The 144,179-nt window shown below is 41.3% G+C and overlaps 1 protein-coding gene and 1 long non-coding RNA gene across 28 annotated transcripts; both read left to right on the forward strand.

Annotated features, from left to right (window-relative positions):
• Positions 1–3,874: 3,874 nt before the first annotated feature.
• On the forward strand, positions 3,875–109,766 carry adgrl2a (adhesion G protein-coupled receptor L2a). 26 transcript variants are annotated; one of them, XM_049587277.1, is made up of 24 exons: positions 3,875–4,771; positions 29,766–29,951; positions 50,223–50,436; positions 63,788–63,897; positions 71,962–72,762; positions 83,460–83,756; positions 84,542–84,645; positions 85,246–85,431; positions 86,876–86,914; positions 88,917–89,100; positions 89,830–89,952; positions 90,404–90,609; positions 91,261–91,434; positions 92,953–93,162; positions 93,906–94,126; positions 94,774–94,840; positions 98,755–98,846; positions 101,343–101,511; positions 101,725–101,853; positions 102,621–102,717; positions 104,383–104,511; positions 105,223–105,240; positions 106,481–106,519; positions 107,150–107,289. In XM_049587277.1, exons 2-23 carry the CDS (start codon positions 29,876–29,878, stop codon positions 106,516–106,518), a joined length of 3,684 nt encoding a protein of 1,227 aa, XP_049443234.1. In that variant the 5' UTR covers positions 3,875–4,771; positions 29,766–29,875; the 3' UTR covers position 106,519; positions 107,150–107,289. The 26 variants fall into 26 exon arrangements, 25 of the variants coding, with proteins under 25 accessions (XP_049443234.1, XP_049443233.1, XP_049443232.1 ...); XM_049587276.1 differs by having other exon boundaries at positions 106,481–106,533; positions 107,150–107,279; XM_049587275.1 differs by having other exon boundaries at positions 105,223–105,274; positions 107,150–107,225.
• Positions 109,767–124,122: 14,356 nt separating this feature from the next.
• Positions 124,123–139,479, forward strand: LOC125895469 (uncharacterized). Of its 2 annotated transcripts, none has more exons than XR_007450180.1 (4): positions 124,123–124,158; positions 125,992–126,091; positions 128,177–128,286; positions 139,182–139,479. It is a non-coding gene; the product is annotated as an uncharacterized LOC125895469 (long non-coding RNA). The 2 variants fall into 2 exon arrangements; XR_007450179.1 differs by lacking the exon at positions 139,182–139,479 and adding an exon at positions 133,565–133,788.
• Positions 139,480–144,179: the final 4,700 nt, after the last annotated feature.

Below are 144,179 nucleotides of genomic sequence, written 5' to 3' on the forward strand. Positions count from 1 at the left end.
CCTTTCAGGGGGGACCGGCTATTGCGGCATTTTTGACCAGACGGAGTGATTAAATATCTGAAATTTGAGCGGAATGATGAGATCACTCACTGGGACTTCATTTGATAATATTTTACTTGGTGTGCCAGCTCACAGCATACACATGTTGATTTACGTTTGGACAGAAGTTGATTGCCTGGGCGGCCTTTTTCTAGGTCTGTCTAATGAGAAAAAAAGGGAGACAGACAAAGGCCATCTTACTCTTTTATCCATTATTGATTTTGGGTCAGGTGCACCGTGGTGTAAATACCCCATTGGTATTGTATTTAACTCAAAATATGAGCCTTGAGAACAACGCTCAAAAGATTAACCAGTAGTCAGCAAGCAAATTAAAAACACATAAAAACAGGTTTTCATTAACATATGGTAATCCATTCATTTTTAATTAACCCCAGCAGCAAAGTGAAAGCAAAACAATGTCTGTGTCAACCTGCACTCTGTCGAGTTTCACGTACTTGTGAAAATAATGAGGGTTGATGATAATGGATTGTTTCAAAACAGAAAATAAAACTAGCTGTTTTAAGATATGGGTTTAGCAGGACATTTGTTAAAAACAGCTCACACCTTCATGTCAAAATACAGGTAAGAGTCTCCACAAATAAAGCATGTTAAATCAAGGTAGTAGTCAGCTGTTAAAACTCATATTTACAAGCAAGATTAAGAGCTAAATTTTCATCACCACCTCAGCCCCAGGTTGAAATTAAACGTGCTTATACACAACTTACAGAAAAGCTTTGTATGTAGTCAACAGTGTAGTTCAGTGTGAAAGAAACATTATAAAAGGTCGTTTAAATATTATTAAAAACTGTTAAGAGTCATGAGAAAATAGAATAAGCAAGATGAAAGTAGAATAAGACAGAATAAAAGTTGAGGTGCAGTGTCAGGGATGAGTATTTATTTGATGTCATAAAAGGCAGCAGCAAACAGAAAAGTCTTGATTAAATAGAAGTGAGACTTGTGGACCTGTAGTTTGTTGCAGATATATGAAGCATAAAAGCTGAATGCTGCTTCTCCATCATTAGTTTTGACTCTGGGGACAGAAGGCAGATCTGTTCAAGATGTCCTGAGACTTCTGGATGGTTCATAATGCAGAAGATTATAAATGTATTTAGCCTTGAACCATTCAGTACTTTGTAAACTAACGGTATTAGTTCACTGACAGACAGGAAGCCAGCGTTAGGACCTCACAACTGGAGTGATGCAATCCACTTTCTTGGTCTTAGTAAGGATAAATTAACATCCATACACAGTGACCTCTCAGTTTTTTAATAAGCACTGTTGCTTTCCTAACCGTGCCCAGTACAACCAGTGCAGAAACAGGGGCCGCTCCTGGAGATGCTGCAGAAGTGGGGTCAAAACTCCAAGCTGCACGGTTGCCCATGGCTATATAAATATTAACCAAGTCTTCACTGTGTGGAGAGGCCTTCTTTGATTATGAGTCTGCTCTAAGAGTTTGATATCCAAAGAGACCACTACAGCCAGCTTGACTAAATTGACGAGAGAATACCAGAAGAGTCAGTTTAGTCGTGATGTGGCAGAGTCTCACTTGGAACAGATCAAGCTGCTGGGTTTCATGCAAACGAAGCAGGGAGAGAAACATCACTAGTTCGAAGCTTCACTTTGAACTTTTGCTGTGGTGGCTGGGAGAGATGTGACAGGAGGAAAATAGGAAGTGCAACCCCTTCTTTTTCAGTGTCCTAAAGTTGATTCGCTGCACTTTGCACCGTACGATTTGGTAAACTGTGAGCTTGAATGATGTCTCAATTACAGGAGCAGCTCAATACATTTTGATTATTTTGGTCAATAACTGTGTAGTTGTAAGTCAAGCTAAGTAAAATCTAACAGAACTTCAAAATAAAGGTCAGAAACACTTAATGAAGAAATGATTGAGTGACTGAGTTTAGACGTGGCTTTGTTAATTGTGCTCTGAAGCATATAACCTGACCAAATCTTTGTCCGTCATCAAGAAAAAAAGCGGACTCTGATTTGTTGGTGGGTCAGCAGCAGTCCTGCGACTGGTCATGTGTGCCTGAAATGTCAATCATGTGCAAATATTTTGGGAAGGAACCAATAAGCATTGTTAGGCGAACAATTGAAGGTTAAGAGGCGGGCTCGGAGCCACATGGGAAATGGGGAGACATGTTTGCTCTCACCATGGATGACTGAGGCCTGTCCAAGGCATCTGCCGGGATTTTCAACTGAAATGAAAATAGAAACGCAGAGTGGTCACATCTTTACTTTCCTGCGAGCATGATTTACATTCCCAGTTTTGTGTGATTTCATGTTTACTTAAAATATAGCCATCATGTCTGTCCTTGTTTCTCGCCTTCTGAATGTTTTTCGGGCTGCGCAACAGAGTCAGCGTTTACCATGCACCATTTGGTGAGTGATTACGTGCAATATTGTGCCGCCGTTGTGAGATATGATTATATCACAGTTTATCATAAACAGTTGCACATAAACAGTTTATGTGGAACCGCTGTGACTCGTCAAAGAGACGACTGCACAGGCCGGGGTCACACACACACAAGGTGGCCTGTAATTAGCTAAATAATTTTAATTACCGTGTGATTCAAACTGATATCTCTGTCTTCACCTGTTAGGATTCAATCTGGCTGTGAATTTTACAGTTCAGTGATTTATGCTCACTCAGAAGAATAGCAACACAAGTCTAATGCCCTCTGTTGACAATCTGAGGAAGCAGATTCAAATGAATTCATGCAAAATGGCAGTTTGAGCTGTTCAACACTGCAGCCATAGAGACACCACATGTGTTTTTAGTCTGCGCTTATAAATAAACATTTCTCCAGATATGGATGCCTGCCACTGGGTGACCTTTTTTTTTTTACATCTGTTTTCTCTTTTTTGTCCCATGCAAAAAAAAAAAAAAAAGCGTCCTGTATTATTATGTAAAATTATGCTTATGAAAACATAAGTCTGCCCCTCTGCTGCATTCACCTTCACCTGGCAAGCATGACTCAACTTCACATTTCCACATAGTGTGTGAAAGACAGTTTTTATTGAAGCCAGGTGTGTACCCACGTCCTGCCTGATAATGTTTCTGGACAGAATTCCTCAACCAGATCAAAACATGCTCCGGGTCTTCACCAGACGCAGACAGAAAGCTGGATGTTTTGTTTATTTATTTTTTTGCATATTCTGATATAAAGATAGTCATGAAAATATGAAAAATAGCAGCTGTGTTGAAAAGACCTCATTCAGACCTCATTGGGGGGTTTGATAATAACTAAAACCGTACATTACAGCTGGGAATGTCCCTTAGAAATCTAGCACAGATCGAACTGTAATCCCGAGCACTGCACAGCAAATATGAATGGTGGACCACCAACATAATATGCAGCTTACAGTAATGAGTCAAAGGGTCAAAGCTGCAGCAGCCCGACAAAAATCCCTTGACTGCCAAATGGTGTCATGAATCATGTAAAAGAAAAGTGCAGGGGGGGAGAAACACACACACACCCACAATTGAGGAGAGATTCTGGGTTTGAAAAACTGCTTGGCTCCACTTGCACACACACACTAACACACTTGGCTCCACACACTAGCAGCACCAGCAGCAGCTTGACCACTGCTGCCCGGGCCAGTGTGTTATCCTTTGGGGCCAGTTGGAGTGAGGAGGAAGAGGAGGAGGAGGAGGAGGGGGGAAGAGGAGAAAAAAAAAGTCTGTCTGTACTTCCATGTTCCTTTTGATGCTTGGTAGTATTACAGTAGAATAAGTCCTCTGTCATTGGTTGAATAGGCTGGACTGCCTACTGTGACAGAGTGAGGGCCTCTCATGCCCAAAAGGAAGGCAGCGGTGCATCTCTAAGCAGAACAAGAGGGACAAAAATGAGGGGAAATATATTGATAACCTCCTTCCTTTCTGTGTGACGTATCTGAATCTTAGAAAAAGAAGAAGAAGAAGCTGATTCCTGCCGGGCATCATAATAAGTTGATGTGATCAGTCTCCTTGCACAGATCTAGACTCCGAGTCAGCCTGGATCGGGAGTCCATGTCAGGTTTTGGAGGAGTCCTGGGCTCAGACAGCTCCTGCAGACGGCAGCCTGCACTCCACTGCACTGGCGCTGTTTACTGGAAGCCCGCTCCGCGCTGCTTCCACCAAGTGTCTCAACACTGTGAGCGGGATCTTCTCCAGAGGCGAGCCGCTGAAACTTGCCCACAGTCTCACTCAGAGGAGCCCAATAGGAGCAGCGTCGGCGCTTAAAGTAGAGAGGAGAGACCCGTCTGCTTCTCCTCCTCTTCATCAGACACTGAAAGCCCCCCTTTTTACACTCTGTCCCTTCTCAGTCACTCTGTCTTTTCTGTTGGGTCCCCGAGCTCCGCGTCTCCTCTTGCTTGTTTGTTGCCGCTGCCTCGGAGGAGCGCAGGAGGAGCGCACCAGGAGAGCCGAGAATAGATGAGCCGCTCAGAGGTGCACGAGGTGTTGATGAGTCAGGACTGAGCAGCCAGAGCAACACCTTGCTTGCCATGGAAGTGTGTGTCCGGTGCAGGAGAATGTACGGGCTGAGAGGGGGACCTGCCGCCTGAGAGCCAGCCTCTGTCCCAGATAAGGGGAGCATGCCTCAGACCTGCAGACTCACTCTCTTCGCTGCAGAGGAGTTCCCATCAGACTGTCTTTCCACAATCTGACATTTTTTTTCCTTTTTATTTTTATGCAACCAACATACTGACTTCATTTCAGCCTGTTTGGCTTCACTGCTTTTCAAGAAAGGTAAGAGTAGTTTTCTTTTTTGCACCATCACTACTATATAAATCAGAGCCTAAGCAGCATTTTGACAAGTTGCTGTGGAGTGGAACAACTTTTTTGTACAGCCTTGCGTTAAATAGTACACAGATACCAAGCCTCACAGTGTTTGGGCTACTTTTTAAAAGTAAAAAAGGTCCGAATTTACAAGGCGGAACTTCATTTAGTTTGGAGAAGACTTCTCTTTTTATAGTAATATAAATGTTCCGAAAGGGATAATTGAGAAATGGTTAATGCAAACACAACCAGATGTGGATTGATTTGCTCGGCTGCCGAGTTTGGCTGAATGGAAACTATTAAAAAGTGTGGGAGCAGCGCATTTATGTGAACCAGAACATGTAAAGCACCATTTAATCGGAATTTATGCCTGCAGAGTTGAAGTGTAGTTTGTTGGTGGTGCGTTTTTTGTTGTTGGTATGAATAGGGATTTATGCTGGGAGCTGTGACCTGAGAAGCGGTGTCGGTGTGATTCTTGAGAGCATTCACTGGCTAATCCAACATAATTGGGCCTTGGCTATTTGTCCAAAAGGAAAGGAAAGAAAGGAAGAAATCAGCCTGCCATTGTAATAATTACTTTTGGATATAAAGGAGCTTGGGAGCAAACGGTGCTCCACGCGTTGGAAATGTCATGGAAAGGGAGAAATACAAATGATAACATCCCCCCAAAAACCAGGGGGCTGATATTTGGCTGCTTATAGTTAACTCAAAGCCAGTCGGCGCAGAGTGGCAGTAAAATTAGATCCTTTTACTGCACATTTATTATTTAGGCGCACCGATTCTGAACGCGTCTTGTCAACCATGTGTTAAAGAGTAGGGGCAGCAGCAGGAGCGCACACGCGGTGTGTGAGCCTCTCCTGGCCCGAGAAACACACCGCGGCCAGCCGGTGATGCATGGCAGCCCGGAGCACAGCAGCAATCTCTAGTGATCGATCAGCGGATTGGGGATAAATTTAGCCCCAATCGTCTCATGCTCTCAGCTTCTTCTTCTTCCTTTTTTGTTTTTGGTTGTGTGTGTGATTTTAAAAGAGAGAGGGAGCTATGGATTCCTGCATGGATTAGAGTCCTTGAATGTGTGTCATTGGTGTTTAATATATCTGTAGCACACGTTCATCATCATAGCTGCTCACTGCTGCTGAGAAATTTGGTTTTAATCAATGTGCATTTAAACACAGCCCTGACTGAAGCTTCTCCAAGACTATTTTCAGGAGACGATATGACAACAGATGAGTGTGTGGAGGATGAAGTGGCTTTATCTCCCTCGCCATACATAACAAAGTGACATTCAGCTAAATACAAAGGCAGCCTATTTGTGCCCAAGTGTTGAGTTTCCAGGAATGTGCAAGAAATAAGCTAATACAGGCTTTAATCAGGCTCCACTTCCCATTCAAGCCTTCTTTACCGGGGAACTCCATTTTCATGTGTTTGTGCTTCAAAAAAAATGTTTGAATTAATGCAAGTGCAAATTCCAGCTGTTTGGAAGGAGCACATTAGCATGTCAAAGTGGCCAGAGCCCCCTCACACAATGGAAGGAGTCGTATTTTCTGCCACAGGTTTTGGCTGAGCCTGAAAGGCTCGAGAACGAGTGTGTGAGCTGGTGAAACTGAAAGACTCGTGTGTATCTATCTCCCCCCCTTCCCTTGTAAGAAGGTCCGTATGACATCTTGTGTATAACATAATCTCACTTGTATTTGTTTGTGTGTTGGTGAGAGGGAATATGTCTAAGCTTTCACACTACAGGGTAATTGTACAGTGACTCACGAGGAGCAAATAGTGTAACGTTGGAGGAGAAAAACATTTGGTTCTTGGAGGAAAAAATAACATGAAATTATAATTATGTAAACACGTATTGGAGGGATTACGTCTCTAATACAGTTTAAATTTGTAGTTTGTCAGCGCCTGTAAAAAAAACAGGTGCTCTGTGGAAATAATAGCACTTGTGAATGCGGGTTAAAGAAGGAAACTATCTTCTCGGATGTCTAGTGTTTGATATCTTGAGCTCGAGCATGCCATTATGAGCATTATAGCGTCGAGTCCAGTGTGAGAGAGAGTACCTTTTTCAGTCTACAGCCTTGTTTCAGTGGAAGTGCGTCCAGTTTCAAAGAACTGCAGCTGCTCTTGATCTGCTCAGAGCACCAGATTGCCCCTCTTTGCTTGTGCGTTCATCTCTACTCGCAGATCAATACAGCCCAGCACACTTCTATATGGGTTTGGGGGAGATAAAGTGCTACATATCACTCCATTCTCAACTCTTTATGTGACACTCCCGCAGCACACGAGACTCTTAGGGTTCAGTGAGTGTGATTGGATGAGTGGGTTTTGAGCGAATCAGAATTTGTGACATTACGGACTGTTGCTTCATTCTCTTTGCTGCCATATTTCCACCCCAGCTGAGGTTTTGTGCTATCTACGGATATCTGACTGGTGCATTAAATGCATCATAACACAGCTTTCATGGCCTCTCCAGATTTTTAAATTATACCAACAAGCCAGCGCACTTTCACCCTGGCTTTATTAAAGTAATTTGTTATTGATTTAATTCATTACGAGCGCACACACACTGACCAGTGGCAACATTTGCTCACTCTGTTTTTGTGTCACACTCACTCACGAGCGTGGATATCTGCCTGTTGTCTTTGTCTGAGCAACGATTGGCAAGTCCATATGACTGATGTAAAGGTTGCACTGCGGCTGAATGGGTTGTTTGTGCTAACGTGACACTCGAGGCATGTCGTGCCTTTATTCACGCTGAACACCACCTTAGCTACTCCATGGCAATATCAAGCCAATGATGGAGGCTGTGAGTGAATCAGAAGTGGAGGATTGCAGGGAGTTAAATCATTTGGATTTACATCCCATTGCTTATTTGGCGTGTAAATTGTGGGTTTGTGTTTTCAGATGCAATCTTTGCTCTTGCTAAACCACCTACATGGAGTCATACTGTGCGGATAACTGCTCGCCATTAAAGGGAAGAAACAAGGCTGTAAAAGAAAGCTATGGCAAATTTGATATAACGTGCAGGCCTTTGGTGGGCCGAAAAACCTCCCCTTTCATGACTGATTTTATTTTACGATTGGCAATCAGTAAAACGCTGTGCGCCAGCGTGTTCCCCTCCCTGCCATTTTGTGAAACATTTGTTTCCACTTGCCAAAGGCCTCTGGTGCGGCGGGGGATTCGGTGCCCCTGAAATGGCAGGTGAAACTTTCTGCTTGCCTAAATAATTTCCTAGCAGAACATTACACAGCAAGGACATAGGCGGCGGAACGTAAGGGTCAATTCAGACTCTGGTGACAAGAAACAACATGGATATTAGCCGGTGGCTCTCACACGGCTCTCTGTGCACTGGTTAAGTGGCAGCCTCCCTGAGCTTATCTGGCATCTCTTTTTTTTGTGCTTCACTCATTCCGTGCTTCTCTGAAAGGTATTATTTAGAAGAAAAGGAAGTGCAAAGTGCAAAACTGGGTCATAAAAAGCGTCCTCTGGTTATAAAACGATTGGCTCGTGTGTTTAACATCATGTTGAAAACACTACCTGGGTCCCAGATAAGATATGCTGTGTGCTATTAGCAGTGTGTGTTTAGGTCACTCCCAGTCCATCTGTCCATATAGCATTGTGCAAAACAAAACTCCATGAATTTATCACCATATTTTTTTTTTTCACACATTATTATTTCCAGATTAAAAGTAGAGCAGTAACATCAGTTCTAATTAGTTTTTATCACTTAGGAAAACAAGGTTAATAATACTTTTTAAGATAACAAGGAAACACATTTGCAGCCATTGAAAAATGTTATAATTATTTTCTCATTTAATTATTTTCTCATTTAATTTGTGACATGTATTCTTCTTATAATTTAAAGAAGACAATATAGAAGACACACACACACTCTCACACACACACACACACACACACACACACACGCTCACACACGTACACAGACAATGACCCTGTCTCACTCTTTGTACTATGTGAACAGGACTCGTCCTTATCTGTGCACAGCTGCAACACTATTTGGGAAAATATTCAATTTCTGTGTGACAGAGGAGAACCTGGGAGGCAAGGCTCTGAGCAAACAGCAGTTATTGCGGCTCTGCCATAGCAGCCGAGAGCAAGGCCTGGCTGGGAGAGGGGGGATCTGCGGACGTCTGCCAGGGGAAGGAGTAATGTCTCGGCTGGATTATAGGAGAGCGAAGCACTTCCACACTTAAAAGCCCCTTTTCCAACAAGACAGGGCTGTTATTTAGGGATGGTGTGGGTAAACACACCAGAGCAATATATTTCCTCTGTATAGACTGCTGTTGTCCTTGACAATTGTGACTCATTGTAAGTAAGATAAGTTTTACTCCTTGTGCTTTTTTTTTTTTTTTTTTTTTTCAAAAATAATTTCATGTTAGGCTGTGGGCGTTCTTCAGTGTATTCAGACTGACATTCTTCCAGCGAAGTGCAAAACTGGTAAGCAGGGTTCAACATTAAAATATCCTTTTACTTTTGTTCAAATGGCAGTGTTATTCTATTTGGAGGTTTTTTTGTTTCTTGGTTTTTACTGGAGCTGTGTTCGAGATGTAGCTGTCAAATGATTCACATACGTGCATTGTCGAGTTACATAGCAATGGACTGGACTACGAAACTCTCGCGGAATACTAAACGCGAAAGGAGGAAGTAGCAACAACTAACTAAATCTGTTAAAAAAATACGTCTTCCAATTGGTGACATTGGAAGTAGGAGCGCGTTTTGATTCGCTGGTCCTTCTTACGTGTTTGCATATTGATATTCTGAGAGCGCTTTAATTCAGAACGATCCAATAGGCGCTCACCTATATTGAAGTCTGTATGTTGGATTGCGGTTTTCAAAGGAACATTAATTTTTAAATGATCAAATGCACCAAACAGTAAAGTCAAACTGTAAAGAAAGAATATAAGACAAACAAGTAAATGCACTCCAAACAATCTGCACTAGCTTTGCAGCTGAAACCCTGCCAGATGGATATTACATTTAATGTTTGTGCCCGCTTTTTTTATGTGTATGCATCGCCGCATATTTTATTTCTATATGCTTATTTGGTTATCTGGTTGGTTTGGGAGTCTGAGGCTTTGATAAACGATATTTTATTGTACAGTATTTAGTTGGGGAGTGTGGAAGCTTTGTTCTTGCAGTGTAGTTGCCAAGTCAGATGGAGTTGAGCGTCTGGTCTGGGAGTTTCAGAGGAATATCACAGGCATGGTAACTTGCTAAAAAACTAAGCTAATCAACAAAATAATTGTCTGTTCAATTGCTACCATGCCAGAGACATCAAACACAGCCGAGGTTGAAAAAACAATCAAATTATCTCTTAATGATTGCTCACGCTGACAGATGAGCGCTTGTGAGTTGGGTTTTGTTTGTAGGCGACATATGTGAGGGAGAATGAACTTTGTGGTCGCCCGCTCGTAAATTCTGTGTACATTTTGGTAATCTGCATAGATATCCATCATCACCTGTAATGAAAACAATTTTATCTTATTATGTGGTTTTTGGCATTGAAACAGAGAGAAGTGTATTAGTCTATTAATTTCCTGCAGTGAATCATGAATCCTGCTGCTTTTATCCTCGCTGTATCCTCCATGTGTGGTCCACAAAAAATGTTTCTGTTTCCTCTACAGACTAAAGTTTGGCCCCTGTGTCTGCTCTCCTCGCTCTCTTTCTCTTTCCCTTTCTCCCTCCCTCCCTCCCTTTCTTTCTCCCCCCTCTTTCTCTCTCTCTTTCTCTGTCTTTCTCTCTCTGCGTAGATAATGTCTCTGCAAATGATTTAACCGCCCTCGTTGAGGCTCCTTCCAGTAATTGAACAAGCAGAGACTGGGTGCTTTACAGGAAAACAATAGTCATATTATCTCAGATCTCTACTACTCTGACATTCAACAAAACACTACCTTGGATTGGACTTGGCGGACTACTTCGAGGGTCTGAATTGAAGAAAGGAATCAGGTTTGCTTTCTCTCCACGAAAAAAAAAGCACGGGAAAAATGGATGCCATTAATTTTAAGTAGGCGCAATATGTTATGAAAGTGTCGCATGATTGGAATGCATGTCTTGCGAGTTGCACCTGGGGGTAAAGTGCAGCCTTGGGTGGTACTCAGGTTGAGTCAGAAGCACGCGCGTGAGAGTGGCTTGGTAATAATTAATCAGAAATGTGTTTTGACAAACAGTGACAATGCTTGTAGCAATAATTAGTATAAAGATCTGTGCTGGCTATATAATTATGTAATATCAGAATTATTTTAATTTAGCAGAATTTGCACACAACAATTAATATTATTGTTATTCTGATTATCATTGTTATTACTGGTAATATTATGCTTCAGACAGACAAATCCCTTTACATAAAAATATGTCTCCAAAGCCCATATTTCAGCATGATTGCTCCAGGTTGGAATTTGTTTTGTTTTTTGGCAGAGCAAGGGGAGCTTTGATTGTGTTGCTGTGGAGCAGAATTGACCTTGTGTGTCAGAATGAGGTTTTTCTACGCCTTGTTTCATACAGAGCACTCTTAGACTGAAATGGCCTTAGGAGGAGTTGTTCTTGACAGAGATGCATTGTTTCAGGCAGCCAATAAACCACTGCACTGAGTGGCTACATCTGTGAACCTCATCTTGACTACAGTGTGGGGCTAGCAACAACACGGCAACTGTCACAGCTGCACCTGCTGCTGTCTCAGTACAGAGCCTCCCTCTCTGTTGCCCATAGAACCGCATCAGTCTCCTCTCCGTGACAAGCCAGAGGCAATGGTCTCTGCTTGGGTCAACTGGAGAGGAGCTTCTTGGGAAAACATTTGAAAAACAGGGGACAAAATGTCACTCCCGAAAAGAGATGTTAAAATAAAATTCCTGCCCCGAGGGCCAGGATTTGGTTCAGTTGGAGCTTGGGTATAAAATTCCTGCCTGTGAATCATGGTGGGGTTTAAGAGCGCTGGCTTAGTAAAACCTGACCACCACTTGAGTGTTCATTCTTCAGCGCATTTGTCCAGCTACAGTAACAGCCTGGGGTTTGATATGACAGCAAGTTGTCTCTCCCTAATACTGTAAATGATGAATAGAGATAAATGGAGCTGACTCTTCTGTACACACACCGCCCTGCTTGTGTATTGAGGCCTTTCAGAAGATGATCTGATCAGCTAAGAAGAGATTCAAGAGCATTAAAGGCTTTTAAATCTCATATGTACTCATATTTGCTACGCTTCTGTTAAAAGTCACAGAGCTAGGATTTAGCATTGGCATTACTAAACCGCCATTTTTGTACACACTTTATTTCAGTGAATACCTGAAAGAGAAAACAAGAGGCAAGAAATATAGTGCAGAGAAAAATGACTAGTGGATCATCATGCTGTCTCAGAAAAAGATTACTGGAGGCGAACAATGCCGATAGGATTTTCAGCCAGCAGAAGTGATGCAACATGTCCACTTTCCTGCCAAATTGAACTTAGGAGTGTGAAAAGCAATGCTGGGACACGAGGAGTGGGGCTGACGTGAATGCAGATAGTGTGGGATTAACACAGAGGAAGATTGAGCGACAGTGGCCGGTGACGTCTCTTTACAGCTTTGCTTGTACAGCTGTGCCAGGCCTGGCATTCACTGCTGCCTGTTGGATCCAACTCCTCCTCCACTGCCGGGGGGTTAGGTAATGAACATCTTAAATACTGCAGATAAGTTGAGCTCCTGGATGTGTGTGTGTGCGTGTGTGTGTAGATGGAGATATCAAATTATTCATGTATTTATAATGAAAATTGGAATGCTTAATATTGACACCTCGGTGTGTCTGTACGATTTGATCTTTTTGGCATTTGCACAGGAAAAATACCATATACAGGCTGCCCTAATAATTCATCATGCCTCCTTCTAAATGAGGTGTGAGGCGGCTCTGCTGGTGTGAATTCTGCCATAAATCACACATACCCTGACTGCTTTATCCATTAGAGCCGACCTGTTTGTCTAATTCCGCGACTCAGTCCCCAGCAAACTGGTTTTAGCAATTAAGACGAGTGTGAGAACTGCAGCTTCTACTTCACACCTGGCATGTTATCACTTGATGCGAGAGACATGGATGTGGTGGAGCTAGAAAAAAACAAGAATTAGGCACAAAATGACAATCCAGTTGAGAAGAAGGGATTGATTATCCAACAAATCAGGGTTTATACTATGAAAGTTGTTATTTTTAGCTTTGAATCGCTGGTTATTTTCTTTTAATGAAAGTAATTGTAAGCATTTAAAAGATATTCAGTGTCATTATTGCGCCGCTGTCCAATGAAGACAACATATCTCCACAACTTAACCTTTAAGAAATCGGCCTCATTGTCAACTTTGCATTTGCAGCGTCCTCCAGCTCAATCAGTCAGTTTTTAAATAGTTTATTTAGCTGATGAAGGAGGAGATTTTTTCCCCCCCGTCCATAGACAGAACTTTTAGTATATCTGAAAAAGTACAAAAGAAATTGGGATAGCATACATGAATTTCTTAAGACAGTAAAAATTTATCTCATCGCTGTTCATCAAATTTTATGATAATTTTAGGTGCGTAATCGGCCCCGGGACGCCTTCAGCCATTTAAATAACAGTGGGCGAAGTTCTTGGATTTACTCCGACTGCGAAAGTGTAACTGTAATCTGCTTTCTAAAAAGTCAGGTTTCAGGTTTTACAGACTGTTTTATGTGGCTCGCTGCAACATAAAACCAGTCTATAAAAATCCGAAATTACTTTTTCAAGAACCTTCCCTATTTGGATATGGATGACACCAATTGGCCGACGTCGCCTAATTAATCAAACACCAAAAATCGGCATTCAAATAAAACATTTTAAATCTTCACCTACACTATACCTGCTTGTGCTCTCTTAACAAACAACAAATGCAAGCATTAAACCAAACATATGGGTTTTTTCTTTCCCTTATGATTCACCCAGTGATAAAATCAAAACAAGGTTAAATAATGACCAGAGAAAAAGCTCTGAGCAAGCTGCACGAATTCTCAAGTACTGCATCTGTGCCCGGCAACACATGTTTCATTTTTAGCTTCAGCATCAGCGGCTGAACCAATGTGATGAGTGCTATTCTGTAGTAGTTGATGGAAATAGGAAAAAAGCAGTGTAAAGAGGACAGTCAAATGGGGGGCATTTGTGTCGCTGCAAAAAGTGGAGCCAGTGGCATTTCCATCATTCATCAGCCCGAGCTGATTACTAGTGAGTCTGGAGTGAGCTGACAGGATGCGGCTCCTACAGCCATTACCATCAGAAATAGGTCCAGCAGGCCCGGGGGTAGGCGTGGAGCTGCAGCTCGAAGAGGCCGAGACCCGCCTAAAGGATGGAAAAGTTTGCCATGTTTTACTCGATAACATCTATCTAGTGTAGAGTTGAGGTGGTACATTTTGTTAAGGTATTTAGCACGGCTTTAAAAGATCTGCCGATGATGAACCCCAGGAACTTTAGCTCTGTAAATGGTGGTGTTGAAATGTAGTAGGCTGAGTCTAACAATCAGCGAGAGATGGTGAATGTTGCAGACACCGCAACGCCTACTCACTTTACAGCGAGGGCCAAAAAAGGGATCTTTTATTCTCTCACCTGAAAAGGCTCGTTGGCTCCTGTGCATAATGGAAGCAGTGTAGCAGAGGGAGGGGTGCGCAGACATCACTCGAGGACAATATTCTGAAGTCGCTGCCACAAGACTCTCTCTCAGCTGCATACGTGGTATTTAAACTTTAACAGAAGTTAAACATTTTGTGCCAAGATAGAAAATGTGTAATGAAGCTTTCATAACACGATTCATACAACTGGAGCATGCAGTGATAGCCCCCAAACAAAAGTGCTAATTGATGCTGAGGATATTTTGGTGTATAAAACATAGAAGGATGACAGAGATGGAAAATATTCACAGGACAGGGCTGAATATTTATTAGCTAGACGAGAATATCTCCTTTGAAGTTACAGTGAATCACTGCTTTTAACCTGTGGTTGTTATTCGCGCGCTTTCTTTTTTGTTGGGTCACATTTTCATAAACTTCGTGGAATGCAAATGGAGACATCGCTTTTAGTGCGGATGTTTGTTAAGTTGTTTTTCTTCAATCAGTGAATCTTTAATACATCCATTTGTGTTTCAGGGTAGCATAAACACATAGGATGCTCTCCATAGTTGGAAGTGTCGATGGGCTTTAATGAATTGTAGGCCGAACCTGAGCTGGCTGATAATAAAGTATAAAAATATATTTTTAATATATTTTTTAAGCATAAATCTGGTTGGATCACGCTGAACTAGCTGCTGCTTTTGCGCTTTTTGCAGTTATTGATTTTCAAAAGCGTTGCCGCAGAGGGCGGCGATAGCGAACTGTTTAACTCTAACTGTGTGTGTGATCTTAAGACGTGTCTTAAAGTTAGGCATCAGATTGCACTGTAATTTAACAAGACTATATTAGCTGTGTAAAATGCAAAACTCTTTGAACATTAAAAAGTGCATCTTGTTTATGCACTATTATGTGACATTAATCGTGTTAACAGAGACTGGTCAACAGACGATAAAACATATCCTATGATATCATCTACCAGCCATCTTTATTAAACAAAACACTATCTTTCATCTACATGGCTCTGAATCCTGCACAGCATTAAGAAGACGCTTGTTGTTGTTCAGAGGAGAATTTTCCCTCCACAGCGAGAGCCCTTGTCGAAGTATTACCTCCTCTCGCAACGTGGGACTTTGTTATCACACTCACTTCATATTCATAGTGAGTCTTATTCTCCTGTCATTATTTTGTGTAACTTAGAGCTGGAGCAATTACACTTCAGTGGATTACCTATACAGAGATACAGAGATTAGAATCTCGGCTTCATACTACTTCCAGCGTGGCGGTTCAAAGGTGCGACCCCGCGCCGCCATCCGCTATCGTTTGGCAGAGCACAAAATTGGTCAACCTTTCAGAGTTTGTTTGGGAATTTGAATCCCTTTGGTATTCAAAACAGGAGGGCCTTATGACAGGGAGATAATTTCCTAGTGAATGTTTTATCGCAGTCCGCTTGACAGTCTCCTGCATCTGTCTGCTCTCTCTCCTTCCTTGTGTCTTTAGACTCCCTGACTTTGGTCCAGCTATTCAGAGAGAGAGAAGAAAGGAACAAAAAAAAGGAAACCCTGTTTGTTTCCCCCCCTTTTGTTATCACAAAAAGAGCAAACACATATTAAACATACACAAGGTGCAGAAGCAATGATTGCTGTATCTGCTGTCCTACTGTGGGTGGCAGGGAACGATAACATAAGCCACAGACCCATTTACATATTTCCTTTTTTTTTTTTTAAATCATGTCAAGCCTGAATCATGGTCAGTCGGAAGCGGGGGCATATTCTTGAAAAAAGATATTTTTCCCAGTAATGAAACCATATTTTTTAACCTACTGTTTTAATCATCTTTCTCCTGTGGTATGCCATATGTTAAGATTTGGGCAAAGGCAAAGTACAGCAGCTTTCACTCTCATCCATTGAGTGTAAGCCAAGTGTTTGCTTGATGACATCTCTCACATCCAAACTGAAGTCGAAACTTATTTGAAAATCTACTTTTCTCTCTCACTCTGTCAGTCCCAAAGAGGCTGATCCATTGTACAGTGAGCGGGCAGGAGTGAGATCCTATAGCACCTTAGTTATTAAAAGAGGGGGTTGGAATGAGCCAATCTGAGCTTGTTTGCATCACAATCCCCCACACAGTGCTGATGTTATGCTAATGAACACTGTGGAGAAGGCTCAGCCCCAAACTGTCCTCTCTCTTTCACAGCTGAAAGTGGGGAGAGGGCAAGGAGTGGTGACACTGAAACTGCACGAGGAAATCTAATGATGCAGCCTGAAAAAAACTCAAAGCAACTTAAATAACTTGCTGCATAAATGTGCTATTAGATGCTTGCCTTTTATTTCCTGGAGAAAAAAAAAAAGTGGAGAATGCATTTGATGTTATTGTGAAGCTGAGCGTGTGAAGGGTTTATTATTTGGAGCAGCAGGTAAATGTCTTTTACATTAAAAAAAATGCCAATGTATCGTCATCAGGTTGAACAAGCACCATTACCTGTCAGGGCAGTGCTGAGTGAAGATTTAGGGCTGACAAGTGATTGCATTCAGGAAAAAGACTACACCCACTTCTTTTGTCTGAGCTTCCTGATGAGACACACCGCTATACCTTGTTTTAGGTTGACATACGCCGCTTCCCCTGTCTGACAAAAGGCATTCATGCCATCTTTTTTAGATTGAAAATAGATACGGCAGCGCTGGGATACAAACGTGCTAGGATGAAGTAGGCTACAGTAGATCCACTCCACTGCTGAAATCATTTGTGTGTGTGTGTGTGTGTGTGTGTGTGTGTGTGTGTGTGTGTGTGTGTGTGTTGCTTCTGCTGTAAGGGTAAGGTCCTTGTGCTGTTTTCTATTTTAGCGAGGACTGACATTATGTGGCGTCCCTTATTTTGGCTGTTTGTCCTTCCTCTGAGCCACAGAAAGGTTAAAAGCCTCAATTAGACTCAGAGCCAAGGTCGGCCACATTTATGCACAATGCCTCTAATCTGAAAGAATTAGCACCCTTCAAAAATCAAAATATCCACCACTTTAGAAACACAATCACAGCTTTCCAAGCTTTGTGCATTTTTAGAATTTTTCGAGTGATTTTTAGAAATATTCAAAGACAGCTCATTGTTTCCGGATGCTTTCTTGAACAAATGTGTACTGAGAGAAAAATGCATTACCAGTGCTCCAGTGCAATGATGAGGTGAATCCAGGTAAAAGATAGTATTAAGCCATTGTTAAATATACCAGTCACAAAGACGGAGATGTGGCTCAACAAGCAGAGCAAACACAGAGGAGAAGGATTTTGGAGCTTTTAGACAATTGAGATGTGGCCTGGGCAGAACAGGCTGTGACTCGATCTCAGGATTGTACATTCAGTGTAAGCCAAGGATTTACTTAATGACACATCTTTTCATTCAAGGTGGAGTTAAAACATCCCCCCAGTTTTTTTTTTGTCTGTCCCAGAGATAATTGCTCAGCCTCTTTTTTGTTTCTCATTGCTAAAACAAGTAAAGATGAGGATAAATGGCTTATTTCCCATCTCGCGCCGCTCCCCTTTTAGACATGCCTCTCGCAAGTCATCATCTCCGTTACCTTCTTCATGTTTTGTGTTGCTGCCCGCTACCTTAAAAATTAATCATCCTGTTTAATAACGCCTCACGATCACAGTGCATTATTGATGGTGAGGTCCTTAATAGAAGGATGGAGCACGGTTTTTAACCATTCAGCTGCTCATTTTAAAGGGGGGAGGGAGGAGGGTCACAAAGCTGCTTACTAGTGCATATCCGAGTAAATACAGCACATTATTATCATGGACTAAAACCAGGGCCCAGTGCATCCAAAAAGGGCTCGGTCTCTTTTCCCCAAACAAACATGTTGTTTTAGATGAGTGGCAACACTAAAAATAAATAAGTGACACAAGCTGCCGAACTCAATAACAGCTTTTCAGTGGATGTGACCTCAGCGAGCAAATCTCTGACCTCAACTGTTTATTTGTTCACCACGGTTCAGCTTCAAGCATGCAAGCAACATCAATGACTCGGACGCTCTTTTTTTTTTTTTACCTGACACTTGTTAAATGTGTGTTTTTGTCTGTGGATGTGCAGGTTTTTTTTGTCCCCGCTGCTTTACTTTGCTTGGCCACATTGTATTATTTTTGCATGAACGCAACAATGATCGTCCTCATGCTGAAATTGAGAGGATGAGTTTGGGAGAGTGTCTGGGCCAACTGCCGAGCTCAGTTTGTATAATCCCTGATTTGTTTTGACTAATTTAGCCATGGCAAACTGGATCACACAACAAATGTTTCCTTTCTGGTGTCCTAATGTGCTCTCCGACCAACAACCCAGCAAAGTATTTGTGTGCACATACTAATTGGATTGGGTTCCTGGACAGAGGAGTATATGCTACATATTGCATGCGCTCTGTGTATTCCAAGGTGATTCATGCCGTGTCAAGGACTTATTGGACTTGATTGGCAGGTACTATCACCATGAGATGCCCATATAATGGCAGGGCTCCCATTCCTGACCTTCCTATTTATCTAGCTGTATTAATGTCAGCCTATTAATTCCTAAGCGGAGGAACATTTGGCAAAGACACCGTTTAACGGGCCTGGCTGAATCATTCTTATCTCAACAGACCTGAAAGGAATAGTTTTGCGCTATCAGCAAGTGGAAATGACATTTTGAAATTTCATTTGAGATAATCCACTTCACTTCCCAGTAAAACATCAAAATTACAACTAAAAATGTATGGAACCTGTATTAAAACTTTGTTACCGTGGCAAATCATCTGGCTATAATCCGTGTGGACAGACAGGTGTAGGTATCTTTCAGCACTAATGGGATTTTGTTGCATTGCTAAAGTGATTATGAGGCGATGGATTTAATATATATTCAGGCAGAGGGCAATGTAGCACTCAGCGCCTGGGGATACAGTTGAAAAATAACATGTGAGACTGATAAAAAAACACATTACATATTGACATTTTAATAGGACTGGCCAATATAATGATACTATACTGATATGAGACGAGATCTTGTCTTAGATTTTGGACTTTGTAAGTCCCGAGTGTTGTCTTTTCCTGGCCTTAAATGTTTGCATTACACTAAGGTGATCATTTTGTGACCGTACCTTAACCCACTTAGTCCTTATATCCATATTACTGATGATTATTTTTCAAAAATGTCATTGTTTAAATATTTGTGAAAGCACCAATAGCCAGCCCTACAATATCAATATTCAGGTATTTGGTCAAAAATATTGTGACAAAGATTTTTCCCTTTCGCTCAGCCCTACATTTTAAATTTAGAAATGTTAACTAATAAACATGGATTTCTCACATTTAAAAACCTGTTTTAAAATCTGTTTTTGACAGTGCTTCCCTTTTTTTGTCCTCATAAATGTATTGATGAGCGGGAGTGTTCCAGCTTTTGGCCCATGATAGCTTTTTTTTAGTAGCCATATGTCCCGACCAGTGGGGAGTACTCTAATCGATTAATTGAGTGGCTCATAAAAATGATCAATGGTGCAAACACTAAGAGCAATGAGCATGACAAGCGCCACGCTTATGTCACACGCTCCAGCTCTCCTGCATGCTACTGTATTTTCTATGGACGTGTGGCTTGCGTAAGAGCTGTAATGATTAATTTAATCCAAACATTATGATCCACAGATTCAAAAACAATTGCTTTGATGTACTCTTAGATGATGAAACGGGTTAGGTAATAGCTGAAAATGATCAGCAACCGTGAGCCTGGAATACAGTGTCTGTCTTAATCAGACATCTCTGGGCATAATATGGTGGAACTATCTGAGATATTATCATCTGCTCATGATGTTCTGAGAAATGTTATACAACAGATTTAAAGGAGCAGTGTGTAGGATTTAGAGAGATTCAGTGGTGTCTAGCAATGAGGATTGCAGATGGCAGCCAGCTGAAACTTCTCCTGGTTAGGATTCCTTTAGTGTTCATCCCTCAGGAGGTTTTTACCGGGAGCCGAATTAATAATGTTTCTTCCTCGGGCCGCTCACCCAGTGCCTTCTATGTGTGCTCACTCTTTTTCTGATCCAGATGTTAATAGGTTTTTACTGTGAGCCGAATTGTCCTAGCACCTGTTAATGTGTGCTCACCTTTTTCCTCCAATAACCAAAGATCCAGGGACCGGTTGCACACACACAGTTTCCTCCTTCACTTAAGGCTTAATTTCTCCTTAGCTGAGGGACTTACACAGTTGCACAGAATCCCTTAAAAGGTTTTCTTGGTTAACGAAAAATGTTAACTTTTTTTTTTTTTAACAGGGGTACAAGTTTCCAGTTTGATTGCTTGGACTCACACTTGTGATGCCTGTAATCTTCTCACATACAGAGGTTGGCTCATAATTAGATAGTGAAAAAAACGGCAGAAGAAAAGAAGACAAGAAATCCATAGCCTTTTGGTCAGAGGAGGAAAAGGTTATACTTCAGGAGGAATACAATCATAGAAAGCACAAACTACAAATTAAATTGGATTCCCAAAATTAAAGGTGTATCCATTGGGTTCTTCTGGTCGCAGAACACTTCTCGGTTTGTGTTTTTTTTTTTCATTCATCACCGTAAACTCGCCATAAACTCGGTCATGTTGCAGTTAAGATAGAGTCAAAGTTCCCTTAGGTTTGTTTATTTACCTTGCTTTGATTGCTAAGGTCTTTTGGTGCAACAGTCTAGGGATTGCTTACGTAAAAGACCAAGAGAACGAGAAAACCTCAAATATCTAAGTCAACATTTTAAGGAAACCCTAAGGAGAAGACTTAAGGGTGTTTTGTGCAACCAGTTTTATTATGAGGAAACCTTAACTTGTAGGACTTGTAGGAAAATCTTAACTTAAGGTGTTTCATGCAACCGACCCCAGACGTTCAAAGGTTGTTGTTTTTAACCTGAGGCTAAATTATCCACAGAAGTCTCTTTTTCTCCTTAACAAACGGACTCTGTGATTTAAACTACCAGGGAGGGGCTGCTAACTATGGAGGCTGGCGCAAAAACGTGAATGGCCCTATCTAGAGCAAGTGTTTGATTTGTCCGTTCTGGGCTACTATAGAATTGTGGCAGTGCAAAATGGTAAAAAAAAAAAAAAAGATATGCTCCGTATGTAGATTTAAATGGCTCATTCCAACACAAACACAATGATTCTTTTTAGGTGCTTATGTGCCAAAGAAAACATTCTTATTATATTATATTCCACTTCTACCAGTATGTCCCCTTAAATCCTACACGCTGGACCTTTAACAGAGAATGCCCTGCACGTTAAGACCCTCATGCCTTGCTTTGTTTTTCCCCTCTCCCTCCTGTACCTCCTACATCACCCCACCCTCAGCCCCCTCCCCGAACTAGTCAAGCTGTCCTGTTGCGCAGCATGCGTGTTTGACCTGGTATTTCTCGGGCTGAGCTCCCATCAGGGTCAGGGCCTGCATGCGTTCGGGGCACCAGCAGTCACACAGTGTTTGGTTGGGTGTCATTCAGCTCCTCTGGCCCTGTGCTGCTCTCAATCATTCCCACAGCAGAGAGGTCAGCCTCTGATTCCTCACTGCCCCATATCTGACTCAGTGGGGCTCCAGACTCATCCGATCACCAGCCCAATCTCTCCCCTCTGGAGTGCGAATTTTCTGATTTACGCTTGCAAATTGTACATCTTCAGCAGTGTCAAAGCAGGAACACAATCTCTTTTGGGAATATATTTCCTCCACAGCTGAGGCTGAGTGTTCTGTGACTGAGCCCTGTGTCCCCAGGTATTTCAGTTTTTCCCTCAAAGTGGGTAAGAGAAACAGAGATAAGAGGAGTCTCATAGTATGTATGAATTCATGTATGAGGATGCTGTTGGGAACACCCAATAGAAACCAAATGTGTTCCCTCCATTCAACATGTGGTGGTCTGTTGGTTCTGATTTACATTTCAGTGAATCTCCGGCCCCATATTTCCCTTCCTTTGCATCCCTGTGATGTTCCGTGACAATTAACATCCCGACTCTTTCTTGAGGTTTGTTGAAAGCTCAGGGGCTAATTCAAGGGTCAAGCAAGACTTGCAAGCTGTCAATCTTTCATTGTAACTCGACCCCCCTCCCCCACTCAGGTTCTTTTATTCTTGGTCCCCCCCCTCCATTCTCCCAGACCTCGTTTCATAGAATGGGGCAACTCTTCTTCTATTCTCCTGTGGCCCTCTAACAGCTAGAGAGGGACAACCAGGAGCTTTGTCTAAGGAGCGCGGCATTCTTTGACATCTGCCTCTTGTTTTCAGACCCCCGCTGCATTCAAAATTCAAACTGTCCTTTTCAATCAGCCCTCCTCCCCTCCCTTCTAATAACCCCCTTCCTCCCAGTTACTAAGCCTTTTATTTTTTATCACAAGAAAGCCAACTGGGATCCTGCAATTCACAATTTTGTCACTCGGTTGTCGATTAGAAAGCATTCTGTTGTATTGCGAATATATTAGGCACACATATGTTTAAAGCCTCTGGGCCCACGCCCCTGTGGCTTCTCCATTTCTCAGAGTACTTAAACACATGTCTGCAATGACTTCATATTTAGCCAAAACAGTGTGATGCCTGTTGACATTTTAGCAATCTGTGCTTAACAGTCACAGAAAATTGCCTTCATCGTGTGTCTGGTGTGTTACAAGCAGCCATGTTGATCACAGTTCTCTTCATCATCTCCGTCCCCACCCCATGTACAAGGCAGGCACAACAGCACATTGTTGCAGATGCTAAAACCTGCTCGGAGATCACACCCAAGTCGAGGGCTATTTATGAAAACAGTCAAGGTACGATCGCCGTCGGTTTCTGTTTCAAGGCGGGGAGAGAAAAGAAACCCCCAGCTGAGAGGGGAGACCTCAGCACGTTTAATGAGAACGGCAGTCTCCCTCTAGTCTGCGCCTTTGGTGTCTCAGCATGTTAAACACTCTCAGCATGATACAAAATATATTAAAGTATAGGACTGTTATCATCGATTTACAGAACACCCATCCCCATGTACTAGGGATCTACATTCTGCATTTTTTTTTTTCGTGGCAGGGGGTCTCGACTGCCTTGGAGGCAAAACTGTGTAAAGGCATTTCGTCTTTGTCTCCACAGTCTGACACAGGAGGTCTGCTGAACATGCTGCCTCTTTTTTTACACTAAGCAATGATGACGGGGAAGCAAGAATAATCATATTGATTCAACACTGTTATCTCAGGCTGAGACTTATAATAGTTTGTTTACATGTGTAAACACAAGCACCCGCAGCCACCAAAGAAACACAAATATACTCAAATTCTTTTAACCTGTTCCAGATGTAATTAATGTGGGACACAGGTATATGGTGTTTATGCAAAACCTAGCTGGTTTAAGCAAATTTTGGGCACAGAGCTTAATCCACTGCATTATACTGTATCGGGACAATCAGCGTGCAGTCATTCAAATACAACCAGAGTAAGACAACAGACTAATTACCACAACTGCCGTGTAAAACCTTAACCAGGTTATCTTACTTGTGTCAAGGTTGGAAGCCGAGCAGGCATAGCATCAATCTCCGGAATTGCACTTGACAGGTATATCCCATAGTGTCTGTGTTTTGATTCTGTGCACGCACCACAGAGGTCACAGAGCAAACCAGATGCAAAGTGGGACTGTATTTGATAAAAGAGTGACAAGGCTAGGAATGGTGGGAAAATAAAACTAATATTTTTGAGTGACAGTGAAATGAATTTATTGCTACAACTCACACCTGAAGTGATAGCACCTGTGTGAATCTGCTTTGTAAAAATTTGATGTTAGAAGCAATTATCACCAGAGATGTCTCTCAAGTTCCCTATTATAGGCCACTACTTTTACCAGTTAAGGCTGTTTTATAGCTGTATTTAGGCTCTACACAAGCAGCCTGCATCATTGTGAACAGTAATACTTGCGTGTGATGTGCCAGCACCTCCAAAAGGCTAGCTGGCGGTGGGGTTTCTGTGCTGCTGTGTTGAGTTTCTGTGAAGTACAGTATAGTCTGATTAATTCAACCGAAGCCACCAAACACTCCAAACACTTTCGGTATGGTACCTTTGAGACCAAAAGTAACCCTTGAGACATGGTACCTAGACCCTAGGTCTGTTTAGCGTTTCCACTGCAAATAGTACTCTTAAATGTGGCCGTGGTTGTTGTCTCTGACTGTATGTCCTTATTACCGGTGACACAGAGTGAACTCTGCACCTTGTTTATGGCCCACAGAACAAGGCTGTATGCCGACATTTTCAGAACAACTAGAACAGTCTGCAGTGAGACCCTCTCCATGGGATATTTAAAAATAGTGGGTTTGTGCATTTAGTCCTTCTCAGGCAAGCTCAGGGGTTTAGTGTTGACGTAGCCCACAGGAACTACCCTCCAGACACTTTTTGTTTCTCCAAGTGAAGATAAAAATTTAATCCATCTGCATAATCCAGTCAAAATGAATATATATAAATGCTTGAAGATCCACTCATTACTAAGAGTGTGTCATATAAAAGCTAATAGTATGGTCAACGTTGTCGGTGAAATTTAACGTGTGCTGAGGGATTCACATTGCAAGTAAACGTTCCATCTTAAAGGTTGCCCACAGTCAGCCCAGTGCAATAAGTTTTTTTTTTTTCTCTGAGTCCAGCTGCTGCGAGAGGCAGCAAAACATCCTTTCCTCTACTCAAATGAGTCCTATATAAATCACACAGGACTTAAAATCCTATTTAGTGGGGGCTTTATTTTCTTCATCATTTATCGTTTCTTATCTTATTCAATTAAAGTAAATATTAGGGATGCACCGAAATGAAAATTTGTGGCCGAAGCCGAATAAAATTAAACCCTTGGCCGAATACCAAGTACTGAATACCAAATACCATTGTTTAGTTTTTCATTCGACGACGAACACCCTCCAGATTACTGTTGTCACGGTACCAAAATTGGGACCCATGGTACGATACCAGTGAAAGTATCACGGTTCTGAGTGGTATCATGATACCACAGTGAAAATGAGGCAGATGTGCCTTTTGTCATTTATAAAAAGATAAATCACTTTTCTATAATACATCAATGATATTTCAATGGAATAAATTACTTATTGACTTATTCATACTTCAAAAACAGCATCAATCAGTGATTAACATAGGGGGGACCAAAGTAAAATAAATGAATAAAATAAAAATCAACCAGCCACCCTCCTCCCCTGACAAGTAAAGAACAGTCCCTTCATAAGTAAAGAACAGTGCGCTGAGGTTTGTGGACCGTTACCTGCCACAAAGGGAGAAATGTGAATGGCTCGTTTCTCCTCTGACACGTCACATACCTGTGTGCCGCCACGGCTCGGCTGTTCAGGTACTACTGGGCAGTCATGACACCAAGAAGAGGACATTATTGGAGCCGGACTTCTCTGTCGCCAGTAAGCCATTATCTTGCGTTGCGGAGCACTATGGCCGCCATATCTGACAGTAATGCATTCCTGTCCGTGTCTATGACCCCCGTTCAACCCACAATCGGCGGGATTCGCCTTTCGTTTCTGCTGCTGGTTGAAATCTGTATTCGCACAGCCTACTGAATGATTTATTTTGCTCGCACAAAACTATTTTTAGTCGCAAATGCGAGTGCGGTGACGGACGGAGTAAAATATCGCCACACTGCTGACATTTTACTCCGTCCGTCGCCACACGCTGTTTGATTGCATTATCAAAACACGCCGCTATTATTCAGCCTTGCTTTTCACTTATTCCACCGAATACCGAATGTGTGTTTTTTTTGCAATATTCGGCTGAATATATTCTGTTACCAAATATCCAGTGCATCCCTAGTAAATATAAGCATAATTTCCACTGTGGGAAATGGTTTACAGTTTATAAAAATAACCAAGAGGTCTGCGTCACTGTGAGGTGTAGTTAGGTGTGCATCAGGGTCGGCGTAGGGTACAAGTCTATTTAGAGTCTGTGGAAAATGTCAATTGAAAAAAACGCTGCCAATCCATTGCAGAAGTATAAATTCCGCTTAAGCCTGTATATAAATTTAGACACTAAATAACTCATGTAAACAGATTACTGGGTACATTGGGTTATTGTGAACCATGCAAACACCTTAGTCAAACTGTTACTTTGATCTGAGCCTTCACAGTAAATTATTTTGTGCATGACAATATAATGATTGAATGGGATTATCATCACTCAAATGCAAATGTGTGTGAGATCTAAGTATTGTCTGTCTCACTAAGTGGACAATAGTAAGAGCTAAGACTTTGTGTGCACAGATGAAGCTCCTTTAGCCTATATGCTCACTATACAGCTTTATTGTGGAGACAATCTGCTTAAGGCCTCGTTATACTGTGTGGACCTCGAGTGTAGGCTGATTATTTGTAGCCCCCTTGCCTCATAAACTTAATCGGTGCCACATGCACAGATCAGCTGAAAGACAAGGGTTTTGTTGGAATCCAATATGTTTTGTTTCCGTGATCAACTTTCATTTGTTGAGTCTCATGACTGCATATTATTCCATTGAAACTAAATACACTGTGGCTGCGTGTACTCTGCTCCTGTTAACCTATTTTAAATGGCTCTAAAATTAGAGGTCTCAGGTGAGGCATAATGTCATACTAGATGAGCTGATTATGGCAGGCTTAATTATAACTTTGTTGGCTAATGTGTGCGCTCTGCATGTTTTCTCGGTGATGAATTATTACACTGTCTGAGAACTCAGACAAAAAAAGTAGATCAAAGACTCTTCGGGCTCGTGGATATTCTCCCGAGTGGAGGAGCCAGCCGAGGCTGATTTGTGCAGCTCTGACTGTACATGACAAACAGAATTCCTTGCCGTCTTTTCAGTTGAGTTCTCTTGTTAGCTGCTAGTATGATGGATAACACTCTGTCCCATGAATCTTAACAAACAATTGTAGGCTGTAGACATAGGGAAAAAATGGCATGTTGTTTTTGAATGTGCTAAAAAATAAAGAAAAAAAAAAACAGTTTCTAATGGGGTCCTATGTGCCTTGTTGCCAGAGTGATGCCATATCCCATGGTGAATGTGCTAATGGTTCATGGGAGTGAGAGGACTGAGCTTAGCCCAGTAGTGTAAACACACAGACAAAAGGGAGCCGTTAGTAGTGTGAAACGCATGCCTGGGCGCGCAGGTAGGCATTAGGTTTCACCCTACACAGCACCAGCACTGTATCCATGACAGGGAGGAGGCCATTTGCTTTTGTAGCGAAAGAGAGCAAAAACAAACATTCAAACAGAGTCGTACTAGAGGGACAGGTATGGATGAGGAGGGGAGAGAGGAATTCTGGTTTGTGGAGATGTAAGGGAGAAAGGGAGGAGGAGGAGGTGAGGGGGGAGGGGTTGGGGAGATAAGGTGGTTTGTGGTCAGTCACAACAGAGAGAAATGACCATTTGCTTGGTAGTGTTTGTTTGTTTGGCCAGGGCGCGGGGGTGGAAAGAGTCACAAAACATCAGTCAAATAGAAGTGCTGTTACATTAGGACCACTGCTGAGGTAGAAGTGCCGGTAGAAGAAAATTCAGCCTTAAAACAACTATGCAGAAGCTCATCTAAAATGTGGATCTTAAATTACCCATGTAGACGTTAGAAAAAGATGCTCCAGTATCATTTTTTGCAATACCTGCTTTAAAAAAATGAACAGCTGAATACTACTAGTCCTGTGTGGATGTTACATGATTGATTTTGTTGTTGTATGGCATGGCTCTGGTTAACTCCTAAACTGGTGGGACTTTCCAGTATAAAATATTGCCAAATTGCTAACATTTCGCTAACAGCTAACAGCCGTTGCTTGTGGCTGCTCTGTGCAACTTGCAGTGTAGGCTACTGTTTCAGCGTTACAAAGAAGAATTGATTTCAAGGATAACTGCTTTTTTATATGGTTGTGAAATACTTAAGTTTATGAATAAATTAGATGGCATTTTAGATGGCTTTTTTTTCCAGCATTTTAAGCAGTATTGGAGGTATTTTCAATCCTGGTACTGGTATCAAAACAGCTCCAAATTACTAAAATATCATCAGTATTTGCCCAAACAAGATAGTATGCATCCACCTCTAGCATAAAAAGAAAGTTTTTCCATTTACTACTCAGACACCAACCAAGCTAATGCAAACCAATATGACAGTAGGAGGATGAAAAGCTTTTTGGCTAATGTTCCTCAGCTATTACTATGGATATTTTTAGCAGTTAATGTTACTGTCAGTTAATTTAACATTTCCACCATGTGGTTGTAGAGTCTTGATGCCGTGTCCATTTTCAGTTTGTCAGTGCCTGGTGCAACTCTCCTGGAGATTCCACAGATTTTTTTTTTTTTTTTTTTTTTACTGTAGAGCTGATTTGAAATTTCAATCTGCTGGAAGCTTTTGTTCCACATCAGAGTGAATTTTTGGAAATGAGAAGTCTCAGCACATGGTGAAGTGAATCAACATCACTTTAAAATCCCTACTGATATGTCACTTCAGCCCTGTCTGCTAGAAATAAGATTTACATATAACTGATTTTAAATAGCAAGTATGTTGTAAGGGAAACATAGTGCAGGGCAAATTACATTTTATATTACAGAATGAGGAAATGTTGCTAATTAAAGTCTCCTGGCAAGTTGCAAAAATGTTGATACTGAAACATTCCCTGCCAAAAAAGGTAGCCTTGCAATACAGTATCCAGTCAAAGTGACAACAGCATAATTTTTATTACCTTTTATTAACATTTAATTGGTATCATGAGCTTTCCTTAACCTCAATCAAAGTGCGTTTGTTGCCTAAACTTAAGATAGGAGTCTTAACATGAACCCGGAGTTCTGGTGTCAAGGTCCTGCACTTTGTATGATTGCCATCCTTCCCAACTTCCCTCTGAAGCCTAAGCAGCCCATTAATGTTTCGTTACCTGAAAGAAATATTGTCAATGAACATAATCCAGGCAGCGATTACAATATAGAAAACAGTCTAGTAACATACAATGTAATTTCAAGGACACAGGGTTAGTCACCTTGTGCTGTGGGAATGATTTAAAGATTGAAAAATGCTATAAAAATGTTAATAATAAGAACAGAAAATATAATTAGACACAGCACTGATAAGGTTGGCATCACGAGAAGATGGACAGGGCAGGCCTTATCTGTCTGATGACAGCTCAGGTCCCGCCCCTCCCTGCCAGTGAAACGGTTCGCATTCAGCAGCCATTAGGGGATTTCCCTTCTCAGGATTATTGACCTTCTGGGCTTATTTTAGTGGCTTTGCGTGGGTTTGTAGCATTTCACAGCTTAAGGTTTGTCACATTTCTGCAGTGGAATGTAAATGTAGCATCAAGTGCCTTGTAGCAAGAGTGTGACAGGGTGAATTCCTCTGTGAAATCATACAGGGACAGAGCTCACCACGTGGAATAAATTTCATCCCCGAACTGAACGTCTCTCTTGGTCTGCTCCACAGGTGAGAGGATCAATGATGAGCATCTCTGAGACCAGTTGGCTTGGACCTTTTTAATCAGAACCTTTTTAGTCACAACACAAACCCGCCACAATCCATCAACGCCGGGCGCCATGGCATGCTCCCTGTGGAAACTACACACCTTCTGCTGGTTTCTCATCACACTAGCCCAAGTACACTCCACAGAGGGTAAGTACAGAAACAGTTGTCTTTGCTTTCCCTTAAAAAAAAAAAACGCTGATTTGTTCTAATGCCAGTGCTCTTATAGCATCTTTTGAATGAGTATTGTTTCAGGCTCAATGACAGCCGGCGCCAGAAAATATTTTTTTGCTATTGTCTTATTTAGGAATATAACACGAGCAGTGAAATTGTGACTCAAGCCAAAGCTGCTCCTCTGAGTGCCGGCAGTGCCTGTGTAAGTAATGCAGCTCTGAGGACAGTGGGCACAGGCGGATGGGGGATAATCTTGAGTGGTTTCATTAGTTGGTAAATTGTGATTTGTCTGAGATTTTCTGCTTGAAAGCGTCAGTTTTTCCCAGTGGCATCAGAGCTGGATCCATTTGTAAATTCCCCACTAAAATTTTCAGTCTCATGGCAGACACACACAGATTTCACACCTCGAAAAATATAAAGCTTGAATGTGTTTTAATCATAGTGCATTTAGCTTTGATTAAATCACTCTCAGCTGTCTCGTAATTACAAGATTTATGCATCCAAACCATATCTCATAAACTGCATCCTGTACATGTTAGTGTTTAATCAGGAGAATAGAGGTGCATTACTTTGGATGTTTAAAGATTGGATTTTGAATAAACTTAAGTTGGCGTCTTTGCAGTGCAATATATCAAAACAGCCGCTGCAGATTTGGTTTGTTGGTGCCAACTGTTGAAGCCTTAGCCAACAGTTCACTATAATTGCTGTGCTGATTTTTAAAACTCAATAATGTAGGATTATTGATTCAAGTTTGGAAGGTCTGGTTTATCGAGATGCTTAATTTACACTATAGCAAGTCACATAAAAATGATATGTGTTACCAGATGTGTTTCTCATGTATCATCTGGCTTGGATTAGATCGCTCATATGAGAAAGAAAAGCTCTGTAGGCAACAGTGCATTTAACGAAATGCAGACAGTCACAGAAAATCAAGTAAAAGTGACTGTACAAATGTATTCCATATATGTTGGTGCTCTGACATATCATTTATAGAAACCTAATGCAAAGATAAGAGTTTGCAATTTCAAGGTGTAGGTATGTATAAGTAAACCTATTCAGGGGCAGGAAAGATAGTCACCACCCCAGAGAGTTTCTGTCCACAGTTGCAGCGCTTCTGGTTTCACCAGGCTCACCAAAGAGCTCAGTAGTATTTGAAAGGTGGGGAGCCAGTTAGGGATCTTGATGCTACATTACTAACTCCCAATGGTTGGTCATGGTGCATCTGCCAAAGGGGATGCGATAGGGTGAAATTTCATTTATACAAAGGCCCGGATACACTAAACCAAAATCAAAGGTCATTGTGACAATGACGCTTCACCTAGCATCATCTGTGTCTCGGCCAGAAAGTTGCACATGAACACACTGTTAAGACTACAACCACCAGCCAGCTAGCATGTATGTTTTGCGCCTGCGGAAGAAGAAATAACTGTCCATACCAGCAGGTGGTGGTAGTCTGTATTTGTCACTCAAAAAGGGAAACCGGAAGACTGACAGGACAACTTAAAGATGCTGGTTAGCCAGTTAGCACATCAATTACACAGCCCAATGCTGAAAGAACAAATTATATTTTAATATAAACAATTACAAACCGTTTCTGCTAAAGAGCTCCTAGATACCTTAAAAAAGTAATAATAACTAATATAACAAAGTTAGTTTCAATCTTAAGCCCTTTTGACTTTAGCTGATTGTTTACTTTCCTCACTTCTGTTTCTCTTCTCGTGCACTGAGCAAAACAGTCAATGAGTTTTTCATTGCTGACGGGCTCCACCATCTCCGAGACTGTTTCAATGTCTGAATCGACCAACGAGAAACAGACAAGGTCTGACTAGTGCCAATGGTGTGGGACACAACACAAAAACAAGTGCGACAGATGCTCACCATTTGCAAACTCTGAGCTTGTTGTGTCAGGGCATTTATAAGACTCATTTTTGACAGGTGACTCCATGTTATTCTGAGGTGACCCTTGGCAGTCTAAACACTCCCCAGGTAAACACAGGGAGTAAGCAGTGACTCCAGTACATGAAGAAAGGTTTATCTTAAATCAGGGGAAAGAAGTAAACACAACAGAGGAATGAACTCATTATTGATGGCATTTGTCATTCCACTTTTCCTCTTGTTGGTTCTCCTCCGCCCTCACCTCCCTCCCATTTCCCATCCCAGCCACAGAGATCAGCCCAGAAACAGTTCATTACAAACAATATCCCCAAGTAAACATGCTTCATTAAACTGCGTCTACCCCTAATATCTTTTTAATGCATTTTTATAATTGAATTAAATGGGTTAGTGGAATGCTGTAAATAGTCTAAAGTTTGGTTCTTTTTCCCCTCGTTTTTTCTTTGCTTTTGAAGGAAGAGATACACACAGCCAAGATTGAAACTGTAGCTGTGGGGGATCGTGTTCCTCTCTGACCTCCTTCTATACAATACATGTCTCATCCTCCACATTTCACTGCATCAGTTCCACAAGTATAGATGACTGTGATCTGTATTTGCTTAGCTGACTCACTGCCAGTCCTGGCCTTTCATCCCCCATTTTACTTATTTTATTCACATCTGAGAAATTGCTTATATGCATCCACAACCCCAGTAGCCTAGTCAGTGACATTAGTTTCTAAAATTGATTTGGCTTATTATTTTAATTATGCTATAGTATGGAATAGTGTTATACATATCAAAGGAGCCCTGGGGCTTAAAGCTTTGAACCTAATGATATGGATATGTAATTAACCATGCTATACTGGAGATATCATTTGTTTGTTTTTACTGTTCCTTTTGTGAACAGCAGTATTTAAGTGCAGTATTGTGTACAGTCAACTGCTAAAACTATAATTATTTTGTTATAGCGCAGGTAGTTTTATACACTGTGATTGTTTTTCAGTCCTGGGACGTACATTTGAGCCAGTGCTCCTGCAGTATGCCTGTAATCCTACAAAGCCCAGGAGGCCTTGTTGTGACATTGATACTGTAATCAATAATATATCAGTATGGACATAATGATATGAGACTAAATATCATCTGGGGTTTGGGTTATAACAGACCGACAACTCAAACATGCTCCCAGTTTCAAAGAGTCATTTCTAGGGCTGAAACAATTCTTCTAGTAACTCGATTACTGAAAATAATCGATGCAAATTATCTGCATTGAAGCTTTGTTTAACTGTTTACAGTGCACTGTGTATTGCACGGATGATTATTGCTGTGGCAGTATGTGCTAGCACTATGGACACATGGAGTAAAGAAGACGCCTCAAAATTGTACATCCATGCTTAAAACAGAAAACGTGATTTGATAGCACAGATTGCCAATTGACAGAAGAGAGAAAAACAAAGAGAAGAGACAGTCCAGAGAAAACAACAGAAAGCGTCCAAAGTTTGGGATCATTTCAAGCTGAAGCAAAACGAAAACTCTGTACAGCGCATTTATTGTAAAAACCAAACTAGCTTACCAGAACTGCACAATGTCAAAATTTCAGCATCTCAATAGAAAGCATCCAGTTCAGAGAGCAGCCCCGGCACAACCTAACGTTTACGTTAGCATTAGCATTAACCCCCATCCGGGCTTCTGGCACATGCAGGCTCCCCGCTCATCTGCCTGCAAAGTCCACCATATGATGAGAAACCCTGAGACCCCCACCGGGCAGCACGGAGGAAGGACAAACTGCCTGTCACACTGCAGTGGCTCAAAGCTGTTTGAAAATTGCCAGAGTTTCCCTTTTAAGATGGTAAATCAATCTGGTGGCTGGTTAGACTTTTACAAATTGATAGCAGCATTTGATTTTCTGTTTTATTGTCTTTAGCAAAATTAAGCGAACTGTAGTCAAGTTTTGAAAGCCTGAGTTTCATTTATGTTTTTATCGTTATAGTCTGTCTCACACATGCACAAATTCAGATATGACTTACAGGGGGACATAGCGAGAAAAAGCAGGAGGGAGGGAGTTACAACTTGACAATGCTTCTACGGTGTCCTCACAAGTCAGAAGTGTCCTCATAAGGTTGGTGTGTATACCAGTGAAATGTCTTTATATACAGGTCGCACCAACGCATGAATGCGCATACACATAGTACTTCCCTCACAGCAATGCGTAAAATTCCCCAAAAATCTAAACACCTGAAGGTGTAAGAAGTAATTGGAGCCCTAATTATTGTATCCAATTTAAGCACTAAAAATGCAGATTTTTCTTAAAAAAGGAAACTAATTGGTTGTTCACTTAAGGGACCTTTCTCATTTTTTTGTTTGTATATTTACTATTGCTTTTTCATAAAGCTAAAGTATTATCTGATTACTCTATTAATTGATGGATTAGTAGGTAGAATAGTTGATGACTAAAATAATCGATTGCTGCAGCACAAGCCTTCACATGCAAATTCTGCAATTTGGCCTCAGTTTCATTAAAGAGGCACCCATTTTACACATGGAGTTCAGTTCATTACATGGGGCACTACTCAGCCTGTTAAAACAGTTGCATCATATCTTTAGTGGCTCTGGGGGGAGATTTCCAAAGTCTGAAAACCCCTGATGATGCCATCAGGGGTTATCTCAGCTTGGGCCTGAGACTTTTTCTTTTCTTGAGACTCTGTTCTTGACAATTTTTTAACAGAGTTAAAGTCTGTATTATAGACTGGGGGCAAGGAGTTTGAAAGACATGGGTATTTAGCAGGCGGAGAGGGTCTAACAAAAGATATTAAGTTGCATTGGGGAAGGGTTAGGAACCTTTTTTTGTGGCGCCGGACTCATACTGTGGACTAAAAGACATTTGACCTCTGCTGTGACAGGCTTCTCAAATTTATTTTTGTGAAATACTGAATTGATGGAGCACCCTAATACATCTCATTACACAGCATTCATTTATTGAGAATTTTTTAACACAGATGAGCATTTTAAGGAAGGTGAGGTAGGTCAGGAAGTACCAGACATCTCGGTCTATCACTTTAATCAGTATGCTTTACTCTGACCCGCTTTGATATTGTTTTGCATCAACACAAGTTTGCCCTCTGGCATTCAGAGTGATCTTCTTTGAAGCTGCAGGTTTATTTCCTTTTGTTCTACCGGTGTCCTCTGCAGATGTCACCATAGCAACCCACCAGAAATGAGATGAAGGTGTAATTTATGAAGTAATAATGTTTTTTTGCAAAATGTAAAAACTGTGGTGATTTTCCTTGCAACACATGATTAAATTGGCTCACATGTCTTCCAAAAAATAATTTAGTCAAGTCTAGTGGGGTTGAAGGGATTTGTCTGTATCAGTGACAGAATAACAATTCACACCTAGCTCAGCCACACACTCTCTTCAAAGGCTTTCCCGAAGATTGTTAGAATTACAGTGAGACAGAATTAGAGAGCAGAGCAAGGATTCTGTGTCAAGAGGTAGGAAGGGCAAGGTTTGCAACATGCTAGACAGAGTGCCAAGAATACATCAGTGGAAAATGTGCCTGTTGTTACATTGTCTGCTGTTGATGCGTCCCACCTTATTGTCAGCAGCTTCACTGATTTGGAATCGTTAGTGATCAGAAAAACATGTCCAGCTTCAGGCATTGCCGGCTTTATAGAGTGCAAACTGTGCAATGGGTAAGAGACCATGCTCTATAGAGGAAGCAAAGCAATGTTAAGTAGGTTGTGGGGATATTCATGTAACATTGGTTCAATAACAATCACGTTCTGTACATTGCATGTTGTCTTTCCATTACTATGGGGCCTGTGGTGATTGTATCTTTGAGGTTATGGTTTCAGGTTCATACTTGTATTTTGGGTTGCTACTAGAACCTGTTTACATGCTTTAATGTTCAAAAACACTATTTTCCACACACTGTCTGTGCTGGAAGACCTGTATTCACCCTCTTTCTGACCCGCTCTGTTTTAGTGCCTGTCTCTTTTAAGATCCACACGCACAAAACTAGCATAAAAAAACTAGTGGCGATGAAGGCTGAAGGCCAAAAAATTGCACAAGAACACATTGCAAAGATTACAGCCAACTAGCACTTACTGTCTTGCCTGAGAGAGAATGGATAACTCTCCATACCAGCAGGTGGCGATAGTTTGTATTCATCTTGAAACCAGAAGACCATCAGGACAGATTCAAGATGCTAGTTAGCCAGTTAGCAAATTAGCAACGCAATCCATTGTTGGAAGAACAAATGATATTAACAGTGAGCTAGCAAACATTAACACAAACAAGTACGAATGGATTCTGCTAAAGAGTTCAATAGCAAAAAAAAAAATCTTTCCTTATATGAAAAGTTTGTTTCAGTCTCACACATTAGTGAAGTTTTTGTTTGCTTTCCTCACATCTGTTTTTCTTAATGTGCACTGAGCTGAACTCTGCTGTCTGATACTGATTCTGTATGCTGAATCAGCTGACAAAAGCCAAGAATGGCCAACTAGTGCCAGTGGTGTGGGACACATCGCAAAAGCTAGGGCAACAGATGCTCGCCAATAGCCCGACATTGACAGACAGTCTACCGTCAGCTTGATGTGTCAGGGCTCTAAGCCCTGTCTTTAAAAAGCCCAGTAGGGTCTTCCGTATGTGCATATCTCTGCACCGCCATTGCAGCTGGGAAAATGACATTTAGGAATTGCAAAATCAGCAAGATATTAACAACATGTAGCAACATGTTGCAGGGTAGGCTATGCCATTTAAACACTCTGAGTAGTGTGCCTGGAGCTGATGACCACAGAAATAATTCAATCACAAGCTGTTGTTGTCAAAGTAGACAAAACATTTGAAACAGAGTATTCCGATCAGTCTGAAGCCTTGGGTTTTTGCACACAGAGATTACATTTTCATATGTTTACCTCAATACTTAAAAACATTGACTGCATTAAATAAGTACATTTGACACTGTAACATTATAGAAGAAGGAGGAGGAAAAGCATAACACGTCCCCTTTAAGGGTACATAAAGAGTTGACCATGATATTAAGGCTGCGTTTCAGTGGCAGAACTTGTTTGAACACGTCTGACACAGAGAATTTCTGTTCCCTCTGTACACCCTGAAACCACACCATTGTTTCTTCTCAAAGCTTGAAATGTTTGAAGTACTTGAGATTTCTCAAGGGCAACAAGGAAGGGCACCTTTAAAAGTCCTCTTTTTGTACCATGTGAAAGGAAAAGAGAAGAGACTTAAAGCCTTCATCTCAAAGTGAATAGAGTGAAATAGACAATCAAGGTGTTCTGAAATGTAATTACTGGAAGTAAAAGCCCAGGGCTTATTGTGAAACCGAAAAACTACGAGAACAGGATCCAGCACCTCCCAGTGCTGTGCCACCACCTATTTGCACTGGTTAGCCTTTTCTTGTAACCATGAAAGCGTATTTATAAAACGTTATGAAAATGGTCATACCTGGATTTTTTTTTACACTCTGAGAACTTTTCCTGCCCTGATGCCAACCTTAACTGTAATAGGGCAGGCTGATAATGGCCATGGAAAGCAGATTAGTATCTAACAGGTAAATCCAATCAGCTAAACATCCAGATCATAAGCCTATCCTTCTGCTCTTTATTTTCTCCACTAGGGGCCTCTTTCTCAGCAGTTTTGCTTTTTCATTTTATCTTAAAGAGAAAAAAATCAAAATACTATCTGTCAAGTGTCAATGTGTGGAACCGCGGGCAATAGGCCTGTTCTTTTGAAGTACTAATTTGTGCCAGAGTTGTGTCCGTGGAAAAGAATAGTACCCCACTGCGACGCCACACTCCTGTTCCCTGACCACTTAATTTGGTATTTAAGAGACTTTGAAAAGGCTGGCCTGTAGCTAATTTGTTAAAAGAAACAAATCAATTTTTAGGTAATTATTTTATGCAACACTCATTTCCCTGTTAAGCTAGGTTTTTACATCTTCCAATTTATTTCATATTGGAAACAGCACTAAAACAGTAAAGGCTCAAGGGGTGAGTTTTCCCTTTGTCTCATGTGTCTTTAGTAAACAACTTCTGTCGGTTTTGTCTTTCCACCTCCCGCTTGATGTCATCCTGGTTGTTTGTGGCAGACTGAGGAATCTGGCTTCCCGTGGAGCCAGGCAGGCGTGGGGCCTGTGTACGAAGGCCCACCATGCTGTCATGTCTCTTTCATCGCCAGCCAGGCTTGGCCAATAAGGAGATAAGGAGACAATGACTGGGAGAGCAAGCAGTGGCAAGGTGTAACCACGGCCCCTGGGTCTCCTCCCTGCCGAGCACTTCAAATCCTCATTAGGATTTTCAGCAAAGGAAGGAGGGATTTTTCTGGATTAGGGCTTTGTCACCGGTGGCTCCAGGTTGGTGTTTGTCATGCAAGAGCATGGCGGAGCTCTTGACATCTTGCCACCCTCCTCCTTCCCACCCAAAGACAGTCCCTCCCTTCACCTGGCTACTGAGGCAGTTAAAAGATGTTCCACTAACCCAGAATGTATGAAACTCATATTTATTAACTCACTGCCCTTGCCAAAGGTTTTTAACGCCATCCGAGTGGCCTATGTTAGGTGTCTGTGGGTTTGGGCTGCTGCATCAGCGTTCTTCTTAATGGTTATTTATGCAGAGATAACCTTGGGAAGCATCATTAGTTTGTTGTGTGCTGTCGCCGTCCATAACTCATGCTGGGATCTCGGCCGTGACACCGATGCAGCAGTTCAGACAGGAGACACGGTGCCTTGTTTCAACTCCAATCACTCTCCTCCATGTGTTAGTTATAGCAGGGACACTGTAAATGGTATTTTATGAGGCTATTTATCCCTTAACTTCTCTCTTATTTCAAGGTTCCTGAGCTGTATTTTTTTTCTTTCGCAAGGATGTGGCTATTTGTTTAATTAAGTCATGAGTCTCGCAGACTCCTCACACAAAAACAACAGGACTGTGTTGCTCGACATGGTGCTCAACCTCTAACATGGTCCTTAATTGGGTTTCAGACTTGTCTAGGAGAGTGCTTCAGCGTGACAGAGCCTCAGACTTAGTGTGAAACCTACCTTCTCCCATCATTCTCGGTGCTGATCTTTGTGGATAATGGGCATTCACACGGGTCTCACGAGGCCCTTGCTGGGTGGGATCTCAGGCACCCTAGATTAGTCATCTACCCACATGTCCCTATCTGTCTTGTATTTTACCGTCATGCTTTGTCTCACTTTGTTCTTGCTCAGGTAGAAACATGTGGGCCCCTAACAAGTATATCCCAAACAATCTACAAAATATGTTCTGATAACCCATCGAGTCTCCTCTCTGAATACTAAAATACGGGAACAAAAAAACAAATATGACTTATCAATCTCCAGTGCAGTGGTCTATAACCAAAGACCTATTATTCATGGAACATTTGTTGTGTTGTGCTTTTGTTGGTTGTCTGTGATCGGGCCATGGCAGATGTGACTAGCAGTATGTGGGCATCTTTGTATAAGCAGGCTTCAATTTGTCAGAGATATGCCTCCAGTTTTAAAGTTTTTGTTTGCTCCTGTGTTCTGTATTTGCTACTTGTTGTGGTAGAAAGAAAATGTGTCTAACTCGCTACAGGATCAGATTTTAAAGGTTTGGTATATGTAGCGCTAAAGGCCTGTGTATTGAGAGAATACTCGTGTGATAACAGAAATAGCACAGGCTCTTGGGTTCTGTAATTTTTTTATGTTGCTAGAGCCTGTGTAGTGGACATCAAGGACTGCAGACAGACCTCACGCAAGGACTGCTGATGAAGTGCTGTCTGGAAGGGGCAGATGAGGAGAATGTTTTTGATTATCCAGTGTAGATGGTATTTCAAACAGGAACCAGCATGTACACCTCGCCGCCAAACAAATGAGCCAGCTTAGCTGGTCAAAGGGCAAATGTAGCTTGGTTTCCTGTTTGCTACTGTAATGCCGTGGAATTTTAAGGTGATTAGACTGCAGCGTTCAGGTCACATGGAGTGCAGCGTTGCAATATTCACTTATAGGCCTCAGCTTTTCCTGTGAATTAGAGACTGTTAGGAGTGAACTGTTACTGTGCATGCCATGTCATACTGCGAATTACATGTTTTTATCAATGTGAGCAATTTAGTCCCTCTGCACCGTCTTGATGATGACTGATTTTAGCAACCACAGCAACCAAGGGATGAATGCATTGAAGTGGTCTTGTGAGAACTGCTATTTATGAAACCATTGACTCATGCCTGTGAGTTTTCCATCCCATATCAGCTGAAATACCTAATGTAAACAACAACAATCTGCAGGTGTTCAAGGGGTATGTAATCATGTTTTCATTGTGCGGATGCTGTTGAAAGGCATGTTCACTGAAGCACAGGAAAGTGTGGTTATGGCTTGGATGTCGTGCAATGAAAACTGATTGCAGAGCTAGTAATGACAGATTCTGTTAAGAGAACATAATATATCCAAAGGCTTAAGATTTCACAGATTTTACAGTTCACGCTCGAGAGTCAGATGCAAGATATCCCTGCTTGCCCTTAGTGGAATCCTCTTTGTCCTCTTGCTTTCAGTCCTGATTTAGAGCAGCTATAAATCCTGAAGAGGCTCCTGTAAACGAGGGGTGGTGAAACTACGCCCATAAATATAAAGGATTTAGAACCAGGGCCTTTTTGAAGGAACTCTGAGTGCCCATTTATGAAGCTTGTTAACTTACAGAGTTTCACTGGTACATTCACTATTTTCCCCTTTTTGTGCAAAATTCTTATAGCCTTTTCTTTGCAGTTAAGATTGTCCAAAACCTGCCTGACCAAAGCGCGGCTGCTACAATATGCTGTGTGACAATATATAAAGTTGGTCAAGCTCATTGCCACATTAACTCATTTAAAGTGAAGAAGTCATTAAGTGTCGGCTTATTTGCTGTCTAACGTCCGGTCGGGCCATTTGTGCTCTTGTAGATCACTGTGACTTGACTGCGTGTGACTTGACTTTTGACCTTCTGAGTCATAATGACCCCTGAATGCGTCTGTATGTCAAGGGCTTGGGCCCCTGCTCTTAACCCCCCCTTCAAGTAAATGATGGGCTGAGGAAAATAGTCATCAAAGACAGATTTCCTCAGTGGAGACACTACAAATCAATATGAGTCAACCCTTTTCAGTGTATAAGGGTGTCTGTTATGATACTGACTGAGCCCAGCTGGACCATTGCCTCTTGCTTAATAGTTGCTCGTGTACCCTAATTTCCATCACACACACACACTCCCCCACAAGTCCCCAAATTATTTTTAAATAGCCAACAAGCAATAATTAAGGCCGATAAGCATGAGAGACATCTGATAAATCCTTAAATGAGAACTTCAAAGTGCCCCTGCTGTGACATGTGAGGGCTGGAAACAGATGGAGGAGTGAAGCAGGCTTAGTCTGTGGACTTGATTCAAATGAGGTTAATCCAAATCTGAAAGTTTCTAATAAAAAATGTTGGGGGGAACCTTCCTTTGAATGTTATAACAATCAGTTCACTGAGGGGAAAAAATACATATGAGATGGAAGGTCATCAAGATAATATTCAGCGTCTGGATCATAATGAATAGCAGCCAATAAATCCTTGATGAATTGAAACAAGAGTAAAATTCAATTTTCACTTGGCCAGCTTTCTCTTCAAGTGTTATGAGGTGGAATCCTTGAACCGCGGGAAATCTAAAGATAATAGTTCTTTGATAAAGAAAAAAAAAAAAGGAACGGGATTCCTTCATCAAAATAAATACTATTGTTTCCTTTGTGTTGCATTTATCAAAGAAGACGTAGGTGTGCAGAATATGTGTATAGCCTTGAGTGAGTCCAGTGAGGAGACAAAAGCCGAGGAGGCCAGCGTATCTGGGTAAAATTGCATTGTGTCACAAAACAATCCACCTAACCTAGAAGCCAGCGAATCTGCAGTCTAGTCTGAATAAGAACTGCATAAAGAATTCAGTTGGAGCAGCAGTCGTGTCATCAGGCCATGACTACCCGGTTGGTCAGGGAATTTAAATGCCAGGTGGGGGTCAGTTGAAGCAGTAGCTGAATAATGTGGCACAAATGCATACACATGAGAGCCGAGTCCCGGGAAGAGGAACCACTGCTGTGGTCTGCTTGAGGAAGTGCACTTTGGGAATGCAAACCAAGCAGATGGACCCTTCTCATTTGTGTGTACAGCCACTGGTGACCCATTGGGAAATGCTTCCTTATTGAATCGAGAAGCATCAAATGCTTCATTGGAGCAGAGAAGGAAGTCTGGGCTACCCAATGTATCTGAGTCCATTTTTTTTAGTCATATGTAATGGAAACTGTGGATATTATGGAGAGCAAAGGAAGAACTACAAACACTTCACAAATCCAGTGTGAAAGGTCTTTGGCAAAAAAAGAAAAAGACTCACATCCATATCACTTTTAAACTTTGGATCATTTGATATCTTCTGAAATTTGTCTCTGATAAGTCTGAGTAATGAGGTCCAAAGAGCTCACTGCCGCTAAAAGGCACCGTGACTCTTAGCAGGGACTGCACTATATCAATTCTCCTCAGGAATGAGTCATAGGCACAGTCCACTACTAATCAAACAAAACACATTTAAAGAGCAGTCAGCTCACTTTCAATTTGCACAGTTTTAAATGTGAGGTTAAAGTCTGTATCATGTTTTAATTTATTGCAGGTTGGATGCTCACTTCCTGATTTCTTTTATTTCTTTTTTTTTTTTTTTAGAATTGAACCAAATGTACCTCAACGCTGTCCTAATAAAGCGGGCCTTCTGCCTGTGACCTCATCTTAAAAATCTTAAAATTTATTGTAATTTAAGACTCAAATCCACCAGTGACCATTTGTTAAGGACCATGGGACAAAATTTATTGTTTGATGGTCATCACGGCCATTTCATTACCACAAGATGTCCTTGCTTTTTTGTGTGACCTAAAAAGCATCGCCCCCCTCACTCTCACACACAAATACACACACACACACACACACACACACACGTACACACACACTGCCTGGCCCCAGGGCTATCCGATATTAGACAGTGAGATGACATTGTGTGCTTGTGCGAGTGCAGTCAGCCGACATGTGCAGATGATGTGAAGTCAATAATGCATTATGAAAAAAAAGGGATTTATGACCTTGATGAGCCCCATAGAGCTTAATTAGGCCTTAAGGTTGATTTACATACAAGTGTACATGGAATTTGATGAGGCTGTGTTTTCCTGCTGGTGCAGTGCTTTTTCATTTTGTCTGGCGGCAACACTTGATGCCTCGTATTTGTTCAAATTCTTCCGGATTAGAAAGAAAAAACATAAACCTTTCTTGGCTATACCAGACTTTGCTGGTGTCCATGTTTTTTTTTTTTTGTGAACACAGTAAAATCATCAAGCACTAAGCTACAGGATCATATTTCCTCCCGTGCAGTGATGGCATTTCCTGTACAGGCTTACCAGTGCTGGCTGAGGCTGAGTTAATGTTAAAAAAAAAAAAACATCAGTGACGGGGTAAATTTCTCCTTAAAGAAGCCCACTTTAACACCAAAAGGAGGGGAAAAAATTGGAGCCCTTTTTTCCATGGCGTCTATTCAGAGAGAAATGACAAGATCTTTTTCAGAGTCATGTACCTATATCAAAGATGCTCCTGATAGCCCCCCTGCTGTTGCTATGGAAGTAGCGGAGATGTAAATGAACTGGAGTGAATTGGATGGTGGAGAATACAAATGAGGTTGGAATGCTCGTTCCCCTGCTGCTCTTTGCCTCTTCTTCTTCTCCCAATATCTCTCTCTGTTCCTGTCTCCCTCTCTCTGTGCAAGTGGGTTTCAAAGACCTGACATTACCTTGTGTTCCACATATTTTGACACTACATAATGTGATGTGGGATCTTCTTCTTTTTCATACTGTATGCTTTTTTTTTAATGGCTTCAGATCAATTTTTTCTTTTTCACTTTTTTTTTTAAAGCCAAGACCACTATGGCTTTGTGCACATTCCTTTTTTTCAGTCTGGCACTGTGCGTCGTGCTAATGGATGGATGAAATAAGAACAGAAAAATCAATGGTTTTTTCCCCTACAGAATAGCTTTGGCTTCTCACTGATCATCTCTGATATAAATATGAGCTAAGATGTCGTGTCAGTGTAATCGGTGCCACATAAGTCATAGCTTCAACATCAGTTGTCAAAGAGTTTAATAATCTACAGATGTTACTGGCTGAATTACAGAGGAGAAAAAACCTCTACAGAAGTGACTGTCGTTTGCTGTTAGCCATGCCCAAGAAAATGACATCAGCTTTCAACACACATATGGGGAAAAAAATAGAAACACAGCCTTGAGTTAAAGTTAATGTTAAGAAATTCAAAAGAATAATATCTGTCAAACCAGTAGTGTAATTCTTTTTAGAATGGCCACACAAAATCAGCAGTCTACCTCATACCCTGCTGTTTGCAGGATATATGCAATATTTTCTTTCTTCTCCTCCTCTGTGTGGACCTGACTTCTTAAGAATACATGCTGTTGTAAAGGATATCTCTGGATTATAGAATCAGCACTGTGGGAAGAGTCTTGACTTAAAGGTTTCTTTTCCTTCACAGACTTCCTTTGCTTGTACCATAGAGAGAAGCGGGGAAAGGGGTGGGGTGGCAGAACTTGGAGGACTCAAGCTGCGTTTCCTGTGGCTCCAAGCTAATGCCATAGGCCACACTTTCCTTTCACCCCAAATCCCCCCAGCAAGCGACCTTGTCGACTCAGGAGTGCAGAATAATGGTGGGCCAAGCGGCGATGCTAGCTCATTTACAAGCAGCTGTTTAGCTCTCATCAGAACGAGCGAGGAGAATCAAAGGCCTGCGTTAACGGTTGGCGACAAGCGTCGGGAGCGTCCCCGTCACTTTCCTCAGTGGCTCTCGACAGAAAAATTATCTGGTTTCACATCAAAATAATCTGGAGACCTCTTTTGTGCTCCGGCCACAATGATGGCAGCGTGAGTGGCTGAATAGGCCTTTTGATCAGCTTCTGCTTTAGCCCTGGACTAACTCTGGAAGCATGTGTAACTCAAGTTACAAAGGGTCATTTTAATATGAAAACCATTTACTGGAGGCAAGATAGTCCCGATGAAAAGCAGTATAGTTCATCTGTCATTGCATTTTTGCTGCATAATCAGTGTTAGGTAATGATGGAATATTAAAAGTAACTGAGAAGGACTCAAGTTTGTTGCCCTCAATAAACGTACAGCTGTTTGCGAAGCTGCACTTTAGCTGTGTGTCCTCAGTGTTCTTTATGTCTGCAGCATGTACTGTATGTCCCTTTGGGTTTGATCATAGTAATGTCTCATTTCATGGGACTACATGGGAGAAGCTCCCTACATGGCTGATGAAGATCCTAATGACTCCTCGTTTGTGTGAAATAGGAAGACATTTTGTTCATTACCTCTGCTTCAGTGACACTCATATCCTACCAGATGGTCACTTTCCAATTGATTTGGCTCATCTGTGGGAAAAAAAAAATGAATTAAAACATTACAGCACCAAAGAGACAGCGCATAATGGCTCCACTTTACATACGGGATTCTCTCGCGGTTCTTCAGCTGCAGATTCTGTATGCGTCTAATGTAATGCGAAGGTTACACATGGTAGTAAATGCCAGCCTGGGAAGCTTTAAATAGAGGTTCCTCATTGGTGTAATAAAGTGTTATAACCCATGGAAATAGAGGTCCTGTGCACCAATCAATGCCAATTACTAGCATGTGATGACAGCATGTACAATAAGCACATGTCAAAAGGTTGAGCAATCATCTTCTAAAGAAACCAAACAGCTGTTTTGTAGTGGACAAAACAGAAATTGGCTCTAATTTGTTGGTTGTAAAATATGCACTATTTCCAAGGCTTACAATGTAATTTCAGTCTGTGGGTGGAAAGAAAGAATAGAGGTGCTTTGTGCTTTGTTACTGTGCAGCGCCACTGATCATTGCTTAGCTCAATGCTTACTACATAGCTGATGAAGAGGAATTGAAATGCTTTTCTAGTAGTGGTGGCGGCGGTGGTGGGTGTGATGGGTGACCAGAATGCCTGATTAGTGTCAGCATGGCCATGATAAGGATCTGACCAGTAATGTCTCTGCTGCTCCACGTTGCCATGGTCACAAGATCGAGCTTTCCACATAATATTTATTGACTATGCCATGATCCTTTGCTCCCTGGCGTTTAATTAGTGCAGCGAAATGTTAAACTCCTCCTTTTTAGGTGTGCGACTGATTGGCATCTCTATTTCCAGCCCTTGTGGTAGCTTTGGATGCACTATCACAGAGTGAACGTACATCAAAGCCGGTAAAATAACATCTCAGATTTCGAGGGGGTGTCTGAAGTGTGTGCTACCTGCGAGGAGGAAGGTGCTGAGTTTCCCTTTGGGTCTGAAACAGTGTGTGTGTGTATGTGTGTGACAGCCTAAAAATGAGCACAAGTAAAAATTCCTCTCGGTCGCAGTCATGTGGTTCTGTTTCTGCGCCCATTCGCCAGCAGTGTGCTTTATGTGTGGCACCATTTTGTTTGCTCAGCAGCCTTTTCCCATTTGTAGAATGAAACACAATATAGCAACAAGTGCTCTTGTGCTGCTCCAATAAACTGTTGAGTCTTTGTAGATGTGATTTTAGAGAGACCTAACAGGATGAGTGCAAAGGAAAAAGAAATTCCTTACATAGTCAGTATTTTAACATCAGGCACATATTGATATTCTTGACGTGGTTTACTGTTAGCATATGGAAAGTAAATAATTTTCATATCATGCATTCCCTGAATAATTATGCTAATGACTCTGTGAGCAAAATAATGATTACTTTTCTGGCTCATTTGAATAATGAATTTCTTTAGTTAAGTGAGACAATAAGCATTGGATTTTGTTTATGTTAGATTCACTGTGATCACTTTATTCTGTTGTAATTGCAATGCATCATTGTTCCAGAGCATGATCGATGGTGTTGTGTTGTCTTCATAATGTCTGTATGAAAACTGAGGAAGAAGATTTTTTTTTTTTTTACTACTACTAAATTAAGTTTTTTTAATATTAAGTTTTATATATTGAGTATTACATATTATTATTAGTATTATTTTAGTAGTAGTAGTAGTATCATCATTTTAAATTTAATTGTATTTAATTTTATTATTATTTTGCTAGATGACACCAGTGTGGAATTTTAAATTTCAAATGAAGATGTTTTCTGGGGAATCTGCAAAATGAAATGCTATAACTGTGCACAACATTAGAGAAAACACCCCCAACATCGCTGTCTTCATTTTAGGCACTGAAATAAGGACTAACATCAATTGTGTGCTGGACTATTGGATGTCCCTTTATAGATTTGTCTGTGTCACTCATCTCCCCATGTACCAAAAATACCACCCGACACCAGGGTGAAAAGTAGTTCAGCCTCGGGCCTAATCAATGGAGAGAGGCTTTTGGAGGTTGTTTACGATCGTGCTTTTGGTCCATGATGCACAAACCCAGCTGGCAAATAAAGTGCGCTTAGAGGACGGCAATTTCGTTTGATTTCCAGAGATTTGAACACGAAAATGTACTGTTATTACAGGGCCTGTCATCAGCATGGTGGAGCAGTTGCTAGTGCATTTCAGTAGGAGTCTTATGGTATTCTTGAGCACACATTTATCTCCTCGTTGCTCCGGTCTCTGTTTTCCTACTTAAGTAGAGAGACTGCATCAGTTCTAAATCATAAAACCAGAAGCTGAGATTGTAAAGGCTCTGCAGAGGGATTTAAGTGTTATAACAGTGTTCCTGGTACACGGAGCATCAGTGGGTTTGGCTGCGGATTTGCAGATCAAACTCTGAAGTCTTGCACATGGCCAAAGAACCGGTTCACTTCCAGCCACAAAATAGGCCAGTGCAAGGTAATGTATCCCACCCAGCCATACGTAACTGCTGCCCAATTGATCCATGTGAAGTGTATTTGACCTCTAAAGCAAGACAAGCGAGGATCAGTCGATTTGGTAGACAGAAATGCACTGTTTGTTTCGACTATTGAAGATACTCATGCCTGAATATATATTCGCTGCTGAGGTATGATGTGGGATTTTTTTCTGCTTGTGCGTGGTATCAATTACATACTCATTTAAATTCCACATCTTATGTATTTTTGAAAGGCTTTTAAATTTCTCAGTTGCATCACGATAGCTGTCCTTTTCTTTGAGAGGACAACTGCTAAGAGAAAAGCAGTGGATGTGTCTCCATTACAAAGCTGCCATTTTCATGCCATGTTCTAAGTATAGAAATTTAAATGTGGCATTGACTGATGTTTTACATATGTTCGTATGGTTACCACACATTGCATTGCTGACTTTTGATGGAGCTCTGCTGAAGTGCATTGACACGAACTCAAGATTGGCTGTCAAGTCCTGTTCCTAACATGCAGTGTTTTCCTTTTTTTCTCTTCTCCCCACTTGGGCTTTTTCTCTCAAGCCAACATCTCTGATAAATTGTTTATCACCTTAAGCGTTTCTTTTTGACTCCAGAGAGAAAAGGGGCTGCAAAAATGAAATATGGCTGAAACCTATCATATTTGAAAGCCTTTACTTTTTCATGCCTATTGGTCACATGAGAAAGTTTGCTGTCAGAAAGAGCAAGTAGAGGAAAAAAGATCATTCCCTGATGATCGTATGCTCCCAAACAAATAAAGTCTTATAGAGGTTAGATAGGAGAGCTGCCCTCCTCCAAACAGATATATCCTTTGTTTACCCTGAGCTCTTTAGTAGGACTTTCACCTGATTGCTGCGCAAATGGAGGATCAGGCAACACAAACTGACATTTATCTTCCTTTGTAAAATACCACAGTAGTATTTCCTGGCGAGGGGCACAATGCAGAATGCTAATCTCATGCCATTATAGCATAGCATTTAATCAGACAAAGATAATTATATTGGTAGTTAATTGATGAAGCATCCAATAGGGTAAAATGAACTCGGCCTTTCCAGGCCAATTTAGCAGAGCTGAAGTCGGTGGCTTTAAGTAAACTGTTGCCACACAAAGAACATCTCAAAGGATGACTCATGAAAAGAAAAAGGGCTTTGTAATTATAAACAACTGCACATATGGATCGGTCCGACTTGTCCAGGTGCCAAATAAATTAGTGCATGAGAAGTAGTAACGACACTTTTTTTTCTTCTTCTTCTTTTTCTTCTTCTTCTTCTTCTTCCTCCTGTGACTGTGAACCAAACCTCATTAGGGAAATAGAGGCTTTGGAAACACTAACAGCAAAGCCATCAACCAAGTCGCAGGTAACAACACCATTATTTAAAAGGCTCAAAGAGGTGACAAAGTCAGCATGGCATGCAATGAGGCTGTAGTTATTATTCAGAGCTGCCAGTGGTTTAGTCAGAGTCCACAGAGGGGCAGCTGGCAATCTTTTTAAGCCCTATGCCACTCTCCTCTAATACTTGACATATCACGGCTGTAGAAAGCTGCTCCGACCAAAAATATCCCATATTTGGACTGCTATAGTTTATGCATGTAGTTCACTTTTAGTTTAAGTATGGCTTTTGGCATTGTTCACATTTGCAGAGCAGAAAGCCACAATATTGATTTCTTTTCTATTTTTCCTACCCCCACACCCTCCCTGACAGACACACACACACACTCAGACACACACACACACATACACATGCAACTTTTCTTTTTTTTCCCAGCCTCTCAATAGCCCGCCCTTCGATTGTCAGCACTGCGAAGTGGATTAAATTACATCTATGTTGTACAGATTCTTGTTGTACTTTTTAATTTTGGATAGAAAAATGAGCTTTTCAAGTAAACCACAAGTCTCTAGTGATAGGCTATTTGATGGCAGCAGGTTTCCATACTGAAATCAAACACATGAAAGCATTGTGACAAAGAAAAGACGTTGGTGGCAAACAAAAAAGCTTTACAAAATGAATTCCTATGTAGTTTTAACATCACATCGGCTGTTATTAGTGTTGTGTCAGTGTTCCTACTGTACACAGACGGTTGTAAGGGGTTACAATGCTCCAGACATTTTAGCCGACAAACTAGACTTTAATGACAATTATCGATTTTCTCCAGGACCAGTTAGGCACGGGGATGACATACTAACACCATTAGCCCACTGGTGCGGTTGAGATCTGAAATGTTCACTCAATATACTGATGTATGTGTGTCAGGCTAGAAGTCCAATGCAAGGTTCACCATCCACATATCAGCGTGATTCATCTCGCTAAACAGTTACAGCCTTGTGAATAAAAAGGAACGCACAGAGATGCTGCTCTTGTGTGTACCCAGCACATTCAGCTCTGATATCCTGCCGCCTTTCATGCCGTCTTCCTCTGTGTCAGCCCAACTACACATCTCCCTTCGATTTTCACTGATAGAGCTCTTTCTCTCTCTCTTCTCTCCCTCAGGGTTTAGTCGAGCTGCCCTGCCATTTGGCTTAGTACGGAGAGAGCTGTCTTGTGAGGGTTACCCCATCGATCTGCGGTGTCCAGGAAGTGATGTCATAATGATCGAAAGTGCCAACTATGGCCGAACAGATGACAAGATCTGCGACGCCGACCCTTTCCAGATGGAGAATATCAACTGCTATCTTCCAGATGCCTACAAGATCATGTCACAAAGGTAAATCTGCAGACATCTACCACATAAAAAAATGTATCACAAAATGAGGTGTCTGCCAAAGTTACAGGACTCTTAGAAAATAATTGACAGGGCTCAACTGTAATGGTTTCCTAGCTGCCCTGAGCAGCCGGATACGGACTGCTGTCAACCATTTCATTTTGTGTGGTTGCCCCTGTTGGCATCCATTTTTCCTGTGCTCAAAAAAATCCTCTGCATCCCTTACCTTTTGAGTAAAATCTTCCGACAAGGAGAATAACACAGCTGCCGCCAGATTGATTTACTCCATCGAATATAGCAAAACTGAGCGTAGAAAAAAAAAAGAAACGAAAAAGGCAACAGTAGCCTGTCAGCATCAATAACCTACAAGACATTAATGTCAGCACCTACTGAGACAGCTGAACATGAACGGAGGAGAATTAGAAACTTCACCAGAACTTGGGAGGTGAAGCAGGGCTCATAAATTGGAGAGAGCAGAATAAAATAAAATCAGTGTCACAGGGCGAAGCAGTAAACTCACAACGGACACCATATTCCTGTTTCAAAAATATGAACATAACAAATTAACCTTTCGACAACAGCCGCAAAAACAAAGAGCTATTTTCAGTCCCTCCTGATTTGACATGACTGACAAACTGCAGATCTGATCCGGCTTGCAGGAGGTAATTATTTTGTCTATTGTAATTTACTCTGTTGAATACATTACCTTGCAAATGTGCATTCTAGATTAAGTATGCTAACATTAGTCTATCACTGTTAGCTTTGGTTTGCCTTGTTAGTCGGGCTGAGCCTCCTGCTCTCGGCTAAATCCATTTGATGTGTATCTGTGTGTGTGTGTGTGTGTGTGTGTGTGTGTGTGTCTGTAACACAAAGAGCAAGACGGGGAGAAATAATACGTTTGCTTTATATAAAATATGTCTAACCATTTTTTTGGTAATAAATAAATATTTTGTCAATGCAATCAGAAAGTATTATAATACAGCAACTCAACTTTGGCCACCAAAAACTAATGGCTGTTTGCCAGCTATGCAAACAGACCCTCTGACTCTTGATACAAAAGAGAATTCACTTATTGTGGTGATGTTGAAAGGATAGTTGGCAATCTGCTATAGCTTTTATAGATTAGTAGAGAAAACACAGAGGAATAGGACATTGCCCTTATTAATGCAGAACTTTTTTAAAAAAAAGCATATTTTTTAATAAACTAAAATAAATATTTAGAGTCCAGACGCAGGATCATTATTTTCCTACATCTGGCACTTTAGTGCAAAATGTGCCTTTTTTGGAGAATTTAAAAGTACATTTACTCAAATACTGTCGATAAGAACAGTTCTAGGTACTTCTACTCCACTACAATTCAGTAAGAAATAATAAACTTTTTACTATTATTAGTTTAAATATTTAGATTTAACTTATAAACATGTGATAAGTCATAGAAGAAACTACCAACCATAAAATAGTGTATGAAATAGATACAGCAGCTCAGTACTGCTTACATAATAATTTGTAAATAATAATATGATTGTATAATCAGGGTACCAACAGAAATGGGAAAACCTGGAGAAGTTAGAGTTACATTTTCCAGGCCTGGAAAAGTCAAGGAATTAGTAGAAATCATTAAAAAAGTTTTGTAAAAGTTGTAGAATTTTGTTAAGTATGAATTAATTGTGACAGTAATCTTCCATGGATAACCTTCCACATAATGTGACAAATCTCAAATTTATCTTCTGTAGCTGTTGATGTAATATAGCTTTAATATTTTGTGGATAACCCTCCACATAATGTGACATATCTCAAATTTATCTTCTGTAGCTGCTGACGTAACGTAGCTTTAATATGTGTCGATGTGTGACAGCATTTTGTTCATATGTTTCTTCATTTCCTCCCCACGTTCCAGCTCTCCTTGCATGTATGCCATAGCTGAAATTGTGTTTGAATAGAGTTTGAATCTGATATGTTTGAAAAACGCCAGGCAAGCAGGGCGAGAGAAAAAAATTATTATCAGACCTTGAAAAGTCATGGAAAAGGTTTGTGTAGAAACAGAATCAGCACACTGACTACTTTTAAATTTAGGGCTTTAAGTAGATTATGCTAATAAAACTTAAGTAAGATGTTGATTGCAGGACTCATATGTATAATTTAGTATTTTAATAGTGTTGTATTGCCACTTTTATTGAAGTAAATGATCTGAATACTTTTCCCACCGCTGCCATTTTCTTTAAGCTGCTCTTCAGTGTTGGCCCTTTGGTAAATCCTGTTGGTCAGATTAAGGGCAGGCTCTTGGCAGGCCCGATTTACAGATTGATCACTGACCAGAGAGACGTCCCACATTTTAAAGCCACTGTCTCTGTAGCTATCACTCATGTGCAAAGAAGGATGATTTATTGTGGAAAACAAACCCGCGGAGGTGCAAGGACTTGCGCGCACACACACGTAACTCAGCGGGGCTCCGCTGGTAACACCATATAGATGAGACCTTATACATGAGACCAGTTGTCACATAGGGATGCCATCTGAGCCAAAGTGCGCGGGATGGAATGACATATGAGTGCCACAGAGAGAGAAATTGGACGGTATGAGGCCGTCAGCAACTCTGGCAAGCCGCCTTGGGAAATAAAAAAATAATGAAATAAAACAGTAGAGCCCTTGTATTCAGGGGGTTTATTGTCAAGCCCTATTTGATGAAGCCAGATAGCTGACTCACATTGTCTGTCTTGAAAGGCTGCAGCCTGCCTGCTACCCGCTTGTGGCCCTGTGTGTTACGCTGCCCTCAGCCTCGCTCATGCAAAAACAGTCCACTGAAGCACAAATTCTGACCCAGCAGGAGCCACCTGACAACAAACCCCAAACAGTCTCGTAGAGACACACTCTCCACCCAGCGATTACGGAGGTTCATTCCTCATATGCATATCCTGAGAGTGCCGGGGGCTGCGGTTCAGATGTTATTTTAAATGTGTTTTTAGCATTTCAATGTCACTGCTGAGCCATTGTACTCAGAGCAAAGAGGGAAATATGTGTGTTCTAAGAAAGAGTCCTGTGATATGAAAGGTCTCTGTGAGGCACATGGGTTCAAAAATCACACAAAAACAGCCTTGCAAGATCTGATACCGCAGGAAGAAATCCAAAAGAGATCAAATGATGTATAAAAAGTGACTGGCGTATATTTACATAAAGTGGCGTACATGTATAATTTCTTTGTCAGTGTGAAAGTTCTTGTGAGATATATCAGAGTGGAAAGTGTGAGAGCGGATTAATGGTATTATCTATGTGAAAATTAGACACTGATTTTCAGATCAGCTCCTATGTAGGTCTGTATCATAAAAGCAGTGTTTGCGTAATCAGTGCAGAAACTTAAAACAGTCCGCTGTCGTGAAAATAGATTCAAGGACAGCTTGACAAATGCCCAAGAGTGCATATGGGACTAATTAGTGATTTTTTATCTCTTGTCCGTTTATTTACAGAAATAGACTAAAATAGGAAGCAAATGTAATGTCTCTGCTGCCAAAAATAATTATCCTCAAACAAGAAATGTGGTGAATTTTCTTTTTTTTTTTGCCTATTTGGAATGCAGTGTTTGTTTCAAGGTCTGAGCCCTTCACTTCTCCACAAGTCAAAGCTCTGGTGTGTGCTCTGGCTCCTGCTGAGGCCAACCCAGCTGAAATCTTTCCATATGTGGGGCAACCCACTGTACACACTGTGCGTGGAGAGAAAATAGTATTTCCTACTGTACAGTCTCCATCAAGGAAAGGGACTGAAGAGCCAAAATTATTTGTTGCCATAATTACCCTGGCCGGCTAATTTAAGTGTGTGGGGGAAAAATCACATTAGCACTTGTGTGGAAAACTGTGTTCACTTTTAAACATCCGAAATGAATGTGGTCCTGAAGTGTGGAGAATTGGATTGAGGCTTCGCTGAGTTTGATAGATCCTGTTGGCACTCCAAGTTGTTTTTATATCTGGCTGGCATATTATATTCATGAGCACAATGATTTTATGAAAATAGCCTTAGGACGGTTGTGGCTCAATTAGAACATTCAGCTGCAAGCAATTAGTCGACTCAAGTGGGTGATAATCTGTACAGGAATTTTTCACGTGGACACCTCCCCAGCAGATGTGAAACTGCACGGCAGTACAGTTTGAAATAATTAATTCATTGATAATAATATTCGGCGAGGTTTTATGCTCTTCTTTTCAGGATTTTAGTTCTTAATAATTACATTTCCTCATCTGCACTGATGATAATGATAATGATTGCAACCACAACACATTCTTACCACACAGATAACATCCTCCAGATTAGAACTGTAATTTAAATGTATTTGAATATTATTTTGCAGCACGTCTAGGCGTACATGCACTAACCATCTGGTGCTCGTTATTGATTTAAATCTGACCAGCGGTCCTTATCACAGTAGCTTGAGGAGTAGTAAAGATGACAATGACACATCTTGACTAATCATTTTCACAAAAAGAACATATTAAGATACTCAGTATGAATAAGTGGCTTACATCTATTGATTTTCTCTTGACTAATGAGCTTCATTGGAAGTATTCGATAACAAGGTCATTGATTGCTGTAACATAACATGGCTGGGTCCTGCTGTGCCTGTGGATCATGGCTTTTCTGAGGAGCCTGTCATTGACAAGAACGATCAAAGCAGATGGCTCTCAAACAGACGACGTGAAATTCATTAGCGGGATTAGAGGACAGCTAGTTAGTTAATAATTGCCATTAAAATGATCATTGCCATTCACCGTTGGGTATTTGAAAATCTTTAATTCGTCATGACGTCATCAGCCCGAATGTGACAGATTTTTACAAACGTTATTAAGTTAATGGGGTTGTTAACAGCTGACTTGTAATGTCGAAATGACCCAGTAATATTAGCATGCAATTGCCAATAAACGCGAGGCGGTTCTGGAGACTAAATGATGCTGCTTACACTATTTATATCAGTGACAGGACTGCTTGCGAGGCTCTCCGAGGAGCTCCATTGCTGCCGCCTGACAGCACACTGCCTTGTTCTTCCTCTCTGTACATACAGTGTTAGTGTTTATTTAAAGCGCAGCAGATTAAGATTTCATAAAGATCCAGATTCAGCTTGGGGTGTACACAAGTTCATGAGCCATGAAACTGCACTTCACTCAAGACTGTATTGGTGATGATGTGCTAAATTTAAAAGTGTATGAACCGTCATCAGTGATCCTCATTAGCCAGACAACTTCTTATATAAACAAATAACACTTATGGAGTGAAAGCATATAAATAAAGAGGGGGGTTTTTGCATATTAAAATGTGAGGACATGGATTTCGGCAGGCTTACCAACAAATATGTTATGTTATTCTGACAATATGGGTCAGTCAGTGTGACAGTATATGCTAAACCATATTTGCCATGGCATTTTCACTGTGGTAGCTGTCACCTAAACATTTCTGGAAGTATTAGACTGTAATGTGCACAGTCAAAGAGCAGGACTGCTTTATGGTTATATATAATATATAATGCCCAAAACAGACGCACCTGTCTGCTTATTTTATCCCCAACTCATCTGGGTTTCCAGACAATTTCCTAGATCATGATACATATAAATGTCACAGTATAGAATTACATGTACAAGGGTTGTCACAAATATCAATCTATCAATACATATCAATTCTGAATATTTGAAACCGTTTCAATAGTTATTTTCTGCACTATCAGTGCTGTCGATACCACTTCCTCGCCTTCTTCTCTCCAACAGCGAGTTGACACACACACACCGCTGCAGTGTCCCCATGGTCCCGCCTCCTCTCACTCACTCACAGTGCTGTCTTCTCGTCAACATGTCATTCGCTCTGGTTGCATTTTGCCTTTTGCAGCACAGTTTTGTTTTTTACTTGCACTTAACTGACGTTTAAATGTGTGACAATCTTAGACGTTATGAACACTTGCACTACTGCAGTCACTCTGCTGTTCTCTGCTACTAACCAAGAGTAGAAAAGTCGGCGTTGTTATGTTATAGCCTTGTTATATTTTTCCTGTAATAGAAATTTTAAATAGTATGACCCCAATGTCATTTTTTCCCCATGGCATCAAAAATTGTGTCATATATTTATATTTTCGAGGTATTGTATCAAAGTTAGAAATTCCAATATTGTGGCAACACTTACTGTCCATATGCATCACCCCTATTTGACAATATTAGTCGTAATAATAATGTGTGTGAGATACATTTTTTTTTCTACCAATGTTTGAAAAGATACCCTTTAAAATTATCTGTCATGGTACACACAGTTTAATTTTCAGTTGAATCAAATACCTAAAATCATTACTAAATGTCATCAACAGCATTGCATTCTGCTTGTGTTTAAAAAAGTTCACATACAGTGCCTGCGACAAGCACATACACTCAGTTTTCATGTTTTATTGTTTCAGAAGAGATTCAAATTGGCTGCTTTGTGTTTATTTTTCTTATCAAGGAAAAAAGTCTCTTTCATGTCAAGGTGAAAACAGATCTTGACAAGTGTATCCAAACTAATTAGAAATTATGAAATAGAAAATAAGTTTTAAAAAGTATTAATAGGGGCGTCGGTGGCTTAGTGGTAGAGCTGGCGCCCCGTGTACAAGGCTGTTGCTGCAGCGGCCCGGGTTCGAGTCCAGCCTGTGGCCCTTTGCTGCATGGCTCTCCCTCTCTCTCTCCCCCCTTCACACTTCACTGTCCTGTCAATTAAAGGCAACAAAAAAAAGCCCTATAAAATATCTTTAAAACGTATTAATAGATGCTCCTTTAGTAGCAATAACCGTCTTGAGTCTCAATCAGTTTTGCCCCTCTGGACATGGCACTTATTCCCCTTCTCCTTGGCTAAATAAACTCTGCAGAGTTGCGCGGGTTTCATGAGTGAACAGCCATTTCTTTAAGTTCAGCCACAAGTTCTTGATCCTGACTGTGACCCGGCCACTCCAGGACATTAACATTGTTGTTCTTAAGTAATTCCTGTGTTGCTCTGGCTTTACGCAGGGGGGTGTTAGCGTTGCATTCAGCCGTCTTATAAAGGTCACGTTTAGACCTGCTGAATGTCACAACAGTATTTCCACTGACTTCAGTGGCGTGGCAATATACCTTTTGTTGGTTAAAAATCAATAGGTGAGATGGACGGATGTGAGTCAGACAGCCTTCCTCCTGAGTCTGTAAGAGCCTGGAATCCCCCCGTTGAGCACCATTGGCAGCTCCAGTAAATATAACATAAACACAAGCATATGACAGTAATTACAAGTTTCTGGGATGCCTTACCCCGGATATTGGCTCAGACCTGAAGTTGAAAGCAGGATGCTAATGGTTAATTTCTAATGACCTATTTCCTGAAACATTATTGGGCCACCCCCTCAGAAAATGGTCTAAAGATACTGATATTGGAGGTGATTATACATCCAGTGTGTGTGTGTGTGTGTGTGTGTGTGTGTGTGTGTGTGTGTGCGCGTGTGTTTGTGTGTCCTGTGTCCTGTTTGCAACAGATTGTTTCTTTCGCTGCCATTTTGTGGCCCTGGAAATGATTTAATTTTTCAATGGTCTGTCTGCTATCAACAGGCTTGCCTCTTGAGAGATGTCTGCCTTGATAATTGTGCCATGAACCTCATCAGCATTTCAGATGAAATGGAGCTAGACGGGTCACTTTGAGTTTAAGAGACGCTAATTTGATTGAAATTCAAACTGGGAGCACCAGGAAGTAGATTGTGCCTTTTTCTGTAATGTGCTCCCCTCACTCATGTCGTTTTTCTCCTCCAGTTACACGGCGATTGTTTTCGCTGCTGAAGCTATTTTTTATATTCTGAATTACAAATGGCTGCTTAGGCTTCCTGAACGCTGTGGAGTGTTTAGGGATAGAATATTGAGCAGTGGGAGCAAAACAATCTTGGATTCAGCGATTGAGGAGTGTCTTGCCCTCAGTCTAAACTGGATGTGTCACTTGAGCAGCACATGACATCATTAGAGACCGCCATGGCTGGTACTTATGTACTGGTTCAATGTAAATGCAGTGCTTTTGAAGGTATGAAGACAAGACTATTTCAAAATGATTTTTTGTTAGAATACTGATGTATGAGATCAAAGCTGTAAAGTACCAGCCAACTCTTCGCTTGGTAGACTGAGCCTTTGGCCCAGTAAATGATTTTTAGCCCAACCAATAACATTATTTTTTGATTGATGTTATGGATGGGCATTTTAAGTCATTTCCATGCTAGAGCAAAAAAATCAAATGTAAAACTGGGTCCAAACTGAACAAATGAATAAAAGCATGGGTAGAGGTTAGGGTTAGCCTTCCTGTCTGCGCTGCACAGACTGTAGAGATTAGCTATGACACACAAGTTTAACATTACATTGCTTGCACATTCATTAAGTTTATTTTGTCAAAAATTATACATTTAACATTTTTGCTAAAGGGATCTGTGCAGACATTCATAGATACCAGTTACATCACTGCTTTCCATCCAAAAAATGTAAACTTAAAATAAATAATAGGATCAATTTATGTTCATATTTATTTATTTTTTCTTTAGTGAAGCAAAAAAAAAAAAGGAATTGCTTTAAATATTGAACAATACTGACATCCAAATCAAGTACTCAAGAACCCATGCCCATCCACCTATTGGTATTTGAGAGTTTGAAAATTCCGTAGTCAGATGATTGGCCAATTGAGAAGATTTTACAGTTAAAAAAATAAATACGTGTGACATATCTGTATCTGTACTGCAATTTCTATGGTACCTATTGGCTGACATACCTGCTGATATCCATATATTTGTGATAAGTTAATATCAGCCAGCACATCTGCCTCACTAAATACTAGGGCTGGGCAATATGAAGGTATTATATCATTACCGAAATATGAAACTATATATCGTCTTAGATTTTGGATATTGTAGTATCGTGATATGCTATAAATGGTGTTTTTTCCTCATTTTAAGGGCTTCATTATAGCAAAGTGATGTAAATGTGTCAAATTACCAGACTTTTCTATTTGTTTTAACATTTGCCTTAACTCTCTTATTCGTCACAGCCACATTACTGGTGATTATTGATCAAAAATCTCATTGTGTTTATATTTTCTGACCAAAAAAAAACAAAAGTCATTCTACAATTTTGTCGCATCAGAGAGGGTTTGTAGTCAGAAATATTGTTCTCTTGTCCTATTTTGTCTCCCTGTCCTAGCATTAATGACCTAAAAAATATCAAGATATGTATTGTGTATCGAGGTATAGCCTAAAATATCGCGATATAATTTTTAAGACATATCGCCAAGCCCTTCTAAATACAGCACATTTGTGCATTTTGTTGAAGTAGTGGGGTTAAGCTTAGATTTCGAGAGGTTAGAGTAGTACACCCAAGGAAAGCCGAGTTGCAGGCTTACAGTACACTGATTGACTGTGCACAGCAGCATTGATTAAAATGCTGTTGTATGTGTATTTGGAGATGGATCAGTGATAAACAGATCTAGGTTACAGTCTGTATGGTTTACCTGGGCTTTAGAACTAGGCAACGCCTTTTACTACTTTTGTTACTGGAAATAGAGTTTGTAGAATTTTTTATGCTCAAGGCAATTTATTATTCATTTAGCACATTATCTTCATGTCCAATTATTCCTCTGACATGCTTTATGACGGCAGTGGAAAAGGTTAAATTGCATGTGGATACATGGTATCAGGAGTGCTATCAGTTACACCTTGTTGGCATCTTATCACACCCCTTCCCCGCTGTCAGCAGGGAGTGCTCATTTTTAAAGGAGATTTGCATCAAATCCAAGCAGCATTTTTGGTGACACTCTAATTGTACTGATGTCTGCCTCTCCCAAAAGGTCAGAGATGTGATGGGATTACATTTGGAATACTTCAGTGTGATTAACAGGCCGGTCGGGGAAATGGAGGCAATCACAGCAGAGAGCGGCTCCATTCTGCCCTAATTTTAGTCTTACCTCATTAAAAAAATGACATTAGGACTATTTTTGACACTGAAAATTCTTACTATTGTTTAATTTAAAATTAATATACCATAAAGTAATGATAGGTGGATACAGCTTTAGAATTTTAGCCAATTTTAAACCACATATTGAGTCATATTCAGGGTGTGTAGCTCTGTAAGGTTCTTATTTTTGTTTTTTAACACTTGCACCAATTTCTCAATGATAAATAAATAAATAAATAAGGCACTGTATATTTTTTCATATAGAGAATATTAGCAAACAACTGGGTGATGTTGCTCCTAATAAATTATAGCTTCCAACAATTTTAAAGTGAAGTACTTGAGCTCCTTTTTCAACCAGCTAATTATTCTTTCTCTTGCATTACAGGATAAAATAAATGAGTCCTTTCTCCACTTTTGCTTCAGTAAAAGTAAATCTTGTTGAGAAGTCAAGGTATTTATAGAAATAGAATGTTTCACTCTGGAGGAAAGTGGAGAAATGATTCCTTTGACTTAATATTCATTATGTACATGATTAATTACTATATCGCCTCAGACTATCAAAAGATAGTCAGAGATATCATATTTTACATGTATTTAATTAGTGTGCACTTTGAGACCTGTGCCCTGGCAGGCCCAAATGCTGAACTTTTTATGGGAGGAATTTCAATTACATGCTCTGCCTCAAATTGAGGGCTAGGACTATGCATGGGAGAAGTCATTAGGGCTTTTTCAATTGGTCTCAGGAGATGCCCAAGGTTTCACAGATGAGAGAAATCAGAGTCACACAATCCCATAGATCAGGGCGCCTCTCCTCCACAGCTCTAAAATTAGGGCAATATATCAGAAAGAGCTATCAACACTTATGTCAACATTGTTTCAAAAGAAATATGAGGTGTTTTTTCCCCAGTGCTTATGTCCTGTTGTTTAATACATTTGCCTGAGAAACGATGGCAGGCCTATGTCTCATTAGTGTCATGAATTTTATTTTTGATATCATTCTGTTTCATATGCCTAATATAAACCAGGCAGTCATTTCCCGGTCTCATCGGAATCTGTTAGATAAAGCACTGTAATTTATATTGCTCCTGCATGATATGCTTATGCATGAGCAAAGGGACAGAATCATCAAAGTGACCATATAATATATGGAAAGTGCTGCAGAGTCATGAAATATTACCCGCAAAAACAAGCAGCATATTATATGCCCAGCATGAGGTGCATGTTTTAATTCCAAAACAGTAATTCATTTCCATAAAAACAAATATAATATGCTGATATTCTCATCTGTTATCACACGTGAAGGTCATTAATAAAGAGAAATGCCCCTTGAGACCTTCGCTAAACACACATGCACACGCGCGGATACAGACACAAATATGTGTCATTAAAGCTCTATAATATAATGCACTGTTTTAACATTGCCAAAAGCAACTTTTTTTTTGTGGTGAAATTAAAAGTGTTTTCTATTAAATGTATTTGGAAGAAATGTGTGAACTATTTTAATTGGCATGTGTGCCGTTTGGGAGAAATAGCACAGGAGGAGGAGGGAGGTGAATTGCTTTTGTGCTTTAAAAAAAAAGTAATGGCTAATTCTGTTCCCTGTTGTTATTGTGATTTAGTGTTTTTTTTATTTGAACACAGGAGCCGTTTGTTTAAGTTGCTGAATGATGTTTTGTGCTGTAAAGCGTATCACACTGCATGCATTCATGGTATGCAGCTAAAATGTGGTTGCTTTCAATCTAGAACCTAAACAATTTCCAGCCCCCCGTGCGTTTGTTCAATGCTATACATCCCAACAGTAAGCAACTCTCCACTGTTCCAGCGCGCTACCTAATATTATATTAATAACATTTGGACACAGAGCGGTGATTACCTCAGCGGCCCAAAACAAAAGCAAAACCCAAAGCACAATACAGTGCAACCAGTAATACATTTTCCAATGATCTGCTGTAAATGGGCTCACTGGTCTATGATAAGAAGAAACAAATATTACCTCTGGTCCCTGCTAAATCAGCAGAACAGAGTTATTGATCTGGCTCCTCACATTGCCAATAGAATTTTAAGTCCCCTTGGTAGCAAAGATGGCTTGCTGGGGGTATAGATGTCATTATCATGATTTCAGTACAGGGAAAGGGCGGTCACCCGCAATTCCCCGGGCTTCACAGCACACCACAGGCCCAATTAGAATGTCTGCTCTCCAGATGTTAAAGGCAGAGCCCGAAATTAACTTTTGACACTGCTTCGCATGGTTGGTGAAATGAAAAACAAAATGTATACATATATGACAGCTCCTCCATGCCAGTTATAATAATTATATATAGGCTATCTCTGTTCATGATGTTTAAAAAAAAAAAAACAAAAAAAACATAACACACATTTTGCTAAACACTGAGCTGATTCTGATAAAAAAAAATTTTCTTTTTTTTTTTTTTTGATTGGATGCCTTAATTAGTATTTTGGTATTTTCTGCTCTTCCAGATCGAGAAATCATGGAGGCTGTAGTGGAAAACATTAATGAGACCTTTGGTGGCATTTTGGGTGCAAATTCAAGAGTCTAATCTAGCCACTCAGCATGTCGATCCACTCAGAGAACGAGCATGCTCAAATCGATAAATTGGGACATTTGAGAGGAACACAGACTTTGTTTGTCCCGTGCAAATGCGCCCCACCAAACACAGATGCGGGGGGTCAAAATCCAAAATCGCATGAGGCTGCCGTGCAATTGTAGTCCAGTGTGAATAAGTCTTTATCTGTATCCACCAGGATGTGTTGCATTGATCTGTGTTGTTTGTGTTCATTTGATTTAATTGCACATTTTATTTTATTCACAGAGCTCTAAGTTTAAGAGAGTGCTGATATGTTTAACAACACATACACACATTTACTAAGGTCACTTTTGGGTAAATTACATAGACTTACATTCATTTTCTAACCACTACTTACCTAACCCTAACCCTAATCACTGACCCAAAAGACAGCTTTTTCACTGCACTTGGGGACACACACACACACACACACACACACACACACACACACTTGGATTTGATTTGATACACGTTCAGACAGATTATCCAAGCTCTTGTTAAAGACACACAAAATAGCACGGCACACAAAGGAACTCTTTTACACGAAACATATAGCGGAGAAGAACAAATAGGCAAATGCTGAGTGAAAAGCAATGAAGTTGGCCCTGACTTTATTGCTAACACTGCCGCGCAGTAATGTAGGTGCTCCTTTGTTGGGGAATTAGAATATTTTATTTCGCAGCCTGAGCACGAGTTAAGAAAACGTGTTTTTACATTTCTGTGCTCCACATGAATGCAGTGTTTTAACATTTGTGCGTTTCTTTGATTTGCCTCAAAAGGCACTCGAGTTATTGTTGCTAAATTTGTTTCTGTTTCTTTTTGTCCCCTTCTCAGATGCAACAATCGGACCCAGTGCATTGTGATAACGGGTTCAGATGTCTTCCCTGACCCCTGCCCAGGGACCTATAAGTACCTGGAGGTCCAGTATGAGTGTGTGCCCTACAGTAAGTTTGACCCTTCTGTCATGAATTGAAAACTGTCCCTCCTCCCTTTTCCCCGACACTCTCACCCTCTTCTCCTCTGCCCTCTCTCTGTCTCTCTTCTCTCTCTCGTCTGTATCATACCGTATCCTGTCCCATTTCCTCCCACTGCCTTGTCCAGACAGTCTCCTCTCTTTGTCTGCAACACCTTCCAGCACCATTTTCCTCTGTCTCTTCTTCCATCTGTGTCACACCATGAACTTTTCATGAAATATGACCTGTAAAGCCCTTTGGTCCTCTTTCTGTACTGCCTTCATTATTGATGTGCTCGCTGTGTTTCCAGCCGATCGACGAGCCTGGTTATGAGGTAGCAGAATAGAGGGAGGGTAGAGGAAGTCATGCTGACTCTCCGCGATGGCAAGCGGGTGTTTCATTACTCAAGTCTTGCACGGAGAAGTCTATCAGGCGCAAAACACAGCTCACCTTGATGGCTTAATATACATCCATACAACAGGTGTTGCAATATGTTAACAGATGTTTCATTATGTAACAGAACAGAATGGCTCCACTCGTAAGTCAACAGCGTAATATTTCATCTAAAGAGATAGTGTTAACATTTTGCCTGCTCCTTGGATGCTAAAATATTCATTGCTCCCAAACAATCTTTAGATTGCCCTTTGAATTAAAATTCCCCTTTGTCCTTTAAGCTGCCATGTTCATTTGCAATTTGTGAAGGAAATTCCCCCATGTAACCTTTACAAACTGATTAATGACAAAGATTTAGATGAATTGCCAGAATCACTAATCAGGTGGAACTGAAATAATTAGAGTGGGAGTGATGGGAAGATAGTATTTGGCAGCTCTTGTGGATTCAAATGAGTATTTTGCACACTGATGTCTTGAGATGTGTTTCACTCTCGAATCAACTCGAAAGGCGAAGTTTAGCCCAAATATTAATAATGCATCTTTATTCTACGGTACTTTTTACATTCATACAACACTTTTCTCCTACATTGCTCATTACCAGTGTACCTGTCTCAGCTGTTCCCCTCAGTGTAGAATCAGAGTGCATTAGTGAACATCATTAGATGGTGAAACTCATTACAACTTAAAGGTTAACCTCTCAGAGGCTTTGAGGACCTGTAATTAAAAATGGAATAAGCTGTAATGAGCATTTGAGTCCACCTTATTGAGCAAAGCCAAATCCTGTAGCTTTTTAAACACCAAGCTGCTTGTTTTTTTTTTTGCTTCTCTTTTTTTACTTGCCTCATAGTTAAGTGAAGTATCGATTATGTCTTGCTGTGTTACCTCAAACCTAATAGTAGGATTAGCCTCAAGGTGCACTCATGTCCACCCACTGTTATGATTGTCTTTTGCCTCCTTCTTGCACCAAGGAAACAGTCAAGGCCGGTGTAGTGCGGTGAAAAATAATCTTCCCAAGGACTCTCAGTCCTGGCAAAGTCTATCTAACATAAAATTCCAAACAGGTCCTCACTTCACTCAAAGCAGTTTCAAACATGCATGTCTGTAGCCCCGTCTTTTTGCTTCTCAAGGTCCATGCCCAACCAGAATAGGACCAAGAACACAGAATGTATCCTATCGCAACTGCCCTGGTAAGTGATTAGTGTTCTCCCAGTCTGATCAGTCAGTCCACACAAGCCCAGTCCAGCCTTTCCCACTCAAGTCCTGTTGTAAACTGTGATAGATTGTGATATATAGGCAAGTTTCGTGTCATGTTTTCTCCCCCTAACCAATCCTGTGTCTCCTCTTCCCCCCCAAAATAAAATCCATATACCCAAGATCATTCTGTAGAGTCAGACTAACGCAGAGAAAGGCAATCATAGGGGAAGATTTACTGAGCTTCTCCACACCAGAGCAAAGCCTTACTACAGTTTTGAGATGGGATAGCCGCAGTTTTCTAGTTTTCAGATGGAATAGATCATATGCCAAATACCAAGATTTGTGATTAAAAAACACTGCAGTGGTCCAGGAGCTTAGGATCCCCTGGATTTGCCGGGATACAAGACTTGAGAAGTTGTTTTGCAAGACAACATATTAAATCCCCATTAAGCTGATCAACGACGGGACCGCAGACAGTGTCCTCATTTTGACCAGTAGCCGCTGCCCCTCAAAGTCTATCTGTGCCATGAAATACAACCAGCAGTTTAATAACATAATATGATAAACAGTTGTTTCCTGTCTCTATAACCGACTGAATGTAATGTGGCAATTAATCCGTCCTATTGTCTGAGCCTTTGCATAATCACACAAGCAATTTTTTGGATTTTTCACTTCTGTGCAAGTGGCCTTTGCAACAAGTTGCCTACATTTCCACCATTCTCATCCTCTTGGCTTCATAATTTGGTTCTTGTCATGAACCGCCCTCATTAGCAACATTATCTTCATGTTCTAGCCAAGGATGTAAATTTTGCCTTCACCTGGCACTGAGTCACCCTCTGAATTGGCTCTAGTAATTACATGAATAGGGCAACATAAAAGCAGTGATGTTTCTTTATGAAGACTGCTCTGTGCAAGCTATTTTATAAAAGAAAAAAGCTGTCCCCTGCAGAACAGTAGAGTCGCTGCCAGTGGGCATAAAGAGCCCTCAATGCTAATATTCTCATTTTTCATCACATTCTAATGCCACTAAACCCCCAGCTCCATGTGACAGTGATGGCTAGATTATGAAAAGTTAAGCTGTAAAAACATGATATTTGGGTCCCCTTTGGTGTTTTTGTTTCTGTGTTCAGTTTTTATCCTTGTTTGTTCAGTGTAGCTTACATGATGCTTCAATTTAAATTAAACACTGAAGTCACTAGCTGAATCTGCAGTTGACGGCAGACATCCATTCATATCAAGACGGGACACCTTATTGTTAATAGTGATTGTTAATACTCATTATAATTTGATTAGCAACAAGTCATAGAAAGCAGGAGATCCATAGAAAGTCGTTAAAGTCTAGCGGAGAAAGTTTAGGGTGTCTGGGGTTAGTGTGAGTTGGCATGTGTCTCATGTTTGTTTGTTTTTAATGTTGCTATATTATTATAAGTGACTGACTCTCTTCCCTTCCCCCTGTGCAATCTGCAGGAAACCTCCTCGGCTATCTGACTCACTCTCTTCATCCACTGACTGATTTCTGATCACACTGATTGTTATTTCTATTTTTTACATCTCTACTAACGCCATCAGGTCTTTCGTCATGTGTTCTCCTTTCCTTTCCAGGTTTCCTTCACGCCATCTCTCTCTGTCCACTTCTCGCCTCCTCTGTTTCATGTGGCCGAGGCAGCATCTGAGAAATCAACTTTTTTTGTTCATTTGTTTGCTTCCTGTCCTCCGTATTTGATCTCGTAGTTAGCCGCAACACACTTGAATTTCTTCTGCAGAAGGGCGTGCATTCATTTACAGATCCTTGTGAATCTCTAGTTTCTGCTTTTTTTTTTTTTTTTTAATGTGCCACTGAAGCCTAGGTCAGACTTGACAATTATAAAACTTAAACTGTAATACGAACCTGCACTAATTGGAGCTTGAGGGGAACCTAATTTATGATTGCTCACATTATCCCACGGCGCAAACTGGCCCAAAATGTGTACATTTAGTATTTCAACATTGATCCTCGCAGGCCCACTGTGGTCGAGCCTTTGTCTCATGAAACCATCTGAGACTGAAATCTGAGAAAGACAAAAACCAATAAAAGTGTAGAGCAAGGGCAAAAGAACTGACGCAGGCAGCCTGTACTTGGGAGATGAACGTCTGCATCAGTAAAGAGTTGCTAATACATAATATTTAAAAGCAATGTCCTTGAATCAATCTGCATTGATAAAATACTTTTTAATAATTTTCGGTTATTGTTTGTAAGCAATATTGCCAGTGAAAGTGAAAGCCAACCTCAGGTTCACTCTTGTTCGTTACATTCGAGTTTCTCTACTCTCTGTTCATGATTTTTATAGCTTCTTCTTGTATGTGTGCTGCCTACCGTCTGGCAGTTGGTCGCCACCTTTTTGTAAAGTCCTGACCTCACCTGTGTGCTGTGCACAGAAACGCCCTGAAGACAGCAAAAATAGAAATAAATAAGAAAATACAAGCAGAGTCTCTGCAGATAAATACACTGACACACATTTCTTGTGGGTCATAAGTGATGATGAACAGGGATTACTTCTGTGTGAATCTATACATAGTTTTTTCAATCTTGTCTCCTTGAAATTACATTTGTATGTTGCTAAACTGCTCTCTTAATGACGTCGTTGTGGCAATGTAATCGCTGCCTGGAATATGTTTATAGACAACGATTGAAAGGAGATGATTGAGGAGGATGGTGCATGTACAAAGGGCCTCCAAAGTGACTTTGACACTAGAACTTCAGGTTTGCTTCCAGACTCCTGTCTGAAGTTTAGGCAACAACTTAGGTTGAGGTTGCAGAAAGGTCACGATTTCAGTTAAATTTTAATCAAAAAGGAATTTTAAAAATTAATGCCGTAGTCACTTCAAGTGGATAGTGTATTGCAAGACTGCCTATTTTTGCAGAAAACAACTGACATGTGTTGTCAGTGAACATTTTGCTGATACCTTGATTATCAACATTTTTGAGACTTGCCAGATATGTTAATCAGCGACATTTTCTTATTATGTTAATACAAAAAGTGCTCCCTATTACGTTTTCCTCAAAATGCATTTGCTGTTTCAAATTAGTTGTATATAAATTCAATTTCTTGGAGACAGAGCTGTGTTTTTTAGGAAAACCTTGCGTAGTATATCTTTAAATACACACTGTAGCGTCAGTACCTCATAATACATTGGTATTATCTCATCTTGTTATTTCTGCTTGAGCTTTTCTGGACACACAGTAAGAAGTCGAGTCATTGAATGACGGAATAACTTCTCTGTGATACCCGTCTTTATCCCCTCACATTTGGTCAACAACCTGCTGATTGAACAGCAAGCAGATGGACTGTTTATCTGAGCTGTCCCAGTTGGGAAAGACGTGACTTGTTGAACAGTCTTGTAGTCTGACCCAGGCTTTAGACGTGTCTGAGAAATGTCTTTTCTGAAAAATAGTTTTATATTTGTTATAAATATGTCTCTAGAAATCTTAATTCTTGTTGCAGCTAAAACTGAGCTGGTGATTTTCATGCAATGAAATTTTTTATTTTTTATTTTGTAACTTTTTAAGTCTTATTATGGTTCCATAAAGCAGCCATTAACATCTCAGATGAATGGATTTGGTGATGCTTCTTAGCACAGGTGCCTTGTTTGAATGTGCACGTTGGCTAATTTACAGCAGGCTTGTATCAGAAAGCACAAAGTAACAAATTAAGTGCAGCGTTGTTCTGTGGAATTAAATGCACATTTCAACAGTGAGTGCACATAAGCTATATTAATGTATTGTGCTTCAGTGACTTATTCTGATTACCTGCTTCCTTGAGAAGGCCACAGCTAGTGTTTGTTTTTCTATGTACATGTGGCTTCATAATTGTAAAAGTGGCAAAGTACAACCCGGATTCCAAAAAGTTTGGAGGCTGTGAAAAACAAATATAGACAGAATGCAATGATTTGCAAATCCTTTTTGAGATGAAAATTTAACACGCAAAATTATGTCTATTACACATTTTTCCAATTCTGCTATTTGCATGAAATTTAGATCAGATATTGGTATTTGCTGAATAAACCTACACTGATAAGGAAATCATAAAGTTTCAATCCATCAAAAATCAAAATAGGGAATTAAGGATTGAACTCTGCACTTGAAATGTATTAAATACTTGCAGAAACCTTAGTTTTTAAGACCCTTCCTGTATAAAGAAATGGGAACTGGCCCATTTTCACTTTACACTGACAGTCTTTAAATCTGGAAGATTCTGGGGAGCCCACTTGAGAATGATATTTCACTTTCAATACAACAATTAGTGTCATCAGTTCCCAAACACTTACTGAGTGTTTTTGATAGAAAAGACGATGTAAAGCCATGGTAAACATGCCTCTGTGGCAACTTTTTGGAACGTGTTGCAAATTCAGAATGAGTGTATATTTACCAAAAACCATAATATTTATCAGTTTGAATATTAAATATCTTGTCTTTTTAGTGTATTCAATTGAATTTATTTCGGAAAGGATTTGCAGATTATTGCTTTCTGTTTAAATTTTACACAGCGTTCTGACATTTTGGAATCGGGGTTGTATGATTAGTGTTAGATAGAGACTTGTGTAGGTATTCGTAAGGTGTTATATTGTCCAAAATAGTAAAATTATATAGCAGTTGTATTCAAATCTACATGTATTTCAAATATTAAACAAACTACTACTAATAATATTTAACTTTCTTTTTTCTTTTAATTACAAAATTGGATTACTGTTTGGTTTATGGTGGTGGGTGGATTTAAACAGACCACTGTAGCAATCACATGAAGTATAAAACAAGTGAAACTGCAATTAAAATGAATCAATAAAATGATGCAATAAATAAAATTTTACCGTAGTAGCCGCACGGTGGCTTTAAGTCACTGAAAATGTTTCAAGTAATGTAATTATTTAAACAATTTTCATTCAAACAAGATCAGTCTCTTTCTTTGTTTGATGTTTGCCCACGTGTCAAACCAGTATCAAAGATTTTATATGTTAATGTCAGACGTTATGCCATTTGCAATGGTGCATACTCGCAATCAGTCAGCAATCCAAATCTAAAATCCATCCACCACTGTGACGATTGATTATTTTTGATGTTCTAATCTAACCCCTTTTCTAAGACAGGACCTTGACGGCTGTGTGTCACCTTTCTTACAACTTTCCTGCTTTCTCTGAATAGGTCTACCCGTTTTTGTCCATGTCTCATAACGTGTTTCTGCATATGTAATCGTAGCAATGACCGTTAATTCATATTAATCTCTTTTTTTCCCCTTGCACCCCTTTCATTCTCTCTTCCAACGCTTAAAATAGAAGTGGAGCAAAAAGGTAAATAACAGACACGATCCAAACCCTAGCTCCTTGTTTTGTGGCATCTGGTTGTAAACTAACTATTTTCCCATGGTGGCCCCTACAAACCCATCGCAGACGTTATCTTCAGAATCCCCCCAAGTGTAATGTTAACGGCCTGTGTAGTGCAACAAGGGAAGTGAGGCTGGCCATAAAAAAAACACGGCACACAAGCAGCCAAAAGATGTAAATGGGGGCATATTGGCTGCAGTCCATAGGGGCTTCCTCTCTTCATTCTCCCTGGGTGCTTTTGCTACTCAGCAGAATCTCATATTGCCTGGCTTCCAAACCCTTTTCCATAGCATGCCATGGTAACAGTGTTTCTTGGCCCTTTTTTCAAGCTGTTGCTTTCTACTGTCCCTTTTCTCTTCAAGCCCCCGCCCTTCTCACTCTTCTCCCCATTATTCTCACCTGACCACTTGCTGCTCTTTTCTCTGTTGATTCTTATGCCTCCTTCGCCTCAGAGCACCAACCAAAACACCTCAAGAGACCCTTACTGAAAGTTTTTTTTTTTGTTTTTTTTTTTTTGTTTTTTTTTTTAAATTTTAATGGTTGTGACATTTGCACCACTTCGTAATGACAAGCCTCTCAGGTATATACCGTAGAGTAGGCGGTGTAACTGAGACATGTCTAAGTACACAAAAACATTTTGCAGACTCCGCTGACTCCTGCTCTCTCATAACCTCTCCCGTCTGTTGCCAAGTGACTTTAGTTGGCTGCATTTTGTTTTGTTTACAGGACCAATTGTTTTGTTAAGTTTTGTTTATGTTCTATTTCCCCTCATTTGTGTTCTATTCCCAACAGTAAATGTCTATGAGGCCAAGCTTCCTTTCGTTACAGACTACTTTATATATTTAAACGTTATGCTTAATAACTTTCCTAATCCTTTTTTTCTTTCTATGCACAAAACCAAAATCCTTATACTGCTTGTGAATATTGGCTATAGCTGTTAGTTGTGTTTTGGCCACTCTTTAACGTGTGTCTGTCCCCACTCCTCATGGACAACCTGTAAAACAAAATGAAGACATTAGAGATTATACGGATGTTACATATAGTGTTGTAAGGTTTTACTTTTCACATGGTAACCTGTGTCTGTTTCTCGTTCTACTCTTCTCCCATTACTAGTTTTTCTTTGTCCTGGGACTCTGAAAGCTGTTGGTGATCCTTCCTTTCTATTTGAAGCGGAGCAACAAGCCGGCGCCTGGTGCAAAGACCCACTGCAAGCTGGCGACAAAATCTACTTCATGCCTTGGACTCCTTACAGGACAGACACTCTCATTGAGTATTCCTCCCTGGATGACTTCCAAAACGCCCGGCAAACCATCACCTACAAGCTGCCCCACCGGGTGGATGGGACTGGATTTGTGGTCTACGACGGGGCGGTGTTTTTCAACAAGGAGCGTACCCGCAACATTGTCAAGTTTGACCTGCGAACTCGAATTAAAAGTGGTGAGGCAATCATCAATAACGCCAACTACCACGACACGTCGCCCTACAAGTGGGGCGGTAAAACAGACATTGACCTGGCGGTAGATGAGAACGGGCTGTGGGTGATCTACGCCACCGAGCAGAACAACGGCATGATCGTGATCAGCCAGTTGAACCCCTACACACTGCGATTCGAGGCTACCTGGGACACTGCCTATGATAAGCGCTCAGCCTCCAATGCCTTCATGGTTTGTGGAGTACTCTATGTGGTCCGCTCCACCTATGAAGACAATGAAAGCGAGGTCAGCAAGAGTCTGATCGATTACATTTACAATACCAAACAGAACCGTGGGGAATATGTTGATATTCACTTTCCCAACCAGTACCAGTACATTGCAGCTGTGGATTACAATCCGCGAGATAACCAGCTTTATGTTTGGAATAATTTTTACATCCTGAGATACAACCTGGAGTTTGGCCCACCTGATCCAGCACATGGTAAGCCAGCCCCCCCTAACACCACCACCACAATCATTTATTTCCCAGACAGTATTGTTAAATTGCATTGCTGAAATCGGGATTTAAGTTGCTGTCAAGTGCGCTTTGATATTCCTTTGGTATTCCCCATCTATGTATCAAGTGTCACAGCTGACTGATTTTTAATTTAGAATCTAATATGTGCTAGATATGTTACGGAAGCTTTGGAGTGTAGGAAAGCATCTCTGGGGGGGGTAGAGTGAGTGGGGCTCTGTGGTAAACAACACCTCGAAGCCAGTTACCATATCATAAGGGATCAGTATCTAGGGGATTTGGCGAGGTTTACCATCCGGGCGTTCCCTGAGTCCCGGTGCTAACGCTCAAGGGACCCCTGCTAGCATATCCCTTTTTTTAGAGAGAGTATGACAGGGAGAGAGAGATATACTTTCACCTCTGGAAACATACATGCCCAGACAGGTGCAAAGTCTGGCCTGGGGCAAGGTTAGATCATTCCCCAAGTGATGCTGAAACTCCAAATCTCCATCGGCCATTAAAAAAAAAAAGTACTTCACACTCTGTAGGAAGAGTGTAAGGATTCTAGGTTCTGCCTAAGAGAGAAAGACATACACAAGGGAGGAGGATCAATCACCCGGGGTCACATCGGCAGCGTATGTTTTTAATTTAGCTGTCAAGAGCTGAGGGGAGGCTAGCCTAGGCCTGCAATAGTCCTTACCCTGAGAATATAATAACAGTAATCATCCTAATCCCCTCCACACCCAGAGTCCTAAGTCCACGTAATGCTCAACGCAGTCAGTGATGAGCCACAGAGGTCAAGCAACTTTTCCACAGATTATCCAAGAGCTCAGTATTTATTAATGTGTTTGCTCGTTCACTTTTGTATTGACAGGACGTGGGCTGGGGTTGCTAAATTGGGTTCAGCCTGTGGAACAGCATCAGTCTATAGCCAGACCAAGGCGAGCTTTACTGTAACAAAGAAAGTAGTCCAGGTTGGGAAGCGAAATTAATATGCAGAGGGGGAGCTGAGTAGAGAATATTGCAAAAATCATTGGGAATGAGATAAAAAAATGTTTCCCTCTTTTTTATTGTTTGTTTGAAGTTCCTCCGCAGCCAAAAAGACAGATACTAAGGGATTTTTAAAATTAAATATTTGCATATCACAAGTAAATTTAGAGCAGTTGAGGAATATGCTACAATCAAAAAGTGTTTCCTTATTTTAAGTCATGCCCAAAACATAACGTGACACAGTGAGAATTCAAATGAGCTGATTCCAGGCAGCTGCTGTAAAAGTGCTCATAATGTCACCTTTTCGCCTGTCTAATAGCAAACAATTGGCGCATGTCTTTACATGCTGTCATGTGTTTATGTATATGGTAAACTGATTATTAAGTAGTCAAGCAACAGCCTCCACAGCAGCCTCTATTCTCTGCTTAGCTGTTATGGATTCTTGGAATAAGCTGTGTATCGACAGGCTGCATGCTCAATTGATTTATTCATTTGCCGAATGGACACTGATTACTTATGGAGAAATCAGAGGCTTTAACAGGATCCGCCCTGAAATAGGACGACATTCTGGTTAGCGTGTGTGTGTGTGTGTGTGTGGGTGTGTGAGACAGACATATACTTTACAAGTGTTTATTCACACAGTCAGACCTCCCAAGCACCCAAAGGAGCCCACTTCCTTTCCTGTAGATTATGTTTAGAAGCACACACAGCCTGACATACTGTACTTGCTCCTTAGGGCTTCTGTATTCACACATCTTTATTTTAACGTCAACAAGGACTCCGTTCTCTCGTCTTGACAAATGAGACGTGAGCCTGGCCCTGCTGCTGACTAATGTATGTTGAGTTGCAGTCGATGAGTGCAAGGCAGAATGGTCCAGGATGATCATCAAGATGTCAATAAACTTGTCCTCCCACATGGCTGATGTTGACACATAAATGATGGCACTTTTTTCTGGCTGTCACTGGATGCCCCCTCTGTGATATCTCGATGCTCGTTTCAGGGCCTGCTTCACTGGGCACTGAAACAAGCTATCAGAAGGCTTTTGTACTGTTAAAAGTTGAAGGTACGTGTTTTGAGCAGCACTTGGCTTAAGAGAAAAGGAGTTGAAAAGAACATTGCTTGAATCATCACATGCAGAAAGCATTGTTTGTACAAGAGAGCATGGCTAATTGTCAATACAGATCCAGAACAGTGTTAAATGTTTGACTTTATGTCAAAGTAAAAAAAAGGATCTGCAGGTTTTTAATTCAACCACTGATTCCTCCTCTTCAAGAGAATCTCAAGCCTGTCCACTGTACATCCTGCTCCACTATTCCTGAATTTCTCAAGTGCACAAACAGCTCTATCACATGATTCGCTCCGTCATGGAATGCAATCACATCAAAGTGATGTTGGGACACTGTGTGGCAGACAGTTGGGTTCTTGTCAAGTCCAATAACATCGCTCATGTCGAGGCAAGATCATCTCTTGTAGGATTATGGGGGAGTGGATGGGGTCACATCCAACATGCGGCTCCACTGGAAGTAGACATTAAATGGGTCAGTAAGTCCCACTCTTGGCTTCGACCAGCAGCGCTGTAATCTACTCATGTAACCATGGCCCTGCGTCTGTTTTCCTCCTTGCATATAGGAGCTCAGAAACAGACATATTCCTTTGTCGCGTCTCGTAAGTGAGATGATTAAATTGATTTAAATGAGGTATTCCCAGAGAAAACCCATTATGCACCCAGTTCTATGGACCGTTTATTCATGCCAAGCTCTGATATTTGGCCTCAAAGCACTGAGTAAGCATATCAAAATCTATTTCTTACCAGAAGTGTGCACAAACAGACTCCATTCACTGCCTCAATGGGACACAGGTGAGCCTCGGAAACCTTTTATTTATCCCTTGTCGCAAAATTAGATTCTGAATCACTTCCGTATAAAAGCCCCCGGCGCTGCAGTTAACGCCCACACAAATCAAGACCTCCTCTTTAATTGTTGAAATGTCAATACATTTGCATACAATTTCAATCTTTGCTGCACCCTCAAATTATACATTTGCGAGTGGGGATTGTAAGAAAGAGAATGACCCAATTTGTTTGAAATTATAAGGTAGGGCTCACTGACGCGACTTGCCAATTAGCTTACAAAACTCTGCATGTGGTCAAAACAATGCCCTGTAGTTTGTGTGTTATAAAAGTGCTTTGCAATGCAAAAATGCTCAGCTGTTACAGATGCTTGTGAGTCATATGCATTAGCAGTCACCCCAGAGAGCCTACCTCTTATAGTCTGATGAATATACAGCTCACTAATAAGCACCACTATGATTCATTCCTGTCTTCTGCGGTGCTTACATAGAGGTCAACTTGTGCATGGCAACATTTAGAGAGAAAGCAGGGAAAGCGGAGCGAGACAAGGAGAGGTATGGATGCTTTAAACGTCAACATCAAGCTTTCACAGCCATCTGAGGTGCTCAGGTAAAATGGCAGGAGACTTCTCCCTCCTACGCTCGCTGGTGGTGCAGGAGCAAGGATCAGGATGTGTTAAAAACGGCCAATTTGTTTGTGTGCCTTGACAACAAACCCCCCCCCCACCCCCCCCACCCCAACTCCCTCTCCCCAGCCCCCTGTCAGCTACCCAAGTGGACACAGCAGTGTGAGAGGAGACTGTATTGATGTGGAAAATCACCCTTTTTGTTTTTCTGTCCTGTCATATTCTTGTTGTTTCTTTCTCTGTCTGCTTCCATCTTATTGTCTCTCTCTTTCATTATCTCTCTATTGCTGCCTCTGTCCATCTCTCTTGTCTTTTTTATTATTTTTCGTGCACTCTTTATTCGCCTTTGGACTCCCACTGTTTTTCGTGGTCCTCCTCTTCCATGATCATCCACGAACACTGCCTTAAATCTGGATATTTGCATTTGTGCGCCTGCGTGTCTAAACATACAGTATATGCGTCTGTTTGGCTTCTCTCCTGCAGTCGGCCTAAAGACTGTTCAAATCATGCCCAGGGAGAGCAGCGCACACTAAATGACAGGATTTGAGTAAATCCTAAGCTGTGCCTTCTGGGAAAGCGTTCACACACAGCAACAGGACAAAGACGGCCATCACGCACATGCAGATCAGGGATCACATACCCAGTCTTGTCATTCAGAAAGATCTATCCACTGTTTATAACAGTGTTTCAAGTTCCATTGAAAAATGATTTCCACTTATTTATGATTGATCCAGATCCTGCTACTTATGTAAACTATTTAAGTGAAAGTTGTTGTTAATAGCAACTTCCCACTCACGTTTTTCCCCTGTTGATCTAAACTCCTGTTGACTGTTGGCAGAATCACACTCATGTTGACTGACCACACAAGCCCAGGCCAGCCAGGACCAGACCAAATCAAACACCCCACTATACACAACAATCCAGCCCAGAAAATGTGCAGTAATCCCCTCAAGTGACCTCCAACCTCAAACCCTGCAGTGACAGGCTAATTCAAAAATTCCTTTATATCACTTAAAGGTCTTCCTAAATCCCAGAGTCTTGTCCAGCCTTCTGATAATGTTCTGAACTGTGTAAGCTGGGAGGAACTTCTTGGATATTAGGGCACTGTTGAGGAGAGTATTTCCAGCTAAAGGTGTTCATCTTCACCGCTGGACGACAGGATCTCCCTATATGCCTGCTTCCATTCTTTATTCCTCCCATGTAGCTTTTTTAACCAGCATTTTATGACACACTGTGACGTTATTCCATCTACGCCGTGACCCACTGGTCTCATTCCTGGTTACAATATCAGGGTGAATTTAACTGGGGCGATAAAAAGGGGGGAAATCCCACGATGGGGATTTACAGTCTTGTTCACAACGTCTCTGATATTACATCGTGGGATAATACCTAACCACCCAGTGTCTGGTGGCAGTAAAGGCCACTCAGCACATGAGGTCGCGAGGTCACCTGTTCCCTCTGAAATCTGATCGCGATCTCTGCGGCACCTCGTAAGACACGGCGGCCAGTTGCTGCCAGACAAGGAAGAACGTTTCCCCCCGTCTTATCCAAAAAACACACCTCGAGATCATGTTTTCTCATACTCCCATGCTGCTAGTTACCGCTTCTCCTGGAATGTCTTACCCGCTGATGTAAAACTACTGTACACAGTGCGGCAAAATGATCTTCACTGACAGCGTACAAGTATGTGGGCAACAGCAAACCCGGGGTTATGATTTAGAATGTCACAAAGAGTTGTTTTACATAAAAGAGAGAGGAGGGGGGGGGTGTGATTATGGTTGCACTGAGCCCTATAGCCAAGGGGATCCACAGTCTCTTGTTTGATTACAGTCTGACTGTGAAACAAGGCGTATTAAAAGAATTATTACTCAGACATCACAATGGTCCCCCATCACTCCCTGACACACGCCTTTGAGGAGATTTATTTCACACGGGCCTGATTATTGTGTCTATGTGTGTTTCTCTAATCTGTGTATATTGGAGTGTGCGTGCTTTTTCGCGTCACACAGCTGTGTTTGCGCGCCTGCATGCTTATGTATCTGTGTGTTTATCCGGACACCTCTGAAACAGACATCCTCCTGCGCGCACGGCATTAAATATCAGTCTGCTTGGCACACTCAGAGTTAATGCTTGAAATTTGAGGCACGTACAGTACAGAGAAAGCTGCAAGGAGAAGGAAAAAAAGCAGGCTGTAGTCTGGCAGCTGCTGTGTCTGTTCTCTGTACTTTGGTGTCATTCTGTGTGTGAGGGTGTATATGAATGTGTACATGTGTTTATAAGCGTATCTGTGCTTGTGTGTGTGTGTGTGTGTGTGTGTGGGAGTGCACTCTGCCTGCCTGCCTTCCTTTGTCCATATGAATCAATGCGTTTGTATTGTGGGAAAGAGAAATATTGGAGACAGCAGTAAATAACATAATCCAGCTATTAGGTTTTGTTCCCTAAGACATGGACGTATACTGTACACACCCTCACAAGGACATGACTCATGGGAAATTATACGAATTTTCACTCAGCTTTCTTCATATTTACTGCTGATACACAAGCAATCATACGCCGTGTTCCCCTCCACAGCTACAAATGCAGCGCAGAGTGAAAGACGTGTAATCCAATTTCCTTTGTGTATTATTGTTATTATTGGTAGATATCAAAATGCATCACAAACGTATTATAAATCATCACACTATTTCAAACTCAAGAACAGCTCCATTTCCATATGAACTCAGAGGCGAGGCTGCATCCAGAGAGGACTGAGTGAAATGTGTGTTTGAAACTGAGATATTTCTGCAGCGGCATTAGCAGAGGAAATAATTTACACTTTGTTTTTTTTTCGCAGTTCAACACCTTATTTCAATTAACCTACGCTCTGCGCCGAATGACTTGAAAGCTGATGGGTTATTCATTTATTTTCCATCCACTAGATTATCTTTGTCCCCAGAGCGTGGCCCCCTTCTGATGACAGAAACAGACTTTGAATTGTTTGAGGTTCCACTGACTTGTTAACTTTTGCTATTCCTCTTCCATTAAGAGGTGATTACCACCCAGGAGCTACTTTTCTCACTGCACAAAAGACACGATTCTTTTACCTAAGCACGGAGCAAGGCTTCTGCTAAAATGGGAACAAAGAGGTAAATCTCCTAAGCAGCGTTGCTTCACATCATTATGAGATTATTCCATGACAGAGCAGGGGACAAGCGAGATCTAATAATTCTTTTAACTTTTTACACAGCAAATTAGCTGAAACAAATGCTAAATGTGTGTTCCCTTTCCCCTTTTTTTCCTCCCGTGCAAGATAAACAGCACCTGGTAATGTGTATGAAACATTACCCTGATGAACAACCATGCGGTGCCTACTGAAAGTGAAGCCATTAAGCATAATATAAAAGACACACACACTGTCGGTTTTCATTTGTCACCCCGGCATGACTACTGAGTCCTGGTAAAAGTCTCATCTGGGCTCCGTGTGTGTGAGCGTGGGTATTGTGTGTGTGTGTGTGTTCCAGAGTGCTTACGTGTATGCATATGCTCTGACAACACTCGGCAAGCCGTGCTCCCCTCGCCTCTTCCTCTCCTGGATTCCTGTCTGTTTGTCTGTCATCAATCCCAGACCTATAACCCCAGCGGTAATAACAGAACCACCGAGATACATTCAAGTGCAACAATGTGTGGGCGTCGAATCACACAAAGAGGTTATGAATAAGTCTGTCCTGACTATTGGCGGTACTTTGGAGCATATCACTCCATGCGCTCACACTCTGTGACAGCTAATTGAAGGTTCCCCTTGGGCTGAGTGCAGCAGAGACATAATAATCAAGGATCCTGTCCTGGTTTTGCTATATAGCCCTAACGTGGGATTTGCTTCTTTTGTCATAATCAAAGGAATATTGCACGCGGAAGGCATTCAGTGGTGTCAGCCCTGCGTTGCCACAGTGGAAAACAGAAATATTTGGTCCATGCTATGAATCACAAAAAGGTATGGAAAGACTGTAGCAGCACTACCAACAGATCAATACCCATCCCTCACAGTAGCTGCTTATAAACTTATCCACTTAGACATCTCTGTGAAGAAGTGACTGCCTGAGAGTAGTGTCCATTTTAATACCTACGGGTTAATTCCTCCCAGCTTTCATTGGATCAAATTAAACCAAGCTATTGCATAAAGGTAATGAGATTATTGTGTTGCTGGCAGGATTACGGGCTGACACGCTATGTACACAGGAGCAGCAGTGGTCAGAGAGGCTGCATTGTTTATGCACGAATCTCCCTTGGAGGTATAGCCCACATTCACATTAGCCTCTTTTTCACACACAGGAAAGAGGATTAGTTTTCATCATAGACGTGAAATGAAACCTCCCAACAGGATTATTTTAGCCCTTTTACTTGTGTCCTTTTCACAATATTTCTTGCTAATGAAGCTCTTTAATGTATGGCTCCATTCTGTGACGCTGCTCGCTGAGAAAAACAGTTTTCAGCAATTGCCAGCACAGCTTTTTTGTCTCGTGCAGCACAGACATTGGCTCAGCAAACCCACCCCAGACCACTCTCCGTAAGCCAAAACCCATCCAGTTTGCCACAGGGCAATCCCTCTCCAATGGAAGCCAAATGTATTAGTTCAAGCCTCGTATTAACCGAGCCTAGCGTTAATTACCCCCTCGGTTTCACCGCAGATAGCAGGTAGCAACAAAATAAATCAAAAAACTTCAAAGAGATTTAATTGTACACGTTGTAACTAGAGCATGGAGCTCAACATCCCAGCGAGCCATGACAAGAAGCCCTCCTGAGTGAGGGGTGTAGACAAGATACAGTTGTTAGTTGACACGCTGAAGGAATGTGCTTGGATTAGAGCAGATGCCTCTTTGATTTATTGGCTGTAGTCGCGAGCCTTTTATCTTAAGTCATGCTGTCGAGCAGCAATTCATTTTCATTTTATTTCTGTCTGCATTCTAAACTCGCCATCCACGCAGACTGGGATCTTATCTTTATCATCTTTCATATGTTGGAAATGAGAAACCTATAGAGGGCCCCACAGTTCTTTAGGAATCTTCTGGAGGTTTGCCAAGCAACCCAGACCCAGATGTTTAAGGAAGACACAATGATAATTATTTACACACTACATAGACACATGCTCATTTTCCTCAGACCGTAAACTTAACCAGAAATTTAGAACGCATCTTTTTGGTGACTATTGCTTTCACCTCTGTGAGTCTTCTCAGTGAGTCATGAAAAAACAAGGGTTATAGCAATAAAAGGGTATTGGTGCAGAATAGAGACAGAAATTTCTCCCAGCCGGCTAAATGCTAGTGCTGAAAGGACACTAAGCACAGGTTGTCTCTCAACTGCTCTGACAGGCCGTGCAGCCGAGAATTTCACTGTGTTGAGTAAAAGGATACAGGTAGGGGAGGGAGGGACGAGGGAAGAGGAGGCTGAGGTGAAGCCAGCCAGCCAAATCTGCCTTCAGCTCAGTGTCAAAACAGCCAGTCAGCTGTGTACACCTTCATGTCACCTGCTTGTGTGTGTATATGTGTTTGTGTGTATGGAGTTCTAAAGCCCCCAACAGGCGGGAGCACACAGAGTCATCTCCTCTGGTCAATAGAGCCTAATTCGCCGCAGGTAGCAGCCAGCCTCAAAGGCGATTTCCCTTCAGCTCGACTGTGCTGAAGCCTCTCATCCACACCGTGGGGCCTATAGTTATAGAGGTGGTGGTGTTTGTTGGGCGTGTGTGTATGTGTGTGTGTTTGGGGGGGGGGGGGGGGGGGGCTATCAGCCAGAACCATTATCCAATGGAGGCAATAGATATGGAGGTGTTGCTGCCTGGGGTCTGGCTGCTTCTTCTCCAATCCTCTGGAAGACAGAAACTGTCTTCTGCTTCTCCAGTTTGGCCCCATTGTTTCTGAATCCTCCTGTCATCGTCCTCTGTGTGTGCCTCTATTTTCCACCATCCCCCGCTCTGTCTTTCTCTCTCTCTGTTCCCCCTGTCCTGCCTCTGACTCCCTCCTCTCTTTGCCTCTCTGTCGTTCTGTCTCTTCGATGTTTTCACTACCAGTTGTACTAGCGACTGTGCTCAGCTCAAGCAGTGTAACAGCACCTCTTCACATTCCCTGCATGCTCTACAGGCAGCCTAATGGAGGAAATCAAAGTACTCAAATGCGATTAGATTCAGTATGCACGTTGCATTCCAATCAGAGCTCTTTTGATTTGATAGAACTTATCCTTTTAAATTCAACCAACAAATACTTTTTTTTTTTCAGAGGGGGTCATGTTTTCTTTTTGTACTTGGAGATGTGGAGCAGATTTATATCAAATAGTTAGTGTTTATCAACATTTCATCTATGAAACTCCCTTATGTTCCACTTTTATGAAATGTAATTACAGTGCAACTCACACTCCTCTGGTGTATCACATGAAAAATGTCTTCATAGTTTTTCCTTAGTGGCTCATGTTAAATGTAAGGAGTGCACTATTTTCTTCTTTCCCGGGACTGAAACATATTGTTTTTGCCCGGGGCATTGCATGAGTTACTGCACACCTGCTTTATCAGAGTATGAGTTGTAGCAAGAAACAACTGTAAAATGAATGTTCAGGCGCCATGGCTACATATACAGGTTCTGTGTTACTCTAGTGAATTTAATCAGCCATGCCACAAAATCTCCCAGGCAAGAATGATTGCCAGGCAGGAGGATGTTACTGTAATTATTGTCTTGTTCACTGCAGACTGAGTGCCTTGGATAAGCCATAGTCAACGGGGATGCAAATAAGCTTGTTGCACAAAGCACTTAGCAGCAATTTAAACAACAGGATACTTGGACGTATAAGCGTTACATTGTTGAACATGTTAAGGAACAACATTAGGAATGTTAGTTACAGGGGACACTGTAGAGGGTTAGTGGGACACGAGGGCATCTGCCCACCAGAAGGTCAACGTCTGAACACCTGTCAGAGTATTCTAAGGAAAATACAGTACAGTCTACATTAGGCGCCCAGAGTTGCCACGCTAATTAGCTGAAGTCACACTGCAACCGCAGGTCAAATGACCATTTGGTTTGTATTTCTATATTTTAATCCACAGAGCTGCATCATGTTTTCATAAAGACTTATAATATAGTGTCCCTGTGAGAATCAAATTCCATAAATCATAGAGGCGATTATGTTTTCCTCACCGGGCTGCACACCGTCACATAACAGTGCTCAACCTTAACACTTATGTACTCTCTGTCTCTTCACAGCTCCGCCGCTGTCAGAAGTCACCACGTCCCCTCAGCCTCAGAGAACTACAACCACCACCACAACAACCACAGCACACTGGGGTGTGGCCAACACTACCACCACAACAGGGCTCAAGGAGGGCAGCAGGGGAGCGCCCAAGCCGCCTCCTGTGATTCCACAGACTACTTCCCCTCCGCCCCTCGAGTCCTTCCCTTTACCCGAGCGCTTCTGCCCTGCCACCGAGAACAGAAGCATAATGTGGCCTCAGACCCAGAGGGGCATGCTCGTGGAGCGACCTTGCCCCAAGGGAACACGAGGTAAACAGGGCTCCCTCTCACCTCGGGGGCCATGTGCTAGCTGCTTTCAATATGACCTGAGGCGTCTCAAGAGAACATCCCAGAGTTTGTTAGATGTGTCTGATAATCTTGCATGCAACCTTTTATCTATAAAGAGCATCCCCTGACGTAGGTGTGCAGAGAAATCAGCGAAGACGGTTTGTAATGGCGTCAGATTTTTTAGCTGTGTCATTCCAGGTCGAAACATGATTTAGCAATCTGTAACGGCTGTGTTGCAGAGGAGCAGGCTCAGCTGTTTCTCCTGCAGCCTGCGCCGAGACGTGCATCCCTCATTTGATTGTGTGTGAAATCGTGTTAGCGCTCAGAGTTCATCAGACACAGGGATAATTAGGACGGGGAAAAAATGTTGCCACTTTGTAGCAAAAACAAGAGCGAGCTGTCGAAAATATTTTCAGCAAATAATTCTGCAGAAACAAAATTGGTGACTTTACATGTTTAGAGTTTATTGTATCCAACAATTTCAGTTTAATTTGTCCTTTGACAGCAGTCTTACCAGACTAGCATAGTACACAAACAAAATATCCTTCAGGGCTGATATTTCTGTGCGCACACACAGGCAGACATTTCCTGGCTTCATATTCGGGGAAATGTACGAATTTACATGCTTGTAAATTCCTTGTTTGTGAGCAGCTTCCTTATTTTGTCTGTGTCCTTGTCCTTTGTTAGCCTGTAAAGGACTTCCTGGGAAAATGAATTTGATTTGACTTGATTGAACTTGACTATTCTGTTTTTGTTTTCCCTGTTAGGCACAGCCTCTTATTTATGTGTCCTTTCCACTGGGGCCTGGCACCCAAAGGGCCCTGATCTCAGCAACTGTACCTCCCACTGGGTCAACCAAGTAGCCCAAAAGGTTTGTATAAGCTCTGCCTCACTGTTTTTTCATCTTAAGTTGAATGTGTTTTTTAAAAACATGGAGGGTAGACAAAATAATGGGAACATGTCCTTGTTATACAAACATGCCTGCAGAGCTGGGTGAGATAAGCCTGAAAGCTGCATTTGTCAGTTATAAAAGATGTCTGGAAATGAGGACTGTGATATGTGTGTTTTCAGAAAACAACTAAAAAACTACAAAGTGTTAAAATAGCAGATGCATCAGTCAAAAGAAATTCAAAATGATATGTCAAGGAAAATTATGATGGACAAATCAACAAAGATAAGGCATTGCATGAAGCACAAACAGAGATGTGACAGGCATAAATTGGGTATAAGCAGCTCTCTGTGTACCTGTATTTTTTTTTAACTTGCCACACAGTAAAAAAAAACTGCCACACAGTAAAAAAAAACTGCCACCATGGCAACTTCTCCCGCATGAACAAAACATCAAACCCTCTTTTCATAACTGGCATTTCAAGGACTCATTCAAGTGTGATTTGAAACAGCGCTGTAAAGAAACCCTCCAAGTCTGTCTTCTTGCATTCTTGTGAACATTATTCACTCTCTCCCCCCGCAGATCCGCAGCGGTGAAAATGCAGCTAACTTGGCCAACGAGTTAGCCAAGCACACCAAAGGCCCCATCTTTGCCGGGGACGTCAGCTCCTCGGTACGCCTGATGGAGCAGCTGGTGGACATCCTGGATGCTCAGCTGCAGGAGCTCAGACCCAGCGAGAAGGATTCTGCAGGGCGGAGCTTCAACAAGGTGATCTAGCAGAAAAAGTCTTGCAACACTTAGTGCACCATATTTAATTTACTGAGACATTTTCTTAACAATCCTATCTTGCTTTATAACTCTTCATCGGCTAGGTTTACATGCACGCTAATATTCGACTGTTATTTCAGATATGACAATATGCTGAATTTGATGCAGGTCATTTGATACAGGTCAGATCAGTGTTTCCCAAATGGTCCAGCCACGGGGTTCAGATTTCTCTTTAGTCATTAGTTCAAGGACAACACAGTTTATATATTCAGCGTCAAAAGTGCTGTGCCAGAAATTCACTGTACTTAAAAATAAAGTGTGTTTCTTTTCCCAAACATTTGCAAATCACCTTCAGTCCATTCAGAATGGACCTGCGATCCACTTTTGCAGTGCAACCCACCAGTTGGGAACCACTGGGTTAGATATTCCTAATTAGGCCTTTTTCCAAAGTTAGCATTTTCTGATTAAGACATGTGGGATATGCTGGTATTATTCTGGTTTTAGTAGCATTCTTTGGACATGTATGAAGCCCAATATGCATCTCAATTGGGGTTTTGACCACAGTTTTTGAAACACTGCTCTTGTCTGTTTATAGTTAGGTCTGTGTGTTGTCATGGATACGTTGACTGTGGGGTTGCGATGCATGCCCAAAAGTAAAGCCTACTTTTAAACAAAAAGTCCACCACTGGTATAAAACATCCAATTTGATGCAAAGGTGCAAAGTGGCAGCTACAGCTGTTCCACTATTTTCACATGATAAACGACATGTTAGGGCACGTTAATTGGAGTATGCATGGCTGCATGTAAACTGAAGTATTAGTGAAATATTCAAAAAATAAACAGCCTAGTAGGAATATTGTCTCCTTTTTTGGAAAAAGGGCCAAAAACTGAATATTTTGTTCATGTAGCCGTTTTCACTGACAAGTTAATAATGTCAGATGCACAGGGGATTACAGTGTCCTCCCAAAAAATGCAGTAACATGAACAGTCTTTGTAATGTTTGTCACATGCATCCTGCCTTTCCTTCTCTTTCTCTCCAAGTCCAGGAATGCTGTGAGACAGACGAGACAAAAACAAAAAGCAGCTGTGTTATGTTAGACTCTGACACGTAGCAGAGATCTGTATTCATGGCAGTGCTCGTTCATTTGTGGCTATAATTTGGCTTCGCCAAGCGTGAAACTTATATGATGTGTCATAATGTGTGTTGGAGAAGAGAATACAGCATGTCATAAATGTGAACTGAAGCACTTTAACACTTCAACCTGAAGGTAAGCAAGTCAGCTGCACATGAGTCACCAGGCGACGGGGAGTGGCTGGATCAGTCATTCAGTCATTGCTCTGTTTACTGACCACTCAGTCAGGGCCTTTACTCAAGCTCATGAACTTGTGCAAATCATGTGTCTCTATTTTTTTATCTGTTCTTTTTCTTTTCTTAATAAAAAAGCTTCAAAAGCGAGAAAGGACATGCAGGGCATACATGAAGGTACTGAAGCAATGCTTCTGCCCACTTTGCTTGCTGCCGTCCTCTCCTCTATTCCTGTGCTACTGTTTAAGTTCAGCAGCATGTCCCCTCTGCACTGTCATGTACTCCCTCCTCCCCGTGCTTCCTGCTTTTTTTGAGTAATTGCCTTACACACAGACACTATCGTACCCAAAGTGCTTCCTAAAGTCAAAGAGAAGTCATCTCCAATTTCCGAGGTGGCTTCTTTACATGGATGTGTCTCTGTGTTTTTTCTCCCTTTATGCGTTGACAGCGGTGGTGTATTTTGTTTTTCATTCTGTTTTTTCCCTATTGTATGTTTTCTAAGTGTTTACTCAAGATTGCACGTCTGTGATGCATAACACCACAACTCAAACAAACATCCTGCTCTTACATCCCTCTCATTATTCATTTGCTAAAGGATTTCTCTGCTTTGTTACTTTTTTATTTTTTATTTTTGCTTCTATACCAGAGCTCTTTTCAGTATAAAACCCTCCTGAATATTGCATCAAACACAGTTCACTTGTGATTTATTCAAATCCTTTTTCTTTTTTCAAGGACCATCACCTGACCTCTCACCGCATGTTAAGTAAAAATTGTGGTGCTTGTTTCACAAGGACATAGGTTTTAGGTCAAAGAAGGCATTTGTTTCATAAATTAAAGGTGCAAATCTTCAGCTCTATCTGGTTAATAGGGTTAGCCGGGTCAAACCATTTTTTCCTTTTCCTTGAATGATATCAGGTTGAATTCATACATCAGAGTATTTTGGTCATATATATCCCTCAACCATTAGGGAGATCGGTGTCCTCCACCTGCCACCAAAGTCACCCCCCTCAATCCAAATCTCTCCTTCGGGAGGGTATTAAAATGGATCGAGCTAATTAGCCAGTCAACGGCCGCGCGCTTGTAAAAAGAGAGGAGGAAAAGGGGGAAAAAAAATACATATATGTAGTCGATCCACGTCCTCAAATATGTCAAATCATTATTTATTTTTTTTTTTTTATTGTCACAACATCCAGATTTGAAGTCAGGGGAAGCGACAGCGTTAGAGAGGTTACATCGCAGTAAATGACAGCAGTTATGCGACTAATGACAGCATGAGACAATCTGGGACGGAGATCGTTGAGTCAGCGGTATCTGACATCTGCCAAGCTTGACGCAACATCACTATAGCTGCCCCCCAACCTTCCCAGCAGCCGTCGCCGGCATTGATTACCTGATTAGACATATTGATTTGATTATTTCCTGAAGAAAACTCAGCGCCGTCTGGATCCCACACCCAATTTATCCGCTGACTGTCCTGAGCTGCTCAGGTGGCAGAAAGTGTGAGGCTGGAAAAATGTTTACATGACGGATACAGTTCGGTTAAACTATTTAACAGGTGATATTTTGTTTTGTTTTGCGCACATTTTGTGGCCCCTTTTTTAGTCATTTATTGAACAGAAAAAGATTTGAACTTAAGTACAAGTTGACTTCAGGTCAGAAGCGAAAGAAAAATAAAGTTTCTTTACATCAAATGCTGGACTTTGTAATTAGAGAATTTTAATCGCGGACAGCCTTTTGCACTTTGACTTTAATCAGGCCATCTCCAAATATCCTGCTATTGGATAGACCTGATAAGCTCAATACTCTGTGACCCTAAGTGTCTGCCCCGATGCAGCGTCCTTGAAAAAGAAACTGCATCCACACCATCTCCAGTGATGCTCCTCTTCTTCCCCCCTCTTCGGTTTCTCCTTTATGATCAATACAGTCGCAAAAATTATTTCTATTTCTTTAAGTGTCTGTAATTAATCAGTCTTGTCGTATACACAGCCAAAAAAAATAACCAGTTTTTTCCCCTTCACGTTCATTTTAATCCTCACAGATGTGATGCTTCGGCTCAGCACTTCATCCATCTCAGTGTCTGCATGTCACTGCTTATGCTTGCAAACATATTCACTGTGTTCTGACTTACTCAAGTACCCTTTTTGTTTTTGTTTGTACTTGTTCGTCTGCTCTGACACAGGCCATCGTGGACACGGTAGATAACCTCCTGCGACCGGAGGCCTTGAAGTCCTGGCAAGACATGAACAGCACGGAGCAAACGCACGCAGCCACCATGTTACTAGATACGCTGGAGGAAGGGGCCTTCGTCCTCGCCGACAACCTCATGGAACCTGCCATCGTCAAAGTCCCTGCAGACAATATAAGTAAGTAAAGCAAGAGTTTGTGGTAAGCGAGTGACGGAGAGCTCTTGATTGATGCGAGCTCAGTTAATTTGATTACTTTCAATTCATTGAGAGGGTAACTCTCGTGATAGGAAAACAAGGCCGCCACATAAAAAAGGACTTTGTTTTCATAATAAGCGTTTAAACCTCGGGGGAAAAGAAAAACAACGCATATTAGGTTTAACGAGTCATTTACTGACAAAGTGATGAATATCAGACAATTAAATAGACTGGATTCTCTGATTGCGCACGCTTAGTTTATAAATGTATGCGTCTAGACCTTGTAACTCTATACATTAATGTGAACATTAGCCTGCTGTGGAGTCAGAAAAAAGTACATTGTTTATCCACAGCCTCCTCCTCCTCTCATTTTCCTCTGCTGTTAGACCATATAAGGAAGGCTGCTTTCCCCCTCTGCAGTGTTGTTTTATTCATATCAGTAAGAGTCTCGCTGGGATGGAATGATCATTTTGTGATTGACGTTTTTATTGTGCGGCTTACTGTCACAGAGATGTAGTATTTGAGCTGTTGATATGTCCTTTGGTCTGTGCTGGGATTGTGTGGAAATGTCAGGAAGAAAGCTTTTGCATCAGTATTCTCCACTGTTTCGTTTTTATGCCCTTGTCTCGAAGTCAAACGCTCAGTAATGACCGGTATCACTATCTCTTGTCCTTTCACCTTCCGTCTCTAACCCCTTTCTGCACCGGGCAGTCCTGGATGTGTATGTGCTCAGCACTGACGGCCAGGTCCAGGATTTTAAATTTCCACAATCCAGCAAGGGCGGCATCTCGATCCAGCTGTCGGCCAACACGGTCAAGCTCAACAGTCGGAATGGTAAGCTCTCTGAAACATACCAAAGGAAAAGAAAAGAAAAACTTGCTCAAGATTTTGCTTACTCGAAGAGAAATGAAGTGCTTGTTCTGTGTGTGTGTGTGTTTGACTTTTGCTCCCATTCTTGTTTCTGTGAAAAGGTGAAGAGTCTGTATTAGTGTAGAAGCACAACAAAGGACTTTATCTCAGAAACTCCAAGCCCAGTGCTGAAAAATGAGGCCACTTTAAAAGCTTTCTGTCTCTATCTCACACTCATCTTTCACTCATTCTTGCAGTTCTTTTGTTGAATATTTTAAATGGAATTACACTGGAATAAATTGGACTGTTTAAATATTTTTTAGCCCTCTTTTATGTCACCGCAGCTTTTTCTTTCACACATTGTCTAAATTGTTCTGGAAGCTTGATTTTTCTCTCTCATCCTCTGATGTCTGTCTACGTCTTTCTCTTTCTACAGGAGTTGCCAAGCTGGTTTTTGTGCTCTACAAAAATCTGGGCCAGTTCCTCAGTGCAGAAAATGCCACCATTAAGATGGCCAACGAGGCTTACGGCCGCAACGTGTCGGTGGCCGTCAACTCTGACATCATCGCCGCCTCAATCAACAAAGAGTCCAGCCGTGTATTCATTAACGACCCGGTGATTTTTACCCTGGAGCACATTGATGTGAGTCTCCCTGCTGGAGTGAATGGAGAGGTCATATTAAAAAACACCAGGAGGGAACATCCAAAGTAGACAGAGATCTGCAATTTGAATTGTAAATGTCTGGCTAGGTCAGTCGGCAGTTTATTTAAGTCATTGAACATCAAATTAAAGGAGTCTTTAGAACCTAAGTGAATTCTTAATGAAAACTAATTCTTTAATCAACATTGGGATATAAATGATACCCATTTTCTTTTATAGTGGGGGAAATTAACTCCTAGATTAGCCGTACAATCTAGGATGAAATTACTGGAGCACCAATTATCTTTCGTCTTTTAAAGTTGTCACTAGAGTTCCCAGAGGGCCATGCGTGACTCCATTCTTTATCAGAGAAATTGTGCAATTCCAAAGACATGCCGTCAAACAATTATGCCTCTCTGTTATTAAGGCCTCATATACCCAACTATGCTTCGGTTGATTTGGCAAGCATGTGCCAAATGAGATACAACATATGAATTGCTTCATAAGAGCTGTGAAGTGAAAAATCCTCATCCGTATCAGTGCAGAAAAATACTTTGTATGAGTAGGGGGTAAATGGCCTCTGTGTTCTACATGTACTTCAATTTCAGGCAGTCAATTATTTGGACACTTAACCATATCTCTTGTTATCTGCAGATGGAGCACTACTTCAACTCCAATTGCTCCTTCTGGAATTACTCTGAGAGGAGTATGATGGGCTACTGGTCCACCCAAGGCTGCAAACTCCTGGACTCCAATAAAACACACACCACCTGCTCCTGCAGCCATCTCACCAACTTTGCCATCCTCATGGCACACCGTGAAATCTCAGTATGTCACGCCCACCTCTGACTAATTTTTCTTCCAAACTCACCTGTAGTTTTACAACTTCTTCCTATTTTATAAGCAAACCCAAATCCCCGACTATTCTCGTGTTTAGATTTAAATAGCAATCTTACAAGACTACAGTTATCACAGCGAGGTTCAGAAAGCAGAGACGTGCCTACTGTTGACGCAGTGTGTGTGTTGCAGTCACTCTGCTGCTTTCTTCATTAGCGGGTTCATTTTGTAAAACACACATTGCATTCTCCACCTCAGCAAACTAACGGCATTGCCTAAGAATTACAAAACCCTTACAAACCATGTACTTGTATGAAAAGGTCCAACAGGAATCCTGTGTACACTTTATTAAAATGTGTAGACTTAAAGGGACAGTTCATCCTAAAATTAAAAATACATATTTTTCCTCTTACCTGTAGCACTATTCATGAATCTGGATTGTTGTGGTGTGAGTTGCCGAGTGCTGGAGATATCAGCCGTAGAAATGTCTGCTGTCTTCTTTCTAATATCATGGAACTAGATGGCACTCACACTTTCCAGGAATCATGACCCAGTTACTCAAGATAATCCACAGACCTTGTTCTGTGCAATTTCATGTAGGGACTATTTTCTTTCTACCAAACTGCATCACCATGCAGAAGGCAGAGTGCATCTACTCATGGACGAGAAGCTTGTGCCCGTTACAGCGCGAAATATAAACATTAATGACGTCCTGCTCGGGTGTAGTTGGGTAGAAAGAAAATAGTTTCCACATGAAACTTGTTCACAACAAAGTCTGTGGATTATCTTGAGTATCAAATGATGATTTCTGTAAAAAGATATTGAGTTTGTCAAATGTATTTCTGGGCGCTTTGAGCACCACAATCGAAGTGCCGTCTAGTTTCATTATATTAAAGAGAAGACGGACGTCTATACGGCCGGTATCTCCACAACTCGGCAACTCACACCAAAATAATCTAGATAAATGAATTGCCCTACAGGTCAGAGGCAAAGGATGTATTTTTGACTCTGCGGTGAACTGTGCCTTCAAAGTATCATTTTTCTTGATAAATTTAATGAAGCACTGTCTACTTGTGACCCTGTATCCCAGATAATGGCCTCAGTATGAACATTAGCTTTAACCTGTTCAGCCAAACAGAATTTTTTGCTTGTCAGGTTGTTTGATTTGGAGAATTTTTAAAAGTTTGAAAGTATCCAGTACTCCTCAAGAACATAAAATAAAAAAGTTAAGTAAACATAAGTTTGTTTAATCATCTCGTGGCCCCCTCTGATATTTCTTGGGACCCTTTCGGGGGCTCAAGTTAGTCCCAATAGTAGTAGAAAAGCAGTTTTGTGGCTTTGTGATTATTTTAATATTACATAAATTTGGTAATGGCGATGGCCAATATTACTTTCCCCAGTGTTTCTTAATCACTCATTCAATGTGATATATAAAGGAGGATCACTGCTTTTAATTAGGTCGCATGGTTTGAGACATAAAATTCCTAATTGCTCTTTTACTTCTTCCAGGTTAACGACAGAGTGCACGAGCTGCTTCTGACCGTCATCACCCGCGTTGGGATCGTGGTGTCCCTCGTCTGCCTCATCATCAGCATCTTCACCTTCTGCTTCTTCCGGGGCCTGCAGAGCGATCGCAACACCATCCACAAGAACTTGTGCATCAATCTCTTCATCGCAGAGTTAATATTCCTAATTGGTATCGATATGACGGAACCCAGGGTAAGCTGGAACGATTGCACCCTATTGATTTGGTTTTGATTCATTCTCTCTCACTTTATCTCCTTCCAGCCCCCAAAACAAAACAAAAGACCCCTTCAGAGTGAAATGGATGAGACGTTAAGCATTGTTTGTTTCTAACCTTCTCTGCTTGTCCCCGACATGACACGAGTGGGACAGCACCATTAATATAGATTACTAAGGGGCCATGTCTTCCACTTGACAGGTCTTTTTTCCTCTTTCACTTACAGCCACCGTTTCCACGGCTGATCCTGCATCCATACCATTTTTTTATCTTTCTTTCACCTACATTTTCTCCAGAAGCATTAAGAGCGTTTTTCTGCTTACAGCTGGGAATCAAAGCTTCCGATGCTGAGCTGTGTGATTAAATCTACTAACTCTAACCTTACAATACAAACCGTATTTAAATCTCCACAGTGCTATTGGAAACCTGTGCATAGTCTGAGCCCATGTGGTAAATGAATATTCATTACTTTTTTCATCAATTTCAGTGAATGGGTGAGGAAGCAGCGGTGTCTTTTCAGTGGGTTTTAATAAAAGATAGGCTATATGATATACAATTTTCAATAAAGAAAGTGCTGTGGAGATTCCTCTTGTCATGTTTAAATCATTTCTGTACGACAAGTTAATCTCTTCCTATTTCACAGAAACTGTGACCACATGTTTTTTTCTTCTTGATTCTTTGATTCTTGTTTTCTTTAATTGTCTAAATCATTCTGACTCAGATTGGATGCGCCATCATCGCGGGGATCCTCCACTTCTTCTTCCTGGCTTCCTTCTCCTGGATGTGTCTTGAGGGAGTTCAGCTGTACCTCATGCTGGTGGAGGTCTTTGAGAGCGAATACTCGCGGAAGAAGTACTACTACGTGTCCGGTTACCTCTTTCCTGCCATTGTGGTCGGCGTCTCCGCAGCCATCGACTACAGGAGTTACGGGACCAAGAAAGCGTGAGTGCAGCTTTCTGAGCAAATCCTTGGAAATGCAGAGCAGACACGCTGGATGCTACACTGTGTGGGCTTACCTGCTGTGACTGTATGTGGCAGCTTTTGAAACGAAATCTACTCATCATTTCTGCCAGGGCTTTATGTGCATCCCTGGAGACTACACCAAAACATTTGAGCTCCTTTTGCCAGGGATGGGCAGCTGTTCAATTTTTTATGTCATTTGAAAGTGGCTGACAGACTCAACACTGTGGTTTCAGGGGGGCTGCAGCTACATTAATGCCTTTCTGCTTAAAGACCCTCCTGTGACCTCTTGTTTGTAAATGCTCTCTTAAAGAGAAGAGCACTGTGCCGAAAAAGCCTTTTACGTAGATTAATGGCTGTATCTCAGCTAAGACCCGGCTAAGAGGGGCTACTTGGGGTCTTCCCTCTGTTTTGTGCAACTGTATTAATGTTCAACCTGTGAAAGGAGCGTTTGAAAGTGCTCCAAGTTAAATATTGACTAGAAATTACACACTCAATGTCATCTGGCCAAGTAAGCAAAAATTAATTTCTTTCCATTAATTTTTGGCCGCAGGAACACGAAGACAATTCTTATATTGTGTCAGCAGTGTGCGCTGCCCTGAGCTGAAGTGTGTGTTTCTTTGTCACAGGTGCTGGCTAAGTGTGGACAATCATTTCATATGGAGTTTTATAGGACCTGTCACCTTTATCATCATGGTAAGCTGTTTTATTTTTCTTTGAATACCGCGACTGACAGAGTGAGGAGGAAGGGACTGAGAGGGTGAGATGAAAAGAGATGAAGGGGAGAGATAAAGGAAGCAAGATGGTTGAACTGAAGGAAAAAGTCAGCAGGATTTTTTGCTCCTCGGTGATGACAGGTTAATTTTGTGCCAAAGACAGATTTCGAGGCATCCGACAATTCTCTCCGCCTCTTACCACCCGACAAGGATCGGGATTTGTTAGTGTACTTTGACCGCGCTTTTTACGCAATTCCCATGAAGTCTCGCATTACGGACATCACCTAACGGCCTTCAAGTTACACTTTATATAGTAAAGGAACAAAAAAAGATAAAAATTTACAGCACATACTTTAAGACGGCACTGTTCAGTTTTATAGTTTCTTTTTTTCCTCCTCTGCATCAGCCTCTTTGTGTGTTTGTCTGCCTACAGTAAATAGCACATGACAGTGTTGGGGAGAAGAAGAAAAAGCAAAGGCACCTCTCTGTTTGGTCAAGGACCGTCAGGGGTGAAGGACACATAGCATATCATAATGACATATGTCCCATTGAGCCATGCAATTATTTACTGGTCATGACATTATTATCTCCCGCTCCATCAGAGAGGCTCAGAAGAATGAGACCTCAGGGAGTCTTCCCTCCTTGCACACACACAAAAAAAGAAATAGCAGGTGGTATTCCTCAGATATATCCTCTCAGCCCACCACACCATGTATTGCTTTGCCCTCATGCACACCAAGGGATGAGGAAGCTTGCTGTGCAGGGAGGACGGGCGGTATTTGTTCAGCACTGTGTTCATTATCCAGCATAATGGTTGGTACTGTATCTACAGATACAGTGACCTCTGTTGAACATCAAACTGACACTGAAAATATACTGGAGAGAGGGGGTACCCATGTCAAATTCCAGCAAGTCTCCGCACACCAATGGCAGACCGCTGGCAGCTTTCACCGTAAAGCTATATAGTGTAGCTCTTTGTCCGTGTGAATACAGAAAAGATAAAAGGCGAATCTGCTCACTGGACTGAATTTCACAGTTTCCTTAAAAAGAGACGTTGCCACTCCGTGTAGCATTTAAAAACACTGGAGGAAGTGCACAGACATGGCGAAGGTCTGTGCTGGATTGAAACGCCTTTGAGTAAATGGTGAAATTCCTCTTTTGTTTTTCCCTCTCAGCGCCTGCTGTGAATGTGTGAGCTTATAATTGAGGGAAAGCTAACATTGTATTAAAACAAACATACATTTCTCCCTGTCTCAGCAAATGCTCTGTCAGCCACACAGGAATATGTTTCCTTTCCCCAAATTGGGCCCTCATTGTTTTCCAATCGCGTGTTGCTTCCATAATGATTTGCATGAAAAATGCATCTGCAGTGGAAATGATGATCAGGATCCCGGTGGTGATGACCGGAGAGATAGAATCATGACCCTGTGAGGAGCTAATGTATTGTAGCAGAGCGAATGTGTGACAGGAATGAGGTTTTTGCAGCACTGGCTCAGGCATCGCGCACTGCTCCTCTGATTCGGTGCAACAATTGACTCAAAAAGACAAAGTACTGTGGAAAGGGGCATCTCAGGGGAGCATGCAGGAGCAAGGTTTGTCTACACCATCCGTGACCCTGGTTTCTCTACAAATTGGCTTTGTCCTTGTCAATGAGGGAGAGGGAGAGGAGGAGAAAAGGCACACAAGCATGAGAAAAGGAGAGAAAACAGAACTGCTCTGGCTCATGTCTTGGATTCCCACCCGCCACTAAAGCCATGTTCGTGCCAAATAACATTGGTTTTGACCTAGGGTGGTCATGCTTTTTTTTTCTCATCCTTTTATTTCTTCTCCCCTTTTTCTTGCTCTTCCTGTTTTGTTTTTTTTATTTTTGCTCTTGGCTGCAACAGGCCCTAAATACTGACTGAAAACAAAAGCTGGTGGAAGGCATTTAGATCCTTGTTCTTTGGCAGAGGTTGCCCTGTCTCTGGGCACAGGGGGTATTAGCTCCATGAAAGGGGAACATGGAAGTAATGAGTGGTGGGGGGAGCCATTAGTATGCTTGAGATAGCTTCAACGCAAGGCCTCTTGGATCATGACACGTCGGGAGCAGTTCTTATCATCTGGACAGCTCCATCTGCACCTTTAATATTTTATCCCGAGCAGTTCATTTGGAGTTCAGTGTGTACACACACAGTCCACTTTGGTAAAAGAAAAAAAAAAAAAAAAAGCTTTCTCCTCAGTCCCAGTGTGGCGAGGTGCTTCTGCATGGCTTGCAGTGATGATTCAGAGACAGAGTGAAGGATAGAAGCAAGGCAGCTTCGCTCTAGCAACGGGGATCCCCCAGGAAGGGCTGTGAGAGCATGTCGGTGGGGGTGGGAACATGTGCCGTGCTGCTAGGTTACTTTAAAGTACTGTGTCCCTCTCCTCTGTCTCATTGGATCCATGTCACCACTCCAGGCTGTGTGAAAGGGTTTTTCAAAAGTCCTCGCCCTCCTGTCCCTCCTCCCCTCTCCCCCACTGTCTGACTCTTGCAGGCGGCTGATAGAAATAATGGCTGATAGCTGCGAAACAAAACATAGTTTCAGTGCCGTCTGTGATATAAAAGAAGGTTCACGATTCAGGATATTTTTTTCTCTCTCTTTCTCTCCATCCATCCCTCTCCTTTTTACTGCCTGGGTTATTGTGAGCGGCTCCGTGAGTTGATTGCATGTGGAGGGGTGATGTATTGATCACAGGCAGTCTTTTGATAGCAGCGTGCACCAGAACACGGACAATTTCTGTTCAAGAGTGAATGGCCATGGTCTGAGTCCAGCTCGCAAAGGTCATTCATTTGTTTCATGCCCTCATACTGGCAATGCATCTCCATTTTTCTCCTGCCAATGTTTTGCCGTTCTAAAGATAAGATAACACTGAAATGCACTGCTTGTATAAGGCTCACCTGGAAAAAAATAAGCCTTTGTAACTGCAGATGTGTTCATTTGTATGTTGGTTTTTTGTGCCACTCACATGCCGCCGATACAGCAGCTGCTATATTTTTGGGGGTTTCTGATCCTTTGATATGCACTATTGGTGGTACAAATTTCAATTTCTATATTCCTTGACATTATTTATACATGCCTGGCTTGCAGTACAAAACACAGTCTGGTTCCTGTGCTGCGAGAGCATGTACATGCTGTGTCAGGGACTAGTTTGCCCCAGAATAAATGTTTTTGAAGTAAATTATTTGGAGCGGCTCCTCGCTGGCCCATCCAGCCTTTGTGTCTCTAAATCACGGTATTGATTTTTAAGGTACCGAATAAATGCGCTCAGAAACACAGCACATAGTATCCTTGTCTCAACCTGATATGTGCCACTGGCTCCCTTAAGATTTAATACATTAAAACAAGCAAGCAAACACCATCTCCCCTCTCCCCTTCTCCCTCACCTCTTTCTTTCTCTCTCTTTTCATCTGTCCACACACAAGAATCGAACAAAATATACCATGTTCCCTCAAGCCTTTTGTAGCTGCTTACACCTTATAATATTTCACTATGTGCATAAAATGATATGCAGTTGTTTTGTACAACAAGAGGGTCTCTTATTTCTCCTGCTACTTTTCATTCCCTTCTGACTTTACCAGACTGCTGCTGTGTGCCTGTTTCTTCCTTTTCTTTTTTCTCCTGCACTGTGATGGATTTTAATGCATTTCCATGCTCTTATTGATATAGAATGACACTAAATTTGGCGCCAGCCGGCCGGTCTGAGCCCGGCTGGAACGATAGATGTTGATTGGATTAGTCTGTGGACATGCAGAGATTTGAAGGCTCTCCTCTTTTAATACTTATAGACAAATTAACAGTTTTTTTTCCCTCTGTCTGCTTTATCTTGCGTCATACATCTTCATGTATTAACACTGCCATTACTCTCTTTTGACAGCTCAATCTCATCTTCCTGGTCATCACAATGTACAAAATGGTGAAGCACTCCACCACCCTGAAACCAGACTCTAGCCGACTGGAGAATATAAAGTAAGTAAAGGGTCATACGCTGAACCCCCGCATTCTCCTGCTTATCAGCAATTTAACCATGGTGCTATTCTGCCACTACCCCCAGGAAAACTAAGGCTCTTTTACTCTTTTACTCCCCCACCTCTAAGCCAAAGTTCAGCACTGGACTAGCGAGTGACATTAGAATACATTCCTTTTTGTTTTCCAGTCTGAAAGCATCCACATCTGATGGAGCTTTTACTAGAGGATGTTTTGAGTCACAGATTTCAAATGTTACACACTTTTTTTTAATGAGACTTTTGGCACGACTCAGCTGTCATGATGACTACACAGACTTTGTGAGTCGTCTCTTTCGTCCTTTGTTGTTTTGCTCCAAGCCACTAGCCGCAGAATTGTACTGGCATGACACACACACACACACACACACACACACACACACACACACACACACACACACACACACACACACACACATCACTCCACGGCTGCAGCTTAACTATGCGCTGATAGCTCCGCGAGGGTGGGGTACAGTGGAACAGCTACCATGTGTGTGTTCGCCGCTGGAACATGTCAAACCTTTTTTTTTTTTTTTATAGATCCCAGCATCTAATCCCAGAAAAGAGAAAACATTCCTTCCCCTACACAACCGCCACCACCACCCGACCACCACCCCACCCCTCCATCCCCTTCAAGTTTATGCTTTGTGTGTCGCCTCAACATTTATGATGTGTTTTGCTTTGGGAGGCAAAATAATGTTTGTCTCTGAAGCACTAATTGTTTTGTTTAGGTTTTTTTGCACGTCTGTGAAAAACAATATTTATTGCTGTTTACTGCAGGCTGAATTTCGGGCCCTCTTCCACTCGGGGTGATATGGTCTTGTCTCAGCCCTGTGTCAGTTTGCACCATTATGTTACGTATATCAACTTCCACCACTGTGAGCAGGAGCAGCGGTGTTGCTATTTTCATCCAGTGTTTGTTATTTTTCATTTTTCCTTAATGAATGTGTGCAACATTACAGCACTGTGGTGAAACTGCAATCACGGGGAGCAGTCGGAAAAGACGCTTATTTAGACTTTTGGGTTTATTTAAGAAAGACTACTCCCCCATCAAGGAGACCACAACAGAACAAACCTACTGAACATGGCTGCACTCAACATTGTGCACATTTGCACTTGGATGTTAGAAACAATTTCTCTTAAGCTTGATTATACCGCAGAAATATATTGTGTATTAATAGCTGTTTCCTTGTGGTCCGTTTCTTTTTATGTGCCAAAGTTTGCTCTGCAAGTCAGTTTAGCAGCAGTGTCATTGCATGTTGCATGTGAAGGCAAAGTTAACGCACACCCTGTCCTCTCTCTTCTCCTATCACTCTCCTCCTCTCTCTGTCCTGCGATCCGCACCAGTAATTATCGCGTTTGTGACGGCTACTATAATACAGATTTGCCTGGGTAAGCTTTTCCTATATACCTCAGATAATTTTCACCCACACAACACCACCCACGCATACAGTAGCATAAATGCAAATCTAACCACAGACGATGTGCTCTGACCAAATGCTGTACACAGACTTTCATAATTGAATCATCAACAGTCAAACATACAACTCTCAGTTCTTGTTAGACCCTTAATTTCATTGCCTCTCGTGAATTCCCTTGGATCAAAGTTGACGATATCATACTCAAATGCCGACTAACCCACGCTGTTATGCGCTCTGATCTAATTGTGTTTCTCTCTTCCTGCTTATCATGCTCTCTAGCTATGAAGATAATAAACGGTTTATCAAGTAAGGACATGTTGCCCAGAAGTCTCCTCCTCAGCTTGTAGTTTATCCTCTCTCCTCGTTTATTCTTGCTTTCTTTTCCTGCCTTTCGCCGCTCCATCCTCTCCCAAACTGCAGCCTCAAAGCTACTCATCCACTGTCCTTGTGACTGTTCACTTCCACCGTGTCCATCATCTTGAAATCCAGTGTTGTTGTTGTTGTGTGTTTGAGCGCTGAACTGTGACTGCTGCTGGTGTCTGAAGGCTCCACAGGACCTTCACACACGAGGCGGGGAATCTCCTTTTTTCCTTGAACTCTTTCCACATCTGCCTAGTTCTCCAGCTCTGATAACACACTCACTAGATAAATATTTAGTGTATGATAATATCAAACGCTTTCTTACCTTATTTTTAAACACACTGTGCTTACTGATTCTGCTTCTCTGTATGTTCTAACACATCAGAAGTTATTTACTGTAAACCAGATCAAGGTTTTGCTTCCTTCTTGTCTCTTTGACGACAGGAACTGCATTGGAGTTTGGGCTGAGAATGTGTGTGGATGGAGGGGTGGGGACAGTGGGGAAAGGCATAGGTGTCGTTTGTCATCTTATCGTTTTCCTCTCACCTGGTTTACAGCTTTTTTCCTAGTTTTCCATAGTTATGGTGATTGCAAACCCCACTCATCATCCTCTCGGATCACTACACGCCTCTCATGCTGGTTTCCTCCTCTGCTTGTGTTTGTTTTTTGCCGCCCTTCAGATCCTGGGTCATGGGTGCCTTTGCTTTGCTGTGTCTGCTGGGTCTCACGTGGTCCTTCGGCCTCTTCTTCATCAACGAGGCCTCGATTGTCATGGCATACCTCTTCACCATATTCAACACCTTCCAAGGAATGTTTATCTTCATCTTCCACTGCCTTCTCCAGAAAAAAGTAAGTTTCTCGTCACGTGCACAAAGACGCTGATATTTCTCTCAAGGTGAAACCTTCCTGAATATGAACAGACCTTTGCACCAGAATGCAGAATTGGCAGAGCACCACATGCTGATATAAAGAACAAACACGGCTTGCTTCAAGATTTCGGCTAAGTCATATGCAAAGTCAACAATGTACTGTAGGTAAACACTCGGCTGTTTGCTCACGCAGGTCCGCAAAGAGTACAGCAAGTGCTTCCGCCACACGTACTGCTGCGGCGGGCTGCCAACTGAGAGCTCACACGGTTCTGCAAAGACTTCCACCACACGGACCAGCGCACGCTACTCCTCTGGTACACAGGTAGACCAGCAGCTTCATACAGTCAAAGACTCAACAAAGAAGGACAGTGTCTCCTGCACACACACACTCCCCCCATACTGCTCATTTACATCGTTGTGAACCCCAAAGTTTAAACAATTGCTCATGAAAATGTACCTGTCATCGTGAGCATGACCAAAAAAAAAAAAATGCACATCATGCATTTTAGCTTCAGAGCTGTAGATCAAGAGACACAAACATTATGCCACATTTTACAAGCAGCATCTGCTGTACTGCATGAGTACCTCTCTTCTGTTCTGCCCCCTTTAGCACTTGCTTTTATCTTTTTTCTCACTAACGTCATGTGCATGGGAAATAGTAGTGCACTGTTTAAAGAGCATTGCAAGCACATTTTACTGTGGGGAAAGCCAAAATTGCAACAGCAAAAAAACAAAAAAACATTTGCTTTATCCCTTTCTTATTAAAGGCTAATAGTCCTTATTAGACAGTACCTCCAGATGTACCGTGCACCATAGAGAAATATCCCTATTATGCTTTAACCTCCAGCCTTGTTCACGGCACTCGTGACTGGAGCTGAAGTCGTTCAAAAGTTGACTTGCATTAATTAGCCTTCAAAGACACATGCAGGGGAAGTGAGCATTAGTGCTGCCCTTGCCTCACTGCATACTACTATGCATGTGAGTCCTGGTAGAGTCACTAGTATGTACATAGACGATAAATGTAAGTTGATCTGAAAGGTGAGCGGGCTTGTTTAAAGTCCTAATGACTGTCCCTTGTTGACCTGACAGAGTCGTATCAGGAGAATGTGGAATGACACCGTAAGAAAGCAATCTGAGTCCTCCTTTATCTCAGGTGACATCAACAGCACCTCCACCCTTAACCAAGGTCAGTTCACACCTCATTTCTCTCCGCATGCACACCTATGCACACATTTCATCATCCAGCTAAAAATACCTCCTTCAAGTTCCAATGATCTCACGCCGCTGTGGAGGATCCTAATCTTAATAAATGCCTTCAGCTTGAAAAGACAGAGCAGTTTGGCAAAAAAATAAAAAAGATGTAGTCCTTTAGTCTAGCCTGTTCTGCCAATGAAGGATTACAAAAATCCGTCCTCAAATACTCTGTGCGCTGTCATTCTGGCCGCTTACGTCAGTCTCAAATTGGGGCACGGCTAGAAGAGCATTTTTTCATTTAAGTGCTGGCTGTCCAAAGTTCATAGGGCTCAGGGGGAAACATAGACAAAACTAAAAACAGGAAGGAGAAAAAAAAAAGTTTTATTTCAGGAAAATCTTAACACGCAGAGAGAGGCCATTTGTTGCCTGGCATGTAAGGTGACCTCTGTTACTTTACAGGGGGATTTATGAGGAAGGGAGAAAAAAAAACTGTCATTTATTATTTAGCTTGAGCACAAATATGATGATGAGAAGATGATGTTCAACTCTGGCTGACCTGGAGTGCTTAGTGTGTTGTTAGGCTTTCTGCTGCCTCTGAAATGGCTTTCCAAGCATGCGAGGGAAAAGAGGGTTTTACACCGAGGCAGTTTAACTTCACTCGCTCCTCTACCCTCCTCTGACTCCTGTCGCTGCCGCTCTTTTTCCTTCCCTTCCTCTTTTTGCTATCACTTCCAACAAGGTAAAACATTACACCCAGGGCTGTGAAGCACATTTTGACTCGCCGATACATCTATAACAATATAGAAGTAGGACTTTTTTTCTCCTACAGTACAGTTTCCTGGAGATGTTAATGTAAAGGTTGGATATTGATCACTCCGGGGTGCAGTAGCCTAGTTACCCTGGAGAGTCAGTGCACTAAAGGAGGGCTCTATCTCCTGGAAGCACTTCCCTGTCATTAAAAACATCCCTGGAGACTTCCCAACATGACAGATGGCATTTAACACAGGTGATAAATGGCAGTGGAAATACCTCAGATCCTTAAAACACACGGCGAGCTGGGGAGGAAAAACTGAAAGTAACGTGAGGTTTGGAAAGAAATGGCCAAATTTGAGTCTAAATAAAGATTTTGATACAAGAACTTGGAAGGATTCTGCTCTATGTCTTTGGGGAGATTTTTATTTGGACCTGGTTCAAACAGGAAAACCTTTGCCCAAGGTTTGAGCTATTTTTGAAAAACAATATTTTATTATCTCAAAATAATAAGGAAATACGACTTATAAAAACGCAGCATTGAGCACAATGGGTTGACAATTGCTTTATAAACGAATGGGTTACAAATGACCCACGACACACATCAGAAATTAACTTGAAAGTTTAAAAATCATGTTCAATGTGAGGAAGGGCTGCAAAAGTTGAATCTTTCTTGGCACACGCAGAAGTACTTCTCCCTGGTTGCTCCTCAAACTTTAATCTGCATTCTCAACTTCAAAATAAACACCCTAGTTTCAGATTCTGGCAGACACCCTGGGTGACACCACACGCCTCGAAAAGACAAACTTGCTGAAAATTTCCTTCATTTCTTTTCTGCCATGAAACTTTCAATCACTTGTCGGCTGACTGCGCCAAACTTAACTCCTCTTCTGTCTCGCCACTCCAGGAATGACCGGGAATTATCTACTAACAAATCCTCTTCTTCGACCACAAGGCACTAACAACCCTTATAACACCTTACTGGCCGAGACAGTCGTATGTAACACCCCCACGGCTCCAGTGTTTAACTCGCCAGGTGTGCTTACTTAATACTTTCACCTGCATTCAGGCTCTTCTCTCTTTGCCTCCTCTCTGTCTCTCCCTCTTTGTCTTTTTTAGTTGAGTATACAGCAAACCAAATGAAAAGCAGGATGTTCTGCAGTATCTCCTTTCCGTCTGAATCATTGTCTCCCAAGTACTCGATACAGTGCGTGCTGTGTGCACACATGTTTTCATGCGCGGGGAGATTTTTGTGGCTCGTCTCGACCCACCCTCCGCGCTCTCATGTTTCTCTTATCCAAACTCTGAATGGGACATAATGATTAAGATGGGAAGGAGATACTGCGTGTTCTGCCTTGAGATAATGTAAACAGTGGTGTAGACGTGAAGCTGTAGTATAAACCACATGGTTATTAAGATTTATGCTCCTGAATTTGTCAGGTGATTTGTTATTTTTTGTGTGTTTTAGAGGGAGCTTTCCCCTTAAAACGTGTTAAAGTGCAAGCAAATTCTGTGCTGCTTAACGCAGATCGACTTAATGCAGCTTTTGCATTAAGTTATCTGTGTATAGATGTATTTGGTATTTGGTTACAGCTGATACGCATAAAAATCACTATATCTCAACTGCACATGGCATTTAAGCATATCACTGTAAAGATTGTGCTGCAATTATGTGTGCTATTCTATTTTGAAACTGAAATGGCATCTTCTGTCATGTTTTGTGCTTCTCCCCTGTGCTTCCCTCTAGTGACCTACAGAGAGACAAGTATGGGAGTAAAACTTAACTTTGCCTATCAAATGTAAATTTTTTTCAGCATGCTTATTATAAACAACCAAAACCCTGGCACAATCACTTGGTTTACTTTTAGGCCATTAACACACACTCAGTGAGCAAGTGGTTCACAAAATTATCCACCCCAAATTCAACCCTAATCTGAAAAAGACAAATACAAGATTTATCCAGCCATTGGAAATAATCTTCCAGATCTGACAGCTTTATCGCACACGCCCATGACTCTGCTTCTCTCTCTTCTGCTTAATCTGTGATTTTTAACCGACCAAAAATGTGTTGCTTTTTTTTTCTGGCAGAAAGGAGCATTGTTAAGAAAGGTTTCATTTTCTTTAGTTCTTTTCTTTTCTCCCAAAATGTCTGTCCTCCTGTGGCATTCGGCAGTCTCAGTGTCCAGAAGTATTCCCCTCACACCTCTCCAGACAACACCTGTCTGGACACTAAATTGCCTCCTAGCAGGCACAAACACATGGATGTCATGGCAGCAGCTGTTTAATTTTCCCCTTATATTATTTTTTTTTTCACACAACCTCTCTTGTCATTTCCCCCTAATTCCCAACAGGCTCTGTTAAAACCTTTAACATGCCTCCTACATTGACGATCACTCCCCTTTATTTCGGACAAAGACAAACGTTGCTGTGAAACATCTCATTAGTCTCCAGCGTAATTTATTACATTTGTTGTTCTACGAGGAGGCATGTTAGCCACAGCAGAGCACATTTTTCCTTTATCTCCTCTCTCAATCATGGCATAGCCAATATTTATCCTTTTTTCTGCTGCTTTCCATGACCTCCATGCTTTGAGAAATTCCTAACATGACTGCGCCTGACCTCTGCAGCGGCTGTGTTATTCTTGAGCTGTTCTGCTAGTGACCAGGGTCTCACTGGGAACTGTCACTGTGACGGATGCCAAGTGCTGGGCTGCGGGCAAGCTCTGACCTTTGCCAGCTTTGGGTACACAAGCTGCCAACTAATGGACAGAAAGTGTACCAACACAAGCACAAAAAAAGAAGAAGAAAAAAAAAAGCATCTACAAAAAGTAGCTGTTGGCTAATTCCTAAAAGTAAAAAGCTATTTAATGCTTGTTTGTTTTCTTTGCTGAACCCTTGCTCTTGCTAAGTTGCAGTTAAGACTTTTACTTTACGTTTTGTTGTTCTTTTGAGTGATTCTTCTTCTTCATGTTACAATAAATCATTTTACTTTCTTTTGTACATCAGCTGCTCTTAGACCAGATAGCCTGAGCAGACAGACATGATGTGAGTTGTCCAAAGTGAGTCTTTTCACCTGCTGTGTGTGGTGATGGTGGAGTGCTGCTTGTGGGCTCCCCTTGTAGTGAGAACAAAGATGGCTGTCCCATGTTGATACATGACTACTTCCCCTTCTCTGTCCATGTCATCTTTTCCCATCTCTGTCCTTTTCTTTCCCTCGGCACATCCAACCTATTAGTTGCTAGAAAACCTCTAAGTGTTGTAGCTTGCCCGTTTGTGGCTTCATACTTGTGGACATCTACTTTTGCCCGGTGTGTTGTGATGGTGATTACTGTTGCAGTTTGTTTCTTAATGTTGTTTGGGATCTTTTTCATTGCTTTGTCACGTTAGTGGCAGACTAAAACGCACAGTGCTCTGCTTATTATAAAGCCATTCTTTAAAAGTCAAATATGTGAGAAAGTAAAATGATTTCTCATCGCAGATAATGCATGCGTACATATATATATATATTGTATGTTAAGGATTGTGCCTAACTAACGGATTTACGGCATGGCTTAATTTGACTTGAGTTCTCTGTGTGAAACTGCATCCTAAACAGCATTAAAGTTCTGTTCCTTTATTTAAAGGTCACTGGTGTTGACTAATGTAAACTCCCCTCACATGTCCTTCTCTTTGCAGGGCACTCACTGAACAATGTGGTGAGGGATACAAGTGCAATGGATACTCTACCGCTAAATGGTAACTTTAACAATAGCTACTCGCTCCGCAATGGGGACTTTGGCGACAGTGTGCAGGTAGTAGACTGCGGCCTCAGTCTGGACGATGCTGCCTTCGAGAAAATGATCATCTCCGAGCTAGTACACAACAACCTGCGTGCCTGTAACAAAAGCCACCATCAGCAACAGCAGCAGCACCACAGTTTACATCACCCGCCCCACCACCAGCCGCCCCCGCAGTACCACCATCACCACCACACGGAGCGGGCTCCGCCCAAGGTGACGGTGGTAGGCGGCAGCAGCAGCGAAGATGACGCTATCGTAGCCGACTCTTCGTCTTTGGTGCACGTGGGCGACACGGTGGGCCTTGAGCTGCACCATCAGCAGGAGCTGGAGGCGCCACTCATCCCCCAGCGGACTCACTCGCTTCTGTACGCGCCCCAGAAGAAGGTGAGGACCGATGGGGGAGTTGAGACCTTTGTCAGTCAGCTGACACCCACCAACCCTGACGATAGTCTGCAGTCCCCAAACAGAGACTCCTTGTACACTAGTATGCCTAATCTGAGGGACTCTCCGTTACCCGAGAGCAGCCCTGACGTGGTGGAGGACCTGTCCCCCTGCAAGGGGAGCGAGAATGAGGACGTTTACTACAAGAGCATGCCTAACTTAGGGGCTGGCCACCAGCTCCAAGCCTATTACCAGATAGGCCGAGGGGGCAGTGATGGTTACATTATTCCTATCACTAAAGATGGCTGCATCCCCGAGGGCGACGTACGGGAAGGACAGATGCAGTTAGTGACAAGCCTTTAAATGTATTTAAATCATCCCCAAGCCTCCTCCTGCCCCTTTGCAGCTCTGACCTCTTGGAGGACACACTAGTGAAGGGAAAGGGAGTGTTTGTTTTATTTTTGAAGAGAGCCTAGAAGCCCCGTCATACACACTAGCCATTTACAAACCCTCCTCCGCCAGCTGCATTGCCATCTCCTCCCCGCCCAAACATGCCACTCTTCCTTCCTTCCCTGCAGACCAACAGACTTGGTGCACAGCGATGGCAGTGCGGAGTTTTAATGAGACTGTATATAAAATGCAGAGTCAGATTTCAATTTTAAGAGACAAGCCAACTATGTATTTAAATGTGCTGCTGCTGTTGAATAATTGAGAAAAATTTAAGGTACGAAAATTTAAAAAAAGACCAAAAAAAAAAAAAAAAAGAAAGAAACATTACTGGCTACATCATATCAGCAATTTCCTGGTTGAAAGGTTGTACATACACTCCCCAACATCCTCGTTGAAGCCTGTTTTTTTATTGTAAACAAAACGAACACCCCTGGACCAGGACGTGGACTCTGTTTGTACAATGTTCCTGATCAGACTGTTAGAAAAGGAATATAAGGTCCTGGCTGCCCAGAGTCGCTCTCTGTCACCATGAAGTTTGGATTGTATAACCACTAGCAATCAAGCCCCTGGCCTTATATTTTCTCAACTGTACATTGAACTGTTGTCAAGGAAAATGGCTAAAATATATATTTTGTTGTATTGCTAGTGTAAAATAAAAAATCATGGGAAACCGTAAATATGAAGAAACCTTTTAATTGCAAAATTTAACATTTGAGAGACTATTGTGTAGAAGTTGCACATATGTTATACAGCGTGTTTATGGTTCCAACACTTCATTCATGGTAGTATGTTTGAACGTAAAGGCTTATGAAAAGAAAGGAGGATTCAACAAATTACAAAGATGCATTATCACTTTTTTTCACTTGTGAACAGTGTTTTTTGCTTAATGAGTTCCATTGATATCGCCCATTGAGATATGTTTATTTGATTTTGCCAAAGTGGCATTAATTACTTAAGTAGGATGGGAATGCAGAAACCCAGGTAAAGTGATTTATGCATTGCACATTTTTTTTTTTTTTTTTTTTTTGTGTAACTCTGAATGAAATAGATCTTTTTAAACAGTCGTGGCAGAGCGACGGGCGAGCGCAACTGAAATGAAATTTTGTCAATAAAGTTTCTATCATAAATGTAGTTCTTCCGCCTGGGTTTGGACATTTTATTTATTAAAATCTTTCCAAAAGATACATGGGAAATGTGTGAATATTTTCCAGCACTGGTATACATGCTGTACTGTAGCTCATGTTTTTTATGTAAACATGTTACCAAGGGGCTCATCACTTAAGACTGATGTAAAGTTCAACACTTGTATAACAAATAAAATAAATGTGAGATTTTTTGTCAAATGCCAGTTGCTTTTTAATGCTTTGTGTTTTTGGTACTATTTGAGAAAACAGGTTTTAATTATTTTGCTATGGACAAAATACACTTTTGACTCAGGTTATAAGTAAGTCCCGAGCACCTTGAAGAGAAAAATTGGTGAATTTGTGTTCTGGGGGATTTATTTGCTTTTTTTGTTCTGCTTTTTCTTCAATCACTGCAGAGTAGAGAAAGCTCATTTCACCGTATGTGTTAGAGAAGCCAAATCTTTCCATGTGATTCAAAGATGAGAAACTCAGGTAGGAAAATTGCATTGTAAATGTTCCTCTGTGTGGTTGTAACACTAATAAAGGTTCAAAAAATGACACTGGTTCGCAGCATTGTCCACGTAGTATATTATTGAATGAGCACTAGTCCTGGCACCATTAAAAAGTCCAACTGCAGAGGCCTTGTAAGATGTTGGCTTTAGTGCCGTTTGGGAGTGGAAACGTGTCCATGGACCTAACAAGGGGTCAATGTTACACTTGGCTGCGGTTGTAGAAATATATTACACATAATATGTCCGAATATGACACGTATTTGCTCTAATTAATGTCTGCTGCTGCTGAAGCCCACAGTCAGTTCCTGTATGCTTTATGCCTCAGGTAATGCTAATTTACGAAGCATTTTAATATAACACCAGTTGAGGCAGAGTGACAGCTCTCAGCAGGGTAGCTGGAAATTGCACTGTTTACCATTTGGCATTGAAGGAAATGACTCAGAACTTAGCAAAAATGCACTTTATGTCAGAGCCAGTGCACATAATGCTGTGTGGGCTGCGTGTTGTTTTGACTTTTTCCACAATTATGTGACATTTTGTGCAATTATCTGAGGCTACAAATTGTCAGAGAAGAATTATGTTCTTTTTTTGTGATCTCTTGTGCAGACCCCTTGAATGTCAGTTAGGAATCAAGTGTTGAGGTGATTGTTGACTGTTGAAATGGCAGACATAATGATGTGCATAATAATGAGGGGGGAGGAAAAAAAATCATATTGATTTCCATCCCGCATTGTCAGACGTGCAGCACCATTTTATCTGTGTGTGAGAGCCCAAAAGTTTGGATATACAGTGTTTTTCTTTCCAAAAGAATCCTATTTAAATAACATCAGACATTCAAAATTAGTCAGACAGTAACAAAGTGTACTGCAAATTGGAACAGCAGTAATTATAAAGAGCCAATTAATGCTAACAAATAACCTGACAGGGCTCATCCTGCGCTTCCAGAGGAAAATACTTTGTTAAACTTCAAAATTCTCACCACAGTGCACACTAAAAGAAATGTGTCATTGTCAAAAGTTATTTTAACCTTAGCGTTTGTCTTTGTTCATTGTTTTTGAGAGCACAAATCACAGAAGTCACTTCTCACCAGCGGTTTCTGTTTACGTAAAACAGAAAAACTCTTCAGTGCCAGATTCTGTCTAGACTGTTAAATAATATAAAGTCCACATAAACAGCAGAATGTAATATCTCCACACTACAAATAGTCCTCAAATATAGACAAACAAATAGTTGCCAACCCTTTCCTCACCCCTCTCTCTAACTGCAGTTTGTTTATCCTAACACCGTGACCTTAAATGTGGAGAAACTGGGCTGGTAAGCAGGTTTATTTTCATTATTAAGAGCAGAGAAATTTGAGCTCGGATTGGCTATTTGTCTGCGACAGCCAGGGAATGTGGACTCGGCACCCTCTAGCTTTGCGTGTGGCCTTCTCACCATGCAAGAGCCTCTCTAATTCCCCATCTTTTGCTCAGGGAGAGACTCGCCCTTTGTCAAACATTGATTCAGAAGTAGGCCAGGAGCCGAGGGGGCTGAGAGCTCGGCTGATCCCACAGAGGAGCGAGTCGGCCCCTGGAAACCGAGGTAGAGAATACTGTCAGCAGAATCGGGGTGAAGCTACTAAAGACAGATGTGTTGTTGACTAAACTGAGGCATGAGACTAATGTGTGACCAAACATGGATATTTGTGATTGTCGAGTCAGAGGTAATTTTCAGGATCCAAGGAGTTTCTGTAGGATATGATGCAATAGCATGAAAGAGACTTTCCTGTTGATGAAAGATTTTATGTGTGTGTGGGTATATTTTTCTCCCAGAATACACTGAAGGTCTCCCGCTTGTGTCTGCGTCCTCTCTGGGACACAGAAAACCACAAGTCTTCTCCTAAAAGCACTTTGGTCACACAGAGATTTAATAAACATCTAATGAGCTAATCATCTGTTAAAGATCAACTGTGACAAGCTTCATCAACCTAGATTAAATCAAATTAGATTAAATTATGTGCATATCATCACCACTTCCTGACTTTTTGAGTCTACGTCCCCAAACTGACAAACAAAACATGAACGTTGACATATTCTGTAAGCCTCTCATCCAAATTCCTAAATGTAGACGACTTTGGCCATCTTTGAAAGTCCACATTCATGTATTCGTTGAAAGTTGAGTTATTAGAAGTTCAATTTCAAACCCTCGGGGATTTCTGTGAGGTTATCAATAGAGGCTGTAATAGCAACTGCGGCAGGAACTCCTGTGAACGGAAAACACAGTGCCAATTATAGATGCCATCAACGTGGATGAAAGCGATTGTGTGCAAGCAAAGGAAAAACCTCTCAAGACACAAACAGTAACTGGCAGCGCAAAAGTAACTTCCCAAACTCTTGAAGTCAAAGGGGACCCTTTAACAGCTCACTCTTTTCTTCCCCCAGCCTCTTTTGTCCTGTCCCCAACTTCAAATGTGCAGATTTGCGGCCCATGGGCGACTTAGATCCGGTCTCGTCGAGGTGAAAAATCCAATTAACCTGCAGCTCCAGCTGCCTTCGTTATAATTCCCTCCCATAATTATGAAATTACCAGATGCAGGATTTCAAATGAAAAAAGGATGAGAGCGACTGGCTCAGAAAGAAAGATGAAATAAACCATTCCCTGCCTGTATACAGAGTTCCAATTTACCTCAAGGGGGAACAGCTAATTCTTATGACTGGGTTTGAAGGTGAGACCTGCAGAAGCCCTTGTAATCAGAATAAGAAATATCCTAACAAAAACACGAGGATGGATGGATTTTGAAATAGCCATTGAGATTAATGGATAGACTCTTGCATGTAATGCACATGGACTTTTGAAGTGACAGTATAAATACACCGTATAGGGCTAGACTACTCTCAGAAACGCATCTAAAAACGGTGAGTGCTTTGGAATCGGCACAGACACTCATTCTGGAGGACTGAGACTATTAAAAGCTTTTATTTGAGAGGCAAAGATGAAACACACAAACAAAACAAAACACCTACACACATTTCAGCTTCTTTCTGCCTTATTCAGTGTGTTCAGACTGGAACAACAGCTAATGAGCAGCACTGCAATACAGTATATGGCTGTATGAAATTTGTGTATGAAGTTTCTTTATCGCAGTTAAAATATTTAAACAGTGAGAAACTGAATGAGGTTTGATGCATTATCTCTTCATCCGTTTACAAGTAACTGAATGTTGCTCCAGCCTTTCAGCCGAAGTTCTGAGAAAACTAAACTCCGGTTTAACTCCGAAACAGCACGCATCACATGAGGATGTCACCCATTCATCCGCACGCTTTTATACTTTTCAAAGTGCTGCTGTGTCTTACCTTGACCTGAGTGCAGGCCCTTTCAATGCAATACTGAATGAGATTTAAGCTGTCTGTTTACCAATTTAAAAGCCCTGAGCCACTGTAGCACACGAAACAAACGTAATTGATTCCTCCACTGTTACTTCAGGCTCTGGTTTCCTCCACATGCAGAAATGAGCCATTTAAATCATCCTGTAAGATGAACACATTTTCATCTTGTGGCTAATTGAGATACATAAAGATTCTAGTGTCTGTACAATAATGGCATATTAGGGCCATTGTAGGCTAAAACAAAAGTGTAATATTCCGAAAGAAAAACGAAGACTCTCCCAAATTAAAGTCATAAACTTTTAAGAAAAGACTCAGATATTCTTTGAGATTAAAATTGTAAAATTACAGGAGAAATTTACTGCCAGAAAGTCAGTTGACGTTGTGTAAAAAGCAGCAAAATCCACAAAGGGACGAAGTTGTGGTGGATGAATGTGTCAAGCACAGGACTTTAACCCTGAGACTGGAGTTTGTGTCCTGACAGAGTCAAGGCTTAGGTGACTCATTATTTTCAGGTTTTAGGATGTGTAAAGCTGCTGAATGCACACTGGGTACATAAACATGATCAAGGGCAGGACTTTGACCGTTGATTGAACATCTATTCAAGACATCCCATTGTGGTTCAAAATGAAAGTTGTGCTAACGTCCATAATGTAATAAATGTTACCTGGCTTGGCATCCTTTCTTGGCGTCAAATTTTCAAAATATAAGGTCAACATGAATGGGCCTATTTCGCTTTATCTGTAAACAGTGTGCCTTCACAAGCTTGATTCATCCTTAAAACTGAAAATAATAAGACAGCTGAGTCTAAAAATAATAAACCAACATTGACTCATGTGGGACACAAACCCCAGTCTCCTGGCGAAAGTCCTGTCCTTGCAACACATTCTCACTCCCACCTCGTCACATATCGATGTTTGTCATGGACTTTCTACATCAACATATGACATGCAAGGTACCCTGGATGGTTGTTGATGTTCTGGGATGCTGTGTCAACTTCAGTCTGTCACATGCATTGACTGTTTTCAGACTACACTTCTGTTTTCACCGGAAAATTACAGTTTGCATCAGTACATCAGTACGTCAGTACAACAATGCGAATTTCAACAACCAACGCATGTGGTTGGGTTTAAGCAATGAAAAGACATGGTTAGGTTTAGGAAAAAAGAATAGCTTTTGGCTTTACAATCTTACGGGACACAAACACCGCTCCCCTGGGTGAAAGTTGGTGTTTGTTTGACCCATCCACCACCCTTCCCACCCACCGTACTCAGACTTCCACTGCCTTAACTTTCATTCTTGTCCCATCGCATTTCCCCCTGATACTGCCAAGCACTGTTAAACTATGACAGCGACCGGCCGCGTATTATGCTGACTTGAAAGGAAAGCTTTTTCGTCAGTGTCTCACGCCACAAGTCACTGCTGGATTTTGATTACTTTGGAGTGAGACTGGGTTGGTTTAGCCAACACATGCATGTGTCTGGGTTTAGGTAACCAAAGCACATGGTTGGGTTTAGGAAAAAAGAACAGGGTTTGACTTTAGAATCTTACAGGAAGTGAACACTGGCCTCCTGGTTGAAAGTTGGTGGTTGTTGGACCCATCCACAACCTGTCCCACCTGCGCTACTTGAACATCCACTACCTTAACTTGCGTTGTTGTCCCGCTGCGTTTCCCTTTAACACCACAAAAACGGCGACTGGCCATGTATCATACCAACATGAAAGGATGGCTTGTTTTGTTGTTGTCTGATGCAGGAAGTCACTGACCAAGTGCCTGTTTTTGATGACTTCAGAGTCCTTGACCAACTCCAACCACCACGGCTTCCTGCCAATGTGGAATTTGTTGCTCTTTAAACTATGTCACCTGACCTATTTGACAGTTAATAAGTTTTTTCCTTGTAAATTTACCACTTTAATCTCAGGAAATGTCATTGTTTTTTTCTAATAATTTTTTGACTTAATCTAAAAAAATAAATTTAAAAAAATCAGAAAAATCAAAATCAATTTTTTTTTATTCTTTGTTCTTTTCTTTCTTTTATACAACCTATAATGGCCCTAATAGACCATTGTACTTACTGTCTGACAAGAACCTAAGAGAAAATATTTAAGAAATTTAGAGACTTGCATAACTTGCCACATATTTTCAAATCAAATAATTAGTGAGAATGAATATTTTAAATTCTCCTTTTTGGTCTAATAATACCTACTAATCCATTTGTCAGGATTACTTCTGACTAATGCATGTGACATATTACACATCAAAAGTCTCCAGTATCCTTTCAGAAATAGCAAAACACAATTTTCTTATGTAACGTTATGAGTTATCACATTGTTTCCCCGTAAACAGGAACAATGCTTTCTCTACTTCCCGTGTTGAGTTCCTTCGCAGCAGCAGAGAGACTCTGTCTTATCAGTAAATCTAACATTCGTCTGATAAACTCATTGGCACTCGCTGGAGGCAAGCCTCGAGCAATAACTATGGGATCTCCTGCTGTGTACACGCTTCTGCAGGCCAGTATAGATAACTCCCACTCACACTGCAGCCTGCTGTATGCCGAGACTCATGCAAACTAATCCATTATGCTGCTGTATCACACAGCCTCAACATCTCCATTCATCATTCAGCAAGAAGAGTAGGAACATGTAACAACTTAATGGCCGCTCACCTGCACTATTTGCTTCTTAAGGGTAACTGCCTCCATCTTACACTCAAAGCGCTGTTGTCATTGTAATAAGCAAGTTCAGAGGTATGAGAAAACGCACTTTACCTATCAAATTGGAGTGGGCCACCGATTTCAGATATCTGAACAAAACCTATCATGACACAACAGAAGATATGATTGTTCCAGCTGCACAATAGATGGAATATGTCTTGTGATGGGAGAATCAAACGCACGATAATCAATGCGTATCCATCAGCAGCCATTCCTCATATCAAGGAAACTCTGTGCACTGAGACCCTCATAAGAGCTGGTGATGCTTAAAATATTTATAAAAGATTAGATATAACTCACGATCATATGTGCATTATTTGAACAAAGCAATAATACTGTAGCGTTCTGGCTACCAGCCATTGTCCACCTTTTGGTTTGTCCTTAGAAACAGAAGAAGAAATCCTACTTTGAAGGTCACTTCATGAATTTAAAGCATCAGGGAAACATGTCAGATTTCCTCTGCTCACTACAGTACACCTCAGCCAAATAAAAGAGAATCAGTTACTTGTAAAACTTGCTCATATGGTCCAGGGACAAATCATAAATAATTTTCTCAGAAGTATTTATATACTTTTCACTGCGTGCCGTCTAATGAAAACATCTGAAATGTAATTGTTGGATGGATCTATATGTAAAAATGTGTGCCCTATTTTCTATTGAAATGATCAAAGCAACATGATCTAACGATCGAACCATGCTTCATCGAAACACCTTGCCTGGGAACCCCAATCATTCACATGGAGACATAAATGAGATCCATAAAGCAGGCAAAGGGCCCTGTGCTGTGCAGAGAGAAAACAGTTGTAACCTTGAGTACAGGTGTGCATTGCAACTGAATATTGATTCCGAGTTTCCTTGCTGGTGGCGAAGGTGCAAGGAGACTATGAAGACAAGATATAAAATATATAATGAATGTCTCTGTTGGACTGTTTCTCATTAAGATTCAGCAGGGCCTTTGCGGGAGGAACCTTGTCATGCTAATCCTGGCCAAGTGGTCCCACAGGGTCCCGGCAACTGTGAGCGAGCATACATCTCCAAGAACATTTTTTGTCTGTGATCTTTGTCATATTGCTTCCATTGCCTTTGTGTTGTCATTGTCCTATTTGTGTAGTAGTTTGTCTTAGTCAAATAATTGGTTAAGACACTGAAATGCACGGCTTGCTCCACTTCTCTTGGAAAAGAGCACAGAAGCAGAAAGGAATCTAGATATAAGTATATATTCTTTACAGAATTATTACAGATTCAACAAGTGTTGAAAGTGACAGCTCCTCTTGGATATGAAATAATTAGGGGTCACGTAATTTTTTTAATTAATGAATAATCCTCTACTTTACATGCTTACGTTTATACCTCTACCTAAAGCAATGAAACAGAGACAGATAAAACCATCTGAGGAGCCAAGAGAGGAATATACTGTGTGCAGTATAATTTAATGTCTACTGAACTGCAGGTCACTTTCAATATAGCATGAGTGAAGTGTTGTGAGATCTAATCTGATTTCATTTTATTAAAATGAGAATGCATTTCAAGGAATCAATTGCACTTTTTTTTTTTCCTTATATAATTCATATCAACAGTTTATTTCACCCATGGCCAGCAGCGCCAGCGCACAGCACCGCTCTGTTGCCTGACTATTTGTAAATAGATTTGATTGAAGGTCTGGGAATCCGATTTAAATAAGCAATCTGGAAAATATAGAAACAAGAAGCAGCTTCACAGTGAGGATTAAATACTGATTATATACTGTGCGACTGTGAATAAGGAGTACAACCCTGAAGTTCCAGTACTCTGAAGCAAATAAATATAAGGGCCTTGTGAGTATAATTGTGTTTTTAAAAAGAAATCCAGCATAGTTTGTGTATCATTCACTAAATCATCCTGAAAATATGACTGCAGAGCCTTTTGGAAGTCGCAGCACAGTGCTACAGAGGAGAATGACAGTGCAGTGCCATTGTTTCACTATTTGAGGCAAGCCCTGAAATCAATCCACAGTAAATTTCTTAGCTGATGAAATTACTGGCATGACCTTTAAAGCTTCCTCTTTAAACTTTTTATGTCTGATGTCTTACAAATGACAATAAGATGTCTTGCCAATCATGTAAATTACATCTCGGATTCAATGGATCGCGTTGCAGATAGGAAGAGGGGAAAGCATTATGTTGACTGAAAAAGGGAGGACAAGCAATTAATGATATCTGAGCCGGGGTTTCATATCTCCAACAATCAAAAATAGATTTAAATGATCAGATGGTCTAATGTCAGGCGTGCTTCCGCCTTCCCAGACATTTCTCTGTTAGTACAGAAGGGTAAATTGCTTTGAGCTTATTTGTGATAATCATAGTATTGACACTTAGCGCTATGAATGGTGCCCATTACATGTTCCAGCAGAAGCCTTGGAAATAGACTTTTAATTTGAATGTATTTCAATAACGTTGAGTGTAATGGATTGCGGAGGCGCTGCCGCCTGATTGATTAGTTTCACCCTTTGTGTACAGCACAAGTCGGGCCGCCACTGCAGATGTCCTTCCTGGGAGAGTGTTTTAATGACAGGCTGTGGCCTGACTTTGCAACTGGATGCATGAGCCTACGGTGCAGTGCAATCATTAAGTTAAATGCTCATTGTGCTGTCTGTCTTGTGGGGACCTACAATGTTTCCTCCCTGCACATGCACTGTTCAAATGCATTAAAGCAGAGCCAGGGGGATCCCAACAGATGTTGAATGGTTGTTTTGTCTTGGGTGCATCGGGGGCTTTTCAGCTTGAAGGTGATATCAAGTAGGAGCCACATTACGACTTGCTTTGATGTTATGGCTTACAGCTGTGGCTGGCAGATCAGTGAAATTAGATCTTCACTAGATATTTGGAAGGACCATAGGGTGGCCATATTTTTTAGGTTTTAGATTCTGTTGTTGTGGGAGAAACTAAGTTTGAAATCAAGCAGAGGTGAGATCGAGTCATTGTTTTGAAGGTCACAGTTAAGTCCCAAGCCAAGTCCAAAGTCAAGACTGACAAGTTCCAAGTCCTAAACTTTGAGTTTCGAGTCATAATGTGCTCCTCACTAAATGTAATGTAACGTATCCTCAAGTTAAGTTACCTAGATTCATGTTCATTTGTCACCCGTGTTTCCTGTTTTATTTTGGTAACCATTGTCTCATCTCGTTTCAGATCCCACGTCCTGTCAAGTTTCCCTCCTTTGTGATTCCTTGCCCCGCCCTCATGTTTCACCTGTGTCTCAATGTGTTTCACCTGTGTCTCATTGTCTCCCTTGTACTAGTTTACTTAAGTCCCTGTCTTCCCCTTGTTTGTTGCCAGATCGTCTTTACCCTTGAGTAGGAGTTCAAGCATTTCCCTAGTATTCCCTCTGTGTGTGTTTTTGACCATTTTTGCTTGTGACCACCCTTTTTGCCTGTCGTTTTTTGGATACTTTTTTGGATACTTTTGCCTGTGGCCATTGTCTGATTTAAAACCGTGAACTTTCATATGAGTCTGTGAGTCTGCCTAGTGAGTCCATCTTCAGTTTGTGCTTGATAACAAGTTTGTCTCCATCTGTAATTTTGGCCCCTCACGATTTGCAGACTGCAATGAATTTTTTGTTGACCACTGTGTAGTTTTTGTACGTGAACAAAATTATGTTTGGTGTCGTTTTTTTCCAACTTGCAATTGGTAATGTAACATGAGGACTTCATAGTTTTTTTCTGCAACTCGATTGGATACTGTTGGATTGTTTCAAACAAAGTAAATGAAGGTTAAATAAATTGATTTATGCACATTTTGTAAATAAACTACTTTTTAATCTTTAGGCTTGGGCAAAGCTATCAAGTATTTTCATGTCAAAAGGCTGTAGTCCAACTGAACTCACGAATCATTGGTGTTGTGTTGGTTGTGCATGTCTCTTTGATTGTGTCAAGTTGAGTCTAAAGTCATCAAATGTATGACTTGAGTCCATACCTCTGAATTCAAACATTCATATCAGAACTGTAAGTCCTTTTTAAAGGAGTTAATTGAGGTTTAGGGCAGAAACTAAGTGTGTAAAAGAGTGACAAAAAACTTTTTTAGCCCAGTAGGCAGTCAAGATTATGAGCCTAAATTCCAGACGCCAATGAGGCCAAAAACCAGATGCTGTCACTGGCCACACTGAAAAGTGTTGTGGTATGAAAGTAATGAGTGATGGGCATGCACTGTTCACTGGCTGATTGCAAACTGTGCTTCAAATGGGGCCATTTCGTAGCACATCTGCCAGCGCTCCTTCTGCATTAAGTTTGTCGAGCTGCTGATGCCATGTTGTGATTTGTTCTGGGGCAGAAAAGCTAAGCCACTTCCATTTGTATTCGAAGGGCAGCTCCAGTATCTGCAGGGTCTATCTTTATGTGGCTGATGTGCCAGCAGCACTGGAGGACAACCAGATGCAGAGAATCACAAGTTGAACCGAGGCCACAGCCAAGGTATCAACATGTGTCATCTGGATAGACGTGTCAATATAAGTGTGCCGCATGCAATGTGTTGTGCCTTGAGCTTCGCTCTCTGCATTAATTTCCTGTTGTCTGAGTTCAAAGTGTTTGTCACCCGATGTCAGTCACATTGCCGCCCTCTCTCTCTCTGCTCAGGGACCTCACTGCGATTGCAGGAAATGTTGTTTTCCCTTAACAGTACACTAGGTCACTTGGTCAATAGTGGCAGAGGTCCACTGGGGTCAGGGCAGCTGACAGGGGTGCCCACTGCCGCCGCTGCATGATAAAATGCTCAGAGGATTTAGGACTCTGAATGCTCTTGGAGGAACAAAAGACATAGAAACAGACCAGTGAGGGAAGGAGGTAAAAAGCAGTCAAGTCTAAGTATTTCTTCTCTGCAGATTTTCTCACTCTGCTGTGATCAATACATAATGGCCATGCGAAAGTGCACGGCTGGTGGGCAAACCAGACGGCCGGACAAAACAAAGGTCCACTTGATTAAAACAGCACTGCAGATTAACCAGACCCTCTGTACATATTTGCTCAGAAGCATTAATCAACAGTGGATAGACTACTCTGAATAATAAGCGAGGTGATTATACAGCATTGAAATGGCGCTGTTGTTGGTGATTCTTGGCATGAGCTGGTTTACAAGCCACTTGTTGGTTGAAAGTGATATAACAACACCAATTGTGAAACACAATAGTAAATCAGTGAGCAATCAGTGTGTTTCATTTACCTTGAATTTTCCAACTTGCATGAAAACATGATTAGATTCATGACTTTATTTAGCATCTGCAGGAAATCAGAGACTGCTGAAAGATAGGCAGCTAACGAACGACGTTTTAGCGTTTGATTGATTCACTTTGTGCTGAATTTTAACTTAATCAACAAATACATCTAAAGTGTTTTACCATTAACTTAGAAATAAATATTAATGATATCTCAGTTGGGTTTTATGTGATTTATAAATAATGCTGTTTTCCTTGTAGTATAAATGATTTTATTCTTAACAATACTGATATTATTCAGTCTTTCTGGTAGCCACTGAAAAATGTTCTGCTGTTGACAGTCAGTGTTATGAATTACCGCGCATTCACCTTTACCCAACAGCTGTCCCCACAACTCATTTTATCTTTTAACACCCAACACAAGCTGGTTCACAGTGACGGTAACAAACAGCGAATGGAAACACCCTCTGACAGCGGACTCAAAACAATTTAGTGTACTTGTAAAGCACAACAGTTCAATAACAGCACAAACCTGCCATCCCAAGAAAAAGCATAGACTCGTAATATCTATATAATTGGCACTGATTTGCAATCTGACACCTTTCAGTGCTAGTTGCTATTTGACAGTGAGCATGATAATGAAAAGGTATCATTTTAGCACATCCTGTAATTAACCTCATGAATATATATTGGTTTGTTAGTTTTTCCAGCATCTTAGATTTTCACCTTTGCATCTAATCAACACCCTCAGCAGCATCTCAGTGTTATTAAGCCACAGCCCAGTGAAAGAAACTGCTGACTTATCCTTTCGTAGTAACACCACATTCCTCTGCATACAAAAATGACTTTTTATTACGAGTAAGCCAAATCTCTCAAGATAAAGTTGACGGACTGAGACAGTGTCATTCTCAAAGTTCTTTGACGTCTCATACTGACTGACAATGATCGCTTAAAATCCGCCTCACGGGATTGCGGCGCTCCAAGTAATGGAGATAAGCGCTAATTGGGGTCATATACTCCATGCTTAATTCCCCTGCCTTTATAATATCATGTACATGGTATCGTGAGTCTGCTCGGAGTCATTCTGGAGAATCCATTACATCATTTAGAAAAAGTTGACAGCAGTCAATTAATATTAGAGCAGCCATGCCGTGTGCTAGCCACTTAAAAATGTTTGCAAGTGAAAGTATTAGCAGGGATTAGGAAATTAATCTTGTAACAGTGCAAGTAGGTGACAGGGTGCTGCCATAACTCATTCCTGGAAAATTTAAACTGGTCATAGTGGATTAAAAGAAGAGTTACACATTGGAGGTCTAATTCGGTGTTTCAGTGTGCTTGGCAAGTCACCTCTTCTGTATTTCATCCTGTCTGTCCTCCTGTGATGTGCAAATGTATGATGAACATTTACTTTGGATGAAAGGAGCAAGAGGGGGAAAAGTTTCCACGTTTGTGAATCCAGCTATTTCTGAAAAAAGCGCTCACTTACTGTTGTTCTGGAAACTTTTTGTATTTTATTTTTACATTTCAATGTGATGTATGAGTGGGGAATTATCAATACCTAGCACCAGGAAAAAACTTCTTTTCAATAGGTCAAATATATATAACATCTAAACTGTAAGAGATTAACGTAGAGGCTGACTTATATGACTGCTTTTTCCCAGTACGGATTATCAGACTTGGCTGTGTTTGTGTATCGTCCTGTTCTATCTTTGCAAGGACCAACAGATTAAGAACATTTTGCATCACATTCGGTCAATGCATCTATCTATCTATCTATCTATCTATCTATCTATCGAATTTTATCTCAAAACTTTTATTTGGACTCTTACAAAGAAAAACATCCAGGTGTTATCATTACTCTGGCTATGGATGACCTTTCTATGGTTTGTGATTTGATGTTAATTACCTGTCTCATACAACATACATCATTAACATGCTTCGTGGCCTTTTGGAAGTGGAGCTAGAGAATAATGCTGAAACCATGGGCCTCATGTAGCACAAATTTCCTCTTAAATTTGTTAATATTTACGATTTGTGTTAGTGTTTTTTGATTTCTGGGATTCACTGATGTTTTCTTATGTTTTCTACTTCCTAAAGTGGACTAAGGGCTCATTTATGCTCAACATTAGTTAGAGGAATGGACAAAGCCATCCATCCATACTCTGCATTCATTTTGTCCGTATTTGTTTTCTGACAACTTGTGGATACGGATGAAATGGAGCAAAACCACTGGAGATTGTGGAAGCAGTGTAGCGAAGTTCAAGTGCAATACAGCCCAAGGACACGACGAAGAATTTTAAATAATGGAGAAACATAGCTAATTTGTATATACAATGAAAAGAATTCTCCGTCCATGTTTGGCCACCGACACCACCATCTACCATGCTGTCTCCATTTAAAGGTACATTATTACAACCTCCTCCACCATCGCCTCATTTGTTGTTGAGTAAAACTTTTGACTCTGCCCTCTAGTGCCATCTATTGGCTGCATCTATGCCATCATAAAGGATGCAAGAAAGTATGAGGGCAGTGATGTTCACATTTGAAACGGACATATCCATTTTTGTACGTAAAGCAAGTGTTAATGAACCTTTAGAGAATAATTTCCGAGTGGTCGATAGCGCTCTTTCCAAAAAAACAAAACAAAAAAAAAACATCTCACTTTCACAGTTTCACAAACTGTTTGTTCAACACAAGGAAAAACAGGTTTTATATTTCAGGAGCATTTAAACAACACATGGATATCATAGGATATCATATTTCCAAATTCAGACTATTATGTTTTAAAGCACCTGGAGAGTTGAGCCCTCAGCGCCAAACACAACAAGAGAAAAACTGACCTTGTGAAAGAAAAAAATTCGAAAGGCGTGTGAGAGAGACATGGATCAAGAGAGGAGGGCAGTGGGCCCATACAGACTGCTTGTGCATTGGGCCCCGAATTTGGTGCAACACCGCTACGAGCCAGGGTTGTCCTCTTGGACTGAGCTGCCCCTTTTGGAGGAAAAAAAAAACAGTTTTACTTTAATTGTTGGGGAAGAGAAATACAACTAGCCCATAATTATTAAAGTTAGAATAAAAAAATTACATATATTGAAAAATATAAAATAAAAATACATGACGCAAGGCGGTGCCCTCTGACCCCTGTCATGTGACACTTGCTGCGGACCGTTGAGGGCTCTGTGGGGTAAGTTCAGCCCTATTAAGTCCATGTAATATTTAACGATTAATTGTACAACCAACTGGATTCCCTGTGAATAAAAGTCGCCACATTTACTTCCGAATATTGCGCAGCTTGTCACATTTTTATCACGTCGCACAATATCGTCTTTTATTAAGCTATTACATAAACAAATCTTAGCTAGCTAGCTAACGGTAGCTAACGTACGCAGGCTAGCTAACGTACGCTAGCTACTATTGGCTGAATGATAGAAAGGTGAAGCAGCCACTTCCTACATTATTTATTTCATGGAAGGTAGACCTGTTTCCTCAGAAGTGTTTTATAGAAAGGGCCTGTCTCAGTGAGACACCTGGTCTGGTTGGCAAGCAGTTCATTTCTATAGAAGTTCTTTGGATGTACAAAACCGGGTTGTTGGCTACCCACTTGATCTTACATTAGCTGGATGCTTTGAGTACACATACTAATATAAATATTTAAACTTTTGTTAATATGGAGGTGCTACATATTGTTACCTTGGTTAGATGCACAATGTAGTCGTTCAGTTCATTTTCCTTAAACTAAGAGCACCAAAGAAGACAGTAATTCTTTGAGATTTACTGGTTTGGTAAACGAGAGAAATGAAAAAAAGTGTAGACTCCCTACATTACCTCTGAAGCTGTCATATAATCAAAATGTGTCCAGTCCTCGATAACCCTGCAAGTTATTCATATTCGTTCATATTCCATTAAAAGTGTCCTTCTAATAAATAAGATATTTTGATTTGTGGGCTTCACCAGCAATTATAGAATTGCGGCAAAGTAAGACAAGCATAATATTTCCATTTGCTCTTTAAAGAATTTGACAGAGAAATACTTTCACATTTTCAGGGGGTAAAATGCTTAATGTAGACAGATGGCATAAATGCAGGAAATAAAGGTGCAGTTTCAAATTAACCCCGTTTACTTTGGACACAGGATTTATGTTAACTTGCACTAAGAGCCTGCATTTTGTTTTGTTTTATTAGTTTCATTAATCTTTCATATTTAAAACAACACACAAGTTCAGATTGATTTGTGGTTAGTTAAATAACCATACTTCACAGCATTTAGGTACACACCAAGGGTTGTCACCTAAAATTGAGAGGTACGGTTGATTGTGTAATGATCGGATTATTGAATTTGTGGGCTATTAAATGCTGTTGGCCTACTGATCCCAATTAAGACTAGGCTTCTACGACCATCCTGATGATGATGTGTGCTCAACATTCTGTATCCTGATCCCTGATTGGCCCGGGTGGATTTTAATTTCTGGATACTAGGCAAGGTGGCACTGAATCCAGACTGATACAGATAGAAAAACAGAATGGTGAGTTGATGTCATCATCAAATAAAAACCCTTGAATCATATTGTGTGCATTCAGCTTCTGAACAACTCACATACTACTCTTGGATTCTTTGGTCAGACCTTATGCAGAGAACATGCTTGCAGAGATCACACAGATCTATTTGGTGAGACGGATGAATGGCTGCTGAGCTGTTCGGATTGCCAGGAGCACTGCTTTTAGATTTGCGCAATACTCCTGAGCCTCAATTTAGGAGAGACGCACTGGTCAAATGCCTCCACACCTGCATCTCTCCAATTCTTGGACATGTGCCAGAGTATTTGCACATGGCACAGCACCTGCCCTAATGTAGTGTTTAGGGGGCGTTACCTCTGCTAATAACAAACTTCGGCCACGCGCCTCCAATTTATGATCGAGTGGGATTCATCTTTCAGCACACCTGGGGAAGAGCAGATTTGGATGGCTGAGAGCGTTTGGTGCATCTGGAGTTGACTTCTCTTATTTTGTTCTCTCAACAGAAAACTAAGAGAAAATATAACAGAAATTTGAGAGAGTGTTGCTGCATGAGGCCCGAGTCCTTCCTCAGATGTCTACATGCAAGCAAGCACCTTAGGAGAGGTATGTGTTCTCCTTTAGTCCTTCAGTAAATTCTCAATTTAGTATCAATTCTTATGTTAGTGTAGTTCTGAGATGACATTTAATGTATCAGATAGTGTCACATGTTTCATATAAGACTCAACATTAAATCACTACCTTCAGCTGTTCTGCACTCTAGTAATATTCTGTATATTTCTCATAAATGAATCACATGACAAGGCAAGCCAACACTGAATTGATCCTACAAACAAAGATGTATTCAAGGCATAATAGCTTATTTCTCTGTGCCTTAGACGTTCTGTGTTGTCCAAAAACAATTAAAATCACATCAGTGAGCCACAGTGTTGCACTGTGCAACATCAGGTCCCTTCATTGTGATGAACACAAGCACTGTAGTTTATTGATTTACACATATATTGTACTGCCGCCATAAATGCTTGCTAGAGCACCAAATACAGGGCTGAAAATAGTCCCCAACAAATGCACTTTGTGTCAGACAAACTAAAAACTACAGCTGTCATACTGTAACAAAAACATAGAACATCACCAGCTTTATCTTTTATGGTGTATTTAGATCCAGGGTAATAACACCATTCAGCATACCTTTCAAATTAGGTTTAAGAGGGGACGTGTTTGCATTTGTCCTCCCAGATACAACATGAAAGGTGCAGGGGACCTTTATTTTGGTGAAATTAAAGACATTTCAACTGTAGTTTGATGTAGAAAAAGCACAAATTCATGCATAAAAACTCACCAGAAGGTAGGAAATTACATGTTTGGTGCTTAAAATTTCCTTGGAGAGGATCCCAAACACCCCCAATTCATATTTGTCCCTACCAGTGTTGAAATGAAACCTACACCCTTGTTTCTAAGTGTACATCGAGACCAGAAAAAAAAAAAAAATCACTGCCAATTGTGTGTCTTACTTCTAGGTAATAAGGCAAAATGTCACAAAATCAGAACTACTGCTTTAAGGTCGTAATTAGCATTAGGTTAAAGTCAGGATTAGAACCTGCAGACATCTGTAGTTGAAATGCAGCAAATCACAAGTGAAAGGACTGATTTTCATGTGAATCTTGAAAATACCACATATGGCATGCAGCTTTGCCTGGCAAAGCTTCGCCACTTTAAGCTGCGATGCTGCTAGAAAATAGCTGCTGTCTTTTTTTGTATCGCACTGTTACACTGCCACAAGCCAACCACAGCACAACCTCAAACTAAAGGTTAGACTGTTTTTACAATTCAAGAGAACGTCATTGACGGTTAAAGGATGCGACTTGTTGTTTGCAGTGCATTTCTGCTGCAAATGTCTGCTTGATGCTATATAAAGAATATAGCCAGTCATCGTAGGTATATTAATAAAAGCATGAGTGTGTGCATGTGAGCTTGTCTTTGGAGCCGTCGCAGGACACAGATGAGTGGGGAGGATCGGGTCGCTGTGAAGCCGCAGAGGAAAATGCAGAGAGGAAAGAGGGAGGCTAATGTGGAAATGAAGTGTCATTGTGTTTCACCTTCATTAGCCAGAGTCACCACACGTTCTCACCCGGCCTTAGTGTAGTTAACCATCTCAGCTGCTGCCTTGCATAATGACAAAGTGCAGTAAATGGAGAGAGACACGGGGTGACACTCGCCTTGGGAGGGAGTGACTGTTGGAGAATATCGTCCCTCATCAGTCATTTATTAGCCATTTTATCACTGCTGTCACAGGGGAGAGAAAAAACCTACAGGAACTTTGGTTCTTGGAGTTTTTATGTTGTGATTCAGACTGGAGGATTAAGGTCACAGTGTACTAAAGTGCAGAAAAATATTTGTTGAAATAATAAAGCAGCACATTGGTTTGGATTAAGATCCAAAATATAGTGGGATTGGTTTAGTTACAGTGGTGGCTCAGCGGTTAACACTGTCGCCTCCCAAACATCCAGGGTCTGACTATTTTCTGTGTGTGTGTGTGTGTGTGTGTGTGTGTGTGTGTGTGTGTTCAAACATTTCCACATTTGAAAGTGACTTTCCTCTGTGCCCACTCATACTCGAAAGACATGAAGTCTTAGTGAAATCGGTAAATAAACAGCCTGTAGATATGACTTTGAATGTGTTTGTCTGTCTTAGGTGTTAGCCCTGTGATGGACTGGCAGCTGTTCAGAAGTGTTTTCCTGTCCTCTGGCTCAATTGGATTGAGATGGATGCACAATGGACAAACCCTGAACAGGCATATTCAGGTAGAGAAAATAAATCTATGAATTGTAAGATGGTTGTGTGTATATGTCTCACGGTCACGTTTTTTTTCAAGATCGGTCTAAAGCATGAAAGATTTCTTAAATTCTTTCATCCTTCCTTGTTATCCTGTGTCACCTGTGTCACTGCTGCTGTTGTCCAAAGTTTGTGTTTCATAACTTTATTTTAACTATATTTCTGCCTTTGAGAGTCCTCGACAGAAGGCTTCAATAGACAACATGTTGTACTGTAGCATCAATATTGAGCCAGTGGATTTATAAAAGTACAACAGGGTGATCACTTTTTATATGAAATTCAAACCACTATTTAAACATGGCTGTTTAAAACTGTCCAGTGGCTTAGTGGTTCAGAAGCAAACAACCGCAACTCTCCTGGTCTAAAACTGGCCGGGGTCGTTCCCCCTTCTTCTCGCCCCATGTTTTCTGTCCTCATCTACACTGTCAGCTGTCCAATATAGGCAAAATCTGTTTGGTAATTATGTTGGAAGGGGAAGAAGTTCACTTACTGCACTGACTGTCACTCTGTGCCCCGTTGCCTGCAGCAAATGATGTTATTGTTGTTCTCTTTAATATCGAAGAAACTAGCAAGCCGTGCTAAGACGGACACCAGAGCATTTTATATTACCGCAACAACAAATCTGATGTCATGTCTGCTGTTAGTCTCCCACTCACAAATGAACAGGACAGTGTACATTTTAAGTTATGACAAAAGATTAGGCTGTAAATAATTAAAACAATCCAAAAAAGTGACAGCCCCTCCTCTTCTGTTGCCCCCTATAGTACCTTATTTTGGAAACACAAATAATTTTTTATGCTGTTTGAATTGTAGTAGAATTACACATATGATGTTTGTCAATGTAAAAGATAATTTTGCAAGTACAGAACGTCTCAGTTTGTGGTAGTTTAGTGTTAAACTGCTTGGTGAACTATAGCTTTCATCTCCCAGTATACAACACCGACACCAGCTAGTCAGTAAGCTGGGCAACATAGCTGTACTCTATACGCAAATGCAACGCTATCTTACCGGATGTGTTTTATCCAGCAACTCCTGGGGTGTGCTCTAAATCGCATACTTTTCCTTTTACTTTTAGTAGGTACTGCAGCTGCCCTTAAAAAGTACATACTGTTGCACGCAGTAGGCACACGATTTGGACATACTACTTCTCCACAGACAGAGATCAACCCAAGAGAGCTCTGCTGTTACTTTGCAATGTATGTAGTTTAACTTTAAAGTTATAACTGTACAGATTGTAGATTCTAACATTATATTCGCGACAGTGAAATTACATCTGCAGTTCTCTGTCGTTATGTTCATAGTTATATCCTGTTGTTTGTGATATTTATTTTTGATATTTTTTTGTTCACTTAAACAATTTATATTCCTATTATTACTATTCGACTGGTCATCATTTACTTGAATACGCTGCCATCTGTCATAGGGACTTCTGACAGCAGCCAACGGGCTGTCAAACAGCTGTCATCTGTTTGCGTTTCAGTCGATGTCTCTGCTGAGCAGAGGATTGTGGGTCAGAATAGGCAGAAAAGCATGCTGGCTTGCATACTGCAAAATCGGACCGCACGAAGTAGAACATCCTGGTATTTTTGGCATACTGCATTTGACATACTGTGTATTAGGACATACTAAAGCTTTTTCTGGCATACTATATAGTATGGCTATTGGAACGCACAGCTGGTCTTTTTATCAGCCGGGAAGTGAAAAAACAAGCAAGACCCTTCACTTGTGTGAGTACATCCCAGAACAAAATGCACATGCATCATAGCTTCAGTAAGAGACAAAGATCTGATGTTACCTACACGACTTGTGTCCTCTTTCTAATAAGCTCATTCACAGTCTTACGACAAACTGCGACTTTCTTGACTTGCAAAATTAACTTCTAAATTGCCAGACATGATATATGTAATTCATGGCACAATTCAAACAAGATCAAAATATTCTGTTGCTGCTAAACACATTTGTTTTTCTGAAATAAGGTCCCATGCTGTTCTACTGGAAGGGATAGATAGAAGGCTGTACATTTCTTTTTTAAACCCTTTAACACTAAAGCTTTCAATGTTTTAAATATTCTTCCATCTGCCAGCAGCTTCTGGTAAACCATCAAGCCAATGTGTTTCTCAGAGTGTATCTGGGAATGTGCTGTTTATAAAAATACCATCATTATTAAAATGTGTCACTTCATGACACCTGGATTCTTGAGAAATATGAAGCTGTCACATAAAGCTGTGCATTTTGTTGACTGACCAATATCAAGATGTTGAAATCTTCTTCAGTCACTCTGGATTGTACATCTCTGCAAGGCAAGGTACACAAAAACCCAAACAAACAAAAACACAAACACTTCTCAAGAGTGTGAGAAAGTGCTTTACAGACATGGAAACAATAACAATTAAAATCTAATAAGATAAACATAAAGAAGACATGAATGAGATAAATGAATTAGGCAATTGAATACACAAGACCGAGACAAGCCAAGACAACAATAAAACAGGCATCAAGTCATTGAGATGACATTGAGATACTCGACATGTTTAATGATGAGCCCCGGCTTTTCCTTTTTGTACATTTATTTATCCTTCTTTTATGGCGGAGCATTTTATTGCTGCAGCTGTTGTTTTCCGTGTCATTTGTATTAAGGAATGAGGAAGCATCCTCTCCCATCATTGGAAACCCTGACACCGCCGTGATTTATAATCCCTGTGAATAATTTGCAAAACATTCAATCTTTCTGTCTGTGCGAGATACACTGATATAAACCTCCTCATTTAAGACGACCCGTGGGATGTTTAGGACAGAATCTCTTTCAACGCGGTCGCTGCAGGCTGAAGGCACGGTCGGCTGCTCTGGACTTGTTAGAGCATTGTCATTAGCTGTTCACTTTATTTAGGAAAAAAAAGCCTTTCTGGCTGTAAAAGTTATGTTTCCAACAGTTATGCAAGTAAGGTTTTCTGCTTGCTTCGGTGCTATGCATCATGAAACTGTAATAGGAAGTGTATTTCAAAGTGACATGGAAATGTTTGTGTGGACAGATATGCAGACCTCGTCCTCAAGCTGCTGGGTATGTTTTTCTTTATTTGCATTGCCGCATAGATAAATCACTTGACACCTTTATAGTTTGTGCCATGGACTACAGAGAATAGCTTTTTCTGGAGGAATGCAGTGCCTTTGTGTACATAACCATGTGCTAGCCGATTTATCATCAGACAGTAATTTAAGTAATTAGGGCAGTGATAAATATAATTTCTTAAAAAGGTTCAGGGACAATTGTGCTATTAGATAGCAGCTCAAATAGGGTTTTACACAAAGTATAGTGCTATCTGCAGGATGTAAATGCTACGTATCTTTAGCCATATCTTTTTAGCTTTTTTTAAATCAAGTTTCAGATGTAATACCATCATTAGAAAAAATGTCAAAATGAACATAGCTCCCAGCTTTACTTTAAATGCATATCACATTTAATTGTGTCATTTTCTGTTCAAGCAAATGAATATTTTGTCCATTAAACTGAAGTTAGATCGCACATCAGCTCAAGGGTTCTATCAAATGTGCCCCTTTTTTCCTACCCTATATTTTGGAGGCAATTCGTAGATACAACAGTCCTGATCTCCTCTGAGGCGTGCCCCAGATGAAACAAAGCATACACCTCAATAGGTCTCCATGGGACTGGCGGCTATCTGACTGGCTCTTGGAAGATTGACAAGTGAGCATTATTTTTCAGAGGAAAGTGGCAGGCAGTCCCTTATGTGATATGGAGGCATGCGGAGGGCTGCTCTCTATCTTCCTCTCCATGTGTCTTTCTTTTTTTTTTTAACACCTCTGCTATTCAAGCAGACCTCTGAGCATTTAAATGATCAGAATTCTGCAACATGGCTGTCTGCCCCCGTGCTGTCAAATTTGGACGGATATGTTTCAGCAAGTGAGAGAGGTAGACATGGACGATACACATACACTACACAGACCCGACAGCGCACACGCACACACACACATTTGCCCACAAGTCCAGCGTCGCTTCTCCAGACAGACAAACGCCTCTCGGCATACCCAGCAGTTGAGCCGGGCAGAAAAGTGGAAAAATGTGCTCCTCAGTGGAGATGCAGTCAGTCATACAGCTGTCCAAAACCAGCAGCTATCTGTTCAGATAGAGACTAGAGGGCAAAAGGCCAGAGTCTTTTTATTCAACTTTCACTCATTCGTCAACTATGAAATCTGAGGTGAATAACCTTTTTATTATTCAGTATTTTACAGGAAATAACTTTTCTTAAATAGCCTATAGTTGTTCTATTTAATAACTCCCAAGTTAAGATTTAAAATGACTATATTCTTTCATATAAAATATTTTTTAAATAGTTCTTTTTTTGGTTCTAGGATAGCAGGCCAAAAGATAAAAGATACACCAGAATGGATTTGATAGACAAACATAAACATCTGTGTATTTGCAGGCTTGTGTTGCTGTGGGTCAAAACAGATCCCTAATGACACACTCTCAATATACAGCATCACCGAAGCTCTTTAAGAACATACAGTATGTGTCTATACCCAAAATTAGACGGTCAATTGTATCTTCAAACACAAATTTCCAATTATACACCACAGCCATATGACACAAAACAACACAAATATGTACATGGATCTTAACTGGTAGCATTTGGATATTGCTGAGCGCAGATGTCACTGTCAACACAGGCTGATTAAAGCTGATAAGAAAATAAATAAGCCACAGGCAGTCATTGTTATTGACAACACCATAGTGTGCCTCTAGTGAGCCAGAGCTTGCCAATTTTCAGAAAAAAAAGCACAATTTAGTCAGCGAGGCTAGATCTGTCTACGTGCCTGCCTGCTGGCACTAAGGGGAATATGGCTTCCTCCCGTGCTCTTATCGCTCGTCATTTGAATAAAACATGTTTATGTTACTATGCTAAATAGAGGCACGCTCAGGAACTCGTTTTAAGTGGTGATGATCTGTCTAGATTTAGAGTAAATAAGAGACTTGTGGAAAATTAACAGTGACAGAGAGCTGGACCACGACAATGGTTCAGCACAGACATGTCACGGCTGCGGTAGCGGGTGTCACCTCTCAACATTAACCATTTTAAAGTGATGTGACTAAATGGGGAGCACTGCAAGTATCCCCTTATTTTAAAGTGAATTTAATGAAACTTGGCACAATATACAAATTCTGGGAGGCACACTTTGTGTCACAAGCAAGTGATTTCATTTACAGAGCCAATAAGTCCTTTTTTTTCTCAGGTCAGACAGAGGAACAGAGAACGACACAGAGGAGCCGACAACGACTGCATCTGGCTGCCTGCTCCTGTATACATCAGTCTGAACAGAAATGCCCTGTGAAAAGTAGATACGCTCACTGAGTGCTGGGCTGCTGCCAGCACTGATCGATCTGGAAATGTTATCTTTGGGTGATTTATCTGGAGGCAGCTATTTTTGTCTGTATTTTTTAAATTATTATTCTAATACCTTAATGAAATCTCGAACATCTTTCATATCTTGTCTGACTGAATTGAATTTTGGCAAATATAACACTGACCCGAGATAGCAGAGTGCATTTCAGTTCATTAGTAAGTCTTTTTTATATTTTATCTCATGCATGTTAATCACAACTTGCGTAATATCTAAAATACTGTAGTGGATTTGTGCAGCAAATCTGATGGCAGGGAGCAGTGCCACGCTTAAATTTGCTCCAAATGCGAGTGAGCCAGGTCTTGAGCTGACCCTGTCACCTGGACAGGATGTTAATAAATTGCCACAGAGCAATCTCTCCATATCTGGACGTAAGGCTTTTGCTGGTCAGCAGAACATGTGTCTGCTTAGGCTGAGAGATGTCAGAACCTGCCTACCCTGCCCCTCTCCCTTGCAAACAGACTGGAAAAAATTGACATATTGGTCACAAATAGTTTCATCTGCCGGGGAAATCCAATATCCCCAGGATATCTCTGGGAATCATCCGTGTGCATGGGATTCTGAAGAGACCTTAGAGTCCTGAAGCAGGATATGTAAGCATTATGATGGCTATGATACACAACATTGACATTCTGGAAACGGCCTGTTCTTTGGATTTTCACAGGGGTGAAATTGAACAAATCAAATATAGTGTATCTTGACAGTGATCTAAATCCTCAGAGCCCTTTTCAAACTATTTGGATATGAGATGCATCGCTAACTTTCTGCCGAAGTGCCTCCACATGTCATGCTGTTGACTTTGACCCTATTGAAACTGTCTAAAGGGAAAGATTGAGTTTCATATGGTGGAAAAGTTCAATTTTGTGGGTGAATTGAATTTTCTTCTGAAGTTTGGATGTTAAAATCACACCATGTTAATGGCTCTGTAATTGTTAGACTTAAATAAACAAGGAATACGTTTTCATGCATAAGCCAAATGCAACCAAGTGTTAGGTTTCAGATCCATCGTAATGATAGTTGGCAGGGTTGAGGGTAGGGAACAGCTGTAGACTCCCTATGAGTGCCCAACTAGCAAGCAAAGTATGTGTGGGAAATATATGCAGACATGAAGGATCCTTTCACTGCTGGCTGGTGAAAACGTCCTTCACAGCGCCTAATTCACCGATAGCCCACAAAGGAAGCAAGGTCTGACATGACTAATCTCCTAATTCTCTGACAAATAGATAATGTGTGGCACATAGAGGAAGAAGGAGGACAAAGTACAAAGACACTCCAATAGCACTTCAATAGATTTAATAGTGCTTCTTCAGTGTTGCATAGATGAAAACTATAATTGTCTTTTTTTTCTACAGTGAAAGGCTAAATGCCATCCAAGGCCACATTAGTTTACCCAAGATGCAGCACAGCATTTTTGGGCGAGGTTACCAAGAATAGTATCGTCCACAGATGTAACTCCACGTGCAATACCGAGGGAAGCTGCAGCTGCAATGAGACGGCTAAATTTGGGGAAAATAGCTTAGACCTCAATCCATAAAAAGTGGTGTTTTTCTGCACTTTAAAACTCTCAACACTGCACACTTCCTTGTTAGAAGAAGATCAAAGACCTGGTGCTAATTAATATTGTGTTCAGGGGTGTACTTTACCTGGATGAAAGGCTTGATGATTAGGAATTATCCTTGTTTCATGGTGGAGGGATGGAGGTACATTCAAAACATGTTGCACAGGCATGTTTACTGGAAGAAAAAAAACACATGGTTTGGTTTTAAAAGCAGTCATTTGGAGGTTAAAAAAGTAGAACTGCATTTAAAATTGTTGTCATAGCTTTCATGGCCCTGCAAACTTGGGATCCTTAGTCTGCGCTCTGCCATCTATTAATTTGATGGTTGCAGGAAATGCTATTATTAAAGGCTCGTTAAAAAACTGGGCACAGTGTAGGACCCACTTTGGGCTGAGACAAGCTTTCTCCTGTATGCCATTCACCAGTAACCTACTATTTACACACTCAAGGTTGGACAGAGCATTCCAGCGGTGGTCCAGAAATGGCCTGAGGAAGGTGACAGACTTGTTCAAAGACAATATTTTCATGTCTTTTGCTCAGATAGTCAGAGGATTCGGCATTCTGCAATCTCAATTTTCAGGTACCTCCGATGCAGACACTTTGTTAAAGAAAAAACTCACTACATTCCCTTCTCAAACGCCTACCAGCGAGTTGGAGGACTGTTGAGCAATGCTCTACATCTCTGATTTATGATGTTTTGCTGTTGGTGGGCTCACCCTCCTCAAATTAAAACGGGAGGATGATTGTGTTGAGAGGATCTTGGATGAAATCTAGAAATCATCCATCGCACTGATCCACACAACCTCCATACGTGTCAGACACAGTTGAGCCAATTTAAAATATTGCACAGACTGCAGCTCTCCAGGAGTAGGCTCGCCCAACTCTGTCCAGAATCTGACCCAACCTGTCAATGGTGCAACCGAGACCCAGCAACCCTCATTCATTTTGGGCTTGCCCAAATATGAGGCAGTTTTGCCCTGTGGTCTTAGAAACACTGTGGTACATGTGTGACAAGGCCATAGACCCAGAGCCAAGTCAGGCAGATTTTGGCAATGCTCACAGAGATCTGAATCTCTCTCAAGCCCGGGCCCAAGCAGTTGCTTTCTAATGGCTTTAAGCGAGACGTCTCATTCTATGTAATTGGAAATCTAGCTCCCACCCTATGGATCGCTGCTGGGTTGAGGTAATGATTCATTTAAAGTTGGAGAAGTTCAGATAAACCACTCTGAGCTTGGTTAGGGAAGCTACTATAATAATGTCAACATTATAAGAAATATAACTTAATGCCTGTAAGTGATAACCATAACTTCATAGAAACACTATTAAGTCTTGATTTTAATAATTTTATTTTAGCATTTGACATTTGAGTATTAATTTTTTATTCTTTTGCGCTCTTGGTGTGTTGGCCAGTCTCCCAGGAGGGCCGGGTAGGTGGGATGCAGATGTTGGTATACTGTATACTGTAATGTGTAAATAAACCAAATATTCTTGTGAGTTCAGCGTGGCTCACGAGTGCGTCTTTTGCATCAACTATCTGAAGCCCAGTTCAGACCAATAATTTGTGATGAGACAAAACAGTTTTAGAACATTGCAGAGAAATGTTACAGCGGTGTGAACTGATCTGAGTTTGACTCAAGCTGGCTGATGGTGTCACCTGCAACTCAGCTGGTCAATTCCCCGGCAGCTGGTTTTAGAACATAAAGCACATCATCTGTTAAAACAGCCAATCGGCTTGTAGTGAAGTCTGCTGGTCAAGTCAAAGTGACCGCAGATGGCGTGCTCGCTTGCTGCGGCAGGTGCTCCATCCCTGCCAAGCCGTCGGTTTCTGTCCTTGCGATGTCGGATGGCGGGTTGCTGCTACTTGCGTGGCCCCCACACACATTCTCACTGGCTAAATAATTGGTGGTGGTTATTTATATTTTAATGGCGTATTTATTTTGAATACAGTCCATCTGATGCTAGTTTTGTTTATGTTTTCATCGTTTCATTACTACTACAAATGCAACTGTAGCCAGTACCTCACTATCACTATCCTCATTCATATTTTAAGAAGCTGAAAATCAGAATGGAATCAGAACCGAAGTACAGAGAGTTGTTGCATTGAGATGATACATCATCTTATATAGCTGCATTGGGGTGAACCAGCAGGTTTTTACCTTTACTCGTCTCGTCGCGAATCTTTGTGACACAGTGACATAAAGTATATATATTTTTTAACCTTTATTAGCCAAACTAACAGCATTGAAATATCTCAGCAACAATGAGATTAATTGCCATGAATTTCTGAACAGACAGTCATGGTCCTCTGAGTATGAACCCTACTCTGTTGATCCATTAACTTTTCCTCCAGCAACACAATAAGGGTTGGCAGTTTTGGTGTTTCTCAGCAACTTTTTTATTGAATGGTATGCAATAGATAGAGATATTCATGTTCCCCTCTGGATGATCTGTAACAGCAATGATGATCCTTTAATTTCCACCATTAGGTCAGAATTCTTATTAGTCTAATACTTTAGTTGCAAATACCTGCAGAACTGACACTCCAAGCAGCCTCAGCTGCATTTTATGTTGAGTGCTAATTATCGAGTGTTAGCATGATAACACATTATTCTGATACAGTCAACGTGGCAAACATTATACCTGAAATAGCAAATGAAGCTGCTAACACTCACAGTTAAGCATATAATACTTTTAATCATGCACAGCAGCAAAAGGAAGAGGACGTGTTTCAGCCCGAGGCTTTCCTCAGTGTTATTCATTCAACATTAGACCTGCTAAACATCAGTATACAACTCATTTTACCATTTAATTCGAACAGTAAATTATATGTGTGATGTGTGCTGTCAATCAGACTGAAACTTTGAAGTGTAAATTACACAAATAGAAGTCTAAAATGTTTTTTCAAAGATTCATGTTTTTCAGATGTGAGCTGCTCTTTCATTTCCTTTGCGCATTACATTGTGGGAGAATAGTGTGCATCAGCAGCACATGCAAAAATTTACCACATTTAGTATGTATACTGTCTGCTCTGAGCAGACTTTGTCACTTTTCACACATACATACATACATACTCAGAATCTGCTTAGAATCAGTATGTATTACGTTGTTTGCATTTGCTAAAGCTTCCAGTCAGTGTAAAGGTAGCACGAGGCGTTGGTGCTTTTCCTCAAGGATCTATGGAATTTGATGGACACAATTACTTTAGCAGAGAGCTTCAGTTACAGAAGAGTCTTTCTAACCATCAGCCCACCCTGTCAGTCAAAGAGCTACTATATGCACGCTGTCACCAGCCGCATATACAGAGAAAAAAACAGATTTCACAGGCTGTGCAGCAGGTGACTTTTCTACATGTCATTAGGCCATGTGGAAACATCTCTATACAAAAATATGCTGTAAGGAGGCACACATTCATCACCCAGACTGTGTTATCTTCTGAGTCATGCGCTCATATGCTGAAAGACTATACCGCACAGAAGCAGCAGGGAGAAAAAAAACATCTTCAATTTACAGCTGTGCATCTCCCCCGCTGGGTCTGCATGTACAGCATCAATCCATTCACAGTAGGGAAATATTACACAGTCAACACACGAGGAAACGGAGAAACAAACATGCTCAATATACATATCAGAGATTTCAACCAGTTGCTAATAGAGCCGTGGCTCACCAAGCTTCTCTTTCTCCTTTCTTGTTCTCTCTTTCTTTCCCTCTCTTCATGTCTCTCTCCCCATGTGTGATATGTCAAAGTCTTATTTCCATGTCCTGGCGCCACTTATACTCAAGGCAAACACAGGGCGGTATGTGTTGATGATTGTCAGCAGTGGCCATTTATCATCTGTCAAGCTTCTGTCCTCTGAGGAGGTAAATACACCCAGTGAATTATGGTTGTTTTAGTCTGCAGGCGGAATCCCACATGACAGCCAGCAGAAGGCCGTGACAAAATCGTTTATGAGGAAATAGTTTATCATGGCCATGGTAAACATTGTCCATCACACATGAGAAGAGCAATGGATGTACGACTTTGACGGGGAGGAACTTGGATCAGAGACATTTGGGAGCTGAAGTCGAGGCATGAAAGATGTAATTCAATGTGATGGGGGAAAAAACAACATAATCATCATGTTTTTGTTGTGTCTCATTTGTTCAATGTTGGATCCATCCATGTGTGTGAATATTGGTGTATCTGTCTTGAAAATAGGGAAGGAGTACGGTAGGGATTATAATTCATATCAGACTCAAAGCTGTGTTTTCCTCGTCAAAGGGAGGACTGTTTGTGCAGCTTCAGTATGCCTCGAGTTTCCACTTTACATGGATCACAGATTTGACGGACTTTTATTGTCTTAGATTTTTTTTGTTTTGTTTTTGTATTCCTGTGAATTATCTAGTGTAATTCCTGCAGTGGTGGAAGGAGTATTCAAATCCTTTACTTGCGTAAAAATAGAAATATGAGGTACACTCTGTCACAAGCAAAAGTACAGATGTATTAAAACCCCTGTATTGACCCTTTCTAGAGTGTTATTTTATGTATATTATTGTAAAATCATCATATAGGCATGGTGGTGTAAACAGCATTTTAATGTTGCAGTTGGTCAAAGTGTAGATAATTTTAGCTACTTTATTCACTGCTGTGCAGTTCATTTACATAAAATTTCTTGAGCCAAAGATGTATTTTGTAAAATATTAACCTACACAGTAACCATTTACCGCGGCTGTCAGGTAGATAACATTTAATTGATAGCTAGTAAAATGGAAATACTCAACTTAAGGACAAATACCCAACATGTTTTAACTTCTTTGTACCTTGATGTTCAAAACATCAAAGTGTTCGTTTGTCTCACTGTGTAATTGATATTAGCCAACATATCCTCATACAATGGTTTGTATGATATCTAACAAATTAGCACTCTACGAATGATGCATTTGGGGGACACATGAAACTTGGGGGTCCACCACCTCAAAATTTTGAGCACCAAACAGGTAATTTCCTGCATTATGATGTTTGTTTTGTGTCTTTTCTGCATCGATTTATGGTGTAAATGTGTTTTATTTTGTCAATGTTAAAGTCCTCTGCAAAGATTGAGAGGGGTGTGTCACCTGCGCCACCCCTCCTGAACTCTACACCTATGAATATGAGGCTCTAGAGTTATTCAAAACATGCCTGCATATCTGCTGCTTCAGTATTTTTATTAGGGGGGACTAAATGCACATGTTCTGAATATTTAAGGGGACGTGTCTCCTGAGTCCCCCCTGAAACCTATGTCCATGGAATGATGTTACGTACATAACGAAAAGTTGCGTAGATTATATAAAGTCATGTAGATTCTGCTTAAGGACATAATAACTTAAAGCCCCTACAAGGAACTTTCATTTTGAGCTGATTTTGGCGACCCTGTGAACAAAAGCGATAGTGTTTTGCCGGAATGAAGCCTACATTTCCCATGAGCTCTAGGGCGTATTGTCGTAAAGACGCTTACCTGGTTCGTGCATGTGTTTGTTTTGGGGATGAATGAAACAACAAGACGGGAAAACTTTGCCCCTGCTCCTATCGGGGATCCCAGCTCACCTCTGCTGTGCCCCCGCTCCACCTCTCCGGCGCAAGCGCCACTGCCACCGGGGTAAACGCAGCGGTCGGCTGGTAAGGCTGAAGGCCTGTTTGGCGAGCACTTCCACGGCTTCTTGGACTGAGTATGGAGCGGTGTCTCGCCTCTTTATTTCTCGGCACTTTCTGGACCCTGTCGACGCCTGGCTGGTACCTGTCGTCGACCCGGATGAGGTGTTCCAGCCCCGCAGCCCCTGCTCTCCTTGTCCCCGCTGGCGCGGGGTGAATCTGCGCAACCTGCAGCCTCTGTGTGTGGCTCCCCGGACAGCTAACGTCGTGGACCTGCCGGCTCCTGCCAGGAATGGGCTGGTAAATGCTAGATCGCTAGCGAACAAAACGTTTATCCTGAAGGATTTCCTGACTTCCCGAGGATTGAGCTTTCTCTGTGTGATTGAGACGTGGCTGACTGTTGGTGAGTCCAGTGCTTTCACAGAACTTTTACCTGATGATTGCTGCTATTTTAACTCCCCGCAGACGTCGGGTCGAGGAGGAGGAATAGCGATTATTTATGAGTCAATATAAATCTAAGCAGCTAGGTAAGATGACGTGTGCCGTCTGAGTGCCGTAAGTCGTTTCGTCCTGGAAGCGACCTGGGGCGGACCTGGAGACAGTTTCCTAAAGGTATGGATATACACTATATAGAAATAGCTTATCTTCACACCGATGGTCTCATTTGCTGTTGTAGGTCACGCACAGACGTCAGCAGAAACGAGAGACTTTTGCATATCCAGTTAAACGTTCCTTGTAGCGGCTTTAAGGTTAAGAACATGCACAGGTGTAGATCTCTGGGAGTGGGATGCAAGGGACATGTCCCCCTCAATATTTAGAACGTGCATTTGTACCTGCCAATAAAACGTGAAAGTAGCAGAGCACTTTTTATTTTGACAAAATCAAAGACATTTACTGCACATTCTGGTGGTGCAAAACACCACCAGAATGCAGGGAACTGTTGAAAGCCCTTAATTTTCTGACGGAGGACCCCCAAACCTTCCATTTTATGTGTTCCCTCTGATGTTGAAAGGAACCTACGTCCTTGGAAACATGGTTTGGGGTCTTTAGGTTTAGACAAGTCAAGTTGCGTAGGTTAGGTTTAGGAAAAGAAATATGGTGATGTAGTTTGAAATGACTCAAAGTTCTCTTGGGTTCACTCAGTTCTTAACACCCCCAACCTACTTCCTTCTTTACTCTAATAAACGCCTTGTTCACGTGATCGAATTACTGGCTCATATATACAAAATGTAATGCATTACTTGAGAACAGACCGCATTAATATAACACCTAAAGTAGCTTATACCATACATAAAAGAGAATCAAGTATTTCCACTTGAGGTTTGTGAAGCAGAGACTTGAACAATGATCCACTATGTTTCTCACAGAAGTATAAGCCACATTTCTGGTGGAAAGGCTTTGAGCGGTTTAGCCAGATGGACAGCGTATTGAAAAACAGGGGAGTGTGAGTGCAGCGGGGGCCAGTTCCACACCTCGTCCAGCGAAGTGGGGCCAATCATTAACAGATTTGACCCTTCCTTTCCTGACTGTAAGGGAGAGTTCTGGCCAGTGCCGCATTTTTCTAACAGGCCTGGGGCGATCCCAGCGCACGGCCCCAACATATGGAGAGATGTATGTGCCTGAAAGCAAAGAGCTTTCAAAATGGCTTTTCTGAAAGCACTAAATGCTGTGAGGTGCAGTTAATAATGGCACGTCCCACTTGTGGTTCAGGACAGGGCATTTGGAATTTGCAGTTGTCAAATTTGGTAATCTTCTAAATCCAAGTAAGAGCTGACGCTGAAACCCTAAACTGTTGCCAGCAACATCTGTATGCTGGCAGGTGCTTGTCAAGCTAGGACACAATATGGTCTGCTCTGACATCCAGTCAGCCCACAGTGAAAGTTGCTCATCACTCACCATACAGTACGAAGCCTCATAAAAAGTTCTGTGAAATGACAAGACCTTGATAGGTTCTGAACTAATCTCCTGTTAGGCACCAATTCAAAATATCTGGGCCTGTATCCAGCGGCTTAAAAATAATGACTCTCTCCTGCAGTCCTTCCTTCACTCACCCAGTCATTTGGGCCTCACAAGTCTAACATGTCTTGCAGTGCCATTTACTTTGGTAGAACCGTGAAAGTCGCCCGTTTCTGTTTCGACAGTCCCTCTAATAACGTGTTGAAAATTGGTGCACACACTGTCAAAGTCTTGAAATGATATTTCAGATGAAGGGATCATTAATGACGATGGAGGCTAATCAGGAGGTGACCCGTAAATGTCCAGGTATTGGTAGGAGTGTCCGCTTTGGCTAACAGCAAATGGTGTGTTCAGGCATTTGAACCACTTTATATTCCATTTGGAGAATAGGAGCACTCATGCATTAAAGAATATCTTGTTACAGTTTCTATTGAGGTGTCTCCTCTGAGAATTGCAACTGTCTAAATTGAAAATTAAAAATAATTTCACAATCTATTTCACTCAATTTAAGACATTGTTATAATTGTTTTGTCACATTAATTATTCAGAATAAATGGAATATCTACTAAGATAAACTTGGTCTTTCCCGTGTGCGTCCTGTCTTTGACCATGATGAAATACTCACAGTACACTCCCTACACACAAATCTAGCAAACTAGGGCTGTAGTTAGTTTACACAACATTTATTTATTAATAACAATTGCAAAATGTGTGAAGACATTTGACTCAAATTTGCTGTCGTTAGTGACTGTATAACATGCTGTCATATTCACTTTCAAGATACAGCAGTTTACTTTTTCTTTCTCCTTTTGACACAGGAGCACTAAGTATATTACACTTAATTCACTTTCTTGTTTGTTTTCTGTGCTGCTAGCAGTTCACTTGGGAAATGCTAGCTAGTTATTATCATTATATGAGGTATTTTAACCCTGAGGTCTGCTACCCTAAAAAGCATTGTCACAAGTAGGCTTATTGTTGAGCCTTTGTTAATGGTGATTTCAGCCGTACATCCCATTAGTTTATTTGCACATATGTTGCATGGCACATAATGTACACAATAAAGAGAACAAAGGGAAATAAAAATAAATGCCGCAGAAGTGTGGTGGACCGATGAAACCCATTAGTGTCAAGTTATTAAGACATGCTTCACTCTCCTCTCTTTTTGCTTGGAGTTTAATTTAAAGAACACATTTACACAACAAAACACAAAAGGATTTGATTGAATCATTAGCACCAATACAAAAAATAGTACAATAAAATGAAAATAAAAGCAGTAAACTGTAAGTGTGCATGATTACGACTTTGTGTTCCACGTAAACTGAAAAAGC

Source organism: Epinephelus fuscoguttatus, linkage group LG10 (genome assembly GCF_011397635.1).
Source record: "Epinephelus fuscoguttatus linkage group LG10, E.fuscoguttatus.final_Chr_v1".
Taxonomy (NCBI): domain Eukaryota; kingdom Metazoa; phylum Chordata; class Actinopteri; order Perciformes; family Serranidae; genus Epinephelus; species Epinephelus fuscoguttatus.

Bases quoted from the DNA above. Each gene is read 5' to 3' on its own strand.
- adgrl2a (XM_049587267.1), top strand. From the start codon at position 29,876: ATGGCATGCTCCCTGTGGAAACTACACACCTTCTGCTGGTTTCTCATC. The intron at 72,763-83,459 runs GTAAGCCAGCCC...GTCTCTTCACAG, and splicing joins CCCACCTGATCCAGCACATG to CTCCGCCGCTGTCAGAAGTC. The intron at 101,854-102,620 runs GTAGACCAGCAG...TTGACCTGACAG, and splicing joins GCTACTCCTCTGGTACACAG to AGTCGTATCAGGAGAATGTG.